Consider the following 124319-nt stretch of genomic DNA (forward strand, 5'->3'; position numbering starts at 1 on the left):
TCGTTGACCGTAGTTATGTTCGATATTCGCTCGGGTGTATCCGACCACCGTGAACTTCAAATTTAATTGAATAATTTAAATTGAAAAAATAATTTGTGTATTAATGTTTCTTTCATTCATTACATTTTCTTAATAAATTTTGTAATAGCGTACTCATCTTTCATTATACTAGAAAAAAACCATCTTTGTGAAAAATGTAAGTGTGCTGTGTAAATGAGTGAAAAAACATTTATATGAATTCTAAATAAGAACCCAAACTACAGGTATTGCTCGAAACCATTTATTAAAAGAAGATAGATTTTTGACATCCCATCTCAGTTGAGGAAGATTACAAGTAATTTCAGTAAGGTGGTGCGTCAACTGTCAATCGCAAGGTCAGAGTCTTTGATAATGCTGATATTCGGGGTGGCGTCTAAATGAAGACACCTAAACAGATGTCTTATTCGTTAGGTTGATCATCGATTTATGATCAGTTCGCTGGGTCTCTCCAAGCATTTTGAGAAAGGAGTCCTATAAGATGAAGAAAATAGTCAAGGGTTCACCGGAGAGTTCACGGTAGAGACCCTCTAAACTTAGTAGAGTTAAGGGAAGTAAAATAGAAAAGAGAAAAGAATAGTAATTTCGAGTTCCCTCTATGTGACAGAAAGAGAAAGATAAGCCCCTTTTCAGAGAAGGAGAGATATATAAATACCTTTGAATAAAGTTGATGCTTCTAGTGCTATGTCCCCTTCTGATGGGGTAGGGATACTTTTGTGCAAATGTGATAGGCAGTACATTAATGATGGGCTATAGGATAATAAATGCAGAGCTGGCCGATTTGTACTCTCTACATGCGATCCTTGTGTTGTACTAAGGAGGTGACCAGCTCATAGGAGGTCACCATCTTTACCTTGGCTTCATTAGGTCGTGCTATACTCATCCAACCTACATAGAAATGAGCTCCTTCCAGTTACTGAGGTGGGCCACGTTGGTGTTTAAAGCCTTATTATAGTATGGGCTTTTGAGGAGGTCGATCTGTCTGTCCTCTCCGGTCTTTGAAAAGGTCAGTCTATTCGTTTCAAACTTTGGTAAACTCAGGAGTGTTGTTACTTTGATTCTCTGTACTCAATAGGTCGAACTTCTTACTGCTCGATCCAAACAGATGGAAAATTTTTTGATTTACGTGTACACGTATCACGATCTTAGGAAGTCCTATTTTTTATATATTATCAATTGCCCTTTTGCGTGTCCGATGGTTATTTATGACCGCCAAAGAAGGGAACCCATTTTTATTGCCCTATCCGACCAAATGGAAAGATTTTTTATTTACGTGTACACGTATTACGATCTTAGAGAGTCCTATTTTTTATACATTACTAGTTGTGCTTTCGTGTCTCCAATGGTTATTTATGACTGCCGAAGAAGGTAACCCATCCTGCCAATTCGACGCCACCTGTTCGTTTGGTTGACACTTATGAATTTTGAAGGGAAGTGCAATCAATTCGACGCCACCTGTTCGTTTGGTTGACACTTATGAATTTTGAAGGGAAGTGCAATCAATAGAATTGATCAACTTAACATAGACCGAACTGAAAGAGAAAATTTTATATCTTGATAATCATCCCTTCGGGAGATCTAATCTTGGTAGTTTTTTCTTTTGGAAGGTTCAACTTGGATGCTCCGCCCTTTTAGCCTTGCCTTTCTGACTTGATCTTAATGGTCTGTCCTTTTGGGTCTTTTTCTGAGCATTTTACTTTGAGGTGTCTTCCGAACTTTAAGCCTTAGGCCTTTTAATAAACATTTCAGCTGATTGATTTAATGAGCGATTTGGCTCTTTGCTGGCTATCTGCCCTTAAGTATTTTAGGGTTCAAAGCCCTGATTCTTTATTTCGCGCTTTTTGCCCCCGAACTTAGTCTGAGCATTCTAAATTTTTTCTTGTGTTTCTTGTGGGGCATACTTAGCCCTTGTAATTATGTGTTGTCAATCCATGCTCCTTTTGGAGGGGACCTTCGGGTACTCAGCATTGGATCTCATTCGAGCGCTTTTGCTCTTTGTCATCCGAGCTCTTTAGGTCAGTGGTTTGCTTCCTGATTTCTTTTTCCTCAACTCAGCTTTTAGGTCCGGTGGTCTTATTTCTGAGACCGGTCACCTACCTTATTTAGGTCTTTGTCTCTTCAACCGGTTTTGTGGTGTCGACGGTCTTATTTCCGAGACTGGTCACCCACTTTATTAAGATCTTCATCTCCTCAATCGGTTTTATGATGCCAGTAGTCTTATTTCTGAGAATAGTCACCCACCTTATTAAGGTCTTCTAGTTTTATGGCCAAGACTTTCAGGTTTATTAGCCTTATTCTTACTTTCAAGTTTATTAGCCTTATTCTTACATTTAAAATTTATCTACAAAATAAAAGTTTGCATAGAGTATATGTAACAAGAATGCTCGTTGTTAATTTGAACAATAAGATATTTAGTTTCATATTTCAATTGAATACAAAATATTAATTTTATCTAACTATATCATATCATAGAATTTCAAAGAATCTAATAAATAATATTTCTCATGCATAAATCATTCTACAGCTTTTAATTCTTATAACAGTATGCTTAAGCAAATAATACCATTTTTAAGGAATTCAGACCAATATTAATCACCAATGAAAGTTTTTTAAACTGTTTCTAAAATATTATCATGGCCAAGCATATATTTAGAAGGACTATTGTTTAAAACTAGTCATGATGATAAAAATACCTTGAACTAAATAGATAACTGTGTAGTTTAGTTAACTCGTGCATGTCACCTCTCTTTCATGCCGGACGAATTGCCCTTGTGCTACATTCCCTTCTCACATCGGCGTTGGACTTTCACCGTATGATTTTTAGATGTCATTAGCGATTATTGAGTCTTTCACTATCTCTCTTCCCTTTGATCCTTTTTTACTATTTGGCTATTAGCTTTTCTTGATTTTCCATGTGAATTTCAATGGATTTTGTTTGGAAACTCTAGCGACAAGATAGTCTCCTTCGTTCTCATAGACGACACCAACTTGATAATGTTAAGATCTGGTGGGGAGTCCAAATGAGAACACCTGGGCAGATGTCTAATTCGCTAGGTTGATCATCAATTTGTGATCGATTCATTGGGTCTCTCCATGCTTGGCTTTGAGGAAGGGGTTCTATAAGATGAAGAAGACAGTCAGGGGTCTACCGGGGGAGTTCCCAATGGAAACCTCCGACGCTCAAATCAGATATGAGAACTTAGCGGAGTTAAGTTAAGTAAAATAGAGAAGAGAAGAGAAGAGAATAGTAATTTAAGGTTCCCTCTGTGTGACTGAGAGAGAGAGATAAGTCCCTTTCAGAGAAGGAGAGATCCCTTTTTTAGAGTTAGTTCGGTGTATAAATACTTTTGAATAAAGTTAATACCTCTGATGTGGTGTCATATCCCCTTTTAATAGGGCAAGAATGTCTTTGTATAGGTGTGTCGACACAATATATTAATTATGGGCTATAAGACAATAAATGCCGAGCTGGCCGATTCATACCTTTTACATGCGCGTTTATGAATCCTGTGTTGTACTAAGGAGACGACCAACTCATATGAGATCGGTATCTTTACACTGGTTTCATCAGGTCGTGCTGGACTCATTCGACCTACATAAAAACAAGCTCCTTTTGATTACTGAAGTCAGTCATGTCGACGTTCAAAGCCTTATTATAATACGGGTTTTTGAGGAGGTCAATTTGTCTGTTCTCTTCGATCTGTCCTCTCTAATATTTGAGGAAATCGGTTTGTCTATCCTCTCCAATATTTAAGAAGATCGGTCTGTTCATTTTGAGTCTTAATAAATTCAAAAGGGTTACTGATTTAATTTTTTATAATCAATAGATCGAATTTTTTATTGTCCAATTCAATAAAATGAAATTTTTTTTAATTTTTGTATACATATATTACAATCTTAGAGATATCATTTTTTATATGTTATCGGTTTTCTCAACTATTTATAACTTGTGAAAAGACTCTGATAGTTTGATAACACCAAATATTTGGAGAAAGGATTACGCGATCAGGTGAAGGAGAAGAGAGCAAGGTTGTTTTTAATTTTCTCCTTAAGAATCGAAATGGAGTATAATACTCTGTCAAAAGGTGACATAATCATGTCTAAGCCCAAGTTTTTTTCAAGTCTAGAGATTCGTGCATTGCGTGAACGTCCCTATACTCTTCCACTCACAGATATATATATATTCCTTTCCATCTCTCAGACACTGTCATGTTGTTGTTTGCTTAACCATTGCTTGCATTTTAAGGATCTTCTTCAATTCAGCCACTGTCCCCAGTCAACACTTATCTAGCTATATCCCCCCATTTCAATTTCCAACACCCCATCAATTTAACTTTGAAAAATCTTCTTGGGTTTTGCTTGCAGATTAGGAACAAACCCCCCCCACTTTTTAAGGCAAATCTGGACTAGCTACCACTTACTCTTCTCTTCTGACTGCCAAATCTTTACTTCCGTCAACACTTACATCATCATCATCCAGTTTTTATTTGTTATTTTTTATATTTCTGCTTTGTTCCTGCCACTTGGGACAGGTTCGGGTATGCCTGCTTGAACCATGCGTGACCAAAGCAGAAAAAGAGAGACTCACATACTTGGGCCATTGCAATGTCGTACAAGTACAATTTGTATGCGTGCATCATCATCCTGGTATTTATCAGAAAAAAAAAAAATTATCTATGTATAACTCCCACATGTTTGGATATTAAATAATTAGATGACCTTTCCATACTCTAATTTTCGGCTAAATACATAATTTGACTCTTAATTTTTATAAAAAAATAATTAGTATCTGATTTTTTATTAATTTTTTATTTTTATTCTTTGCAAAAATATAATTATTTAATATATACATTTTATAAATTATAACTCTTAAATATAATAAAATATAATTATATATTTAATTTTTTTTAGAAAAAATGAGATCAGGACAGTAGAACCGAATCCTCTCATATTAGCCAGACTTGATATTAAGTGGCTCCTATTATTTTCTAGGGGAGATATTTACTTAAATATATATATATATATATAATTATCTGTTTTTGAAAAGGAAAAATAACTCTGAACATCTTGCCTGTATAGCTTGAGGCCTTGCATATTGCATCGTTGTGTGAACAACAAAAATAATAATAATAATAAGAGATTAAGCATTATTGACATATTGCCTTTACAAGGAAAAAAGAGAAAGGAGAAAGAATTGCTGAAAGAAGAAGGAAGTAACAAGAAAGAGAAAACTGCACTGGTTTTCTTGAACCAGTCGCTAGGATTATTTGAAGTACTAGAGAACCGTACGTACAACAACATCCTTCATCTCCACGTCAAGAAAAGAAAAGATTCTATTTTCTTTCCCTGGGTTTTTTTTTTAAAAAAAAATTAACATGACATCAATTGCAGTTAATGTGTAAGCCTTCAGTGACACAGAGAGTTAAAGAAGGAGTGATATATGCTACCGAAACGACATTGCCTCACCATATTTTACTTCCATATTCGCACTGCAACATCTCTAAGTTGGTTCAAAAACAAGGAGGCCAATTTGCATGGCGAAACCAGAAGAAATGAATAGTGAAAAAACAAACCTTACCTTTAGCATTATTGCCTGGTTAATTACAGAGCTGTGTGCTGGAAAGAGAAGGAGATCAATGAAGGGTGAGAAACCCATGTTGGAGAAGGGGAGCACGTGCAATTTCGAGAGAAATTGCACGTGCCCTGCTTCTCCAGCAAGAGCTACTCCCCGTTATAGTATATGCATGCATGCGCTTCTTCTCTATAACTCTAATTCACAGGAGCAAAGAAGCTGACTTGCTCGTGCATTTATATACAACTTCTTGTGAAAGAGAGAGAGAGTGAGATTGAGTATTTGAGTGGGCAATTTTTAAAGAGACCAACAGGAGAGAAAGCAATCTAACAAGGCATTTCAAGAATTGCTGTGTAGAAAAAGCCATGACCGTCGTTAATGCATCATCAAGTGAAAAATTTTTAAAAAATAACAATATGTACTACCACTCTTTCTCGAAGAAGGTGAAAAACACTGACCAATGAGAAGTGGATAAGCAAGAAGGTCCTCCACTTGGTATGTCAAACAAGCGAGAAGAGGAAGGTGGGGATAGAATTTTGAAGAACGTGGGATTTGACCTTCAAATTGACAGAGAGAGAGAGAGAGAGAGAGAGGAGCCGGTGAATCTTATTCTTACCGGTATTGATCAACTGTTTGATTTACAATATTAATCTAAAAATTATTTCTCTAGAAGATACTTTCTGCCGCCAAATAGACCAAATCCTCTTTTTTTAACCCCAAATTACAGCTTCAGCAGAATCATTATGGCTCCAAAATCTGTAGAAAATTCTTTGTTTTCCTGCTGCCATTACATGCTTTAATTAGAAGAAATGAAACAATACCAAATTAATATTAAAAAATTTTCCCAAGAGTTGTCACATTGATACATTTAAAGAAATTTTATAGCATTTACATGTTTGCAGAATGGGGATGGTGAGATTGAATTAATATATGGTGAAATTTAAAAAATGGGGAAATGTCAGAGAGAGTTAATAATGAAAATTTATTAATTGAGAAGTGATGGCATTTGAGCAGGCAATGATGACAGGAGAAAGATTGAATGGTGGGGATTTTATGGCATGGGAAACGAAGATTGGATGAAACAGCAAAAGTAAGAAATTGCACGTTAGGGTTGCGTGTTGGACGCAAGTTTTTTTTAATTAGACAGACAGGGATAGAGAAAGAGAGGGGGGGACGGAGGAGATTGTTGGCTTAGGGATAGAAAGGAGAGACTCCCGATGTAGATGTGATTCCCTTTCTTTAGTAGCATTTCACCTCACCCATTAACCTTTTCTTTTTGATTTTTTATCAAATTTATGTCATAAATATTACGTCAATTTTGTTATATCATTATCAACTTCAATCAGTTGGTCAAATTGCACTATTTCTACTAAACGAAAAACATTATATATCCTTGTGGAGAAATTTTTAGATGTATTTAAATATTCTACGGATAGTATATAAATATCAGCACTCCTCCATATTACTATATGTATATATGAAATTTAGAAAACTTTCATAAATTGAATAACAAAAAATTTAATTTATGAGATGTAAACATTAAAATAACACCTCTAATTTTATCAAAATTTATAACAGATTAACAAATCCTTCAAAATTTGATATTGGATGTAAGTTTAATCAATTATAAATAAATAGCGGAATTCACCTCAATGCAAATCGAGCATAGTATAATTTGATAAGACTTACTATGTATTGACAGTCTCTCTAGTGCGCTATCAGAATTATAAATGTGCATGCGGTAAAATAGGCTAATGTGATGAGCACAATAAACAAGATATGAACTAATCGGTTATATATTTATTAATAAATCGTCTACCATTAATAAACAGTTTTGTATACCTTCGAAAGAACACTTCAATTCAGTCCTATGAAATATGACATAAGAGTGTTATAACGATAAAAGATATAAGTACCACTGATCCAATAAAAAAGGTGTAATACCCGGCTAGACTCCGGTATCGGAATTCCTACCGTCCGGTGGAATTCGGTTGTCGGAAATCTCTAGAAGGGGTAAAAACATGTTTTTATGAAATGAATTTATGTTTTTAATGGTTTTAAGTGTGTTTTTAAATAAGTTTTTGCATGAAAAATCTTTTGAGGAAAACCCAGGTTCGGCCGCCGAAACTCACTTTCGGCCGCCGAACATGCATGGACTTTGGGAGGCACGTTAGGCCCCCGAAAGTCTAAGTGAGGGAAGTGCAGGTTCGGCCGCCGAACCTTATGTTCGGCCGCCGAACATTGCATGGGTGCGGAGGCACATTCGGCCCCCGAACGTGGCCTGGCCAGCCACTATAAAAGGGTCCCCTTGGTCCGCACGGGCGAGCTTTTTCTCTCCCATTGTCGGCCAAGGTGAGTCTCCACCGTTCCTCCCTCGATCTTGAGAGTTTCCTCTAGATCTTTCATGGTTTTAACAAGTTTATAACTTTGTTTTGAAGATTTGTGAGTTTTGAGCAAGTTTTGAGTGCTTGGAGGTTCAAAGAGCTTAATCTCTCCATCTCCAAGCTAGGATCGCTTTCCTCTCGTTTCTTCAAGAGGTAAGGGTCGATCTTGAACCCTTTTTATGTTTTAAACAAGTTTTAAGTAAGATCTATGGGTAGAAATGCATGTTAGGACATATGTTGAGTTTATGGGTTTTGATGATGTTTTGAGCAATGTAGCTTGATTGTGTGTGAATGAAGTGTTGTAGATGGGGCATATACATGTTTGAGACCCCTAGGAACCTGTATGGGTGTTTTAGTTGAGAAATATGCATGATCTATGGTTTTGGGAGGCAGGAGGTTCACTTGAACCAAGTTTCTGCCGTTTGGCAGAAACCAGGTTCGGCAGCCGAAGGGAGTTTCGGCCGCCGAACCCCTCTTGTGGAGGCAGCTTTCGGCTGCCGAAGGTGCCCCCGAAAAGAGGCTTTCGTCTCTGTCTGGCACTTTCGGCCGCCGAAGGTGCCGCCGAACCTAGCTGAGTTTCGTCTCTGTCCAGGACTTTCGGCCGCCGAAGGTGCCGCCGAAGGTGCCCTGTTCAGCCATTTCATGCATATTTTCTGTGACGTTTTTCATGATGTTTTAGAGGGTTTTTGGGGGATATATTAGAGTTATGTTTGTATATGTTTGGTCCCTCATTGGAGTCCACCTGTGTAGGTTCGGACCTGAGGAACCGAGGACCCCAGCAGTGAGTGAGCTGCTTCGGTGTCTGGTCAGAGCTAACCAGAGGTGAGTGGAAACAAGCTTAATGTTTTAAATCAAGCAATTAAATGTTTTGAGCATGTTTCATGCATCATGATGACATGTAATAGGCTGATTGCATTAGTTCACGAATATGTTGCATTGCATTTTATTTTGTGGTTGTGGGTGAATGTTGTATGATCCAATTAGTCCACGAGACTTTATGTATGTTATGACAGGAAGACCAGGACCCCATGCTACGGCCTGGCACGAGGGTTTATATATGATATGACAGGAAGACCAGGACCCCATGCTACGGCCTGGCACGAGGGTTTATATATGATATGACAGGAAGACCAGGACCCCATGCTACGGCCTGGCACGAGACTTAATATGTGTTATGACAGGAAGACCAGGACCCCATGCTACGGCCTGGCACGAGACTATGTTGGGACTAATTGGTGACAGGTTCACCCTTGATGTGAATTGTCTGTGATATGATGCATTTCATGAAAGCATGAACTTTAATATAATGTTTTTAGTTTCTGCTCACTGGGCTTTTAGCTCACCCCTCTCCCCTAACCCCCAGGTTTGCAGGTACGGGAGTGATAGAGAAGAAAAGAAGAGAAAGGTCATATGTATGTAATAGCTAGAGTATGTGGACATGAAAAATGATAAGAATGTAATGTAAAGTTTATGTAATTATGTTATTGAGGATAGAACTGTGCTTGACCATAGTATATGTTAATCCCTTGGTATGTACATGATCTTATGTTATGATGTATATGTGAACCAACTCAACACAGGATATATATTGCCCATTGAGGCTGTGATGAAATCCCACAGAGGGATTAATGTTTATGTATATGATGAATACAGTGCATGCACATGTTGAGTTTGGTGTATGAAGAAGAAGAAAAGTTTTTAATTCTTATGTATGTTTGTTGATCATGTATGGGATTAAACAGGTAAACAGGATGTATGTTAGGCTTGCTACGGGTCCCGGCGGCCTTACGCCGATCTGGATCCTAGCGCCGGTAGCGGTCCGGATTTCCGGGGCATTACAGAGTGGTATCAGAGCCCTAGGTTCATATGGTCGGACCTAGAGTGTCGGGCTCATAGATGTTATAGAAGGTCAAGCACAATAGGAAAAGTCATGTCCACTAGGATAGGATGTGGAGTCCTGTCTTGTATGATTGTATGATATACCATGATGATATGCTATGTGTGTAATGTAGCTGTGAGGTTCATGTTTGCCGACATGAACCATTTAATGCTAATGTTTATGTGATGTTTACTGTTTCTCGGAAAACAGGATGAGAGGAACCCGTCGATCTGCGCGATTGACTGGAATGCCACCTCAGGACGAGGGCACTGATGCCCGTCCTTCAACATTGCCTAGGGCAATGTCAAGTAGGTCCAACAGGGACCGAGCAGTGAGAGACCCTAGAAGGTCTTTAGATCTGGGAAGAAGCAGATCAGTCAGAGGAACAGTGCAGGGAGGTATGTCAGAGGATATGGGGGATCAGATGGACGTAGAACAGAGGAGGGATGGCAGTTTGGGAGTCAGTATGTCAGAAGAAGGGATGGGAGAATCCCAAGGAGGCACTCAGGCCTCGGGATTTGTACAGCTACCTCACTACCCACCTTTCTCACAACATCCCGGGTATTCGATGGGAGGTACATCGGATTACCCTAGTTTTAACCCTTATTCCACACAGATGCCATACCCACCATACTACCCACCATATCCACAGTACCCAATGTACCCACCTCCACCATACTATCCAAATCCAGCAAACCCTACCCCTGGGGATGCTGTACCTCCTCCACCACCAGCACCTACATGCCCAGATACCCAGATACCTCAGCCTAGCTCATCTGGGGGAAGTAAGGCTAAAATGACAGATTACATGAAGTTGGGTGCTCCCCAGTTTGAGTCAGGTGATGACCCGTTTGTATATTTGGAGAAGGTCAAGATGATCACAGAAGAGATCGGAGCTGATGATAGTAGAGCCATTCAGATGGCTGGTTTCACCTTGAAATGCAAAAAGGCCCGTGAGTGGTTCAAAAACTATGTGAAGCCAAGGGTGGATAGCCTATCGTGGGAGGAGTTCGCTAATGAATTTGCAGGATGGGCTTTCCCTGATAGTTCAAGGGAATTGAAGATGATAGAATTCGAGCAGTTGAGGCAAACTGATGAGATGAGTGTAGATGAATATACTGACAGGTTTATGGAGTTGCTGCCATTTGCTGGGCAAGACCTTAGCACAGACCAGAAGAAGTCGAGGAGGTATATCATGAAGCTCCATCCCAGGTATTCCTCCTTGGTACAATCAGCAGATAGAGAGAGTTTTCACGCCATAGTAGACATGGCTAGGAGAATGGAGGCTAGTGCCATCGTTCAGGGGACAGTCAAACAGACAGTGGCACAAGCTTCTGGTTCTAAAACTCCGGGTGGGGGAAGGTTAGATCCCTCTACCTTGAGTGCAGCAGCTTCAGGCAGTAAGAGATGGGGTAAGCCCAAGGGTAAGAAGAATAAGTTCTGGAACAAGGTCAAGTCTAGTCTGGGATTTGGCAGTAGTTCTAGTTCTGGGGCAGATAATGCAGCTTGTGCGAAGTGTGGTAGGCCACACAGGGGTTTATGCCGGTATGGGACGACGACCTGCTACAGATGTGGGCAAGAGGGGCATATGTCATGGCAATGTCCTAAAGCAGTTCCTATGGCACAGACACAGCAGACAGCTTCAGGAAGTGTGGCACAGCCAGTAGCTCCAGCTGCTGCACAGGCCAGTGGCAGAGGCAGAGGGAGAGGGTCAGCCTCTTCTTCAGCAGGGTTCAGAGGTGAGGGTCCGTCAGCTCCAGCCAGGATCTTCACCATGACGCAGCAAGAGGCTAACACATCCAACACCGTGGTGTCAGGTAATCTCATCATTGGGTGTTCTGATGTGTGTGCATTAATGGACCCGGGTGCATCTCATTCTTTTATTGCACCGAGAGCCGTTCAGAGGTTAGGGTTGATGGTCTCTGGGTTAGAGTGTCCCCTATGGGTCAGTGGACCCAAGTGTGACCCGTCAGTGGCAGAGGCAGTCTGCCAGTGTAGTCCAGTTTTTATAGAGGGAAGATGCTTGTCCGCCGACCTTGTGGTTCTAGATTTGACAGACTTTGACGTCATTCTAGGGATGGATTGGCTATCTACCCATGGTGCTACCTTGGACTGCAGAGACAAGGTAGTTAAGTTCAGATGTCAGGATGGGTCAGAGGTCGTCTTCAGAGGAGACAAGAGGGGTACACCTAGAGGTCTGATATCAGCTCTTCAGGCTCGTAGGTTGCTTAGGAGGGGATGTCAGGGGTTTTTGGCTCATGTGAGGGAACTAGACAGTCAGGTTAGAGAGCCCGCCTCAGTGCCAGTGGTCAATGAGTTTTTAGATGTTTTCCCAGACGAGCTTCCAGGACTACCACCTGCAAGGGAGATAGAGTTTGAAATAGAGCTGATGCCTGGAACTAGGCCTATCTCTATCCCTCCCTACAGGATGGCACCAGCTGAGATGAAAGAGTTGAAGGAACAGTTGCAAGAACTGGTGGACAAGGGTTTCATCCGACCGAGTACCTCACCTTGGGGTGCTCCAGTACTCTTTGTGAAGAAAAAGGATGGATCCCTCAGGCTTTGTATCGACTACAGGCAGTTGAACAAAGTCACTATCAAGAATAAGTACCCATTGCCAAGGATCGACGATCTATTCGACCAGCTAGCAGGAGCGGGTTGTTTCTCCAAAATAGATCTGAGATCCGGGTACCATCAGTTGAGAATCAGAGAGGAGGACGTGCCAAAGACGGCCTTCAGGACCAGATATGGGCACTATGAGTTCCTTGTAATGCCGTTTGGGTTAACCAACGCCCCTGCAGCATTCATGGACCTCATGAACAGAATATTCAGACCATACCTGGATCACTTCGTTATTGTCTTCATAGATGATATCCTAGTGTATTCCAGGAATGCAGAGGAGCATGCCCATCATCTGAGGATAGTTCTACAGACCTTGAGGGAACATGGCTTGTACGCCAAGTTCTCCAAGTGTGAGTTCTGGTTGAGGAGCATCTCATTCTTGGGGCATATAGTGTCAGAGAATGGAATAGAGGTAGACCCCAAGAAAGTAGAGGCTGTGACTAACTGGCCCAGACCCACCACAGTGACAGAGATCAGAAGTTTCTTGGGTTTGGCTGGTTATTACAGGAGGTTCGTACAGGACTTCTCCAAAATTGCAGCTCCTTTAACCAGATTGACCAGAAAGAATCAGAGGTTCGATTGGACCGATCAGTGTGAGGAAAGCTTCGAAGAGCTCAAGAAGAGGTTGACTTCAGCACCAGTGTTAGCTCTGCCAACCAGCAATGAGGACTTCACAGTGTTCTGTGATGCATCCAGAGTAGGCTTGGGTTGTGTGTTGATGCAGAATGGTAGGGTGATCGCTTATGCTTCTAGACAGCTAAAGAGGCATGAGATGAATTACCCCACACACGATCTGGAGATGGCAGCGGTTATCTTTGCCCTCAAGATGTGGAGGCATTACCTCTATGGGGTAAAATGTGAGATCTTCACAGATCATAAGAGCCTGCAGCACATCTTGAGTCAGAGAGATTTGAACTTGAGGCAGAGGAGATGGGTGGAACTGCTCAGTGACTATGATTGTAAGATACAGTACCATCCGGGTAAGGCTAATGTAGTAGCTGATGCCTTAAGCCGGAAATCACTTGGCAGTCTATCCCACATCACGGCAGAGAGGAGACCGGTGGTGAAGGAATTTTATAAGCTCATTGAGGAGGGTCTACTGATGGAGTTGTCTGGTACAGGTGCTTTGATTGCACAGATGAAAGTAACACCCGTGTTTCTAGAGCAGGTGGCTCAGAAACAGCATGAGGACCCAGAGTTAGTGAAGATTGCCAGGACTGTTCAGACAGGCAAAGATAGTGAGTTCAGATTCGACAGTAAGGGGATCCTCCGCTATGGGAATAGACTATGTGTACCAGATGACATCGGGCTTAAAGGAGACATTATGAGAGAGGCTCATAATGCAAGATACAGCATTCACCCTGGAGCCACCAAGATGTATCAAGATCTGAAGAGGGTGTATTGGTGGCCAGCTATGAAGAGGGAAGTGGCACAGTTCGTGTCAGCCTGCGAAATATGTCAGAGGGTGAAGCTGGAACATCAGAAGCCGGCTGGAATGCTTAACCCACTGCCGATTCCAGAGTGGAAATGGGAGAATATCGCTATGGACTTTGTAGTGGGGTTACCGGCAACATCCAACAGACTAGACTCCATATGGGTGATTGTGGACAGACTCACCAAATCTGCTCACTTCATTCCAGTTAGGAGCAACTACTCTGTGGATAAGTTAGCGCAGGTTTATGTGGATGAAGTTGTCAGGTTACATGGGGTCCCGGTATCTATAGTGTCAGACAGAGGGCCCCAGTTCACCTCCAGGTTTTGGCGGAGTCTGCAGAGTGCTATGGGTACCAGGTTAGATTTCAGTACTGCCTTCCACCCTCAGACTGATGGACAGTCAGAGAGGACCATCCAGACCGTAGAAGATATGCTCAGAATGTGTGTGCTAGATTTTGGCGGTTCTTGGAAGCAACATCTACCTTTGGTGGAGTTTGCCTACAATAACAGCTATCATGCTAGCATAGGGATGGCCCCATATGAAGCTTTATATGGGAGGAAGTGCAGGTCACCCGTTTGCTGGGAAGAGGTAGGAGAGAGGTCCTTAGCGGGGCCTGAGCTTGTAGAAATTACCAGCAGGGTGGTGCCCATGATCAGAGAAAGGATAAAGACTGCCACCAGCAGGCAGAAAAGCTATGCAGACATCCGCAGGAAACAGGTAGAGTTTCAGGAGGGGCATCTAGTACTGCTCAAGGTGTCTCCGATGAAAGGGGTAGTTCGGTTTGGTAAGAAGGGTAAGCTAGCTCCGCGGTACATTGGACCCTTTGAAGTCCTGCAAAGGATTGGGAATGTATCGTACAAGCTGGACTTGCCTGCATCTATGGAGAGAATCCATCCGGTTTTCCATGTTTCCATGTTGAGGAAGTTCGTGTCAGATCCGGGCAAGGTTCTTAGCGAGCCTGATGTGGAGATCCAAGAGGATCTCACTTATGTAGAGCAGCCAGTACGGATTCTAGACACTCAGATCAGAAAGTTGAGGAACAAGGAAATCCCAATGGTGAAAGTCCTTTGGAACCACCACAATATGGAAGAATGTACTTGGGAGACCCGGGAGTCCATGCTCCAGCAGTACCCCCACCTCTTCTAAGGTTAGTTGAGATGTGTTCCATGTGCTATATGTGTATATGTTATGTGTATGATATGCATGTATTAGTTGAGGAACATTCGGGGACGAATGTTCTTAAGGGGGGGAGAATGTAATACCCGGCTAGACTCCGGTATCGGAATTCCTACCGTCCGGTGGAATTCGGTTGTCGGAAATCTCTAGAAGGGGTAAAAACATGTTTTTATGAAATGAATTTATGTTTTTAATGGTTTTAAGTGTGTTTTTAAATAAGTTTTTGCATGAAAAATCTTTTGAGGAAAACCCAGGTTCGGCCGCCGAAACTCACTTTCGGCCGCCGAACATGTATGGACTTTGGGAGGCACGTTAGGCCCCCGAAAGTCTAAGTGAGGGAAGTGCAGGTTCGGCCGCCGAACCTTATGTTCGGCCGCCGAACATTGCATGGGTGCGGAGGCACATTCGGCCCCCGAACGTGGCCTGGCCAGCCACTATAAAAGGGTCCCCTTGGTCCGCACGGGCGAGCTTTTTCTCTCCCATTGTCGGCCAAGGTGAGTCTCCACCGTTCCTCCCTCGATCTTGAGAGTTTCCTCTAGATCTTTCATGGTTTTAACAAGTTTATAACTTTGTTTTGAAGATTTGTGAGTTTTGAGCAAGTTTTGAGTGCTTGGAGGTTCAAAGAGCTTAATCTCTCCATCTCCAAGCTAGGATCGCTTTCCTCTCGTTTCTTCAAGAGGTAAGGGTCGATCTTGAACCCTTTTTATGTTTTAAACAAGTTTTAAGTAAGATCTATGGGTAGAAATGCATGTTAGGACATATGTTGAGTTTATGGGTTTTGATGATGTTTTGAGCAATGTAGCTTGATTGTGTGTGAATGAAGTGTTGTAGATGGGGCATATACATGTTTGAGACCCCTAGGAACCTGTATGGGTGTTTTAGTTGAGAAATATGCATGATCTATGGTTTTGGGAGGCAGGAGGTTCACTTGAACCAAGTTTCTGCCGTTTGGCAGAAACCAGGTTCGGCAGCCGAAGGGAGTTTCGGCCGCCGAACCCCTCTTGTGGAGGCAGCTTTCGGCTGCCGAAGGTGCCCCCGAAAAGAGGCTTTCGTCTCTGTCTGGCACTTTCGGCCGCCGAAGGTGCCGCCGAACCTAGCTGAGTTTCGTCTCTGTCCAGGACTTTCGGCCGCCGAAGGTGCCGCCGAAGGTGCCCTGTTCAGCCATTTCATGCATATTTTCTGTGACGTTTTTCATGATGTTTTAGAGGGTTTTTGGGGGATATATTAGAGTTATGTTTGTATATGTTTGGTCCCTCATTGGAGTCCACCTGTGTAGGTTCGGACCTGAGGAACCGAGGACCCCAGCAGTGAGTGAGCTGCTTCAGTGTCTGGTCAGAGCTAACCAGAGGTGAGTGGAAACAAGCTTAATGTTTTAAATCAAGCAATTAAATGTTTTGAGCATGTTTCATGCATCATGATGACATGTAATAGGCTGATTGCATTAGTTCACGAATATGTTGCATTGCATTTTATTTTGTGGTTGTGGGTGAATGCTGTATGATCCAATTAGTCCACGAGACTTTATGTATGTTATGACAGGAAGACCAGGACCCCATGCTACGGCCTGGCACGAGGGTTTATATATGATATGACAGGAAGACCAGGACCCCATGCTACGGCCTGGCACGAGGGTTTATATATGATATGACAGGAAGACCAGGACCCCATGCTACGGCCTGGCACGAGACTTAATATGTGTTATGACAGGAAGACCAGGACCCCATGCTACGGCCTGGCACGAGACTATGTTGGGACTAATTGGTGACAGGTTCACCCTTGATGTGAATTGTCTGTGATATGATGCATTTCATGAAAGCATGAACTTTAATATAATGTTTTTAGTTTCTGCTCACTGGGCTTTTAGCTCACCCCTCTCCCCTAACCCCCAGGTTTGCAGGTACGGGAGTGATAGAGAAGAAAAGAAGAGAAAGGTCATATGTATGTAATAGCTAGAGTATGTGGACATGAAAAATGATAAGAATGTAATGTAAAGTTTATGTAATTATGTTATTGAGGATAGAACTGTGCTTGACCATAGTATATGTTAATCCCTTGGTATGTACATGATCTTATGTTATGATGTATATGTGAACCAACTCAACACAGGATATATATTGCCCATTGAGGCTGTGATGAAATCCCACAGAGGGATTAATGTTTATGTATATGATGAATACAGTGCATGCACATGTTGAGTTTGGTGTATGAAGAAGAAGAAAAGTTTTTAATTCTTATGTATGTTTGTTGATCATGTATGGGATTAAACAGGTAAACAGGATGTATGTTAGGCTTGCTACGGGTCCCGGCGGCCTTACGCCGATCTGGATCCTAGCGCCGGTAGCGGTCCGGATTTCCGGGGCGTTACAAAAGGAGACAATCTCTCACACTAAGAACATACTCTAGGACACATCCTATTTCTTTTCTCTTTTTGTAGCTTTTCCCTTCTCTTTTTCTTCTCCATTTTTCACTTTGTAATTTTTTCATTAAATGGATCACTCTAAAAAGTCCGGATCTATTTGAGTGTCAAGAGCGTCCACTGAAATATTTCCAATAAACCTCTGACCAATTTTTTATATTTTATATACCCTTTCTCAAAATCGAATATAAAAAAACTCATATAAAATTTTAAAATCATTCATATCTTATCAAACCGATTCATTGATTTATTTATCGAATCAAATTATCTGCATCAAGTGATTTTACCAAATCTCACATAAATATAAATTCACATTCACGATACTTTTTGGGTCAGTTGCAGCTGGGAAAATGTTGGAAACAAGAGAACCATGAAATTTAAAAAAAAATTGTAATGGAGAATTTTAATTGGGTGACAGTGAAACATGGAGTTCATGGAAGGAAATCTACCAAGTAAGTTTTAAACTTAAAAAGACCCATCAATTTTGTATCCATTTTAACAGTAGAATTGTCAACGATGGATGGATTTAGGACTAAATATTGGATTGGTTGAATTTAAAATTAAATTGAATTAAATAAATTAAAAATTAAAATATAAATATTTATAAAAATTGAAATGTGATTTTGAGTAAAAATCAATTTAAATTAAATTATCTTTTGATTTGATGAATTGAATTTTGATAAATTTTTTATTTTTTATATTTTATTTTAGTATTTTAAAATTAAATTAAAGTATTTTAATTTTAATTATAGTATAACCTTTTATATTATTAAAAATAATATACTATTACTCCTTAATCGATTTAATTTTATCAAATTTTCTTATTAAAATCGAATCGAAATAATTGAAATTTTTAAAATAAAATTTAAAATAAATAAAATATAATAAAAAATTAAATTGAAATTGAAATTAATTCAATTCAGTTATTTTTTCAATTTAAACCGAATTTTATTCACTTCTAAATAAATTAAACTAATTAAAAACGATACTTCTCTTTTAACTAGAGATTTTTAGTAAAATTTTATATATAAAATAAATTTAAAACTTAGGAGAGTATTTTTTTTTAAACGGACATCTCCAACAAAAATTCAAATTAAATAAGTTAAAAAGTTTTAAATACCAGTTAATAATATATATATATATATATATATATATATATAATAACAACTATATCGCATTAAATAAAAGAAATGTGAGAAATACAAATAAATAAATAAAAATAAAAAATAAAGATATGTTAAAGGGAACATTTAATTCACAGCAAATTAACAAATAAAAATTTATTTTAAAGTCTGAGATTTCTTGGATTTAACTATTCAATCTCCAATTTTCAGTTAAAAAAAAAAAAAAAAATTGTTCCAAAGTATTAGAAATTGGTAGGTAGTTGCATTTGCCCATTGCAATTTGGGTAAAATGTCCTTTATGAGCCACTCAGATAAGTACTTGTTTGCTTGGTCTGTAAAATGCCCTCCATCTCAGAACACATGTTCTCCAGCATTTGGACAAACCGCTGCATCAGGATTTTCACATAACTACTTCAACGATTGACCAAATCCGGTTCGACCGCAACATTTATTGTTATTATAATTTACTTAAATGAATAGCATCAAGGGTCCATAGCTCAGTGGTAGAGCATTTGACTGCAGATCAAGAGGTCACCGGTTCGAACCCGGTTGGGCCCTATCCATCCGTTTCTCTGTTTTTTCTATTTATCAAATACCTTGCAACTTGGTTCGTTTTAATTTTATTTTTTTTATAAAAAAAAAAAAAATCAAAAGTTTTAATTTAATATTATTTAAGATCAAGTTAACTGAAAAACGAGCTTACTCATGCTAATCCAAAGGAAATAAAAGCTTACTAAAACAAAAACTCAATAATAAAAACTACACACATGTTTTTTGTTCATATCATGGATAAGCCACCTTGCTATAAGCTGATATGATGCTTGTGTTAAATGAATCCCATCCCAGTTGACATGTCTATTTGGTTCAGGACAAACAGGAACTCCAGCAGCTCCACACATCTTGGAGGGATTAAAATTGTAATCACCTCCAATACCACAACACGTCTTTTGCAAAGATTTAGCATCAAAACCTGTTTATATAGTCAGTTGTGTCATCCAACGTTTTCAAAATTTAAGGTATCACAATTTTTTTTTTTTTTTTGATAAAATTAAAGAGTACAAATATGAATTATATCTAGTTTATGCTTACCGAGTGACTGGACATGACTCAGAATCCACTGGTATGCCTTGTAATAATCACCATATGCTATAGTTGTGTTGGGATTTTGTTTTCTCAAATCTTCAATGCTTTGTTGAAGATGCTGATTGTGATAGATTGCCAGATTGTTTAATTCCTTTAGGCAGTGAAAGGAATCATAAGCATTACTGTTATTGGTTTTGAATCTGGTCAGATAAATCGGTAGGCAGCCGATCGGAAAATTTCCCGGAACAACCACCCATCTACCACCATAGCCTATTACTATCTACAGAAAAAACAAAATGTTCTGAAATCAAAGAGAGCATATTATATACATAGAGCATTGTTTTGTTAAAAAATAATTTTACCTTAATAGCTTCCTTTATGTCTGCTACAACATCAGGTACCATTGCCTTTACTTCGTCCATGGATTTACCTTGAGACAATGCATAGTGATAATCATTGCTTCCAATCTCCCCAACCATGAAAAGCGATGATTTAAGCTTATCAACACAGTCTGCAAGCATTACCGATCAATTAGCTGGAAATTTGAGACTAGAATTTGAAGTCATCTCTAGAGTTATGAGATCTCGAGATGGAACCAATTCTATATATAAAAAAAAGAACTAGATGCTGGAATTTGATGGGATATAATGACCTTCTTCATCATAGCATATTCCATTAAAGTAGGAGAACATCCAATCAAGTTGTGTGGCTAGAGAACTGTTGGTGGCTGGAGCTACAATTCCCTTCTCTGCTAAGACATGAACAGGCAAAGCAGTTGAACCAGCAACGGCAAAATTCACTCCCCGGCCGCGACCAAATGTAGCATTTGGATTCAGATAGCCATCAAGAAATGGGATTCCAGCTGAAAGTGCTGTGAGATTTCAATGTAGAGAAAAAGAGTTAACAGCTTTTGCCAAAAACGGTTTGAAGAAAATAAATTTCAATAGAAAAAAGAGCCTGAGAATAAGCCTCAGGAACATTAATCAAGCAACAGCAGCAAGTGGGGTCAAATAGATTATCACAATGATTAATTATTTTCCCTTTTTGATCATCATGGCCTTGTGTGATTGGGCTTTGATCGTACTTTTCATTAATGCCATTGTCAAATTATAATAATAGTTCATCACCAGGAAAAGGAATCATAAAGCTGGTGGATATCATTTCACCACCACCACCACCACCACCACCACCACCATCATCATTACTTTTGAAAAATAATAACAATAAATAAATACTACGCATATCTGTAATGATCATCCCTCTCATAACTATTATGATGTAAAAGTTGAGAAAATGGAGGAGGGAATCTCAATACAGGTTACTGATATCTTCCTGATCATTTTAAGGAGGTGGAGGGAAAGGAACCTATCAAACAAACAAGAAAAAAAAAAAAGAAAGAACAAAAGATTGATTACTCTGAACTTGCCTATGTAGTCAATGATCAACAACCCATTTGAGCATCGACCTGTTGGCTTTTTCAAAAAGGTTTCACCATAAGGAAGTCGAGCAAACAGAGATGCAGGATCCTCTTGGATCAAGTTGCCAGTGTCTGAAATGGAATCCCCTAGTTGATAAATTGCATCAAACCCACATCTATGTCGATGTCTCTTTAGAAGAAATGCATCACATGCACCAGGAAGAACTAGAAGAAGGAAGACAGAGACGATAAAGAAATTGAAAATAAATTTGGCAGAAGCCATAGCTCAAGAGAATAATGTGACTCAGATTAGCGAGACTTGTAAGAAAAGGTAGCTGTGATTAAAATCATGCATGTGCTTTTCTGTATAGCTTGACAGAAGTTCAGGTTTAGATATATATATTCCATCGTCAACTTCAAGTTTCATGGCAAGCTAACTTTGTTCATCCGGTGCAAAATGCGATACAAATTCAACAAGCCATTATTATTTAATTAATTTATTTATTTATTGGCGGTTTAGTTTTAATTATTCATTAATTACAGTTTAATCACGTCATTTTCTAAATTTACGTGCTTTGATCCCTAGCTGATAGCCTTGTGAAAGGCCCAAGAGAATGGTAAATTGAAATGCTTAAGTTAATCCGGTGAAATGATTTCCACAATAGTGACTGTGGGTGCCCTTTAACTCCTTTCTTTTGGGCTCTTCAGTGGGCCGTTTGGCCATGTGGGCTGTGATCAATATTTAAATTTTAAGTAAAATATAGAAAAGATACGTTATAATTTCACTTAATTTAATTGATCACTTTGCTTTTACACATATATTAATAAATAATTTCAATTTTCTGATATCACGAACCGATTAAAATATATTTAGTCGGTTTCATAATTTGTCTACTTTATTTTTATATATGTATTAAAAAAATATAATTTATTTTATTAACTTTTTAATTATATTTATTTTAAATATATTAAATTTTATTAAATATTAAAAATATTTTAAAAGATTTATTAAAAATAATATAAAATTAAACATATTATAATAATTAATTTATATTTTATTATAATTTTAAAAATAAAATTTAAAACAACTAAAAAATAACGAAAATTATAGAACAGAAAAAGTGATTATTAATTAAAAAATAAAAATATAAAAAATTATATTATAATTTTTTTATTTTTATTTTTTTTAATCAATATTTATTTATATTTTAGAGTCTGTAATTTAATTTGTATTAAATTAATATCTATAATATAATTTTTATATTAATATTTTTAACAAAGTCTAAAAAATATCAATACTATAAAAATTAATTTGACACACGTAAATTATATGTTCTGAAATAAAAATTAATAAAATTATAAAATAACTTTTTTTTCTTTTTACACAATAAGTTAAATGGAAATCGATAAAATTATAAAATATTTTTTAAAAATTACAAAATATATTTTTTTTTACTTTCCCCTAAATTTTAAGGGTTGAGGTCTTGAGTTATTGGGCTCCGCTTATTGAATTTCTGGGTCTCCATGTGGGGTCTATTGCAATTTTACTCGTGGAGAAAGTTGTCATCAGAAGTATGGGAATTTCATTCATAATTAGTTGTATTTTTCACCCTTTTTTGTTAAATTAACTTCATAGTATTTTATATATTTTCAGAAAACAACTAATGCAATAAATACTTGCAGAAGGATTATATACGACAAATTTCAATTTGTTTTTAAGTTGTCATGGGTGTGCTCAAATGCATGATTATGTTGGGACTCTCCAGAGCCAGCCTCCAACTTTACTCAATAAACTCTTCTACGAAAGCAAAACTTACAATTTCATTTCCTTTTTCTCGCCTCTTTATCTTTATTTTCATTCCATTTACTCTTTCAAAACTTAATCCTCTTAACACTATAATATGACAGTGATATGATCATATAAAAATTAAGTTTGAGGATGAAGCAACTATTTGTAAAATGGCGAAAAGACAAGTTATGCATTCAACCTTTCCTTTTCATGTATCTAACATGTAATCCCATCCTGCAATAAACATTCACATCATAAATAGTCTTTAATTTAATTTTCTTACCATCAAGTGTGTAATACAATGCTAGTACCGAATAGAACAACACAACCAAACTGATCAAAACTTAGTGCCCTTCCTTACATAAATTGTTATTCATATCAATCCACTGAATCATTACGGACCTTGAAGGTCTCATTAAATGAATCCTTTACTCTGGATTTACTTGGCATCCTTGTGTGGGATGTAATCAGCATATCTTTCAGCCTTCGCTCCACTTTTATGATCATAGTACTCGACCACAGCAGCACCAGCTAATGCAGCCAGGGTAAGAGCCTGTGCGTGTAACCTGAATTTATAATCCCAAAGAGGTTAGCGACACAGCACGAGTTACATATCACAATGATGCACAAGAAAGTAGATGACAGGACAATCAGATGTAAGATATGAAGGATGAGGATAACTTAAAAGTAAAACAGAGATGCTCATCACATGTACAACCGGTGACCAACCAGAAAAAATAAATTATAAAAATGACGGCACCAGAAATCAACAAAAAACAAGAAATGAGTAAAGGATCTTCTAGGTTCCCCCCTTTTTGGGGGTTGGAGAGAGGGAATCATTAGCAAAGCTCATCGTGACAAACTACTACCATAACATTCTATCTAATCCCTTCAAACAACTCCCAGACTCATTGCTACTTACACTCTGTTTGGGTTGAAAGCAATTAACAGAGGAAGAGAGATAATAAAGAGAACCCGAGCGAGGGAGGAAGGTTGATTGTATTTTTTGAGGTGTTTGGTAACAAAGAGAAGAAAGGATGGGACCTCTATTTTTTTATGCGTTGATAACCATTTAAAAACAATTTATATTCATAAAAATCATGGGATGCAAATCTAGTTTAGCTATTTTGTAGCTTCTCTCCCATCTTTCCAATTAGGAAGGATTGATATTTTGTGCGTCCGGTGGAGGAATGAGAGGAGAATTATACTTCCTTCCCAACCTTTCTCCAACCAAACAAGGAACTACACTTTCCCACTCAATACTTTTATGTTCTTTCTGATCCTTCCTTCCTACCCATCCTCCAAATCAAAGTATCAAATGCACTCTAAAAGCTAAAAAGAATATAAGTTTCTGTGACCAATGCAAGAAAGTAGATTGAATTGAAGGAAGTCATAATCAATAGTAGCACATAGAACGCTGGGATCCTTGAAGACTTGATTCAAGGTTTTTGTAACTCACTTATGGCCAGAATGAAACCTACACTGATACATTCAAGTTACTAATAACCTTCTATCTTATTGAAAGGCCTAGTATCATGGACAATAACTAGAAAACATGACGAAGTAGGAGAGAATTCTACTTTGATCGCATGTACCCGCATTGTAGAGCTATTAATCAACCATATTATACCAAGTCATTTTAAGAAAATCAATTAAAAAAAAGCCAAAATCCATCACCAAATTCTGAGCTTACAGCATGGTTTTCAATCCCTTCGCATCACTCGACTGTGATGGCCTAACGTTATAAAATTGGGCTATTTCCTGGTGCAATGGCAGGTTTTGGGTTTTTACAACCAAGATGTTGCCAGTTTGAGACCTTGGAAAAGCCACTAAATTCAAAACAATTTTTAGAATATTACTGCAAAATGTCCCATATTCCTTGGTCTTTTAGGGAGAAAAAAAAAACATTGATATTTGGTAGACAAGTTTCTTTCTTTCTTTCTGAGCATGAGATGGCACAAATAGGACTCATTAAAAACCCATATGCATTTGCAACCAATGACTCCAAGGAAACGCATGGAATAGCCCCAGGCATGCTAGACACAATCAAATCACAGCATCATAGCAAAAAAGAGATCCGATGAAAGTTTCTAAACCTAACTTAAAACAGTTTCTCATTATCTCAGAAACACAAATTTCAACTAGAAATAGAAATCCTCATTTACCGTGACCACGCGTTGATTAGATCAACATCAATTTGCAAAATTTCTTATCAGAACGGAAACCGACAAAAGTAGCAATCAGAAATTAGCATCGGGTAAGATCAGGAAAATAAGGGAGATTTACCTAGCGTGAATAATCCTAACGCTTGTTTTCATGTTGGGTTGAGACCAATTGTAGGCGATTGAACCCACAATACCGCTAAGCCACAAACACCCTTTTCCAGAGAACAAAGACATCAATCCAAGATCCAAACAAAAAACCCAGATCACTAAAAACAGAACTGTTTCAAACAAGAAGAAAAATGAAGGAAAGAAAAAAAAAAAGATTTACCAACAGTTCGAAGCTTGTGCTCGACGATCCATTCCCTGACAGATTCGATTTTGCTCTTAGCTTCAGCCATCTTTACGACACAGATTTTATTTTTCAAACTTTCTGCCTCTTTTGAGTGTATGAGAAAACTGCGTACGAGCGTGAAAGAAAAAAATAAGGCTATTTATAGAGCCGATATGGGGTGTCCGCTTTTAGTAGACGGAAAAAAATAAAATAAAGGAGAAAAACGGAAGCAAAATTGACGACCTCATGAAGAAGTTATGAGAAAGTAAAGCTAGGCCATGTGATGCAAAGCGTCAAGATGACTTGATTCAAAAATAGACACGCGGAAAACGCGAGTGCGATCCAACAAAGAGCGGTATGGCACAGAGGCGGATACCTGTGGACGTTTGGAGATGGCAGTTTTTTATTGTAAAAAGAATCGTTTAGCGACCAACCACGTGGTCAATTTACGCTGCCTTGAGAAGGGCAAGGGTCAAAGTCCAGGTCCGAGTAGTGGCAGAGTGAAAAATCATGGAGATGGATAGAAAATTGTAGAACTATGGAGGATCGTACAACTCTATCCATTTACTTGGGCTTAATAAATGATCAATTTGGGCTTTTGAAAAAATTTCAGGACAGGGCACGCTATTGCGAAGCTCCGTTCTTCTCCATCCTCTTCGATATCGTCGTTCTACTCCACCTAAGGCACATGTTGAACGTCTGGCCCTTGGGCGTTTTAATTTTTAAATTGTTTCATTCGTCAGGCTTCATGAGCTGTCAGTTTCAATTAAATTGTTTATTTTGTAAGTAATTATTTAATATTTTAAAATTTAAAAAATAAAGTTTTACAGCATCTAAAATTAATTAGAAAACATTTCTTCCCTTTAATTATTGAACTAAATTATTTCATATTAAATCTTTACTCATAATTAATTTGATTTGCCCTATATATTCGGATTAGAACTCACGATATTAAATCGATTTACTTATACATCATCGTATAAATTTTGAGTCTTTAGTTTTTTTCAGGATTTAGTCCGGCCCCGTCTCCTGCGGGTATCATGATTAAAACAAATTGAGGGGGCAAAAATTTTTGTTTTATTCTTATAAGTATTATCTTCATTTAATTTCAAAATTCATTAGATATTTACTTTATTAATGTATATAAATTATTTATACTCATTTTTATTAAAATATTTTCGTAATAATTATTTATCTCATTTAAAATAATTTTGTAATTATATTATAAATTACTTCTTATATAAAATATATCAATTATTTATTGATCTTTAAATATATTTTAACCAAACGCATAGCGATTTAACATTTTAAATAGTCACAGCTAATTCTTGCAAATTTTTAATAATTTAATATCACAAAAAAAATAATAATTCCAAATTTTAAGGGTCTATGCTACTTGGTATTCTCTTATTTATTCCAAAAAGATTGAATTTGTCCTCTGCCTTTAGAAAATTCTTAAACTAGAATTATTTTAGCCATTGAACAAGCCAATAGAGGAAGCGGCTTCTCTAAAAGAAACACCAAGCATCAAACATTCTTCAAATGTCATCGCCTGGACCTGCAAGACCAACTTCAGCCTAATCAGCCGAAGGCCAGTCTCCTAAGTCGGTCCAACTCACGGCCTTTAGGATTCAAGGCAGCCAAGTATCCATGCAATCTAACGCTATCCAACATGTATCTTATTTTTATATCCTCAAAGGCAAAGAAACTAGAGGACGCCAAAGTTATCACAGCCAGATGGCTGCTAAAACAGATCGTTTTTCATGGCCACTCCACAGTTTTTCGAGTCTGTCATCATTAACAGACTCCAAGCATTATATATCGTTTTTCAAGCATACATAACTTCAATACTGATAGTTCGCTTCACCCAAAAGGATAGCTATGACCGATTTTGTGATGACATTCTCTCAGATCCATGCCTTTGGCGAAAGCCGCTCAATCTGATGCCAGCATCTGACCCACCGGCAGCCTGATGAAATGCACCCCAATTTGATTCTCTGTCAACCTGACTTAGTGAGTATGAAGTCAAGTGATCTCTTTCCCATGCCCGAAATCGGGTTGGGGGACTTTCTGCTTCTTGGTAGCTCCGACCTGACGTACCCGGGGGAATGAAATAGAACCCAGTCTGGTCTGATGAAGAGGCCACTGCTCCTACTTGAGACAAACCTCTGTGACCGCTGGATCTTCGGGCTCCAGACATAATGGGTGCCCGAATTGCTGCAGAATTTGCAGGTAGTTGTTGATAGTATGCCTGAAGAGCTTGAACTCTATCACGAGCCCGGGCATTACTGCCTTGATAAGGTGGAATCACTGAGGAAGCAACTGAGCTTCCAGCTCTAGCACTGGAACTGAGGAAATGAAGTGCATGAGGTTAATACAACTTGACCAAAACGAAATACACCAATAAAACAAATATCTGTTATTAATCACCTAAATAAATGATCATATGCTTTGTCTTCAACCAAAATCCAGGTCTCACATAAACCCAAAATAATAAGCAACATCCTTAACTACATTTTTTCACTGGAAGGAAACAACTACTTCATTACCCTAGAGAGAGGCAACGAAAATACAAGTACCTGTGGCCAACAATAAAAGGATGCATGAATGATCCTGATCTTGGAAGATCAGAACTGGTTCTAGCCGGCCTTTGTACCGGTGGAATTGAAGACTGATCAGGATTTCCAATGCGACTGCTGGCTGTAGAGAAGGGAGGGGAATGGTGCTCCCAACCATGATAATGGAGATCCATGGCAGGAAATGCATAGGAACTAGGAATCTCACTAGGTACTGACGGACCATTCCAATGATTATTAAAGTTTGAACTGTCTGAAACACTTCCACTGGAGTTGGAAGATGATGGATGAATTGGTCCAAAATAAGCAATATATGGACATGGATGAGTAGCTGATGATACAGCTGCTGTGTGCTCTGCAAAGATAGGATGTTGTCCAAGTAGCTCATGATCTACATTTACAATATCAGCACCATCAACATAGTTGGCCATAAAATTTTCATTATTAGAAGTTGAAAAAGAAATCATTAATTAATCTGAATTGAGGGATCTCTTACATGCATTTGATGAAAATTCTCCTTCCCTGCCAAAGATAATATAGAAGTGTCAAAAACCAAAATGACATTTGAAAACAGAACCAAAAAGCTAAGCACATTTAAATAAACACAAACATCTTCTTCAATTTCCAGGAATAAGATATTACAAATTTTGAATTATTTTATTCCAAACAAGAATTATGCAGGAAAAGAATTCAACTGAATTGAATTCTTACAAAATTCTTGATTCCAAATGGAGGGTAAATGTAAGAGCAATCACAAGCAATGAGAATTACTAGTCCTCCTATCCTTTACAAGGAGATCACAATGAATTTACCATGCTCCTTCACAGAACAGGTATAAACTACAATCTGGCTTCCATATTCTGGTACCACTTGGCCAGAACCATGGGGTTGAAAAGATGGAGTTTTAGCTTGTGGAAGAGCAATAACCCAAAACCATACTGGAACTTTCCACATGCAGATGTTACAAAGGAAATTACAGGAGACCCGATATCTTAAAATTGATTGCTTGTGTTACTGACTTCTAGTCCACCCAATGTGAGGACAGTTTGAGAAATAATCCAGGTGTCCTTGTCGTATAAGAAAGAAAATGAATACATATTTAATCATGGGTACAAAAGGGTAAGCATTAGTAAATCATATCCCGTATCAAGAACAATAGAGAGATGCATATATCTCATTTTAGTTGCATATTGCAGCTCCCATAATGCGTAGATGATGCAATAGAAATCTACACTAGAGTATGTACATTAAAAAATAAAGTGATTGTTAATGCATTCTTTTCAAAGCTTCATTTTTTTTTTGTCAAAATCACATTTTCATTGTTGTAACTTATGGTCCTAGTAAACTAATCCCTTCCCTTCTCTCCATTGCTTCAGATATCATAAGAGGAGCATTTGATTTTCTTATTATAGATTAGTCAGGTGAATAGGCAGTAGGCATATGTAAACAAGAGTGGAAAAAACTTAAATGTTACAGAAAAGAGAAATGAACAGTCTCAGTACATTAATTGAAACAAAAACAATTGTAAGAGCTAAGTATCAGATGAAGCTTACTCAAAGGACAATGGAAGTCGTGCCAAACTGCCAAATGGACACCAATGAACTCCAAAGGACTGCAAAACCATTTAAAACCAAAATGAATATGGTGCAAGCACAGAATACATACATATGGATAGCACAAACTATTATTAACAATCAGCCATCAATATGGTCACTTGTGTATGCAGCTTGATGTGAGAACAAAGAATGCAATTGAGAAAGTGTTGTAGATGATGATGATCTCATAAAAATGCCACAACAACACATGCACATGGAAACAGCATAAACAATTCACAAACTACCAGATAAAAAAGACATATTCACAAATTTTAGGCAACTATAAAGCCATGGAATAGTGAAACAGCAAAAAAATAATAATAATAATAATGCAGGCTACCCCACTTCAAGATTGCTATAAGGGCCAACAAGAATAGGAGAGCAACTACAATATCAATTGCATCCAATGGTAGGTATATCTGACAGTCATACAGAGATTCAGTACTGTTTCACTGATTTCTACAAAGATCAACTTGTGATCTTAGTTTTCCAACACATTTCAATAATGTAACCTTGAGAAGGGGAAAAGTGCATGCAAGCGAAGGCCCAATCCCAGTGGTATGTTTGAAATAAAGGACACTGTTAAATCTTCCATGAATAATTATCAGAGGATCGTCATGGTCTACCATTACTGGAGAACTAGTTTCTTTAATATGTCAACTCAGTTAGGTTCAGTGGTCTACCATATTAGCTTCATTTTGGGTGGTATTTAAAAGAATCCCATAAAATGATAAGCAGAATTTGATTTGGTTAACCAAATGCACAGCTGTAAATAGTATTAAAAGTACAGTTACCGAGCCCCAAGTAGCCCTGCTTTCAGCCTCAAATCAATCCCTTTGACTCCAATATGACTTCAAATCAAATCTAATTTCTGTAATACAGATAAGTTAGAATGAACCTAATTGTCAAATTTTAGGGCTCTTCTACACAGACTCTACTTGAAGAAATAGTCTACTCATACTTCACTTCCACATAAAAATGGTTCATCTGGTTGTTTTTCAGTGATTCAATATGTAAAATTAAACATCAAGTGCTTTGGATTCCCATAGCATGGTAACCACAGGATTGCAAACAAAAGTTGCACAAGTGGATATATTTACATACTAATCATAAGTACGGACACTGAAGATATTGCTTATTCACTAAAAGAGCAATGGTATTTTAAGCACCTTAAAATGATCTAAATTTTTCATTAGGATCATATTGAAGCAAATTCTTCAGCTGGGAGGGAACATAACTTTCTAAAGACTTAATTCAGAAGAGCTGGCCTTTGCCGTTTTGCTTCTTTGGTACTCTTTCCAACTTAGTTTTGGCTTTCTGACTGTTCTCATTGTGGTTATTCAAAGAGAACTTTCAGCTATTATAGACAAAAAATTTAAACAATATGTTTTTTTTTTCATTATCATCCTCAATTTGAAGAATCAAATGACTAATACATGAAACTAAGCGATAACATGAGAATCATAAGAAACCAGAACAATTAAAATAAAAGAAAATGACTGTTGCAATCCCCAACTAGAAATCTTAACTAAAAGCACGGAACACAACGCACGTGGCAACATATAGAAAAAGATCCATAACCTACACACATAACCAAATAAAATTTAAAGCAAATAGAAAAAAGCAGCAATGATTTGCCTACCATTTATTTGAACTGCATAGAAGAACTATTAAAGTAAATCTTTGCCCTTTGAAACTATTTACCATTTCAGAGTAGCTTAGATCATAAAGGTCTTCATCATGTGCCCAGTCATCCATGCTGAATTCTGGCAGTGAACGGCAACCATTTGCATAGAGCCATTGGCCTTTCTCAATTTTCCGACAATTAGGGCATTGCATAGCACCTTTTATGTTAAATGCTGAACCAATGCAATCTGAAAATTATCATAACCAAACAAGGATCATAACCATAAGCCCATAAGAAAGTGCAAGTTCTAAAATGCAATGATAACCTAACTATACCAATATCTTTTAAAAAAAAAAGAGAGAGAGAGAGATGAAAAGATGAGGTTTGAGCTACTAATTTTCTTTTTAAAAAATAATTGGAAAAAATAAAAAGAACACCATAACAATTGCTTACTCCAGAAGAGAGTATTAACAGATACTGCTGAACAGATCAAAAAAGAATTCATACTTTTGATGCAGTTGAATTATGTACGCTTTTCAGCATTTGTATTTCTAATTCTCACCGCCCTCCACCCAACTCCTATCATACCGGCTGACTTCTTAAGATCTCTAAACCCAGACGGCGACATCTAAAATCAATAAAACTGCAAATTTGACTCTGAATGTAAAATCGGCCATCGGAAAGCCTAGATGATAAAAAAGATTAACCCCGTGATTTCAAAAGAAAGATATCACCGAAATATCTCAACAAACCATCTGTTTGATTTTAATAAATTGTTAGGCTAGCAACATTTATCTCCATTCAACTTAGAAAGTAGAATCAGTTGTTTTATTGAGCGAAACAAGTCAAATTGCATCTAATAATTCATAAACCAAATCATACACATCTCATCTTTATCATCAAGCCAAAAAGAAGACAATTGAACAATATTAACAAAATTATACCCAGATCCCGACATCACCCATCCAAAACAACAGGTTTAAAATTGTCCCAGAAAAAAAAAATCAAACTTTAATTTCAATCCCGACTTACCCAAATGAAATTGATGTCCACATTGGAGCTTGGCCCAAGATCGATCCCCGTTATCGATGACTACCTCGAGGCAAATCGAACACGAAACCGACCCAAACGACTTACCGCATCCTCCTCCACCACAGCCAGCGCCACCACCTCCACCATCTCCATCATCAACAACCACGTCATTTTCACTATTCCCCAACCCCATCACACCACCGCAACAAAAAATAAATAAATAAATAAAAACAAAAACTCTAATCCTCAAACAACACCGTCAAATCCCCCTCCCCACCTTTGCCCCTGTGCAAATTAGAACAACCTCTTCAAAATAGTTTAATTGAAAAAAAAAAAAAAGAAGTATATATTAGCCGATTTTTTTAGCCAATTTGATGAGCAATATGATAGACAGATAGATACGGGTGTTGATTATGGTGATAAAGAAAATTTTATGATAAAAATTTGATCTTTGTTTCGCTGCTTCTTCTTCTTCTTCTTTTGTTGTTCTTGTCTTCTCTCTCTCTCCTCTGTCTCTCTCTCTAACTTTGCTTTTTGTGTGTTGAGATTGTTTCGTGCCGTTAGATTTGGGGGTTGAGCTGCTGTTAGAGGTCGTAATAACCGCTGTCTAAACGAGCCTATGATAAACGTTTTGATATTAATCTATCTGTATATAATGGGCGGCTGAGATTCATTCTTGTTGCGCGTGATTTGATAGTTGTTTGACGCTGGTTGTTTCTCAACTCAACCCAGTCTTAATTGTTTTCCCTCATTTTTAACTCGTTTAATTATCTGGACTTTTTCTTAATGTATTTTATTTTATTTTTTTTACTTTTGTCGAAATTTTAAATTCGATAACTATTTTATTGTTTAATCTTTTTATTTTCTTATGCATGACAATAAGATTGAAATAGCTTAGAGGAAGGAATGGCTTCCATATGTTATCGCTCCATTGACCCTTACTATGGGAAATTTTCTATTAGGGAGCAGTTATATGGAATTTCACCACGTTTTTTTTTTCATTTTGTTTTAATTTATTAATACAAAATATAATTTCATTTGTTAAAAATAATAAATTATATTTGAGAAATGTATGGGTAAAAATAATTCTAAAGGTATACATATAATTTTTTTATTAATATTATAATACTTATATGATGACCATTGGGCCACTAATACCCAGACCGCATTCGAGTTCTTGCAGGAGAGTTAGACCCAAAACCTATCCGAACTCACTATACAAACTAATCTATTAGCACACAACCCAATTCATGGTTGAGCAGGTCGAGCTGACCGGAATCCGGACTTATTAGAGAGAAATATAACTCATTTGACGTGTTTGGGGAGCAGACCCAGTTATGCCACGATCCTATCAGCACGAGCGCCGGAAGAGAATTAAACCACCTGACGATGGTGGGAAGGCATGTACGCCCGTACATACAACTCTGTATGATAGCGACAGGTAGCACTGTAGCAGAGTGGCGGTTATATGTCACTAGAGACAGGAAAAAAAGAATAAAAGAGGAAGGCGTAACCATTGAAACTATGTTTACTCACTCATATTAAAAACCTACCTCATTTTGGATCTCAGATTATCAATTTGCGCCGTCTGTGGGAAAGGAGGAGATATTTCTGTCGCTAGAGTTTACATTCTCATAACACCCACTGAAATCCACATGGCCAACCACAATGAAAACTATACCACCAATACCCCAAACGACCTGAATTCCACTCATGAAGGTCAGCAATTCTTATTCTCCGGCCCCACAGCCCCATCAAACCAAAAACCCATATTATTTAACCCCTCGCCAAGCTTGGCAGAAAACGCACCCAGAACCACCTTATCTAATCAAGAGCTGCTAAACATGGCTCTCTAGCTCCAAAACACCGCCCGCTGGCTCGGGTAAATGCTGCAGTAGAGGGGTCTCAACACTCTGCTGAATATATCACCTGTAACCGAAGGCTTCAATGCCAGTGAACTCCAACCCATCTTAAACCACCAAGTTCCCCAACAAAGCAGCCGAAGGACGAGCGAAAGAGGTGGAAAGGCCGGCAGGAAAAATGAGCCTACGGCTAGAGCAAGAGGCCGGATGGTAAGAGAGCTCATCGAAAATAACGAAGTTGAGAGCTATTCCACTTAGCCAACGAGAAAGTCGGAGAGCAAAGAGTTGGAGAGAGGATACCACCTGGAAAAGAGGCCGAGGCAGGAAGAAACAGATGTAGACCAAAAGCTGGAAAGGCTGAAGGAACAGCTCCTAGCTAAACTAGGGGCACGAGACAACAGCCACACCCTGCTGCCTACATCCTCCCCTTTCTCAAGATGGGTGTAGCAGGAGACCATTCCCAAGAAGTTTATGATGCCGCCGATGGTAGTCTATGACGGCACGAAAAACTCTCGGGAACACATCCTGAATTACAAGACGTTCATGGAGCTCCAGACTCATTCGGATGCCCTGATGTGTAAAGTCTTCCCTACCACCCTCACAGGACCAGTTCGAGCGTGGTTTAACAGCCTAGAAGCAGGAAGCATTAAAGGTTTCACCGATCTGACAAACATCTTTATCAGCAGATTTATTGTGGGAGTCCCGACGAAAAGGAAAACAAGTTACTTGGAGACAGTCTGGCGGAGAAGGAATGAGTCTCTAAAAGAATATATAGCCAGATTCAACTCGGAGGCCCTGTAAATCCCCGAGTTAGACGAGGCGAGAACCGTAGAGGCCATACAGAAAGGAACCACATCTCTTGAGTTTTTTGGCTTATTATACAGAAAGTCGCTCAATACCCTGGCTGATGAAACGGGTTGAGAAGTACATTAGGCAAGATAACGCCTTAACCACGAGTAAGTTCGCTAGAGAAATGGGGGACAGAGGAAAGGCAGTGGAGGATAGATGACCTGAAAGGTAAGAGAGAAGGCAGAATCAGGGGCCAGAGATGCACAGACAACCATGGAAAAGGAAAGAGCATAGGTCGTATCAGCCCTGGATCCCCAAGGTAATCACTCCTTTAAACGTATTTAGAGTCGAGGTGCTTGTGGCTATATAGGACAAAGATTTTATACAGTGGCCTAAACCCATGAGAGCCGAGGCCAGTCGAAGAGATTTGGACAAATACTGCCAGTATCATTAGACACATGGCCACGACACCAATAGATACTACCAGCTGATAAATGAGATAGAAAGGCTCATTAAGAGATGGCACCTCAGAAGCTTCGTGAAAAAACCAGAGGGGGAAAGACCTCAACAGAATGTGGTGGTAGAGAGACCTCGCAGGCAGGGGGCAGGACCTGTGAATGACGGTTCTAGTGGGATGATCAACATGATCGTGGTAGGAACAAGGAGGACAATCCTCTTACTGCGAAGAGGAGCCTTAATCCTATAAATAGAGGTGTCTATGTATTCGTCAGAGAAAAAAAATTGAAAAGAGTAGGAGTAACCATGGACATCAGACCTACAACATCGGGGATTCTAACGGCAGCCATAGGGAGAATGGAGACGTACTTCGGGGGAAATTTTGCAGAGAGGAGGAAAGGCAGATTAAAGGAAGCAGAGTAAGAGGAAGAGTTTAGAGTAAAATTGAATACGAATTTGAAATGGGTAAATGCGAAGAAAAGACGTTTTGATAGGAGCTTGCTTAGGTCGTGTGGTCATAATTGAGGTTTTGGATTTATCCCCTCATTAATTATGGAATAACTAATGAGCATGTAAAATGGCACTTGATGACTGCTGGACTACTGGCACCTAGGCCGCAGTCGAGCTCTTGCAGGAGAATTAAGTCCAAAACCTATCCAAGCCCACTATGCAAGCTAGCCTATTAGCACACAATCCAGTACACGCTTAAGCAGGCCTGACTGATCGGGCTCGGGCTCATCAGAGAGGAATCCAACTCATCTGACATGATGGGGGAGTAGGGAAGCAGGCCCAGTTATGCGACGACCCTATCAACACGAGCGCCAAAAGGGAATTAAATGGCCGTCTGAAGATGGTGGAAAGACATGTACGTCCATACGTACAGTTTTGTATGATAATGACAGGTGGCACTGTAGCAAAATAGCAGTTATGCGTCACAAAAGAATATGGAAAAGAAGAATAAAAGAGAAATATGTGAACTATTCAGATTAAGTTTACTCACTCATATCAAAAACCATACTTCATTATGGATTTCAGATCATTATTATATATTTAAATATATAAAATAAATTAAGTTTTTAATAAAAATATAATAATAAAGAATTATATTATAGATATTTAGAATAAGAGAAAGTCCATTATTTCCTTGCAAAATTAATATAGGGAGTTTAAAGAAAATTAATCAGAGATAAATGTTAAAGGAAATTATCATTTTTATTATCCGTTTAAAATTAATAATTTTATAAAATTCCATTCAATTGATTTTTTTAATAATTTTTTATTTAAAATAAAAGAATTTAATTATTTTTAATTTAAAAAATTAAAATCTTATATAATTTTACAATAATTTATTTAATTTTTTTATAAAATTAATCATGCCGAATAATTGGTATATTTTCATTCCATTCAAAAAATATAATGAGAAAACAACAATCTCATAATTTATTTTTTGATTTTGTTTCCTTCCTAATTGATATTTCCAAACAAAATAATAATAGCCTAATTCAAATAAATAAATAAAAAAGGTATAACAAAGAGAATATGAAAAAGAAGCATGTGATTTGTTTTGGAGTAAGGACTCTCCATGATTAAGATTGGAAGCAAATACAGATTAGAAAAAGTAAAGTAAGATTATAATTCAAATTTAAGATTTGCATAATGTGCGCTAAAAGCATGAGTTGCCCTCTACGGAGACTACCATTTAAAAAAAAACATTCAATATGTTTCTATAGAACAGCTAAAAAGCTTTTTTTTTTTTTTTTTTTTTAAAAAAAAAAAAATTTGAAAGGAAAAAGGATGAAAAGGTCAAAGTAATGATAGGAATGTATGAAGAGTTGCTGCAGTTCCACCAAAAAGAATGTGTCTGAATGCAATGGATATTCTCTCACTCACCCTTTTGATCATCCCTTCATCATTCACATGGGTCCCACTTCCACCTTGCCTTGGCCACACCACTCAACTCTTCTCCCTCTTATCTTACTAGCTAATTTTTTTTGAAAATTTTAAGGTAACTTACAATTAAGTCTCTATATTTCTATAAAATTAACTATTTATTTTTATTTTAAAATTATTTAATTAAATTGTATTTATATTTTATAAAATATATATTTTTTATTTTTATTAAACGATTTATTAATTACTTTATACTATTTAATTTTTATAATTTTAAATATTTATATTATTTAATTATTCTAATTAAAATTAAAATAATATATTATTTAATAAAAAATTAAAAATTTTAATTTTATATAATATATAAATATTTTAATTGAATAATTTTAAAATAAAAATAAATTGATAAATTTTTTTAAAAATTTAATAATAACTCATTTTTCTTTTTAAAAAAAGTTATTGTTGCAATGCAAGATAATAAATAAATGAAATAATAAATCAATAATTTTTTAGAGCTTTATCTATAATAAATATACGTCTTAGAGAGAAAAAAAAAATTTTTTTTCTTAGATTTTCTGTAAGAAAGGCAATAAATCTGGATCCAGAAAATCGTATCTTTCAAAGCCAAAAATAAACCAAGAGAGCGGTTCGATTTATCTCAGCTTTTGTGGGTCCCAGCTAACAACTTGATTTTTTGCCCACCGACGCGACGTCGAATCTCTATGACACGGTGAGTCCTTGGTGGGATTTAAAGTAATGGGTAATGTGGTAATCTATGAATTCACGATAAATAAAATACATATTTAATTGATTCGATTTAATATTAAATTAAATTAAATTAATTAAAAATTAAAATTTTAATATTTATAAAAATTAAATCAAATTAATTTTAATTAAATATTAAATTAAATTAAATTTATCTAATTCCTTCAATTTAAACCTGTTTAAATTTTAATAAATTTTTTATTTTTTATATTTATTTTTAATATTTTAAATTTTAATTAAAATATTTTAATTTTAATATCATTTAATTTTTTATATTATTAAAAATAATATACTATTATTATTAAAATTAAATTCAACCAAAATAAATAAATTTTTAAAATTAAAAACTAAACTTAAATTAAAAATAAAAAATTTCCCGATTAATATTTTTAATTTGAACAGAATATCTAACCCTAATTCACAATCTCGTGTCACCGCCTTCCTTGCATAACTTTTATCCTATAAATAGTAGGCGCCTCAAATTCGCTAAATTACTTGCTGCTCTCTCAATTTTGATCCTTTTTTCTTGTTCAATTTCGTTTCTTTTCTTGCTAATTAATTTACAGAAGCTCCTTTTCTTTTATTTCCTCTCTTAGATTTTGTAATCATGCTCGTTTATCAGGATCTTCTCACAGGTAAAGAAACCTTTTTGTTTTTGTTTTGTTTTTATAATCTTTTTCGTTTATGGCGTTTGATTTTGGTTTTAAGTTTCTGGTAGTTTTGCTGGATGGTTTGCTTGTTTTAATGTGAAGGGTATGTAGTGGATTTGAGATCTCTAATTCAAGTTATGCTTTGGGTTTGGAGTTGTAGTTTTTGTAGCCTGATAAATTCTTTTTCCGTTTTAAGCTTTCAATTTGATACCCGTATAAGAGAATTAATCACCCTTGTGCTCTGTTTTCCTTTTAATTTAAAATTTTGAGTTCTGTTATTGGGGTGATTTTGTTTTTGAGACAGGTTAATGTTGTCAAGTTGTGTAATTGTTAAATTTTATTAGCATTTGATGGAGAGATGGTTACAATTTCTAGAATTTCAGGTTTATTTTGAGTAAGTGATGGCATATGGTCAATAGAAAAGGAATATTACTGATTTAATTGAGTTGTCATGTACAGCAGTATCGTATATGTGGGTTTTTATTATGTTTGTGATGGGAGCTCAATTTGTTTATTGAATTTCAGGTGATGAGCTTCTCTCTGACTCATTCCCATGCAAGGAAATCGAGAATGGGATGTTGTTGGAAGTTGAGGGGAAGGTTAGCATTTGTTATTTCATGATGATACTATTTTGCTTGCTGAAACCAATCCCCCAAAAAAGGATAGTTTTTTATTGGGGAATTGATGGCTTGAAAACATTACATTAATACATTATTTGGATTTTTCAGTGGGTTGTTCAGGGAGCAATTGATGTAGACATTGGTGCAAACCCTTCTGCTGAAGGTGGAGGAGAAGATGAAGGTGTTGATGACCAAGCTGTCAAGGTCGTTGATATTGTTGACACATTCAGGCTGCAGGTTAGTGATTGTGTTGGCCTTTTGATAGCTTCACGGATATAAATCTTTATCTTGGTGGCTGAACTTGTTGTGTCATGTTATTCATAGGAGCAACCTTCTTTTGACAAGAAGCAATTTGTTACCTATATGAAGAGGTACATCAAATTGCTGACACCTAAATTGGAGCCAGAGAAACAGGAGTTGTTCAAGAAGCACATTGAAGGAGCTACCAAGTTTCTGCTTGCAAAGCTCAGTGATCTGCAGTTGTATGTTCATCTTTATTCTTCTTAAAGTTCATAAATAAACAAGGGGGAAAAAAGTTTTGGTTACTTCTTTTGAGAATTCTCATGATTTAACATTCTATTCTTTGGTTAAATGCTATTTCTGACCATGTTGAGCTTGTATTGCAGCTTTGTGGGCGAGAGCATGCATGATGACGGCAGCCTGGTATTTGCATACTACAAGGAAGGCTCTGCGGATCCGACCTTTCTGTACTTTGCATATGGGCTCAAAGAAGTCAAGTGTTAAGAACGGAATCTCACATTGTAGCCATTTTGAATGGATATGCTATTTATACTATGAGGGAATTTTAGCATACGCTATTTGGATTTTATAATACCTTCGGGAGTAATAGTTTGTTATGTGTTCTGGATTTTTAGAGCAAATGAGTTATATATATATATATATGCTTTGACTAAGCTAAGGAATAAAGTAATTATGCATTGCTGTGGCAAATTTTGGTTCTCAAGGATCACTGCAACTCCGCAAGGATATGCTGCACATATCATATAATTTGGGTATCGGGCGAAAAATATTTAGCATGGCTGTGCAAGCACTCTCCATTACCAACTGCAGCCTCCATGTCATTGGAGTGGTCTGCAGTTCAAGGTAGGGACGGAGCTGGGCTAGAAAATTGGGCCAATGGTAAAAAAAAAAAAAAAAAAAGAAAGACTTTGTTTTGGAAGCAAAGAAATATTATGTGTGATAATTATATACCTGTGTGGGTGAGAATATGATGTAAAAAAAGGTTTAAGAAATAATAAATTTTCTTATGTTAATGTGTACTAATGATTACTTCTTTTACGTCAATCGTCGGAATATTATAAAGTAAAATATTGAAATCATATAAGGTTAAATGAAATTGTTTATGTTAGTTTACTTATGTTATGTCTTTAACTTGATTCGTTGTAGAGAAACCGACAAACACTAATTTACCAATTTATTGTAAAAAATTAAACAAATACTATTTTGCTAGTAATTAAAATATACTTAAATAATTAGAAAAATTTTAGTTATTAATTATTCAATTGAAAGAATTATAAAATGAAAAACTTATTTTATGAAATTGAGTTTGTCTAGAAGTTTTGTGAAGAAAAAAAGAAGGCATAACTAATAAATAGAGAAGGAAAAGTTAGATGAGAAACAAAAAAGATGGAAGTAAGGAAGAAAAAAGAAGGTTACTTGCCATTAAGCTTTAACATATAGGTCCTCGTTTTAGACCACAATTTACTAAAGGTTTTCTCTTTACCTTGATTAATTTAAATTTGATAAACCATTACGAGGGGTAACATGCTCTCTTTAAATTCAATTCCAACTTAAAACCATTATTTAAAAAGAAAAACAAAACTATATCATCCCATTTAATGAGAGGGTCAATTGACCCCTCAACCTCAATTGAAAATAGTAAAGAATTTATAAATGCTGAGATAAGCATAATTTAGACTTAAAAATTCAGAATCTTATTTGAAAAAAGCAAGTCACATTAAACTTGCTTCAAGTCTGGAGATCTATTTCAATTTAAAGAAAAATTATTACTATTTCAATTTAAAGAAAAATTACTACATAGTCCAAATAATTCATTAACTAATTCATCAATTTTAAAAAAATTTATAATTTATCTCTTTATTAATTTTAATCATTAAATATTATAAAATATTTAAAATACCCCTATAAAAAAACTAATTAATAAACATTTTAAAAATTTAAAGAATTAACTAATAAAATTTTCAAAATCATAAAAACTACTGAATTACAAAATTAACATAAACTTTTTTAAAAAGTTAAAAGACATTTTCATATATTTTTAAATTTTTTCCTAACATAAAAACTAAATAATAGTTTTTCTCAAAACATTTTGCCATTAGAATCCCAATGGTCACGTGCAAAACTAAAGGATTCTACAGCCTAAATTCTCCAGATTTGCTTTCAACATACATAAGAAAATAGAGTCATCTCTCCAGCTGCATGAAATTAATTCCAAACCTTCTTACCATGAATTAACTGCAAGTGTTTTACAGAGTAAAATGTTTCAAAACACAACTAATTACTTCTTTTCTTTTTCTTTTTGGTCGGACTTTTCTTTTTCTTGGATACCATTCAGTTGACATCTTGAATAAAATTCAACTGTAAGAAATGCGAAGTATAACTTCTTACATCTTCAACTTTTACAACGAGGTTCTAAAAGAGATGCATACAAATCATAACAAGAGGATTAATGTCTATTTCTGGCATGAAAAAATATAACAATAATAAGCTTAGCCTTCCTTTATGCTTGGACAGAGAACCATCTTTCTAATTTATGCATAATAGTTCAAGCTTGCTTTCTTCTTTGCTTGGACCTGGATTATACCTTCATTGAAGTCCTCATGGTTCACCTGATCCAATCAATGCACACATTAAGTCTTCGCTTTCTACAACAAGCTCGCTCAAAATAGAACTTCAGGAATAATTGCCGCATAAATTATTATAGAAGAAGAGGGGGAAAAAAATCAAAAGGATGTATGTGGCATGGACATCCCCAATGCATAATGGCAGCAATGCTGCTCCCAAAGGCGATGGAATATGAAACCACCCATTGGTGGAGAATCTCTTCCAAAGGATGGACCATCAGCATCAACAAGCACTTGTATGTTACATTCATTTCGAGGTTTACAAACATCATCTAGTTTACCCCGAAAAAAGTGTGAGGTTTCATTACAAAACCATGTCATGTTAGGTGATAAAAATAAGATGAATATTTACACTTCCAAGATTTCGGTATTGATGGTTTCTTTTAAATGTCTCACGGCTAGTCCTTATAGGTAATGGCAATAATGCTTAATGCTGCTTCAAAAGTAGATGGATTATGAGCTCTTAATGGAGGGGCTAGACAAAGGAAGTGTGATAGCATCAATGACTTTTACCAAGTCGTTTAAACACATAAACTAGTTTGCTCCAGTCAAGAGAATCAAGTGAATGAACACATGGATGCTTTTTTGTGTGTGTGTGGTGTGGGGGGGGGAGGGGGGGGGGGGGGAAGAGAGAGAACCTCAGTAGCATCACGGCGAAGTGCCAGCATTCCAGCCTCTACACAGACTGCTTTTAGCTGTGCCCCATTGAAATCATCCGTCGACCGAGCCAATTCTTCAAAATTGACATCAGGATGGACATTCATCTTCCTTGAGTGGATCTACAGCATTCAAATATAATGTCACCAAGAATTATCACTTGGCACAATGATAAAAATGAATAAAACAAAAAAAAAAAATTGTTTGGCAAACCTGCAAAATGCGAGCTCTTGCTTCTTCAGTTGGATGTGGAAACTCAATTTTGCGATCCAATCTGCCAGATCGCATGAGGGCAGGATCCAAGATATCAGCACGATTTGTCGCAGCTATCACCTGAAATTATCAAAGTATGGGTTCTATATCATTCTAATAACAAGAGAACAACCATGTTCAGTGCCATAATGCAGTATCCATCTCTAGGCCCCATGAAAACCAGACAAAATTTCAACAACCCAACACATTGACCATAAAGAAATTGAACTCCAATACATAAATTGAAAATTTGACCGCTCTGATCCTTTTTATATAGCAGCAAATGTGATACAATCAGAAACCAACCTTAATCCTCTCATCACTACTAAAGCCATCAAGCTGATTAAGCAATTCTAACATGGTCCTCTGTACTTCCCTATCTCCACTTACTTCACTGCAATTAATGAAAAGAACATCATAATTAACTGGGATGTTTCAAATTATTACTCCATAATATCAAAAGCTATAAAAGATCGATTCAATTTGACCAAGCAAATCTATATCTAAGCATATCAGGTGAGATGTACTGTACCTGTCAAATCGCTTAGTGCCTATTGCGTCAATTTCATCTATAAAAATGATGCAGGGAGATTTCTCTTTTGCAAGCTGAAAGGCATCACGGACCAGTTTGGCACCATCACCAATGAACATCTGCACACAATGCAAGTTTGATTACCCATTCATGGGGGACCAAACAATTAGATTGACAGCACCGCTTCATGGCATAGGAAAGTCAATAAAACTCTTCCAAAAGAAGTGGACCATTAACTCGATTACCAATGACATATCCACAGATAATTTTTTTTACCGATAAAAAAAAATATTTGTAGATACATGCAAAGGTGACAAGTAAATAATTGGACTAGATGATTTAAGATCACTTGAATCCTCAAGATAGTCATTTGAAGTGCAAAATCTCAGTGGTTCTTACAAGTTGAACAAATACCAGTTAAACAACTTTGGTACCTGAACAAGTTGCGGGCCTGCCAATTTTAGAAAAGTAGCATTTGTTTGTGCAGCACAAGCTCGGGCCATCAGTGTCTTCCCTGTTCCAGGAGGTCCATACAAGAGGACACCTTTGGGAGGACGTATACCTAACTTCTGAAATCGCTCCTTGTGAGTCATGGGCAAAACAATTGCCTCAACTAGCTCCTGGATCTGTTGGATAAATAACAAATACAGATTTACTCACAACAATAATTAAACAGTAACCACTATGCATAGCATCCTCACACATCAAAGTATACCTGTTTCTCCAAGCCCCCAATGTCATTGTAGTCCTCTGTTGGTTTTTCATCAACCTCCATGGCCTTCACTCTTGAATCATACTCAGATGGAAGAGTATCTAAGATCAGGTAGCTATCTTTGTTTACTCCAACCAAATCACCAGGCTTCAACTTGTCTGGGTCAACAAGACCAACAACGGGAAGAAAAATAGTCTGCAATCAAGATAGCATATAAATTTACAACTTCTGAGTACTTAACTGCTCACTCTGCCCCAACACCTCAACCAGGGCCACCACCCCCTCCCCCAAATTACCATCTTTCTGTAGAGCTATCAGCTCAATCACTTATAAAGAAATAGAACAATAAATTCAATCAATCAGTAATATCCAAAATGGCTTACCTGGCGGGTAGATGTTTTCAGCACAACGCATTTACCCTTTCTTTGAGAGTCGAGGTCAATGTTTGCACCATCTTCCTCAGCTTCATCTTCTGGGTTCATTTCCAAAATCTACATATAGACCACAATATATGGAGTTAGAGCCCAAAAGCCACTAGAAATTCAATTCAGAACAACCAATTACATGGCCTTCCTTAAAGCCTAAAAGGTTAGGAACTAGCTTGCTTTTTCATTTTTCAGGAGGTGCGAAAAGACGAATAAGGCACACACCCCTAAATTATCTATACTAAGATCCATGTTTATGACTAGTTAAGCAGCAGCGAAAAAGGCTATTGCAGAGAGACATTTTGTTTCACACATGTCAGTCAGTTAAACAAAACTTTGTACTCTCTTGGGAAACATAAACCCAATATCCTCTACAAACATTAATAAGCTTAAAAAGTGAATAAACAAACAAATTTTTTCTATTCAAACAAAAGGGTTAAACGATACTCTGGGCAATTATCTTCTAATACATTGACTTTATGCCCTTAAGTCAAAAGTCTAGCAAAAATAGGTTCTGAAATTATTGTGTTATTGTGAGCTTTCTATGTTATGCTACATTTTATATTTAATTAGTTCCAGACGCTATTCTCGTACACGCTTGTGCACATGAAAAAATAGGGTCTCTCCCTCTCTTCAAATTTTATACTAAGATAAAGCAACCTAAAGAGTTCAGAAACGAACTGCAGGGATTGGTCACATCAGTCCTTTTGGACCGTTAAAAATGCAATTCAACTTAGCTTAGTGTTCTTAAACACCACAAGAACAAAACAAAACAAAACATTCAGAACAAATTGAAGCCACTATCACATTTAACGGTTTATTTCTACATATGTATTTATTTTCAGCATTAACATTCAAAGAAGAAATCAATAAATTACTAAATTTACCTCAACGATGTTGCCAACCAGGTAAGGCAACTGCTTGTTCAATTTAATCTTCTCCTGATTCTCTTTTATCTTCTCCTTATACGAATCCAGCTCTAAATTCGTTCTCTGCAACTCTTCCTGAATTCTCACGAACGTCAAAACCATGAATGTTTCTAAGAATAAACCCTAACCCCAAACAGAGCCATATATGCAAAATTGCAAAAACATATTCACAAATACACATAAATCACAAAATATGGCAAGAGATCGGACCTTGAGGATGCGAATCTCATTATCGAGAAGACGAGAAGCTCTGAGGATGTCCTCGGTAGTCATAGAAGCAAGCTGGTCGTCTTCGAAGCTCGAATCCTCCACCATTGCGGTCGCCATCGTGGATTTATCGATTACGCTAAGCCACCACAGAAGTGAATAAACTTAAGAAGAAGAGAGAATCAATTGGAGAAATGAAAATTGAAATGTAGAGCTTAATGATGAAACCGCTTTTGATATTTGTTTCACTGTAGCAGAAATGGCATCTGCGTCAAGCTTTTGTTTATAAATGGGGGTTTCTTCTACTCTACTTGCAGCCGAAGACAGTGTGGATTAAGGGCCTTGATTTTCTTTCAGAATGGGCCTTTTTGGGCCTACATGGGCCGCTATTGTAGAATTTTTTTTCCTTCCTTCGAAATTTTTTTTCCTGGAAAGATTTGAATTTTGCTAATGAAATTAGGCTGCACTTTCTTCTGAGATTACAGAATCATCTTTGTAAGTTTTAAATAACATAAATAAATAAATGGTTACAAATCGTAGAACTTTAGATGAACCTTTTATTGTTTCTATTTGAATTTAGTATCTCGAAATATCAAATTTGTTAGTTTCTTCATGCAATCTAAATTTTAGCCTTAAATTTGTCTGATTCATTGTCAAAACTAACTAAAGGAGCAAAATATCAAAGTTCACTTAGTGTGATGATATGATATATCCCATGTTCTGGTTCTGGAATCAATCTTCCCGGCCCTTTTTGGCCGGCCTTTTTCTCCCCTGCATATGCTCCAACCAATGGGAGTATGAGACTTGAGCGAGTTTGCTTGCAACTATGAAGAAATTTATCAATTTATACAGAGAAGTGTTAAATAGAAGTCGATAGAATGGAATATAAGCTACAACGATATTGGCCATACAAATTTATAATGCGACTAAAAAGGCACACAATACACAAAGCGGCTAATCATACACAATCCACAGGACCCGCACCACTTAGACAAAATATACATCAGATTCAGATGAGTCCTTAAAGCTTCCAATAAATTCCTTGGCTGTGCAATGCGCCTGCAACGATACCCCAGAAGAGAATCTCCGCGAAAATAACGTATAGTAGAATACCTACCCTTTGAGAGTGCCAAACTCCAATGAAAATATGCTTTTTAATCCAATATATCTGCCACAGATGGACTGAAGTTACTAACAACTATATGGATATCCAGTGTAATGAAAAAGTTACATGAAATAAGAAGGATGCTTTCATCTTCTGTTATATAGGACCACGCGAATGCACTCAATGTTCATTTTGTAACCCCCAATACAGATCCTCGTAGGGCATTTTGCTAGAGCAACCCGAAGAGTGGACTGTGAAATATATTTTAAGGCCCTCCATCTCTCATCCTATAGTTACATTTCCATAGGATAAAGAGTAAAGAGTAGAGATGAAGGTATTAGAACTTACCAATGTGTTATGGGGATCATCATAATACCAGCCATTAATAAAGCCAGCAAAGATGCCTGCAGCAGCCATAACATAAACAAGCATCGCATTCATGCCAATCCATTCAAATGGCAGAAAAATGAACTTCAAACCCCAAATATCAACCTGCAATGGAAGATTAGCTCAAATTCACAGTTTACCATAGTTAAAACCAAAGTTCCTGAACTCAGCGCAACAGAAATGGTTCAGTCAATCTATGTTCATGCCCCAAACTTGGTAACCAAATTCATAAACTGCATCATTAGATGGGCCCAACATAGGGGGATCATATGCAACTTCACAATTTTAGAACGCTGAATCAGTGGGCTATTGGGCTTAGGATATCTAATCATTTCCTCAAATACAGAGGTGCTATAATCTACTGTTGTGTGGATCCACAAGTTTGTGTGAATCACTCCTCTTACAAAACACTAACCTTCTAGCATGGTTGTGACGCATAAGTCCTCCTTAAATGTCAAACACTAGGGCAGGCAGTAGGTCAATTAAGGAACCAATGTAAAATATTCTCAATTATCAAGTAATATCTGTTAGCAATTATGGTGCATAACAGCAGCATACCAGAACATAGATAGCAGAAAACACCAAGGCTGCAGCTCCAGATGTTACACAAACATAGCTAAAAGTATACAGCTGTTTATTTAAGGGAACAGCTGCAAAGAAAAAGATGACATCAGAATTTATAAGAATTTAATATATATATATATATATATATATATACACACACAACAAACCTTAATCGCATGCAGTTCTTAGTCCTTACCATGTGTGAAGTGAAGAACAAACCCCAAGACAAGAAGAGCAACTCCCACCAATGTCCAATGCTTTAGCCTACTGGAATCAGCCTGTCGGTTCATCCAAGCAAAAATTCATTTTTTTAGTGTTTTTGCTGATTTCTGTTGAAAGTAAAGAATTAAGAAGTGAAAAAAATGTTTGAACCTAAATGAAGCCAAAACACACACATACATATAGTCGAAGACCTCACCTTCAACTGCACAAGCACATGTCCAAAATGAACTCCAATGACAGTAGAGAGAACAGAAGAGATTGAACTGCAATGCCAATGAGATAGAATCCACACATGGAGTTAAGATAGCATCTCAAACCATACAACATAAAAGGTTGAATGCAGTTCATTTTTGGATCCATGATTCATGTAACTTTCCCCATAACCATATCAAATAAGCCATGTCATGAACTAAAAGGAAATCCTTTTTTTTTTAAATGAAAAATACATGGCAATCCTATGGCTTCAAGGAAGAGCACATATCTCTTTAGATGTGGGCTCCCTATATCAAGCAGCTTCAAGCTCAGTCAAATTCTCGAATATTTAGTTCTTGCATCGTTTTATCATCAATCACATAATCAAAAGGATGTAAAGTAAACTACAAAAGAAGGGGCTCCAAGAAAAACAACACAATTTGGCTATACAGCTTATGAAAATACCTACAGAGTCAGAAATACTGGTCATGTTACCTTAGAATTCCTTCAGGTTCAAAAGGTGCATGGCACCATGACGGAGCATCAATTTGGAAAGGACCCTCATATGGGGAATTCTCCGTGCAGGCCTGCAGCACTTTGGAGAAACTTATGAATCTTTTACTGTTGACTATTAAATAATGATAACAAAGCAAAATAGCAAATACATCAAAAGCAATAAGAGCAAAAAAGTTATGCACCTTAGATCTCCTCCAAGCTGGACGATGATACATGTGGGCAATTCCTAGGATTTTTCTGTCAACATACCCAACTGCATTACAAGGAGGATCCAGTTTTCCTCTAACATTGCAGGCTACCTGAAATGGACAGGCTTAACTGTAAGTTGATAAAACTGAACATTTCAACCTTATAAAAGCCCATGACTCTCCTTGAACAGCCATTCTAAAATCCCTAAGGGAGTAAAGTTTCAGTTCTTGAAATGCCACAATCATGTCAATATAAAACAGAATTATAGTTATATTTCCTTCTTTCTCTAAGCCCCAGCATGGAATGATGTGAAATCAATTTATTATCGATTAGTGAACATAGAATAGCCTTGCAATCCATGTAAAAAGCAGGCCAGATGGTTGACTAAGAAAGTAATACAGCAGAATGAAACTTAGGGAACCAGGTGCTTACATTGAAAATCTTCCCGTAATCAGCACTTTCTCTATTATTTATGGTAAACTGCCAATCAGGGACATATGTCCCGTAAATTACAGACAAGTAAATAACAAGTATACATGCTCCTACCAGCCTGCAAATTTTAAAACAGAACAAATATTTAAGATTGCTGAACAAATATATATATATATATATAGTGATAAATTCCATGTTAAATAAGGAAATACAAACTTACCAATGCCAACAATATAACCTGAACATAGAGAACTGGCCAGGTGGCAGATCCTTAGGTTTTGTGTCTTCTTTTGTAAAGATTTCCACCAGCGCCATTATTAGGTAAGCAAAAGCAATTCTCTAGAAAGAACAAAGAAAATTACTCAACAAAGACACATTCCTTTGAGCTGAATAAAGTGCCCACATAACATAAGCAACTCAAAATCAACATTACCTGGAGGATGCCACACCACCTTACTTCCTTCATGTCAACACCATAAGTCAGTTTGTCAGGAGCATGAGAAAAACCTCCTGGATAACACAACGAAATCATTGCCATCAAAGCAAGAAAGCAGACATTCCGAATTTGTTTTCTCTCTTTAATTATTTATTTCCTTCTTTGTTTGTTAAATAATCTCTCACTACCAGGGAGTAAACTAACATGAAGGTGCTCTAATTTGAGAATTTATCATGTTGAAACAAAAATTGTGCACAAGAATTCATATTTCTTATGGCATATTGAGACTTAAAAAAAATGATGCGTTCTACATAACCCATGCATTACATAGGCGGAACAAGTGCAGAATAAAACCAACCCTGTAATAGGACACCCCAAAAGAGGAGTTTTAGAGTTCTGAAAATCACTTTCTTGACAGCTTGACCCCTGTTTATTATTCTCTACATGGAATGAAAGAAAACTTATAAGAAAAAACGATTCCGTAGTTGCAGAAAACCCTCTAGATTTTATTCACATTAAAATCAAAATAAAAGAAAAAGGTAAGAAAACCTTTAGAGCCAGAGGAATTGCCATCCCAACAATAAATAGAAAGAATGGCATAACAAAATCAGCCAGATTGCAACCATTCCATGGTGCATGTCCAATCATTGGCCATTCTCCTCCAGCATCATCAACCAAAATCATTAACTGCAATCCACAGCACATAAATCACCAATTACAATCCATCTCAGATAGTAGTGGAAAATTACAAAATTTTTCATCAGTATAACAAAGTGTGCACTGTATTTAATATATATATTGGCAACAAGGACAAAAAAATTTTGAAGGGCCCAACCGGGTTCGAACCGGTGACCTCTTGATCTGCAGTCAAATGCTCTACCACTGAGCTATGGACCCATTTGCGTTACCAGACAGGAAAATAAAATAAAATAAAATAAAGAAGCTAAACGCAAGACAGGCATAGTTCACTCCATTTTGCACAAGCACAGACGAAGCCGCAACTCCCATCTAAATTCAAAGAATTGGCACAAGGAAAGCATAAACAAAATTGTGCTTCGAGTTTTTACACAGAAGGAATGAAGAGAGAGATACCGCGAACGTGAGGCCTCGAAAGATGTCAAGTGAAGCGACACGCCCTGGCTTGTGGAGTTTTTGATGAGAAATATCAGCTTCGGCTACTATCAGACGGTGCTCATGAGTAGCATCTGCCTTAATCTCAGCCATTTTCTTCGAGTCCTAGCAGCAGAGTGCAACAAGCAAAGCAAAGAAAGCAGCTCTCTTCTCTGAAAACACTTAAAAAACTAAAAATCGCCTCATGGTTCTCGTTTATACGCCACATGGGCCTGGGATAAGAAATAGAATGGACATTATTGAAAATTAATATATTCTTTTAGTCGCCAATTCGTAATTTGACTCCGTTGTCTCTCTTGAAAACGACAAAAACCCACTTAAACATTGTTAAATAATAATTGCCAAGCAGGCCATTTGAATCGGGTTGAAGATATTTTCACATGCACTGTACAGAGGAATCAACAGCAGAGCCGATTGCATACTGGAGTCTCAATACTCCACCATTTGAGACCCAATCCCATAGGTCATGATCGTCTCCTGTATGAAAATATCTTATGAATTTAGATGAATTAGTTAGTAAAAATAAATTTTCAGAAATTCAAATTAAATTTCTCATGCCTAGACAGAAACAAAAGAGGGAAACTTCCTTCGGGATTGTATTTGTTAAATGTACATGTGTCCTGCATAGTTAGTTAGCAAGTAACAATGGTTTCTTACAATAGAAGCTTTTATAGGAAACTGCAAGGGCAGCAGGAAGATGGAGAGCACAGTTCCAGTAACAAACCGGCCTTTTTGTCAGAACTTATGGGGTAACTTGCATCTTGTCTTCGATTTAGGTTTTTCTTTTATAAGAGGAGATGGACTTTCAATATAGCGTTGGAGATCACCTTCGATACAGCGTCAAAATTTAACAGAATTTTAGCGCTCACTACAGTATCACGTCAAATATGACATGATATCATAGCAACGTTATTTTCTTTTTTTTAATGTATTATATAATTAAAATTTTATATTTTTTTATATTTTTTTTTAATTTATAATATAATTTAAAATTTATATATATTTTTAATTAAATTTTATTTTTTTTCACTCTCATAATTTATTATATTTTTAATTTATTTTATATTTTTATAATTATTGAAATTTAATTTCAATTAATATATTCATAATTATAAATAATATTTATAATAAATTAATTTATTTATAATATATTATATAGAATAATATAAATAAATTAATTTATTTATAATATATTATATAAAATAAGTAAAGTGATACATATATTATAATTGAATAATATATAGAATAAGTAATGTTTTTTTATAATTATTATTTAATTAATATATTTTTATTTTTTTATTTATAAAATAATTAAATATTTGAATATTAGATGAAAATATAAAATATATAAATATTTATAGTGAATATATAAAATTATATAAATTCTTTGAGTGAAATATATAAATAAAATTAAAATAAAATAAATAATATAATATTAAAGAGAATGAATAATAAAAATGAAATATTTTTTTTGGTGTTAAAAATGATATAGAAGATTTGAGATAATATTGTACTATTTTTGTGTAAAGCACCACAATGATGCAAAACGTGGTGCATTGGAAATGGTCTAATAACAGGTATTCAACATGACAAAATAATTTTTTTTTTTCTATTTTATAATTTTTATTGATTTTTTTATTATTTCAAGAGTATTATTCAGATTTTTTATATTATAATATATAAATTTACTATTATAATTTTATTTTATTTTATTCTTTAAAAAATTTAAAAAAATTTTAATACTTAATAAAATTTAATATTTTTATAATGAATATAAAAAATTATTTTTAATAAAAAATTATTTTTTAAATATGTATAAAAAATAAAGCGAATAAAATATAATAGGATGGAAATAATAAATTTAATCAAAAATATTTTTTGTATGCTAAAACTGAAAAAAAATAGAAATATTTCAGACGTATTTGCTTTCTAAGTTATTTTTTTATTAAATATAATTTTTAAATAAGTTCATTATTAAAAATAAGAAATATTATCCTTTTCAGAAATTATTTATTTTCAAATTATATCACCATCATTATTACTTTCAAAATTGTCGTTGGAGGTACTCACAAACTTCATTTAGTGATAAATTCATCTCATTAAATCAAGTGTTACTTTTAATTTTCAATTTTCATTTTAAAAAAAAATTTATTGGAAACTTTCGCACTCTTAAAACCTTATTTTATTGAGATTGAGTCAATTAAGAAATTTTAAATTTTTAAGAAGTGAATATATTTAATTAGTATGTTTTTTAATTTTGTGAAAATTTAATTAAATTACTTACTTAAAACGAAAGAAAATAATTTATTTATTTAGAGGCAAGTAAGTTATTTTTTAAAAAGTTATTTTTAAAAAAGTAAAGAATTTGAATCAAACCACATATAAGACTTGAAGCTGAGACTGGGAGAGTTAGATTTTCTTTTTCTTCTCCTTTTTCTAATTTATCAATGAAATACTTAATTTTAAAAATAAATTTTAAATAGTACTCATAGCAGTTTTGGATAATAAATGCATTTAAATAAATCTGAAAAATATTAAGTTTTATTTTTCTAATTTTTAATCCCTATTTCTAAAAAAAATAATAAGTTTTAAATACAATTTTAATAATATAAATATTTTTTTTTTCAAAATTATATATAATATCTAAATGTAACAACATAAAATAAATTAATTTTTAATAAAAATGATCATGGTTACAGTGTGCGGAAGAATAAGATACTTCCTTATGACATAGGTAAATTTATATTGCAGATTAGAACAACTTTCCGTTGTCGTCCAGCGGTTAGGATATCTGGCTTTCACCCAGGAGACCCGGGTTCGATTCCCGGCAACGGAAACAGATACTTTTGGTTTATTTTTCACTTGCATGTACAAGCACCTGTAAATGGGATTAACAAATGGGAAAACACTTTAGGGTGCGCTTTTATGGTTTTGATTTTCTATTTTTTATTTGATAAAGAAAATAGAAAATCTATCCCGCGGTTAGTGTTTACTTATTAGAAAGTGTTTTTGAAATTAAAAATTGAAAAACATAAATATTTATTTTTTTATTGTATATTCTATCAAATTTGATAACTCTAAATCTCCCTCGACTCCATATTTATTAGATCTGGTGATAACTCTAAATCTCCCTGGGCTCCATATTTGTTAGATATGGTCCTCCCTCGTCCCCCATTATATGTATCTGATTCCTTTTTGGGCTTCCTGACGGGTCTGTCAAATGGGTTTCTCCATGTTCTATCTGATGAAAGGACCTGCAAAATAAAGAAAAATGGTCAGGGGTCCACCGGGGATGCCCCGGCGGAAACCCTCCGACGTTTAAGTCAGGTTTCACGAATAAGAGTAGTATATCCAGGCAAGAGTTGCAGAGAGAAAATAAAAATGGAGTCCAGGCAGGAGAAGAAAAAGAAGAAGATACCCCCTTGAAAGAGAAGACCCCCCAGTATATAGTGCTTCATGTCCTTGTCACTCAGCTCCGTACCTACAGATGTGTCAGACACCTGCTCCATACATAACGGCCATTTAATTCACCCGGACACGCATGCGAACAAGGTTGGTGAGTGATTGGGGCTACTCCCCTATTGGGCTTGTGCTCGTATCTGACTCGGATTGTCCTGGGTCGTTTGGCCCAGGCTCGTGAAGTCGGGCCGTCTTTCGAGCGTACAATCTGATGGGCTTTGGACCTGAGGCCTTCTTTTAGATCTGACATTATTCCTGGGCTAGGAAAGACCTGGAGGTTATCAATTGCCCCTTTACCTCCTCAGCAGTTATTCCATGACTGGTGAGGGGGTAAATACTTAGGCTCCATTAATGACCGTGCCGCTCGAGAACGGCTCTTGTCAAAACGTCCTTTAATTGCTTTTTTTTTTTTTACTTTGGTGTTAAAATGTATGGCGATCTAGAGACGTGTTCTTGATGATAAATGATATTTCACCTCGGCCTGTGCATCATCATTATTTCCTACTCAGACTGCCTTCTGGCTTGCCAATTTTACTTACTTGGTGGACCAGGCTGGCTTTACTGGGGCTTTGCTAGTCGAACCGACCTAGGCTAATAGCTCTGAGTCAGGTGAAGCTTCTGACTTGCAAGTTTTTCTTATTCTTATGAGGGCATTTCTGTTTTAGGCTCATGACCTCATCAGTGCTACGAGCTCGGATATATAATACCTAGAGGAATGTCTTATTTGCATGACTGCCCCATTTTAGACAATTTTAAATCTTGTTCTCGTTACGAGCTCAGACATCTTATCCCTCTGGATGTAACCTTTTGGCGATTAGGGTAGTCTGAGTTGTGTGATCCACTAGGATAAGGAGCTCGGTCTTTTGTCGTTTTCCTCTCCCAGGGTCATCTTTGCTAAGTGTTTGTTTACTGTGAGTTAATCCGAGCTGTGAGCAGGGTCTCTCGCTTTTGTTTGTCCTTTTGTGTTTTTCTACATTTGCAGGCCTTTTCATGTAAGGAGCTTGGCTTTCTGGTATGTCTTCTATACTCAGCTTTATTCTACTTGAGCGTTTTCATGTCGCAAGTTCGTCCGAGCTGGGAGCTCGGTTCTTTGCTTTTTGCTTAGGCTTTTACGCCTATAGCCTGTGACGCTGCCCGTATCGCAAACTCTGGAGTTCGAAATTTCACCTTCTTCACTTTGGTGCCCTGAGCTCTTTTGTGAAGTCGGACTTAATTTCTTACTTTCTTGTCGAGCCTTATTCGGGCTGTGTTTCAGTCTGACTGTTCGTTTGTTCGGTTTTAACTTTTCTTTTATAGGCTTATAGCCTTGCCGGGCCAAATATGAGGCCCCTCCAGACTTCCGGGGAGGCTGACCCTAGATTGAAGGGGTCAGACTATCTGTTTTGGATTTGACCGTACTGTGGTTCGATTCTTTTGTATCCTGATGAGTCAGGGCTTTCTACTGCCCCATTTGGTTGTTCAGAATAGTTTATTTGGCTTTTTATGTTGCTCCTATCTCCTTGATTCTTTATCTGAGCGTTGGGCTCTTGTGTATGTATTGGCTGGTTAGGTTTTTTGCCCCCGAGCGTTTTGCAGGCTCTTTGCTGTTTAGACCTCTCTCTAGGCTAGTTGAGCTAGTTTAGTGCCAGCGGTCAATTCTCGAGGTCGGCGCCTCTTATGATTGTCCCTATTTCTCTGTATTTTGGTACACATTTTGCTTAGGATTCACTTTGCCTTCAATTCGGTCTTCCTATTGGGTTTTCCAATACCGAGCTCATTTTTTGAGGCATGGTGCTTTGGCGCTCTTGGCTATTGTGCCCCGAGCTCCTTCGGGAGGTCTGTAACAGCCCGAAAATCCGGACCGCTACCGGCGCTAGGATCCAGATCGGCATAAGGCCGCCGGGAACCGTAGTAAGCCTGACATAACCTGTAATCCTGTTTAATCCCATACATGATCAACAATACTCATAAACCTGTAAACATTCTCATATAACAACCAAGCTCAACCTGTACATAAACATAAACATAACATAAACCTCCACTGGAGCCCTCATCAAAATGCTCCAATGGGGTATCTGATCAAGCATAATTTAGCCACATTTTTATCATAATTATTATTGCTTATTTACACATTTTTCAGTTTAATTTATGGTTTTTATCTTGTTTTTACAGAAAATGAAGAAATTGGAAAATGGGAGAAAAAGTGCAGAAAATTGACAGAAAAGTGATTGGGTCAGTGATTTGCCCAGTGATCTGCCCAGATCAAGCTGAAGCAGAAACCTGGAGGCAACAGACAGCAGTGATATGGGCAGTGATTTGCCCAAGAAACTCGAAGATCACTGGCCAAATCACTCGCAGAAGACATAGAGTACTGACTCACAGAAAAGCGATCTGCCCAGTGATTTGCCCAATCACTTGAGGAAACTGGTCAAAGCACCGGGCAAATCACTCTGACAGCAGAAAATTACAGCAGAGCGGGAAAATGGGCAGCAAACAGAAATCCAAATTTTCAGAAGTCCAAATCCAATCCAATCACTTCCAACACAAATCCAAGAGCCACGAAAGAGCTTCTCATCCAAGGAAATCCAATTGCAATTAAATTCAACATCAAAAGAGGAGTCCAACACCAAATCAAAAAGGGATTTCAAAACCCTAGAGAATTCTTCAGCTATAAAAGGGGAGTCTCAAAACCAGCAAAGGTATCTTCTGATCAGGAACTCAGCACCTTCTCCCTCGCCAGAAACTCTTCAGCTGTTCTTTCTTTTCGTTCTTTTCATCTCTTTTGTGTATTTTAGTCACCATGAGTGGCTAAATTCATTATTTTCTAGTTGAAGTTGAGAATATTCAGATTTGTTATGAATTGGGAGGTTTAATACTCCATTGTTGAACTCTTATTTGTTTCAATATTTATGCAATCTGATCTTTTCTACAAGTATTACTTTGCTTTTAGAATCAATAAGGGCCCATTGCTTTTAAATTGCTTGAGTAATATTGTTTGAATGGTTTAGGTCCGTAATTGCTTGGATTGTTCAAATACACATTCAATCAGGTTGCATAATCTAAACTTGACCACGCGGTTGGCAAGGATAGAATTGGGTTTCTCTAAGTCTTAATGCAATCAACAGTTGTTCGATGCTATAATGCCCCAAGGACGTTCCTTGGCAACTTGTTGATTAGTGTTTGATTAGCGAACGTTTCCTAATCAAACTAGAACTAAGGAGGAATTTGGATTGTGAGAAGCGTCTTCCACAACCAAAACTAATTTATTGAAATCAAAAAGGAGTCTTCAAATAATCAATGACCAATTCTGAACAAACTGAATTAGACTCATACTTCAACTAGAAACCTTTCTCTTATTGATTTATTCATCTTTAAATTACTGCTTTCTTTTACTATTTAGTGTTAATCCATCAACTCAAAAACCCCCCTCTTTTATTTATTTGTTATTTACTTTACCTTGGTCATTATTAGGAAGGTCTTTAGTGTCAATTCTCTGTGGTTCGACCCTATTGCCACTATCTGCAAATTTATTTGTTGATCGTTTAATAGGTTTATTTTTGACGGCTTCGACAACCGCCTATCAAAAATTGGCGCCGTTGCCGGGGAATTGATTTAAACTAACGTATTTTCCCTTTATGACCAGGTCTGGCCGTAAAGACACTCTTCTTTACGACCCGGAGATTGAAAAGACTGCCAAGAGCTTAAGGAAGCAAGCAAATTTGAGGAACCAAGCCTCAAGACCATCTTCATCAACAACTCCACCTCACAGACCACCTACTGCCCCTGCTGAAGAAATTTCTGCACCAGCAGAAACTTCCACCACCGCACCTGCTACAGCAGAATTTTTACCAGAAACTGAATTTCTGGTCATGGCAGAAAATCCAGCAATGGCAGCACCACCTGCTGCACATGTAGAAGCTGAAAATCAAGCAAGAAACGTGCCCATCCAAGTACCTCAGCCACGGGAAAGAACTCTCGGAGAGTTAGCTGAACCAACAGGAGATCAAGCACCCTTATGCATTGAATATCCCCTATTGACAGCACCATTCGAGCTAAGGACAGGTCTGATTCATCTCCTTCCTAAATTCAGAGGCCTAGAAAATGAAGATCCTCACAAGCATTTGAAGGCATTCCACGTTGTGTGCTCAACTATGAGACCTCAAGGCATTCCAGAAGATGATATCAAGCTTAGAGCTTTCCCTTTTTCCCTTGAAGATTATGCCAAAGAATGGTTATTCTACTTGGCACCGGGATCCATCACATCATGGGCTGATATGGTAAGAGCATTCTTGAGAAAATTCTTTCCAACCTCAAAAGCCATAGGCATCCGTCGAGAAATAAGTGGCATAAAGCAAAAGCACTCTGAAGGTTTGTATGAGTACTGGGAGAGGTTCAAAAAGTTGTGCACAAGCTGCCCTCGGCATGATATTTCTGACCAATCTCTCATCGAGTACTTCTATGGAGGTTTGCTACCCTCGGAGAGAAAATTTATTGACGCAGCCTGTGGAGGAACAATTGAAAAAAAATCACCTCGAGAGATGAGGGACTTGATTTCCTCCATGGCTGCAGCTTCTCAACAATTTGGAGACCAAGAGCTGCCAACAAGGAATGTGAATGAGGTGAGTAATTCCATTTTATCATCCCAACTTTCTGAACTCACCAATGTTGTTCGTAGCCTTGTTGTGAGTCAAACCCAACAAGTCCAGCAGATTCAGCAGCCCAAGACATGTGGAATATGTGCCAACAACCACCCAACTGATCTATGTCCTTCCCTTCAAGAGGAGGACCAGCAAGTCAATGCGGTTGGAGGCTTTAATGGGCAAAGAAGGTATGATCCCTATGCAAATACTTACAATCCAGGTTGGAGGGACCATCCAAATTTTAGTTATGCAAGGGGACAGCAATATCCAAGCCACCAGCAAAGAAACCAAGCTCAAGCTGCACCTCAGAATTCTAATGCATCTCTTGAAGAGATTGTGAAAAATTTGGCAAATACTGTGCAGAATCTTGAGAAACAAATGGGGCAAATGGCTTCATCCTTGAACAAAATTGAATCACAAGGAAAGCTACCTTCCCAAACTGAGGTAAATCCAAGACAATATGTTAGTGCCATCACATTGAGGAGTGAAAAGGAGTTGCAAGACAATAGGGTTGAAAAATTGCAAAAACAGACCAGGGAAGAAATTCTGCCAGAAAGTGATCAGGGCAGTGATTTGCCCAATTCTGACCCGATCGCTGGGCAAACTAAGCTGTCCAGCAGTGATCTGCCCAAATCAACAGACCAGGCAGAATCCAGCCAAAGGCAGAAACAACAACCTATGGAGAAATTCAAGGTACTTCCTCCCTTCCCAAAGAGATTTGCAAGGTCCCAAAAGGAGAAAGAGGAAAAAGAGATATTGGAGACACTTCGCAAGGTAGAAATCAACATACCTCTACTTGATGCTATCAAACAAATACCAAGGTATGCTAAATTTCTCAAAGAGCTATGCACCAATAGGAGGAAACTTGCTGAACATAAAAAGGTAAGTGTGGGGGAGTGTGTCTCAGCTGTCATTCAAAGGAAACTTCCCACCAAATGCAAGGATAGAGGAATGTTTGCCATTTCATGCAAGATAGGCAATGTGGGGATAAAGAAAGCCATGTGTGACCTTGGAGCTTCAATTAATGTTATGCCCCTTTCTATTTTTAACTTGTTAAATGGAGGTACACTCAAGGGCACCAACATTGTGATCCAATTGGCTGACTGATCCATTGTCTACCCCAAGGGAGTGCTTGAAGATGTGTTGGTGCAAGTGGACCAACTAGTCTTCCCAGCTGATTTTTATGTGATTGACATGGAGGAGGACAAGGGCAACATCACCTCTGATATCTTACTTGGGAGACCATTCTTGAGCACAGCAAGAACAAAAATTGATGTGCATGATGGCACATTGACCATGGAGTTTGAAGGGGAAATTATAAAATTTAATGTTTATGATGCCATGAAATTCCCCAATGATGTTTCTCCTGTTTATGGCCTTGATATAATTAATGATTTAAGTCAAGAAATTTTTGATTTTGATCAAGAAAACTTACTCTATGAAGGTCTTTGCAGGAGAGAAAAAGTGGACAGCAACATCACTGAAACAAAGAAAACAGCAGACTGCTGTAACTTGCTGGAAGTGAGTGATTTGCCCAGTGATTTGCCCAGAATACCAGAAAATCTGCTCAAATCACAGCTCAAATCAGACAGTAAGCAGACAAAAAACCAGCAGACAGAGAATGCACCAGATCTGAAACCCTTGCCTAGCCACCTCAAATATGCCTACTTGGGAGCTGGAAATACACTTCCAGTAATTATTTCCAACCAGCTCAGCCAAGAAGAAGAGGAAAAGCTCCTTGATGTGTTGAGGAAGCACAAGAAAGCAATTGGGTGGACCTTGGAGGACATAAAAGGCACCTCAAGACCATTCGGTGGAGGCTCAAGATAGGATGCAGCACATGGAAAGCTTGTTGGACCTGCTGGTGGACCATTTTCTGCCCCAGCACCGTGACAGATAGCGATCTGCCCAGTGATTTGCCCAGTACTTGCCCAAGTCACTGGTCAAATCACTCACAGGCCAGGGAGTCCCTTTCCCTTTTCTCCTTCATTTTTCTATATGTTTATTCACACATTGAGGACAATATGTGGGATAGGTGTGGGGGTACTGGAGAGTATTTATTCACTGATCACACCATCTTTTGATTTTTTTTCCTATTTTTGTTTCTTATTTTTTACTTTTTGTTTCTTTTTGCATTATTCTTACCCCTTTTTGCACACACCAGAAATTTTTTTCACACTCCTAGCACACACACACAGAATTTTGTAGCTAATTGCTCTACTCAACATAGATAACAAGGTTGAAAGAGTGCCCTTATCTCATGACCCCATTGATTTGCCACCCTTTAAGCCTAAATTGAATCATTCACAGTATGTTACCTTCACTTAGGGAGTTTTTCTCTTGAATTGAATCCTTAAATGTGCTAAGGTCAAGGGAAATAAAAATACAAATACATGCAAATACAAAGCTAGTGTAACTCCCTATGAGCTGATTTGCCCAAATTATCATGAAAAACCAGCACAAAGCACAAATCACAAACTTGTTCCAATGGTCTAAGACTATGAACTGAGCCTAATAGCCACTTGGAGAAGTAACTGACTGAGTAACCGGGGGTGTATCACCCATGTACACAATCGCGTAAAAAGGTCAGTAACTTTTTCAAGCAAATAAGTTTCGATGGTCTAGACTATGAACAGAGCTAGTAGCCACTTGAACAAGTGACTAACTGAGTAACCGGGGGTGTATCACCCATGTACACAATCGCGTAAAAAGGTTAGTGACTTTTTCAGGCAAGGATAAGAATAAGTGCTGCTGAAAATAAAAACAAAAATAAAAAGAAATAGAGAAGAGAAAAGGGGCAAGTCACTCCTAGGGGTTGCATTAAAACTAACATAAAGGATTAAGCATAATTGATTCAAAAACCTTTCTCTTGACCATGGTAGGTGAAAGGAAACAAGAAAAGGAGAGGATGACCTTAGTGCATGTACTCTATACTGTGATAATTCAGATTAGGAGTCTAGGGGGGGCTGATTAAGTGGTACTTAGGCTCTAAGGAAAAAGGGGACTTGATTGGCTAAGTTATTTGTTGCTTGAGGACAAGCAAAAAGCTAGGTGTGGGGGTATTTGATCAAGCATAATTTAGCCACATTTTTATCATAATTATTATTGCTTATTTACACATTTTTCAGTTTAATTTATGGTTTTTATCTTGTTTTTACAGAAAAGGAAGAAATTGGAAAATGGGAGAAAAAGTGCAGAAAATTGACAGAAAAGTGATTGGGTCAGTGATTTGCCCAGTGATCTGCCCAGATCAAGCTGAAGCAGAAATCTGGAGGCAACAGACAGCAGTGATATGGGCAGTGATTTGCCCAAGAAACTCGAAGATCACTGGCCAAATCACTCGCAGAAGACATAGAGTACTGACTCACAGAAAAGCGATCTGCCCAGTGATTTGCCCAATCACTTGAGGAAACTGGTCAAAGCACCGGGCAAATCACTCTGACAGCAGAAAATTACAGCAGAGCGGGAAAATGGGCAGCAAACAGAAATCCAAATTTTCAGAAGTCCAAATCCAATCCAATCACTTCCAACACAAATCCAAGAGCCACGAAAGAGCTTCTCATCCAAGGAAATCCAATTGCAATTAAATTCAACATCAAAAGAGGAGTCCAACACCAAATCAAAAAGGGATTTCAAAACCCTAGAGAATTCTTCAGCTATAAAAGGGGAGTCTCAAAACCAGCAAAGGTATCTTCTGATCAGGAACTCAGCACCTTCTCCCTCGCCAGAAACTCTTCAGCTGTTCTTTCTTTTCGTTCTTTTCATCTCTTTTGTGTATTTTAGTCACCATGAGTGGCTAAATTCATTATTTTCTAGTTGAAGTTGAGAATATTCAGATTTGTTATGAATTGGGAGGTTTAATACTCCATTGTTGAACTCTTATTTGTTTCAATATTTATGCAATCTGATCTTTTCTACAAGTATTACTTTGCTTTTAGAATCAATAAGGGCCCATTGCTTTTAAATTGCTTGAGTAATATTGTTTGAATGATTTAGGTCCGTAATTGCTTGGATTGTTCAAATACACATTCAATCAGGTTGCATAATCTAAACTTGACCACGCGGTTGGCAAGGATAGAATTGGGTTTCTCTAAGTCTTAATGCAATCAACAGTTGTTCGATGCTATAATGCCCCAAGGACGTTCCTTGGCAACTTGTTGATTAGTGTTTGATTAGCGAACGTTTCCTAATCAAACTAGAACTAAGGAGGAATTTGGATTGTGAGAAGCGTCTTCCACAACCAAAACTAATTTATTGAAATCAAAAAGGAGTCTTCAAATAATCAATGACCAATTCTGAACAAACTGAATTAGACTCATACTTCAACTAGAAACCTTTCTCTTATTGATTTATTCATCTTTAAATTACTGCTTTCTTTTACTATTTAGTGTTAATCCATCAACTCAAAAACCCCCCTCTTTTATTTATTTGTTATTTACTTTACCTTGGTCATTATTAGGAAGGTCTTTAGTGTCAATTCTCTGTGGTTCGACCCTATTGCCACTATCTGCAAATTTATTTGTTGATCGTTTAATAGGTTTATTTTTTACGGTTTCGACAACCGCCTATCAGTATCTCATCATACATAAGCTTGGTTGAAACATAACCTCATATCTTATATCATAAAGACCATGTACATACAAGTGGGATTAACAATCTGTATTGGTCAAGCACAACTCTATCCTCAATATTCAAATTACGTAACATAACTTAAAACACCTTTACATTACATCATAATACAATTGTCATGTCCACAATCTAACTATTTCATAAACATAGCTTCCATGCTCTGGCTAACCTCCTGATCTACCCTGCACCTGCACATCTGGGGTTAGGGGAGAGGGGTGAGCTATAAAGCCCAGTGAGCAGAATAGAGAAAACATATATTAAAATATTTCATGCTTCCATGAAATGCAACACATCACAAGTAAGTCACATAAGGATGGTATTGTCACCTATGGTCCTCAACATAGTCCAATCGTGCCAGGGGCGTAGAATGGGCCTCACTGGTCTTTCTCTTAACATAGTCCAGGGGCGTAGAATGGGCCTCACTGGCAATCCATACCGTATCATCATCATATCATACCATAGGAGGACTAGAGGATCATCCAATAGCCAATCCGCATCCACATCATATTATGCAATGCAACATATTCGTGAATACTAATGCAAACAACCTAAAATATCACATGGCATATATGATGCATGAACATGCTCCAAAAAGTTATATTTCATTTATTTAAAAACTTAAGGTTCATTCCACTCACCTCTGGCTGAAGCTCTACAGACTCTGAAGTAGCTATCTCACTGCTGAGGTCCTCGGTTCCTCGGGTCCGAACCTACACAGGTGGACTCCAATGAGGGACCAAACATACATAAACATAACTCTAATAAACTCCCCAAAAACCCCCTAAAACATCAGGAAAACATCACATAGAAATATGCATGAAATGGCTGAACAGGGCACTTTCGGCGGCACCTTCGGCGGCCGAAAGTCCTGGACAGATCTGAAAGTCAGGCACTTTCGGCGGCACCTTCGGCGGCCGAAAGTCCCAGACAGAGACGAAAGTCTCTTTTCGGGGGCAACTTCGGCAGCCGAATGCTGCCTCCACAAAAGAGGGTTCGGCGGCCGAAAGTCACTTCGGCGGCCGAACCTGAGCTTCTCCCGAAGGGCAGAAACTCAGCTCCTCTATGCACATTTTGCCTCCCAAGCTCAAATCATGTAAAAACTAGTTCTAAAACATGCATACCTCACATACATTACACCTAGGGGTCTCAAGCTATCATATACCCCAACTACAACACTTCAAACACACAAAAACAAGCTACATTGTTCATCAAAGCATCAAAACCCATAAACTCAACATATACCCTAACATGCATTTCTACCCATAGATCTAGCATAAAACTTATTTAAAACACATAAGGAGCTTAAGATCGGCTCTTACCTCTTGAAGATCGAGAGAGAGACGACCTAAACTCGGAGATCCAAGCAAATGGGCTCCTGAGTTTCCAAAGCTCCAAAACTTGGTTTAAATGCTCAAAACTTGCAATGTGAGTTTAAAACTCAAGAAAAATGGAAGAGATTTGGAGGAAGAACACAAGATTTGCAAAGGGAAGGTCGGAAGCTCACTGTGGCCGAAAATGGGAGAAAGCTCGCCCATTTCGGCTAAGTGCCCCTTTTATAGGTGGCTGGCCAGGCCACGTTCGGGGGCCGAACGTGCCTCCGCATCCATGCAATGTTCGGCGACCGAACTTGACTTTCGACGGCCGAACCTGGACTTCCCTAACTCATGCTTTCGGGGGCCTAACGTGCCTCCAAAACGCATGCATGTTCGGCGGCCGAACTTGACTTTCGGCGGCCGAACTTGACTTTCGGCGGCCGAACCTGGGTTTTCCTCCTATGACTTTTCATGCAAAAACTCATTTAAACTTCATACTTAAAACCATTAAAAACATGAAAACATTTTATAAAAATCTGGTTTTTCCCTTCTAGAGGTTTCCGACATCCGAGATTCCACCGGACGGTTGGAATTTCGATACCGGAGTCTAGCCGGGTATTACAAGGTCGGAGTCTGGTTTTTCATTGGTAGCTTAGGACTCATCTTTCGCGTGAGATCAGAGCTGTATTTTTATGAGTTGTCCCTGCACATGATATTGGAAATTTTTGCTCCGGGAGGCCCTTAAGACCTTCACCGGCCGTTTTTGTTTTGTTTTTCCGGGAGTTCTAGGGGATCCCAGTCTTCTTTGTTTACCCGGGAGTTCTAGGAGATCCCGGTCTTCGTGCTCCGAGAGGTCTTTAAGATCCTCACCGACCGTTTTTGTTTTGTTTTCCCGGGAGTTCTAGGGGATCCCGGTCTTCGTGCTCCGGGAGGTCTTTAAGATCCTCATCGGTCGTTTTTGTTTTATTTTCCCGGGAGTTCAAGGAGATCCCGGTCTTCTTTATTTTCCCGGGAGTTCTAGGGGATCCCGGTCTTCGTGCTCCGGGAGGTCTTTAAGATCCTGATCCTCACCGGCCGTTTTTGCTCCAGGAGATCTTACGGGATCCTGGCCGTTTTTTCTCCGGGAGATCTTTGAGATCCGTCAGCCTTGTACCTCTGAGGTCTCTATGTCTCAGGGTCTTCGGGCGAGATTCATGATTTTTCTGCAAAATAAAAGCTTGCACAGAGCGTATATAACGAGAAGGCTCATTGTTAATTCAATAATTTTCATCAATAAATAATATGTCGCACAAGACACTTAATTTTATGTTTCAATAAAATATTATGCTGGAACACGTAAAATATTGTAAAAGGTTTAAGTATTATTTACACTTTATAATTCTGTAATCAATAATGACTGCAGAACGATAAATACGGTGAAAGCAATGCAAAAGCTCTCGATTTTGGCGTTGATCCAGTTGTAATGATTGATAGCAATTAATTGCTTGCAGTAGGAGTGAATTGTGGGTAAGCTAATTTTAGAATATCATTTATAATGACATTGTCGTAATATTTATAAAGGATTTGGGTACTTACTTTCCAGTGATCAAGAGCCACGTCGACCACTTTTTCATGGATTGTGTGGGCGCATCACTTTACTCCGATCCCACCAAACTCAACCCTGAAAAATTGATAATTTTGGTGTTTGGCCGACCTACTGTAGTCCGAGCTCCTCACCCGTATTTTTCTGCGGTTCTGTCCCACTGCAGCCTTATAGCTTCACTAGGATCGTTCGATCTGTTGTCCTCTTCCTTCCAATGGCCGAGACCCAATTGCGGCTCTGATTTTCATCTCTGCCTCTTCAAGGTAATTATCCTTTACTTCTTTCATAAGTAAGTCTGCATCTTCCTTGGAGTCCGTGTATATGACTAGGTGCATTTAGACAAAGAGCTGGCCTCAACTTGTAGAATCTAGTTTGGACCTGTTGTGCGGAGTAATTTGAAGCCCACTGAAACTGGGACCCCCTATTGTGCCTTCTGACTCTTGCATTGCAAATAGCTAAGTATGACCTCGTCTGGACTATTTTGTTTTTTCTTTTAACAAACGACACATCATGCGGAAAAGACGATAAACATTTCGCAATTTCAAGAGGATGGCTTGGCTTGTCGTTCCTGACCAGTGGATGGTAATTAATGAAGGTAAATTCCTTCTCCTCCCGCCCACGCAAGCGCGCGCTTAATTCCATTTCTTTTTCCTTCTTGTAAAACCGGTGATGCCAGCGATTTCTTACACCTGTACGGACTTAATTAACCAGATAAAATGAGATATTATCCCACACATTACCCACCATAGCCGGTCAAACCTCTTTCCTCCATGGACGTTGTCTGGCACATAAACTCATTGGAGGGGTCACTTGCTGCTAGCTCTTGGCGAGGAAATATGAAGAAGTTGTGCGGATGAGCCATGAAGGAGTGGCGGTGGTCATCCTGGCGGAACGGACAAACGCCGAACTGAACGGTGGTGAACTTCTCGGCGGAATCTTCGGCCCTGAGGTACCGAACACCAAATCGGTCGAATTCGGAGGACTCATGCCACAAAGCGCTGGTGACGTCGGTCACCTCAAGATCGATGGCGACTAAATCGGCATCGCCGACATGGCTTTTCAGCTCGGAGAGTGCGGAATCGAAGCTTGATTTGGTCACATGCTTCAGAGGGAACGTCGAAGAAGAGGAAAAAGAGGTGTATGCATTTGAATCTTGAGGGCTGTCTGGCCATTCGACTAGAAATGCGAGACCGACTACTTCTTTCGACCTATCGAGTTTGATCTGCTGGAGCCTTCCCACTCAAAAGTTGATCATCTGGTGGTGATGTCTGCTTTAATTCTTGAAGGTTGTGGTTTCTTCTTTTGCAGACGTGGTGTCGGCTCCATCATGCCTTCCTATCTGGTCCATTTCAGTGTCGCGACGACCTCACTTGTTGGAGCTTGACCAGACCAGCGACTTCCTCATCAGGTCGGCGCGCCTTTAACACCATCACGTCTATCTATATGGTCCATTTCCACGTCGCGCCGACCTCATTTGTCGGGTCTTGACCAGTCCAGCAACTTCCTCCTCAGGTCGGTGCGTCTTTGACAGCTCGAACTCTTTCCACTCCTGCTATTTCTATATATATATATATATATATATATATATATATTGTTTTTATTTTTTATTTATTATTATTATTATTATTTTATTATTATTATGTTTTTTATCTTACTAACTTGGGATTTTACAGCCAACCTGCCCATCTAACCCTTACAATATATATACGGCCGACCTCACAAAATATATATATCATTGATTCTTTTTTCTTTTTATAGAAAAAGATTAAAATCTATACTCATAGACAAGCGTTTCACCTCATCAGATCTCAAAGAAAAAGTTAGTAGTAATAAAATTTAATAAATGTTAAAATAAACAACGAGGGCAGGAAAATGAAGATTAAAAGACTGTCAAGATATTCTTGAACCAGCTGGGTCTTTTTTTTCAGCTAGGTTATTCAGCTGGGTTATTGTAAATCTCCAGCTTTCTTTTCGCATAAGCTTTCATACCTCCATGTGGATCTCAATGGGTGGATTTAGGAACTCCGGTGACGAAAAGATCTCCTTCGTTCCCACAGACGGCGCCATTTGATAACTCTAAATCTCCCTGGGCTCCATATTTGTTAGATCTGGTGATAACTCTAAATCTCCCTGGGCTCCATATTTGTTAGATCTGGTCCTCCCTCGTTCCCTATTATATGGATCTGATTCCTTTTTGGGCTCCCTGACGGGTCTGTCAAATGGGTCTCTCCATGTTCTATCTGATGAAAGGACCTGCAAAATAAGGAAAAATGGTCAGGGGTCCACCGGGAATACCCCGGCGGAGACCCTCCGACGTTCAAGTCAGGTTTCACGAATAAGAGTAGTATATCCAGTAAGAGTTGCAGAGAGAAAATAAAAATGAAGTCCAGGCAGGAGAAGAAAAAGAAGAAGATACCCCCTTGAAAGAGAAGACCCCCCAGTATATAGTGCTTCCTGTCCTTGTCACTCAGCTCCGTACCTACAGATGTGTCAGACACCTGCTCCATGCATAACGACCATTTAATTCACCCGGACACGCATGCGAACAAGGTTGGTGAGTGATTGGGGCTACTCCCCTATTGGGCTTGTGCTTGTATCTGACTCGGATTGTCCTGGGTCGTTTGGCCCAGACTCGTGAAGTCGGGCCGTCTTTCGAGCGTACAATCTGATGGGTTTTGGACCTGTGGCCTTCTTTTAGATCTGACCTTATTCCTGGGCTAGGAAAGATCTGGAGGTTATCAAAATTATTATAATTTTTTATAATTTTATTAAATTATTATTAACAATTTCAAAATTTTATCTTTTATCAATTAAATTTATTTTTTAGAATATATGTTTAATTAAAACAGTTTTCAAAAGTAATTAACAAAAATTCAAAAATATATTTTTAATTTTGAAAAAACAAAAAATAGTATAAAACGCACCCTCACATCTGGATCATCGTTTCGGAATTTGGCATTTAAAGACCACAGGGAAAATGGATAATTATCATTGACAACACTATCATACATAACTTACATTGAATGATATAGGTCTACAAACCAAAACTGATGAAATCTGGTGGGAGAAAACAATTGCCACAGTGAATGACAAAATTATAATAGTCAAGGGAAGGGAAAATAAAGCAAGGAACTCTTGTTAGAAGTTGTAGAATCAAAAGACCAATCTTGCAGCTTGCCAGAGTCTCACCACCTCTTTTAACACGTCAGGAACTCCCGGTGTATCCTTTTGACTTACTGATTGTGAACAATATATGAGTAACTGTGAAATTTTCTCCTTAAGTCATGCAACTTACATGCTGAAATTCACAAAATAAAATTTACAGTGGTCGTGTAAATTTGAATGGAAAAGAATACGTTTTTTCCTTTTTATTCATTTTTCTTTTGTTCATTAGTAACGTCTAACTGCCTCTCTATAATGACGTTATCTATATCTGCTACTTAAATCCATACATATGGATATGTCAAAATCTTTCAAGACACTAGGCCATTTAATTTCTCTCGGCGCGCATGTGAGTAAGGCTGCGAAGTAACTGAACCTGCTCTCTCTACTTTCTGTCATGTCATCAGGCTAAGTTTTATAAGGATGGGCCTGCGCGCGTACCTGATCCAGCCTGCTTCATATTACGGACTGAGACGCTCCGTGTGGACTGATTTGCTTATGAAAAAAGTTTGGTAGACCTAAATCTTTTCCTAAGGCCTGATCTTGCTCCAAAATAGGAAGATCGACGGACATCAAACACATAACCGCTTAAATTTCTTATGGATAATAACAAATTAAAAACTCCAATTTAATTCTATTTAACTCTCTTTTTATTATAATAACAAAAAAAACGATAGTAAAATTCATAAAAATAAATTAAAAAACTCCAATTTAAGTTGGTCGACTTAATTAACATTAATAAGTTTTAAATAATTGATATACTTTATTATTCTCATGTTTTATATGAGAAATTATTTATAAATGAGCAACATTAATGAAATATTGATTTTTCAATTTTCATATTAATTTCCTCCAATTAACACACAGGCAAATTTTGAATGTGTGAATCCACATGTTAGATAGGTGAATCAGCGAGGCAAGTAATCATGACCGTTCAATATTGTAGCATGTTTCCTCGTGTTGTTCATAGCAAAGCAAAACCTAGTTTTCAGAAATGACCAAATGACCACTTGGCAATGAGCTACACGGTGTCGTTTTAAACACCATATATGTCATTTGGTATACTATTTATAAGCCCCTTTTCCGCTGGAAGGTTTCATTTGCCGCTGCTCCTGCTCCAACTCCTGCTGCTCCTCCCGTTTCGAAGAGGCGAGGTGAATCCGTCGACCGTGTACTTAGCCTTTGCTCTTTTATCTGTGTTGCTTGTTTGATCTGTTCACTGTGGCTTCTGTAGGGTTTTGATTTAATCTCCCATTCTTTCATTCTCAGTAATTCTGTGAAATTATGCATCCGTTGTTAGGGAAATAGTTTAATAGTTAATTTTAGTAATGCGTATGTCAATGTGGCTATGCGTATGTCAATGTGGCTATGAGTTAAGATTATCTCTAGCTACTAGATCCATGGATGGGTTACTTGTTGGTTTTATGGCGTCGCTACTTTTGATGATTAAAATCAATACATGAATCCCTTTGAGATCGAATTTCTATTGTTAACTATGTTCAAACTTCAGATTACTAAAATGACTATTTTGATATTCTTTTAGTCTTGCATTTTCTGGAATGCTTAGGATGTGCCATTGTCGACGATCATGTTTTCATTCTGAAGTTTGAAATTTGTTGTTTTGTTTAACAACATAATTGGATTTTCTTTCTCGGTTGCGGTGACCCATATATTATTCTCCCTCCTTGTTGTTTTTGAATACTATTAATTTACTTGACTGGTCTGTTTGTAGCTTCTACATCTCCCGACTCATTTAGCAAACAGGAAATGTCCTTCTCCCTGCTGTTTTTGTCAGCATACTCCCTCTTCACTGCTTACTTAGTGCATCATATTGCATGAATGAGTCATGGAATTTTCGTTATTTAAAACTTTTTCTGTTACTGATAAGGGAAGGTTATAATGTCTATGTTCTCTCGTTCAGTTTTATGATTGATGATCACCTCTCTCTCGTGGAAGAGGAATAAGTTGTCATCTGAGCCTTTAATGTGTTGAGTTTTAGATTATGTTTTTCTTGGTTTTAATTCTGCTACCTTGGTTTGTTTTGTTTGTTCATGACCAGAAATGGCTGAAGGAACTAAGGTAGCTGATTTTATCCCTGAATCTGTGTTAAAGAAAAGGAAGAGAAGTGAGGAATGGGCTTTATTGAAGAACAACGAGCTGAAGACAAAGAAGGATAAGAATGCTGAAAATAGAAAGATAATCTTCAAGAGGGCTGAGCAATATAGCAAAGAATACAGAGAGCAGGTAAGCAACAAAATTACATAATTAAAGTAGTTTCCCTGTTCACTTTCCAGTGGTTGAAATGTCACTTTTTATGTTACATGTGATGTATTTTCCCTTTGCTGCATATATTATAGGAAAGAGAGTTGATAAGGTTGAAAAGAGAGGCCAAACTGAAAGGAGGATTTTATGTGGAACCAGAGGCCAAGCTGCTTTTCATTATTCGCATCCGTGGGTAAGCTTAGTCACCAAGTGTTCCTTTGAAGCAGGTTTATGGATGTATCTTTCTATCTCCAGCTCATACATGATCATATTTGTTTATTGAATGTTGAGTTTTCTAAAATTCCTTCTTGTTCCTTTGCAGTATCAATGCAATGGATCCAAAGACAAGAAAAATTTTGCAACTTCTGCGTCTGAGACAGGTAATATTTATTAGCCGTATGCTATATTAAATAAATAGAACTTTTACTCAGTTGTAGCACAACTGAGGTAGGTGCCTTGTATTCTAATCCAATGTGTATCTGGAAGTCTCTTAAACTTCTACATTTCTCTGATAGATATTTAATGGCGTGTTTCTCAAAGTGAACAAGGCAACCATGAACATGCTGCATAAGGTTGAGCCCTATGTGACTTATGGGTAAGGCAGATGAAAAATTCACTTCTTAAAAGCTAATAAATGCACTTGAGTTTGTGAAGCATATGTTTATTTTACTTTTTTTTTTGGTAGATATCCTAATCTCAAAAGTGTGCGGGAGTTGATCTATAAGAGGGGTTATGGAAAGCTGAACAAGCAAAGGATTGCTCTCACTGATAATTCCATCATTGAACAGGTAGTTGGCACTTGATAATGATCAGTAATACTTGTTTTATTTGTCTGCATGCTTTCTTGTTGATGTATTAGTTTCTGTATTTTAGGCTTTGGGAAGTTTTGGAATTATTTGCATGGAAGATCTGATTCATGAGATCATGACTGTGGGACCTCATTTCAAGGAGGCAAATAATTTTCTCTGGCCATTTAAGCTGAGTGCTCCATCTGGAGGTTTAGAGAAGAAAAGAAACCATTATGTGGAGGGTGGTGATGCTGGAAATCGGGAGGATTACATCAATGAGCTCATTAGGAGGATGAATTAGATCCTTTTACATTTGCTTCAGTCATTTTGATTTCTGTTTTTTAGAAAGTAAGGCTTCAGGAGTTTTGCATGCATTACAAGTTTTGAGCGAACTTTGTAATCCACACATTATTTTCTTTACCTTGGTTGAGTTATTCAAGTTATAAGGTTCTAATGTACCATCTTCAATTAGTTTTACTTTGCATTCTGTTTTGTTTCTCTATTGTGGAAGTTCATGATCCCATTAAAAATATTTTTGTTTGTTTTTTCTTCTGTGAGGTGATATTGGAACTACAACTCAGTAGATTTTGTTATGGAAAAAGCTGTTTGGGTTGCTGGTTTGAGGAAGCAACTGCATGCAAGTATTTTACTACACTTCTTTTGAAGCAGGATTGTTTGTTTGCGTCCAGTTTTCAAAATTACTATAATTTTGAATGGAGAGGATCAATTACAAGAAAAAAATATTAAATTTTTATATAATCTTGAACGATTTTATTTTATTTTTTTAAATTGAAAATGAGTTGAAATTAATTTTCAAGGCAAGGCTTAGCATGGTCATCAAACCGAAGGCGACTGTAGAAACCTACTAGTGGCTTTTGAAAATTTGGCTTTAAGCCATTGCCTGTCGAGCTCCGAAAGGGTGACGGCGAAGGGCTGCAGTTTCTCATTTTTATATATCTGTTGAAGAACTATTCGACTTGGATAATGGCTGTAATCTTTGGAGATGCCACAGCCGATACATGCAATAATCCATCTCTTCAAACAACGAGCCCTAAACCGATATGATCGACAGCAAAGCATTAACGAGAAAACACTCGTTTTCAAATCACAATATCAGACTGTCTCGCCATAAAGCAACAAAGATGGAAAGCCATGATGTACCAACACAGATCAATAACCAATTTAGGAAGGGGAGGAAGGCCAAACGTAAGTGGCGATAAAATCAATAACATAAAAACAAAAATCATAATTGAAACCATCCTCTTCTCAGAATGGCTCGCTGCCAAAGGCGGATCCAGAATTTAATTTTAGAAGGACAAGTAATTTATTCAATTTGAGTTTAAATACATAGATAAAATAGGTCATATATATAAACAATAGGTTAAAATAACTATTAGTTAATTATGTCCCATAAAAAAATAAACATTAGCCGAGAGTTTAAACTAACGTGGGCATAATTTTATTTTTAAATGAAGGCATTAATAAAAATTAAGTTTAGTTATGATAATAAATTTTAGGAGTAATAGAGACAAAATTTTATTTTTAAAGGAAGTGTAATAATAAAAAGTGTATTTATTTATAGTAGAATTTTAAGAATAATGGGAGCAAAATTTTATTTTTAAGTGAAGACAGAGTAAAAATTATATACAATTATACACGAATTTGCCCCACTGTGCATCTGCCCTTGCTTGCTGCGAGAGACAGAGAAGCAAAAAGACCAACAATTTGAGAGAAATTACTCTCTAAAAAGCTAGAGATTTTTAGTTACTGTTTCTCAAATCTCAAATCAAGACTCCCTCACCATGAAGGAACAAAATCTAAAGTCAGAATGTACCACACAGATTAACAACTGGTCCAGGATGGGGAGGAAGATCAAATCTAGATGGCAGTAAATTAAAGAACAGAAAAGCATAATAAACACGAAAAGTTCCCTATAGAAATGATTCCTTTAGATTGATTGATCAAGAAAGGCTAAGAAGTATAAATTAGGGAATGCAGTTCCAGTTTTAGTTTTAGTTTGAGTTCTACCTACAAATTGAAATTCAACTGAAACTTGGTATGGTACGGTTGCAGTTGGATTTTTAATATTTAAAATAAATTTGTATAATTTAGAAAATTTATTTAAAATTAATTAAATACATATATATATACAAATCATATAATGTGCATATATTTGTAAAATTAAGCATGAAAAATATTAATAAAAGTATATATTTAATTATTATTTTATTTATATAATTTTTAATTATAAGATACATACGTAACAAATGATTAAGTATATTATAAATATAATAATGCACTTATAATTAATAATGATAAAGTGATTTAATATTTTCTAATTAAAGTTATTAAAACAAGGTTGATAATAAAAGATAATTGGCAAAAGTAGCAAGAACTATACTTTATTATCAAAAGAAAATTATCAGAATGACTCGAGCAAGAAAAGAAATTTGTTACTTTTAACTAAGTTTTTTTTAAAAAAAAAAAAATCATAATATTAACATAAAATTAATTTTTTAATACTATTAATAGTAACAATTTAACTTAGTCTCAAAGTTTATAACTTTTTTCTTTATAATATGAATAAAAACTCTCTTAAATTTAATTATAGAGTAAATGACTAAAAACTTATATTTTAAAAAAAAATTGTAGTTCTTATTAAACTAAAGTTATTATTAATTAAGCTTTGAAACTTAAAAAAATAAAGAGTAAAAGTACTATTGCAGCTCTTAAAATATGCGTTAATCATGAAAACCTTAAACTTTTTTTGTTTTTTTATAAAAAAAAACAAGTATTTAACTATTAAAATAGATTAAATAAGTCTTTTAATTTAAAAAAATAAGAAATTATAAGCGCTTTAAATATTAAAATAAGATAAAAAAAAAGTCATTCAATTGATAAAAAAAAAAGAAAAGAAATTAATAAAACCTAATTATTTCCAACTAAAATCCTACCAATATTATGCAGGAAAATCTTCTGATGCATAATGTCCTCCATATCTAGTCTTTAACATCATAGTGAAAGTCTATGTAGTATGGAGCATATTGATAAGTTATTATTTATTAAATAGTTTCATAGCTTTTATATGTTTTTTTTTTTAAAATGAAAATTGGAGATTGAAAGAGTAGAATCTAAAATCTTTCGATAGAAAAACCAAGATATCAATTCTCACTGAAAGAGAGGATTCAATCATATCATATATTTTTCGCCTGATTTTTATAAAAAAAAATATTAGCCGACCTTTTTATAAAGTATTATTTTTTAGAAATTAAATAATTATATTTTAATAAAATTATGTATAAAATATTAATTATTAATGAAAATTTTAGAATATGAACCGACTTTTTTTAAAAAAATCAATATTTTCATAAGCACATGAATCAAATTAGTTATATTTATATATAATATTAATTAATTAAATGACCCTTTTGAATTGAAGAGATGGATGGTAAAAAATGCTGGACCGGCTGAAGTTGGATTGCATTTATCACCAGACTAAATATGTGAGTGCAGCTTTTATATATTTATTATTTTTATCATAATCACTGCTATTAATTTGATTATAATCTAATATTACTTAACATAGATTTATTTATACTTAAAAAAAGAGATCAAGAACTTATGCCACTATCAAAAAAAAAAATTATCATTTAATTTTTAAAATTTAGTGAAACTAGAAAAATACACTTATATAATTAAATAATTAATCTCACAAAATCATAGAACTAAATAATGGGTTTTTCATGACTGTTGACACATATTTTGAGGATCAGAACAGACTCTTTAAAAAAAAAAAAACAAAAAGATTCTACCCCTAAAGTAATTCCTGACGTAGCAGGCTACATCCAAGTTGCAATTCCAAGTTTTTATAATTCCATCGTCTTTGATCATCAGTAACGTTATTGGATAAGTATTTAGTGGAAAATGTTAATACGCAAAAGTCTTACAATAGGATAAGTCTAAATTATATTCAATTTAATCTATATATGTTTTAAAAATTCAATATTTTCATCTGTAGTTTAATTCAGTCAAGCTAAAACCCCTCCAAGAAAACAGAACTTTGAATTAACTATTTATTTTTTAAAAATTGAGAGAAAAAATTTTAAACATAACCTTTTTTAGGCTACCCCTATAAAATACGATAAAAACATGCTTTATTTACACTGAATCAAAATTTTGCAACGTTCCATCCTCTTAACTAGATTATTTTGTTAGCAGGCATTCAACGGTCTTAGCAGGTTAGCTTCCAAATACAGTTTCCACGCCCTCAATGGGCTTGCATCTCCAACACCAGGTGTATTAATCCTAGGCCTAAGGCTCATAAATACACCCCTGGCTGCGAAACCCAGTAGCTCAAAGGAGTCCATATAACCATGCATCCTTGAAATGGTTCCACCTTCGTACATGGATCCCATTCTGGGAGATCGATCAGTAGAAATGGGTTCCTGGTGTTCCCCTTGAGAGGTAATGTTTTGTTTTGGTTGGATTTCAGGCTCCAATGAATCATCTTCAGTAAATGCACAGCTTCCCAAGCCAAATGAATCCCAATCAACTTGTTGTAACATATCACTGGCCTTCTCCGTGCTTCCTGCATTAGGATGTTGCAGTTTGATCAACTGTTCACTTGCCAACTTGTCGACTTGAATTTTCAGTTCAAGTAATCGACTCTGAATTCTTGAAGCTACAGCATCATACAATTTTCTTCTTGATATATGTTCTATTCCTTCTACATTCAGCAAATCATCAAAATGGATTGGGTCACCAACAAGCACCGTCACCTATAAGAACCATGTAAAATAGCATGACGTACTATGGTGAGAACAATGCAAACCAAAAGAATTCACAACAGTACCAAAAAAATGGAAAGAAAAAAAAAAAAAGATGGTACTAAGATAAGGTGATAACTTGTTCCCAAAAAATGGAGGAAGATAAGGTGATGACTTGCTCACAAAAAATGGAGGCAGAGGGTGAGGAAGGAAGCAGGAAAAAGAATGAAAAACAAACAATGGAGAATATAAGGATATGCTATGCCATAGAATAAGGCTGGCCAACATAATCATGTTCAAAGAGCAACTACTGCCTAGAATGGTGTTGCCCAATTTACTAGTTGATAACTCCAGCTCACTAGAGGAGCATCCCACCTTCCCAACACAAATACTATCATAATACACACTTTCAGAAGGTTGACTATCCATTGATTTTACATTCACCCAAAATTTAAGCCCTCAGAGTCTCAGACGCATCTAAAGAACACATATCAGTATTTTAGCACCAAGTGAAAGCACCAAACTTGGAAGCTTGCTGTGTAATGTCACAAAGACAAAAGAATCATGCTGCAGGGGGGTGGATCACATAAACTGTGAATACATGACCAGGGATTCATATTTGACACCAGAATAGACATATTGGAAATTTTATTTGGAACAACTGATCTTGATTAATGACAGGTTGTACCACATTGGAGGAAGAGCACAATAGCACATGCTCAGATACTGTCCAGGCACTGTCAATCCTAATCCAGAAACTGATGACAAAGAAAATAGCAGTGGAACAGACTACATTGATCAGGTGAACTCCATTCATCCAGGAAGGAAAAGAATGGCTAAGAAGCTAGAACCGTCCCAACTGTTAATGTGATTTTAGACCTTTACCTAAAGGAGTGATAAAGAATATGCAAGCAACAAGAGTAAATGGACAACATACCATTTTACCAATCCTCGGAAAGTTGGCTCCTATAGGCATTATTTCCTGCATGCCGGTGTGTACAAAGGGAATTACTATAGGAACAGTATCAGCATCAAGGACCAACCTATTAACATACAAAGACAGTCAATTCAAAGCATTTCAGAAAAAAAAAAAATCAACTATTTCAAACACACTCTGCAATCAAACAACTGCTCCTTCAATGAAATGAAACATTTGCAAATAGCTTTTTCTCCTTTCCTCAAATATTGCTAAGTAGAAGTATGAAAGTTGGATGTCACTCCACCATCCTCATTACCTTCCAACACCTCTCTTTGAAGACCCAATAGTCCTTCCACCATCACGAGATCGACTCCCTTCTGGGAAAATATGAACCCATCCACCATTGTTCAACTTTGCAATAGCCATATCCATGCCCTGCAAGGAGGAGTAAGATGAACAGATGTGTCCTATTAGTGGAAGGAAAAATTGACAACCAAGAAATAGAAACATATGGTTGGGGGGTTGGTCGTGTGAGAAAGAGGCAGGAGATAGTGGCATCTACCAAGGAATTTTTCTGTTATCTTCATTTTATAACAAGCAAGTGTTCAGATATTTAACCTTTCACTATCAATTGTAGAATTTCATGCTTTGCAACTCAAAATCCATCAATGGGTTTTAACACTACATAGCAACTAATCATAAATTTTAACAGATGGAAGTATTAACTTATCAAATTACCTTCTGATAAATTCCATCACCACGTGAGACGGGCAATACTTTGACAGATCGAAAAAATGCAGAAGTCACAGGATTGCGAAAACAGCGGTCAGTTGCACAAAGTGTCCATCTTAAGTTCTGAGCATCCAAAAGTACTCTAGGAGGAAGTAGTGAAGCAATAACAAATGGATCATCCACAGAAGCAACATGATTGCTCACCTGCAAATGGTTAAAAGAGTTGACAATCAACTCATCATCATAATCCATGATCTACTAATTCAAACTAGAAAAATGAAAGGTACTGAATATGCATATTCCGGTTTGCATAACCTAGAAGTGCAATACTCAGGTAAAATTAAGCAGGGTAAAAGAAATGTGATATGTAGGTTAATATCGACTGAGACTTACCGTTAAAAGAGGCTTGTTCCTTGGCCTATGAAGCAATGCATCATGTAATTTCTCTAACCCATAGACCTGTAATATAAACAAAGCATAAGAGATCATAAGTCCCGTTAAAATACTGAGAAACTCAAAGAAGAATGAAAATATCAGATTATCAAAAGGACAAAAAAAGAATTCATCACAAGCCACATACCTGAACGTGATTAAGACCATTCATAAATACATGACACATATTTCCGAGGAGAGGAACGGCAATAGACTGAAGCATGCGAATAATAACAGAATCTTCTTCAGCAGTAAAGTCCTTACTAACTGCAGTCACAAAAATCCAATAAACAAGTCATGATTTAATCAACAGCTCCTACAATAAGCTGAACTATCTTTCCCATGGCACCATCTTAGATATTATGAACATAAGTTTTTCCTTCCGAATCAGAGTTCCTACAGTTTAAGTTACTAATAAAGCTTGACCAAAAGAACAAATCCCTACTAAAATCATTAAAAATGAAATTACGCCACCAAATGCAAGGCATTTGAATCTCAAAGCTGCTATAAATGACAGAAGTGCTACTGCCTATGCATAATTTTCTATTATTGATTATCAATTAAACAGGATCGATCATATAGCCTAAACTAGCGCGGACACAAATTAAACAATACACGTTAATACCAGCCAAACAGTGCACAAAAGAAAAAGAGTAAAAAACTTAAAAACAAAATAAAGGAACGGACAAGAAAAGTCTATCAAAGGTGGATGATCATAGAACAAACTCCTTAACTGCACCAAAGCATAAATCAATAATTAAGGAAGATGAGACACAGTGTAAAACATGTACAGCGGCATAGACCGACCTCTTTTACGATAAAAGGCAGAAGAGGACTGCAAAGAGCCCTGGCGAAAGTCCCGGAAGCGAATCAGCCACCGTTGGACCGTAGAAGAGAAGTAACCATCGGAAAAAATCGGCGGCCGTCTGCGATGCCGGTCCACTGCCACTCGGAACCGTTCTCTGAGCCGAAGCTGCAATACTCGCGCCTTGCTTTTCCACAGATCTGCTCTTTCAATCCTGTGTACGGCCATTAACGTATATGAAAATATATTCCGGTAACGAGAAAGTTTCAGAGCTTAAACAGTTAAACTGTCGGTTTGTGCTTATTAAATGAGGAAGACGGATGCGAGTGTCGAGAGAAGGCGGAAAAGCGCAGGGCCTTGAGGCGTTGCTTTTAGGAGGAGAGAGGGGCGAAGGGCCTAGGGGTTTGGGTTCAACCGATCTTAATTAATTGAAAAAAAAATAATAAATAAAATTAGTGAAGCATACAGGATGCCTATGCTAATTTATACTTGCACATTTTAAGTTTCCTTTTTAATTTGTGTAACTGTAGTAAGAAGTTTCGGAAAAGAAAAAATTATAGCCAGAAGTTAAATTAAATTTAAAAAATTCAGTCTCTATATTTTTGAATTTAAATGATTAATTAAATCACCATTTATTATTACATTAATATTAAAATTTTAATTATTATAAATAAAATTAATATATTCATTTTTTTTGAAATGATTAGATTGATTGAATATGTTTTGTATTATTATTATTATTAACAGATATTTAAAATATATAAATTTTTTTGTTGTGTATTTAATATAAAATATATTATATTATAACTTATAAATAATTACCTTTTAGAATACAATATGTATGTATGAGAATTATAAAAATTAAAGAACAAATTAGAATATTAAAATAAGAAAACTTATGTTTATATAATTGCATAGCTAATTCAGAATTAAAAAGTTTAAATTAATGAGTATTATGCAGAAAAGTCACTAGTAATAGTCATTTTCGATAAGAGTGATTAAGATACAATCTGATATTCTCATAATGTTTACTTGATACGTGGAGTTGTGGACCATTGTCACAGATGTGGACGTAGCACTGGCCAAGCTATCGACTTTCTCCAAATGCACAGATGGAAAACTTCTACCACATTCTAGTAAAATCATTTAATCATGCCTCCTAAGATTGTAAGCATCAAAAACGTCAATAACGGTCTCCCGTTTTATATCCACTACATAAAATGACAATCATGGTAAGAAAAAAAAAACTTATCCAAAGCTGGTTGATATAGACGCAAAACACAATAATATGATAGATAGCTTCCACACAAAAATTTATTGGAATCCACCGTACAATCAGAGCATAGAATGCATCCTCGCAGCTGCGCTTTTCAGCAGTGTTACATTTTGTTCGCTCCAAAAGCAATACCTTTCTTTTTATGCATAGTTTCATGCAGACGGCATACCCTGATTTTTCTTTTTTCTCGTTCTTCAATCAAATAGTAATCAGCATAGAATGCATCCTCGCAGCTGTGAAGGTTTCAATCAATAGAATTGCACTCAGTAATCAACATAGAATGCTTTCAATGCTGATGACTATTGATTGAAGAACGAGAAACCTTCACTGCTGTGGTCGATACCTGATTTTTCTTTGTTTCTCGTTCTTCAATCAATAGTCTACCCTGTGGTCCATCGTATAATCATCACCGGCAGAAAACACCTTAGTTATTATGTATTCTTGGAATTGCAATTAGGTACGGATGAAAGCCGAACTGGTAATGCAACTTTTAAAAGAGAAATACACCGTCTTCAAGAGAATGTCCAAGGGATTAAAACTTGTATCTCGACCATGACCTGCCATTGACCACCTAAAGATAACAGGAGGAAAAATGACAAAAATGCTGGGGTAAAACATAGTGCTGCTAACAAGTCAAAAAGTAGAAACGCTTCCTACCTGAATGATTCAGCATATAAATATCTCATAACTAGGATCAATCCCTCCGACATTCAAGTAATTAACATCAACAACAACATCTCCAAAATCATCTGCCAGCCCAATAATACCATGCTGGTAAAAGACCTATAATATCTTGAAGATCTGGTAAAGCCTTGTAATAAGTAACAGTAGCAAGAGAGACAAATGTAAACACAAACCTTCATATATGGTCCTTGCAAAATTTACATATTCAGGAATGATATCTCGGTATATGATCCCTCCTGGATGGGCATCCAGCACAACTAGGACTCCTGTCAAATCAAATATCAAACTGAATTATACATTAGGTGCAGCAGGCATATTGGTACCTAATTATGTTCAGATTGACAATATTTATAGAACAAACCAAATCTTGAAGCAGCAAAAGCATTGTAATTTGCGCCAATTAATCTTCTAGCAAATAAATATATATAAATGTTCAGTTTCAGAAATGGAAATCAAAGTAAGTTATCCATCCATGACATACACAAACAAGTTTAGTTCTTGTTGGTTCCTCACGTAAAACTTTGGTATAACCTTTATGATATTCAGTCTACCACGTCCTTTTGCTATATATGTTCCATGCAACTATAACCCAATATAATGATGAATAAAAAAATCAGGACAACTGTTTAGTGGCACTAATATCATGCTTGAAGGATGTTAGTATAGAAAATTTAAGTCTCTTGACATCCACTACCAGAAGGTAAAAGCAGAAACAAGTGACTTAGCATTTAAATATGTTTCAGAGGCATAAAAATCAGCGATTTCAGACAGTGGTGGCATCATTCAGATTGAACATTACAATGATGAGAAATAAAAGAGCTTGTGAGACAGGATTGGTATGTAACACAATTTTATTTCACAAAGAAATGTGAACATTTGTTTGCCAAACCAGCAACTTGACACAGTTTGACTTGGAAGGTGTACCTGGTGCCGCCCAAGCTTTAGAGGAATTGGATGGAAATGGAGCAAGCCAGAGAATGTTTCGAAAATTCATTGAATCATCATAAGTTACAGTAGAACCTATAAAGGGGCAAAAGAGCATTAGGATTAGCATAAATCTACAGGTTAATTCATGAGTAGTGAGTAGCTCCAGTATAATAGAGTAATAATAAGGAGATGAAAACTGTTATACAGATTTAGTAAACAGATTAAAAGTCATTCTCAGTTTTACCTTTTTGACAATATCCCATATTGCATGGAAATACTTCTTTGTCATATGCTGGGTATTCTTTAGCATGAAACCTGAAAAATTAAGGAACTAATAACATTAAGTAAATCGAGGAATGGCCATGAGGTAACAAATTTACTAAGAAGAGTCGTGTCACAAGAAGTGTGTTATTTTTTAATATGTCAAATAGAGACCATCATATATTCAAGAAAGCAATCTATTTTTTGTAGAAGTAACAAAACCACCTAAATTACAACCGAAGGGAGAAAAGAGATAAAACTTACAATATGCCAAGTCGTCCTGTCTTTGTGGCAATGAAAAGGTGACCATGGAAGAAATCATAGCGATTCAATGAAACATTCAGCCCAATCGAGCGACCTCGAGCAGCAATCACTTCAAATAAAAATTTGAGATAAGAATTCAACTCCTGCAATTCAGCAATCAAATAGTACTTTGACAAAAATTCCCGGCGTTACAAGCAAAAAAAAAGGAAATATGCACACAGGCTTTAAACCTGACTTATGAAACGCCTCCCATATGGCGTTCTAGTGAGCTCACATCGATTTTCTTTTGATCCTTCAACATCAGGAATCTAAAATACTACATGCTTTAGTTACAAATACTAGCAATCTAGAAAATGAAAGTATAAGAGCATACTGTACAGAAGCTTATATGAACTTACAGGCAAGATTGAAGGATCCAGAGCTCGGTGGATTACGTCAGGATCGCCGCCGGAATCAAGGGCGAGGCGAGCCAACTCCAGAACCGGTTCAGGTGGCCACCAAATAAGCTCATTCTCTTCTCCCTGGTTTCTAAACTGGATGATATATGCGAGTTTCCGATTAGAGTAAGAGTGTTGATTCTGAGGTTTGGTGTTTGAAGGAGAGAAGGGGACAAGGAATTTGAAGCAGGATTTGAGTTCTCTGGAGACGAGAGGATTGATCTTGGAGGATTGTTTGGTGGGACCTAAGACGGAGAGCAAATCGGAGGGCATGGCTTTAGGGATTGGAGGTGTAGAAGAAAATGGTGAGCCTAATTTTTGGAAGAAGAATTGAGAAGAAGATGAAGCTGCGACGGAAAACGAGAGAAATACGGCGAATCTGAGGGAGAAGGAAGGATTACCCATCTTCTCCCTCTATCTCTTCCCCAGTAGGGAATTTGAACTCCAATGCAACCGACTCTCCCTCCAGTATTTTACATGCTTTTTGTTAAGTTAGGGTGCGTGTTCCGTTCCATGTCACCAGCGAAAGCGCTCCCTCTCGTTAGTCAATATATTATATAAAAATTTATTAATTACTCTTTTAATTTTAAAAAATATATTAATGTATTTTAACATTTTAAATAATATATTAAAAAATATTTTTAATTTTTTTACTGCTAAAATCAGTTATTTTTACTTTTATTTTTATTTTTTCTATTTAATTTCACCACCTTCACCCCTATCAATAAAAACAGTGTGGTATATATTAATGTTGATGAAGCATAATGAAATCTGTCCAGGAAAGATCTACTTGTATTTGTATATAATTTAAAAGATAATTAATATAATTAAAACAATACTATTAAATTAAACTCCATCCTACATATATTCTATTTATATTACTGCTTTGTAAATTAAATAACTATGGTATTAAATTGTTATAAGAACTAATAAAATTTATTTTCTCAAAATATATTTAATAAAGGTATAATAATAAATTAATAAATAAATTACAGTATAAAAAATAGAGCGGCCTATATTCTAGAAATATGAAAAAGGTAAATTAAAGTAATTATAAGACTATGTATTAGTCATTAAAATTTAGGCTAGACTGAATTATATTTTAGCAACTTTAATATTAAATTGATATGATTTATTATTGAAATTAACTCGAAAAAAATATATATGATGGAAATGACATCTTGTAAATTCTAATAAAGAAATTCAAAATCAAAACATTAAGAAAAACTTTTGAAGTGCCGGTTGGTTTAATAAATGTGTGTGAGAATGAGAGGGCATAATGAAATAGCAATGCCTACAAAAGAAGGCTCTTCTTCCATTTTTTTTTTCCTGTTTTTTCCAAACGTAGAATTGCATTGCATTGACTGTGGATATCCTGCAATCCAATAGCTAGCCCAACTAAAAAGTCCAAGCCCCTTACAAAGGGGCCCAAAAGGAAAATTCACGCTCAAGGCCCTGGAAGAGTAACCCAACCAACCTAAACCAAAGAAGATTGGACCACTGCAGTAAGAGAAAGGTTGAAGCGGCACGACTGAGAGGCAGTGAAAGCAACCGATCAGGGCCCATCAAAAAATTTATTCAGCGAGAATTTATATTTGTTTTTGTGCTAATGGAAGTTATTTTCCGTCATAGACAGCAGCTTATTTCAGCGTTGTCGTAGAACTTCAATTATAAATAGCGTCTCAAAGACAAGGAAATAGAAAATTTTCACCTACCAGAAACGCAAGAGAAACAGGTTTACAAATTACAGTCGAACTTTAAGATCATCAAGAAAATTGTACGGACTCGAACATCTTTAATAACAAAAGATAAGGTATTTTCATTGTTCCTACTACAAGGCTTTCAAATATATCGTTTTAGACTCAGATCTTTGAAGTCACACAGGGCGTCAAACTTTATCAAAGACAACTTTGTGGGCATCAGCAATTACAATCGACTCTAAAAAGCATATCCCCACAAAAATATTAAGCTATCAGAAGCAAAGGAACAAATACTAGTGACTCGGCAAATTTACTCCCAGGCACCCTGTCCTATTCCCATGGAGCTGCACCACAACTAGAATTACAAACCATTTCTAAAGCACCACTAGAATGGATCTGCAATTTTAAGGCCGGCTACCTTGTCCCATTCTTCTGGAGAGATAACATCTGCCATTATCTTTTCCTGACCACGCCAAAGAATCTGCATACAACATTTGCATATCAGATTAGTTTAACATGCAAAATCCATTATCAGGAAATGGAACACAAAAGGCATACAAGAGACAAGAATAAGTATGACATGAACTTACCTTGTCAATTACCCCAAATTCTTTAGCTCTTCTAGAATCCATGTAGAATGGTCTTTTCATTACATCAGCTACAGTCTCTACAGACTGAGGAAAAACCAAGTTATTCGACATGTTAACAAATCCAGCTCAATTTGTATTGAATATTCAAAGAAAGCTAAAGTCATACATTTTCAGTATGCTTGGCCAGAAGTTCAATAAGGGTATCTCTGTTAGTTATTGCCTGCAAAAACAATCATGACAGTGAAAAGATCTCCAGAAGTATAAATTCCAATTTGTTTTACAGTTGCAACTTATCAAGGTTTATGTATCAAACTTCCAGGAAGAAACGAAGTCCTTATATTCAAAGACAGCATAAATGGGAGGGGGGAAGATAAAAATAAAACATGCTTAGATTCTAACTCATGGTCATCACATTGCCAACTAATGAGTGTACATTGGGATGTAAAAGCAATAACATGAAAACACAAACACATTGTCCAGTTGTTCTAAACTGTAGTTTAAGCAACAAAATGAAAATAACTAAATAACATTGTTTAGTTGTTCTTGAACTGTAGTTCCAGCCAGTGGCGAAGCCAGAATTTTTCTTTACAAAGAAAAATTGATAATCCCTCTTTTATAAATATCAATTTGCTTTAATTTTTCATTTATCATAAGCCATTTTCTTTTTTGAAATAATAGTTTATTTATTAATTTATTAACATATTCATATTTATTATGTATTAAAAAAATTTAATAATTTGAATTGCTTAATTCCAGTACATTAATTTAAGTTAGTAATATATTATGAAAAGATGAAATATTATAAATTTTAAGCAGATTAACTACATTTTTAATAAATAAAAAAGTAGAATTAAATTTATTTCAGTGAAAAAAATTATAAGAATAAAAGATTTATAGTATAAAAACTAGTGAAATTAAAAAAATATATAATTTTAATTGTTAATCTTATAAAGAATATAATGTTGAATATATGTGGCCAAACAATATTTAATGAACTATTGATATTGAATTCTTTTAAATAACCAATTATTCACATTTTTATACTAGAACATGTTTTTTTTTAATGGATATAATTGTAACATGTAATATTAAATGTCAAAGTTATAATCTTATAAATTTAAAGTATAAAATATACTTAATTATTTTTTTATCAATTTTTAGTAACATCATTGATCTAGTCATATTGAAAACATTAATCCAATTCATATTAATACAAATCCATTTTTTAAGGAAAAAATAATTTTTTTAAAAGAAGGTGGTCTAAAAAAATAAAAAAGAATTAAAATAAAAAAATTAAGGTGGGTAATTGCCCACCTTGGATTCCATGTGGCTTCGCTACTGGTTCCAGCAACAAAATGAACTTAACTAACCTCTTTTGCACGGATGAGAACATCACTTGCAGGCATCAGTCCAGAAGAAGGGACTTTAGGCTGCTGGATCATGGCTGAAATATAATTTAAAAGAACACTTGGCTTTCAATACCAATTAGGATGAAATACATAAAAACCATTCAATGCAAATTTGAGAAGGAATTGCTTTGTACCTTTTGCATGTGGCATCATAAACCGTTTGCCTTTTGTTCCTGCTGCAAGTAGTAGACAAGCATGGCCAATAGCAGCTCCAACAGCAACTGTATGTATCTGTTTGAGCAACAATAAGCCAGTCACATAGCACAATCCTAGGACTTAACACACAAGCATACATTCACATTCATATGCAAAAATCAATTGATCAAAATATTCCTTCAGTGGAATTAGTTAGATAACAAAATTCCAGGGGCACCCACTACATAAATTTTAAGCATCTGCCTTCATAAAATTGTAGTCAGAATTCAGTTACAAAATAGAATGATAATAATTGCCACCATAATTAACTATCTCTACCATGAAATCCATCACCAAGTCACTAAATAAGTGACTTCATTTTGGTACCGTTAGCACAAAAATAATGAAAACACGAGATCAAAATTATTTTGTAAAAATAACTCACCTCATTTTTTAACTGCATTATTGAATCATAAATAGCAAAGCCCTCTGTTTCCATTCCAACCTAAAAGGTAAACATTTTTTTAACTCATTAAATGAATGCATAGGGAAAGAAATTTTTGGAAATACTTATTTAAAGAATCAATGTAAAAAAAGTCAAAGGAGAAACATATATCCATGTCAACATCTAATTACATCATTAGGTTGGCCCTAATTTGTTTCATGACTAATTGAAATATTTACACACATATCAAACTGTTACTATGTAAAACAACCAAGTTGCATAATAGCACAATGGTTTTCAAAGTTCATCAAGGCTTTCCACTATAACATGAAAACACTGGTTATTCAAATTCATTACAAGTGCAAAGTGGACCAACATCATCAGGTGCAGTTCAAACATCCTGATTTAGAGGCTAAATTGAGGGCTCAACAAGACACATCTTCTGTGGTGCTACCAGCCTACAAGAAAGCAGAAGGAAGACACCTGTTCATATGAACACATGCCATCCATGCATGTCAAAGGTGACATGCTTAAATGAACACTGTTCATGAACCTGTAGATGCTGATTTCCAGTGGAATGAGCATATGCAACTAGATACTGGATGAATTTTGTGAAATATTCTGAACCCCCAAGATAAACACTAACCTATATCATTCTCAAAGATATTCACTCGGTATATCCAAAACTGAATTGCTCTTGGCCAATCAAAATTTTTCAATAATAAAGGCTATCTATACTATGTTCATCACAAACATATAAAACAGCACAGCATAGTGCACAAGGCTCCACTGCCATTGGATTTTGGGAGATACAAGCAAAATTCCATATTGGAGACAGGAGAGATTGTCAGAATACAAATCCTTCAAGCATATCTCATCTCAAAAGTATAATGATTAATCGCAAATCTTACTGTTTCACCATCATCACGTGTCGTTCCTGTGGAATTTATGTACAAATATATCGGTTCTTTGGGATCCACCCATTGCAAGTACATCAATTCTGCAACAACAAGCTCTGTGACAGCAGGCACCAGCTGAATGAAATTAAGAAATAAATGTTAACATGTTGAATGGATTGCACAAACTAGAGGCAATTATATACCATATTGCTTAGTATCAAAATACTTGGACGTTTTACCAACCATTGCTTCTACCTTTAAACAAGTAAAAAATATTGTTCCAGATACAATAGATACTAAACTTGCAGTTTTCCAATGGATGATACTGACTCTAAATGTGAAGCTAGAATGCAACAAAGACCAACAAGAGCTGAAAAGAAACCAGAAGTGAAGACTTTAACAGAGCTATTATGACAATTTTCAAGCAAGTTAAAATCTTTTAACTGGATTGATCATCACAGTGACTAAAGCTTAGGCACATACTTAGCCAAATCAGGATTTCTTTTGTTCATGCAAGTACCTAGCAACCTCCCTTCTATTCGTTAAAATAATTAAGAAGTAAAGCCAAATCCCAAAACGATTAGCTTACAGGCATGCCGATATAAACTATTCTCCCGTGGAGAAGCAATGAAGGCAAGTCCGGCGGTGGCTTCCTTGGCCGGTGCTCATTGTACGACACTGATCGTTCAACCTAATTCAACCGATAAAAAATCATCTTCAGACCATTATAATGAAACCGGAAAATAAAATAGATTAGGAAACTAATTAATCAACTTGAAGAGTGTGGTGAGAGAAGCATACTTGAGCAGGGCTGGCCATGAGCTGGGGAGAGTCGAAGAGGTCAAGATACGGCGGCGTATCGGAACTCACAGGTCGCTCAAGAAGCTTTTCTGGTGAATTGGCAGCCAGGGAAGCGAGCTTAGAGAGAAAAGGATCTTTAGGGTTTATAGGGGGCATAGGGACCTTAGCTGAATTTCTTGCACCAATTGAAGAGGAATTAATTCTGAGATTTCTTCTGTTGAGCGATTGAAAATTAGTAGTTGAATATGGTATTGAATAGTTTATTGGTAGTGCGCGAAAACAAGTAGCCATGGTTGCTGTTCCAGGTGAGTGGTGTGGCGGAGCTTGCGCTTCAGGCTTGCGTTTGAACGAACAGTGGAATTTGCTGAGGCTGCGAGACGATGAAGCGGTAGGCCTAATTGGGCCATCCAAACATCCCACCGGTTTGGTTTATTCATCGAAATTTGATGTTTCGAAACGTCGACGTATGCGGATTTGTTTTTGGGACACCATGGAACGGTGAATGTATTTTTCTTTTTAAGAAAATAAGGTAACATAATAAAAATGAGAGAATTTTTTTTGTTTATTCTCTAGTGCGAGAATTTTCTTTGTTTTGTTTTACGTTGCTATATTTTATTTGTTAAGCTTTTATGTTTTCTTTTTCTCTCTTTCGCAGGGGATGGTCTTCCCACTATTTTTTCTGTGTGAGTTCTAAAAGTATAAATGAACCGGATAAATCTGGTTTTAAAGTAATTAAATTTGCTTTATTAAAATTTTTTAGAATTGACTCAAATTTAAATTTTATTATTTTAAATTTGAATCAAATATCAATAAATTGAATATTAATTCGTTTAGTAAATGAATTCAAATGAATAGAATTTTATCAAGTATAATTTAAAATAATTTATAAACTAATTTATTTATAATTATAATAAGTTTTATTATAAAATTAATAAATTTAAATTTAAATAATTTTAATTAAATAAATATATATATAAATTAATTCATAAACTTATAAAAAATGAGTTCTTAAATATTAATAATTTTAATATTTGTAACCTCTCAAAATATAATTAAATTGCACAAAATTAAACTTTAAAAAATTCATGTTTAACTCAATTTATACAGATTTTGAATTTAATTCTCTTGTGTCACTTTCAAGTATCTTATTACATTGAACTCAATATATTAAGGAATCTGTTCATAAACTCGTTCAAAAGCTTACTTATAAAATTAGAAATGAATCGAGTTCATAAAATTAAAAAAAATGAATACTATAGAGTTTAAATTTGATTTATTTAATAAACGAATGTAAAAACTAAGTTCGAGTTTGGCTCGTTCAAATATCAAGCCGAATCCGATCAAATTTTTATTAAGTTAAATTTTGAATAAATCATGAATAGTTTGATTCATTTACACTTTTAGTGAGTTCTCCTCCGGCCTTTAAAAATAATATAAATAACTGATTTTATTCAAATAGTTACGAGTCAAAAGACATAATTTAATGGTATGTACCTCATAAGATCAATATCATGCATATATGCAAGTCTCAATGGCAACCTTAAACAACAATGGAGTGAAGAAGTTTTAGCCACCACCTTTTGCATGGCCGTTGATTATTCGTTTTCCATCTTAGCCATTTGAAACTCAATCGTCAACCAATAACATTTGGATGGCTTTTAATGGTAAGCCTTTTTGCTCTTCATTTTAGCCTTCCAAGGACTAATATTGAGGCTTTCTTTTTTTCACCATGGGTGCTAATCCCTTTTTTTGATGTGGTTGATGTGACCAAGCGGGTGTATTTAGCTGCATTTGTTTTCGCCCAAGCCTGGGACTCTATTTTGGAGCAAATCTGTGCTTCTATTGGCTATAAAATGTTTCTTACAGATTGACTCTCTGATGGCTAGTGGGGCATGGCAGTGGAAGAATGAAGGAGCTTCAGAATCTTATTTGGATTTGAGTTTGGTTTATGGGTTGGGTCCAAGGATTTGATGTATAATTGGGTCTTTCCAATCTTGTTCAAGCTTTTTTCAGTTCTATAATGGGCTAATGCCCAATATTCATCTAATAGAAAGAACCACATATTTTTATTTAAACAAAAAAAGAAGTGGAACCGACTTTATGCTAAGAATGAATTTGAAAGATAATATAAGCTTTTTGAGATCCTTTCCTTGACCTGAGTTGAGAACGAAAGCATTTACACTTGTAAGAAATTTTTTGTCAGCAAAATCTACGTAATCAAGAAGTTTGTTTGTATTTCTTCATAATCAAGTGACAAGTGGTCTGGATTGGCAAAAAGTTGTAACCCATGAACTCTTGAAATCTCCAATATTCTACGCATACACACACACACACAAGAGATACACAGGCCAATAATTAAATTGGCATTATTCCAAATTTCCCACATGAAACTTCAAATACCATCACATTTGTCTCTGCACAAGTACTCGTAACAAATCAACACATTTATAATACACACCAAGATGCATTTCTTGAGCACATCATCATCTCTTAATCAGCTGGAAACACATTCTGGGGATTGAACCACATCATCGCTAAAAACCTTCGCAATTCTCTCTGTAGGCACCAAAGGCAGATAAGAGGAAACTCTGTATCCCTTCTCAGCAGTGCTAAGTACTGTCTGGTTGTACTTTTCAGAGCAATAAGCTGCAGTTGGAACAACAACGTGTGCCACTTGAGGGAAGAGCGGCAGCTGATTGAGCTTGCGCCAGGCAGTGACTGCACATTGCTCTGCTTTTGGTTCATACTTGGAGTAAAGCTCCTTGGCCTTGGGTTCACACTTGGTGTACAAAGTTTTTGCCAATCCAGATGCAGTTTCCTTAACACCACTATTATGAACTTCAGATACCACAGCACGGGCAGCACCTGGGGCCTCTCGAGCTACTGAATAAGCTTGCACAGACACCTGCTTGACAACTGGGGGAACACGGCGATCCAGACTAGTGACAGATTCATCAACCTGCAACCATATAACATATACCAGCAACTTTAAATAAAGACTGAGGGTATGATAAATTCAATCAGAGAATAGTTTGCAATTAATTAGGACTTCTATTTCTAGGAATAGAAAGAGCATCATTGTCTATGATGATTATTTGCACTTAAGCTTTCGATTCCCTAATCTCAATTCACTTCCTCTTTTCATTTTCTGCACTTTGAAGATCTTATCAAGACTCTTATATATAAATTTATCAATATAATAAGTCATTTTATTGGAAAATATTTTCCAAATACAAGTTATTTTTTGCAAACAGAGGCTTAAACTTAATTAAATTTCCTTTCAATACGCAACTCAATTAAACTTCCACAATAATGAATTGGTAACCAACAGAAACCAATCAACCTCCTCAAAAATAAATGCAGTCTATATAAGAGGAACCAGACTCAAATGGGTAATTGAACAATATTAACTTGAATCCAATTAAAATTCCTTTCAAAACCCAACTCAATTAAACTTTAACACAATAATGAATTGGTAACCAACAGAAACCGATCAAATTCCTCAAACATAAATGTTGTCAGACAGACTCAAATGTGTAATTGAACAATATTAACTAAACCAACTCAATTAAACGTTCACACAATAATGAATTGGTAACCAACAGACACCAATCAACCTCCTCATGCATACCAGAACGATAAAGTTGGGTACAGCAGAAAAAGACCCACCTTGCGATCTACAAACTTGAGAACCTCGTTAGGAACATCATGGAACTTGTCATAGACAGGTCCAACGACGCTTTTGACTGTACCTTCAACGGTCTCAACACCAGGCTTCAATGGACCAGACTTGTCCTTGGCATAAAGGTAGAGGTTTGTGAAGGTCACCACGGCATGAATTGCAGCCACTTGCACAAATTCCAAATACTTTAGATTCTCTTCTTCATCATTCACCTAAACCAGATGTAATTCAATTTCATGGGATAGTACTAAGGATATTCAATAGTCGAACCAAATATTTAATTATTTCACAAAATTTACTCCACAAAATTGAATATCAAGGGGGGATCATAGTAATTAGGCTTTTTATTTTTTTGGCATCCAAAAGCAATTGCACAGAAAAGAACATGTCCACAGTAATATTTTCTTTTCCACAGTTTTCTCACCAACCAAACATCGTTAGAAAGCATTTACATCATCGATTCAAACCATTAAACAGGGAAGATTAAGCGATCGAAGACTAATTTCTCAAATCATAAGGAAAAACAGTATAAAATTTGATAAAGAGGAGGAAAAAAATTAAAATGCTGGGAGAGAGGTACCATCTGTTGTTGCACATTCACGTTTCCTTCGCCTTCGGCCATGATTGCAGAAATGGAAGACCGAAACTTAAAACGCAGTCGCCGAAGTTTGAACAAAGAGACCCGTCGCACGTCAATAACAAAAAGATCAAAAAACTGTGACTAAAACTAGCACGAAACTTCTCTCCATTTATAGATGCAAAGAAAGCCGGGATCTTGATGCCAATGGACGGCTGTGATTAAATGGAATGTGAAAACGAGTTTTGTTTTTTTTTGGTCTTTTGCCAAGATGTGAAAACGAGTTGCGTCGGTTCACGTCCATGACGTTAGCGGACCGTTTGAGTCTTATGGGCTAAGTTTACATATCGAGTTATGGACGAAGGAAACAAATCATTCTAGAAGATCGGCTTGGAATGCGGATTTTCGTGGAAATTTTTTGGTAAATTACAAAATTAATTTCTCTCTGAGTATTTTCTAAAAAAAATAAGATTTTTATTCTTATTTGATTTTAAAATAAAGTGTAACGAACTTTTTATTTGAATGAATTACCTTAATTATAAAAATAAGGGAGAAAAAGAAAAAAAAAGTCGAGAATAATTGCAATAGTCAGTGCTAATTTTTTAGTTTTTATTGTTTTGCTGATTGCAATTGGTCTTTTTTTTTTTTTTGGCTTTTCTCTGCTTCTAAAATTTTTTTTTGTTTGTTTTGTTACTGATGATATAGGTGTATTTTATGGTAATTTTTTTTTATTTTTTTTTAGATTTCTAATCAAGCTTTGGCGATGGTCTTTTATTGAATTCTATTGTTTGGATATTTTATCTTAGTGTTTTAAGGAGGATTTCAAATATATGATGCAAGTATTGATTGTTCAGTTTTGTTGCATTCTCTTTGTACCGATTAGAAGCTATGTCTGGGGCCTTTTCTTTTCTTTTATATTTTCCTTCTCTTTTTTTTATTTTTCATTTATTTGTCTATTGATTTTTAGTTTTTTAATAGCCGTGAACATTCTTAGGGCCTGTTTTTTTTCTTGTATTTTGCCTTTTTTATTTCAACTTTTTATTTGTCTATTAATTTTTAATTTCTTGGTAGCTGTCAATATTTTTGGGATGTTGTGTTTTTAGCAAAGTAAATTGATGATAGTAATTCAGTATTAGTGAGGCGGTGCTCGAAATCATAAATGGGTGCAGATTTAGTCTATTTGGTGTGTAGGCTTAGATTTATATTTTTTTCTTTTTGGTTTTGATTTAGTTCTGGTTTATATAGTTAAGTAATGTGTAATGCAATATCTTTTTTTAGATTTGAATTTAGCTATGCACCCTTCTCATTTAACTCAAAAGACTACAAAAATACAAACTTAATTTTATGTTAAAAAAAAATATGAAATCTTGTTTCGATTTTTTATTTGTTTGTCTATTGATTTTTAATTTCTTAGTAACCATAAACATTATTGAGCCTTTTCTTTTCTTTGTATTTTATTTTTTTTTCAATTTTTTATTTGTCTATTAATTTTTAATTTTTTGATAGCCCTTAATAGTTTTAGGGTGTTGTGTTTCTAGCCAAATGGATCGATGATAACAATTCAGTGTTAGTGAGGCGGTGCTCGGAATCATAGATGACTGCAGATTTAGTCTATTTGGTGTATGGGCTTAGATTTAGGTTTTGTCGTTTTAATTTTGATTTAATTCTGACTTGTGTAGTTAAGTAAAAGTTTACAATATTTTACAAACATCTATTATCTATTAAATTAATAAAAAATTTTATTGCACTATAAAAATGGGAGGTGTTTTAAACTAAAAAACTTACAGTGAAAAAGAGAAAAATGAAGAAGTGTTTTCGTCAAGTGTTTTATTGTACAGGGGAGGGTCTCCTAGATTTATCCTCTGTTCATGTGTGTTTCTTCTCTTTTTCTTTTTTTTTTTATTTTTCTTGTTTTTTGTGTATTTGGTGTAGAGTAAAATTTTAATGTTTAAATTTGTATTGTTGAGATTTTATTCGTAGACCATATGCTCGAGAAAAGATTCGGTTCATAGATGGTGATAACTTAAGATTGCGCTGCTACTTTCGATGATCAACATTTTTGGTATTGCATCACCTCTTTTTAGTTTGATGGTTGATCTGTTAGAGATCTAGCCTTCTCTATTATTGTTGATAGCAGCGGACCAAATATTAGATCGATTCGATTCAAAATTGAACCCAACATAATAAATTAAAAATTAAAATTTTAGTATTGTAAAAATTAAATTGCTTTTCGTAGAAATTGATTTAAATCGAATTAGTTTGATTTAATTTGATTTGATTCGATAGTTTGAATTTTTAATGAGATTTTTACTTTTACACTTCATTTTTCATATTTTAAAATTTAATTAAAATATTTTAATTTTAATTATAATATAAATCTCTTTATATTATCAAAAATAATATATTATTATCCTTAATCGATTTAATTTTTTTTATTCTTTTATTAAAATCAAATCGAATTGAAATAATTAAAATTTTTAAAATTAAAAACTGAATCAAATCGAATGAATATAAAACTTGCTGATTGAATTTTTAAATTAATTTAGTTTAATAGATTTTTTAATTTAAATCTAATATTGCTTGTTACTAAATGTACTACAGCCCTCAAAATATTTACGATAAAAAATTAATATTAATAAATAAAAAACACTTTACATATTAATATTTAAAAATAATTATAATGTCATTGTAGTATTTAAAAATACAAAATGTATTAAATACAATATGAATATCTCATTTCATATATCGTTTGAATTAATTTTCTGAATTATATTGAATGAAAACACTTGTATTTTTTTTCGATTTTAATTACTCTTTTAAGTATTAACATTTTCATTTGGTTGGTGTATTTAATTATGGAAGAGTAAAGAAGAAAATAGAAAATAATTTTCTGTGTATAAATAAAAATAAAAGAAAAATGAAAGGCTAAATTCTTTATTTCTATGTCAAGAAAACGACAAAACATCCTATAAACAAAGAAATAATCAAGCATCGGAGTGATGCTGCATATGAAATCTAGCAATGCGACCATTAGCTCCCCAAGGGAAGAAACCTCCAGGAACGTGTTCATCACCTCCTCCATACAAAATTCTGAGTATTTCCTGAGGACTCCTTCCATACCCAACAGAGAATTTATCTCCAGCAAGAATTTTTCCCCTGATTTTCCCTTTACCATCCAACCGCAGAACCCCTTCATCTTTTAAACCTGCACGTCCAAGCTTATTCCTCAGCTCTGAAATGCGACCCGTTAATTCCCCCACCGTTGTCTCATACGGCTCCACCTTCTCCGCCGCCCTCTTGTATAAAAATGCTCAGATTACTGCATCTTGTCCTGCCTCGACTGCCAGAATCCCTGCAACAATCTGAACATACAAAGACTTGTCAGCAATCAAATTTCAGTAACAGATGGTTGGTGAATTTTTAGATTGTGTTAGTTTTGTTTGGTAACCTTCTTGGAATGGGAGGCTTGAAGTTTCGGGTTTATTCCAACAAATCCTGTGAGTCCAACGTAACGGATGAGGTAGGAAGCAATAAGGAAGTTGAGTCCAGATGCACAAGGATCGAAAGGTGGTGATAATGGCCGTTCAAATGCCAAATCTATTACTTCTGCAAATGATTCTGCACTCAAATCTAGCAATGGCCTTGGAAATCCCTTTACTATTCTGTTAATTGCCCTGCATATATTAACAACCAACACATCATCCACAAACGTTCAAAAATACTAATTAACTAAGCATTTCTTTTCTCCTTGTATCAAAGATTAATTAGACATATGAGAGTTTAATTAGACATATATATATATATATATATATTTTATATAAATCATTCAATATTTAAAATTCCGTAGGTTTGATTAATTTGAATTGACGCCGCGCATACCCATTACCATGCAAAAACTTTTTATCTTAAATTTCAATTTCAACTGTTCTAATTAAATTTCAATTTCAACTGTTCTAATTAATTTGAATTCACGCCAGACAAATTCATTAAAATAGTAAAATTATCTCTTTTAAATTTTAATTTCAATGATTCAATTAATTTGAATTTACACCGGTTAGATCTATTCAAATGGTAAAATCTTCTTTAAAATACTCTAAATTTAAACTCTGGATCTCTAATTATGGAAGAAAGGACTCCCAGCATTTCATTCCATTCCACCCAAAAACTTTAGGTTAGTGTAATTAGTCATATTATCGTCTAATTCAAATGAGAAATTGAATTTAGATATTAAAATCCCATACCTCAAGTGTCCCACGTGGTGCCATGCAAATTGCAAAATAATATCTCTACTGAAAGGGTCGAGATTAGCCATCCTAGCACCAATGGGCTGTGGGCCTCCAAAGGTTAAATTTGGAGCAAACATGTCCAAGCCATGACCCAAAGCTCCATGCAGAAAGAACTCAGCCTCAAGAAACTTCCAATTCAGAGAAAATTCAAGAAGATCCGTGTCTGAATCAGGCAATGTCGCAGATCTGTTCTCAGCTCTAATCGATGGGAAACAATAAGAAGATGGAAGTAGAAGAAGGATCATAAAAGCATGAACAAATGCTAGAGACGGAAACAATGCCATTGTTTTGGCTGGTGCAGCTGTGAGGGAAGTGAAACTGTGATTAAGATGGTGAAATATATAGATGGAGAGTGAATCCGAAGCGTTCTTGAGTGTGTACACGTGTAAGGTTTGGATTTAATAACAAGCTTGTTACTCATTCAATTCGAGGATTTTCCGGACCGTTTTTGAACTTGTAAATGTAGACCAGAAGGGAAATAAGTGTCGTTCTGATGCCCGGTCTCAGATTAAGTAAAAGACAATCGCTTTATTGCAATAAATAGACAATAATTATAATATAAAAATCTCTCAAAACCCCACGAATCTCCCCGCAGGTCAGACCATTGATCCTCCTCCGGCCACCTTTAAGCCAGCCAATGAATTACAAGGGTTGATGATTCCTTAGATGTTATCCTCGAGAACCTTTGCCGTATTGTGCCTCTTAGCTCCTTCAATAATGCCCAACCACTTGGTATGCATGAGTTTTAGGAAGTGGAGACATCGGAAGTTTAACTCACGCGATCAGAGGCGGATGCAGAATTAAATACGTGGAGGGCCATTCAGTTTAACAAACTTATTCATAACTAAATCCTTATTAATTTAATGAAACTTATTGGTACTTTCATCCTAATTAAATTCTATAATGGATTTTCTAAAGGGTCTTTGGAATGAAATATTAACCTTTCAGACAAAAAAAAAAAATTATAAATTGAAGTGAAGAAGAACAATTAAACCCATGTACTAATTATGGGATTTACTGAGCATTGATTGGCCACGGTTGATTTCTGTCCATAGATAAATGTGCTCTTTTGAGTTTTCCCTCCTTTGAAATTTTTTTTTTAAAAAAAATATTGAAGTGGGCCAGTGTAAAATAAGTGTCTCATAAAGCGGTATCGGCCCAGCCAGACCAGAAATCCATTGATTCTGATTGGGAGGAGGGGTGGGGTCCATTGCTTTTGTAAAAGATGGACTTCACATCTCATGGAATCTGGTTTGTACTTGTACCCTGGAGTGTTGTCTGATGTAGACGCATAGTAGCATAGCTCTCTGTTTTTTATTTTTTATTTTTATTTTAGACAGAAAAGAAAATAATTTTCTTCTCGTTATTTTTTCAGTTAAATAAATAAAACTAAATGAGATATGAATGAAAATAAATCTATCTTTCATTTAAAAATGAAGTAAAATAAAGAGAATTCAGAAAAAAAAAAAAAAAGGAGAAAGAATTGAAGGCCATGCAAAACAAGGCAAATGGAAGATCTTTAAGAGGTGATGTAGCTTTACATGAATATGGTGATTTGACAAAAACAGGGACCTAACCATAGTTAGGGATTTGAAATTTGATTTATGGTTAGGGAAATGGAAATGGAGCCCATTACCCATCATTGCCTACCCAACCTAAAACAAAATTTAAAAGAAAAAAAAAATTATGTTATTTGCTTTCAATTATTCAAATCATACAGCTTCACGTGAAGGCCTTTTTAGTACATCTCATCAATTTCAAAATACTTGACACACCCAACCCCCACTCTCTCTGCAGCTGATGCAACACATTCATCTAATTTTTCACCAATTGGTTCAATTTCTGTCTCTGAAATATTAAAAACTCATCTTTTTTTCTAAAAAATCTTAATAACCCTTTTCTTCTTATTGGCCCAATATAAGAAATTTTGCATCCATCTTAGCCATCAAATGGGTCAAATACAGGGAACCATCTTGAACCATTCAGATTTCTTACAAATTAAAGAACATTTTTTTTTCAAATGCAATGAATAACATTAAAAGCCATAACAGAAGGAAGTTACAAAATTCAGTTAGCCATCAATCTTTGTAACAGATTCAAATTAATTTCAAGCAGCAAATTTTAGTCTTTAAAGAAAATAAATAATTTGAACCAAATAAAATGCTAAAAATTATTTAAATTGTACACCAAATCAATAATTTTGTACCACCTTTTTTACTCTGGTTAAGCTTTCCCTGTCAGTTTTCCGACGTTTCAAGTCATTTCTGCTTTTCGCTTATATTCCTTATTCCAAATAAGAAACAGAGCAAGGGAGGCCACTGCTCAATTTTGGAAAAAAAGGATAATTTCCTTTACTTCATTACCCAAAGTATTAACGGATCAATCTCATGCATCCATCCCCAACCTCTCCCATTCACATGCCAAAAAAGAAGATTTCTTCACAATAATCACAAACTTAAATCCTAAAACTCTGCAGTTTAATCTGCATTTGTTTTCTGTAAATACCCACCTAGAGGGAAATAAATGAGAGAAAAAAGCCAATGAATCACAAATAATAAAAATTTATCCCTTTTTTAAATGGCTAAATAAACCCAAAAAATTTAAAAAGAAAAAGAAAAAGAAGAAGAACAGATTTTCCTCAATTGTCCTAATTGATGTAAAGTATTAAAAGAGCAACACCCATCGCAAAAAAAGAAAAAAAAAAAGGAATAATAACAATAATCTTTTACAGAGAAATTCAGATTAATTATAGCAACGATATTTTCATCAATAACACAAAATAACAAACATCATCAGCCTCTCCTTCCCTTCAGAAACCCAACCTCCGTCCTTTGAAATAAAATGGGCAAAAAAAAAAAAAGGGAAATAAAAATCAACTCCTGCACCTTGTAATGGCGCTGCAGCCACGGCTGTAGGGGTTGGCCTGAGCCCCAGGCTGGCAATTGTAGTAGGACGCTCCTCTCCTAGAGCAAGGCACAGTGTTTCTCTGCAGTGCACCATAGCTGATGTAGCTACTTGTTGCTAAAATGCGCCTGCTGATCTCTGAGTCCAATTCAAACTCCTCCCCATTACTGGCCAAACACTCTGCTATAGACCCTTTGCAGGATGATCTGATGGGTATCCATCCCAGTTGGTGCTGGTGGTCCCCACCTCCGTGAACGGTGGTCGATGCGTTCATCGAGATCAAGATGAACAAGGCAGCACAAATCATGAAAGAAGAAGTTAACAAGTTGGCCATTGTTTGGCAAGAAACTGTAAAGAAGATCTGTTTCTTTGTGTGCTTGATTTCTTGAAATGAGGGTTTTCTTTCCTTTTTCTCTCTTGCGTTTGTTGAGTGGGAAATGGCACAGCTTGTCTCTTTATTCTGCTATTGAACTTGAGACAACAGCTAAGGGCTGGTTGGAGACTTATAAGAAGACAACCATCAATTATTGACTTTGAATTAGGCCTTATTTACCAAAATGCCATTCGTTGAATACGTGGGAACTACTCAATACACGGATTAGGTATGTATTATTAATTTGGCAGATTTTTTACATAAGAAATTAAGAACCAAAAAAAATAAAGTTGTTAATCATTCTAGAATCTGACTTTTCATCAACAAACCAACTCATTTCATTGGAAAAAATTAGTTTAATAATAAAGTATTATCAATATATTTTCTTAGTTCATATTAAAATAAAAATATAGAGCATTTAAAAAATTTAAATATAATAATGAATGAATAAAATGTTTGATTGGTAGAGGAGGATTTTCAACTGATATGAAAGTCGTTAACACGCGAAGAATAATGATATTGGAAAATTATTTAATTGCACAAGTCAATATCATTGTACAAATAATCCTAATGGGCTACCACTACAAGGTCAATTCTAATCACATACATGGAAATGAAGTTAATTAGAACTAATTTTGCAAAATGATTTACGGATAGAAACAGAAACAGAAACAGAAACAGAAACAGAAACAGGGCTCCACAAGACAAAAGCCTAACAGTAGTAAAGAGAAGTGTCCAACTTGGTGAATAAGAGGGGAAAACATGGATGGATAGATTTAACAAAGTCCATATCCCACAATTAATAACACATACGTATTCGCTGGTTGACCGCTTTGTCCTTTTCCGCCTCTCTCTCTCTCTTTCATTTGTTAGGTAAGCAGAGGAAGAGAGAGAAATATTTATTTTTACAATATTTTATGTTTTTTTTTTTTTTTACAAATGAAATATTTTATGTTTGAAATATAAACAAAGAGGGGAAGAATGATATCTAGGGTTTTTGCATTGCACGTATTGCAGTCCTACTTTCTTAGCAACCGTTACCGTCACCCAATGACCACTACCGTTAATTAATTCTTTCTTTTCACAATACATAATCATTTCTGGTTCTCAATGTCTATCTCCTCTCAAAAGAGAAACTATAATAAACACCCAAAGTCTATATATGCAACTTTATATAAAATATTAAGCTAACGTTGGTTAAATGTTAATCCTACATTAATTTGTGCTTTTAATAAATTTAAAATGTTTCATTTTTCAGGTTTTATTGTGAAAAACCATTTGCTCATTTTACAATGCACATTTCATGATATACGTAAATTTTAGACGTCACCCAAGCCAATCTTCCATTATGCATTTTATGAGAAATTAGTGGCTAAGCAAAAAGCAGCGGCTTTTGGTGACGGTGGAGAAGATGAAAACGAGGAAAGAATGAAAGATATGATCCCTGAAAAACAATAAGGTACGGAGAACACACTTTGCTTGCCGCGTGACAGCGTTTGAAATCACAGCGGCTATAACTCTATTACCCCCTCCCTAAAAACACCCCAAACAAAAAACACACCAAACATATCTGCACAAAGGTAACGGCGTTAAACAAAGAGAGGAATTGACGCCGACGTTAAGAACACTTAAATAGCCGTTTAACCCATGGGACCCATTACAGATCACCCAGACGGTGCTTGCGCGTCCCGGAACCCGGCCTACCAAAGACAGCTGTCTCTATTAATAAATCTTTTCTACGAAATCTTATTAAAAAATTCTGAAAAAATAATTTCCTCAAGATTCTTCTGCTCATCATTTTCCCATTTTAGTATTAATTTTTGTTACAATTCACATTTTACTTTTAATTAATCACAAGGTTAAATTGCAGAGTAAAGAAAGCCATGTTACATGCAATGCATTGTTATGCAGATCAAAAATAAAAAACCATGTTCCTGATTGATATAAATACCCTCAATTTCCCAATTTGGCCAACAACTCAATTGCCTTGGAATTTTGTCACGCTGAAGTTGACCTCGTAGATATAGCCACCAATGTGAAGGGATATTCACAAATTTAAAGGGGAAAAATAGTCCCAGTTGTAGGGAACTTGAAAATTCATAGCCTATCAAGAAATGAATAAGAAATGGTAAAATTGACTGAACAACTCTACCAAACAAGCCAAGAATTTATAAAATAATTTCTACATCCTGGCATGTAGGCAATGCTTAGGGATCTCGCTAAACATGAATATAAGAAAGATCAAAAGTGATCCCCAAAGACGAGGGATCTTTCAGACAACAGAATCAACAATATCCAGGTCCTAATCAGTAACTCAACAAGCCAGCTAGCTAAAATTTGCTTAAACTGAAGTCTCCCTAACTGTTTTCTACAATCATAATTATTTTGTTTAAAAAAAAAAAAAAAGAATTCATTTGATACCATAAGCTGATAGTTTTCAGGAGAGCAACTCATCTTGCACTGCGTCGTAAGTTCCTATTGAAGCTAGTTTCTTATAAAGTAGAAGCTGGAAAACAAATGAATTTACCAAAATCAATCATCATAAGTTCTCAAAACAAATATGGCGTGACTAGCCTAGCCATTCTCAATTTAACTTCCCTGGAGAAACATCTGCATTCTAGGAGAATCCATTAAGCCTGTTTTCATCCTTATCTTCACACAATAAAGAAGCAACTAAAGTGGGAAAGTTTATTCTTTACCTATACAACAACTAACCACTAGCGCTATTAAATCATCGTTACCTAAGTTCTGATGAACAACCTCCAACTCTATTATTCAATTTAACTAAGTTGAGTAGGAAACCAGTAATCAGTCAGAAAAGCTTCGCCTGCTTTAAATTCCAATGACTAAATCAAGAAGGCATCAATCACAGCATGAAGACATCTCATATGCGTTAACACAGAGATTTGCTTAATACATATGCAAACACTAGGTCCCTTAAATTTAATGCCTAAATGTGATGGATCAAAAGCCATGTGAGTGAATTAGCGAGCCATTACATCCAGTAACCTAACTTACGGAGGCTCGCATGTTTCCATTCAAGCTTCTTTTCATACATCATGTCAAGAGGTATCACTGAAACAGAGTACGTAATAAGATATTATCAGTTGAAGAAAACACACTAATTATTCAGGCTGGCTTCAATAATCATGCTGAGTAGAAACCTTATTTGAAAACAAGAATACAACAAATCCCATCATCTGAAATTCTAATAACACCATAAAAAAATCCAAGCTTTTCAATGGAGAAAGAAGCAGAAAAGTGTCCGAATAAACCTATTCAGCATGACTGTAATTAGCATAAAACACAGTTGACTTCATGTTTTACATATCGTATAAGTTTGTATAATGAAATCTCTAAACAGCTCCAGGCTAAAACTAAGACAGGCAAATCAAACCACCAAAGAAACAAACTAGTTAATTAAGGTACAGTAGTTTGGAGTACTCAAATATTAGCACTTTGATATCAAATAGAAAATATTTGTAAATAATTCAAAAGTCAAAAGCAGCTCAGGCTTGGCTCCAACGTGAAAAAGCCCAGCATTTGAAAGCCCCGCTACGTCTTGACAATCTTTATCCCAAATCTAGCACCCAGTATGAGTTTCCTTTCTAGGGAAAATATACTTGGATAACATGCGGTTTGAATAGGAATATTCGGTTCAAATTGAAATAATTGATCAAATTAAATTAATTTAAAAATTTTAACTTTTTTTAATTTGATTTAATTTTGATACTTTCATTTAGTATTTTGATTTTTTAAAATTCAGCTATTTCAGTTCAATTCAATTTTTATAAAAATATCAACAAAATTAAATTGAACTGGTTAGTTACCAACATTATGCTTTTTTATAAGATTGAGAGATTACATCCTAATCAAAATTGAAAAATTTCAATTAAATCTTAAAATACTAAAAAAATTTATTAAAAATAAAAAGTCCATTGACTAACTCAAATTGACCGAATCAAACTAAATCAATTCAGTTTGATTCGAATTGATTAAATTATAAATTTGGATTGATTTTAAATTATAAATTCGGATTGATTTCTTTTATAATTCAACTGGTTTAAGTTTTTATAAATACTTAAATTTTAAATTTTAATTTATTCAATTTAATTTAATTTTAATCTATATGAACTGAATGCTCAGTTTTCTTATCACACAAAACCCTGTTTTTTCTTATTGCAATTCAAGGCATGTTTCCCGCCATTAGCAAATTAGGTGTCAGAACTCGTAACGACGTTAAACCTGTTGATTAGCACAATCAATTTTCTGAGCTGGCAGCTGTGGGTCCCACTAAATTATTTTTTAAAAAAAAATTAATAACCAAAAAATAAATAATATTTATGAAAACTATGAGTGAATTACTTTAAGGTCCTTACAGATTTTTATTATTTACAAATTCATCCATATATTTTGACTAGTTAATCCTTGAATATTCCAGTTATTTACAAATATATATTTTAACAACTTAATCTCTTAAAATTACCATTAATTACAAATTGATCCATCTACCTCTCAGTTTCCTTCCCCCTTTATCTCACTCCTATTTCCTCTCTGTCCAAAGCAAAATTTGAACGAAAAAAAAAAAAAGAACTAAAGCAAAATTTAACTAAAAAATGGAGAGTAACATGAGTTGAAATGAAGTCAACACCATTGTTGAAACCTAAACAACCTCTAATCCAACTAGGCAAATCCAAATTAAACACAAAGTAATCACATTTGTGTGGGTAAAGGACTTATGTGTAGGTAAAGGACTTTGAAAGATAAAGCATGTGATTCAACAGAACAAAATATGAAGATTACGCATGTAACTAGACGATGCACATGCACTTACAACAGAAGTGAGCAAAAGCCTCTACCTATCATTGAGACAGAAATCACGTGGTGCTAGTGTTCTTCATAATATGGAGGTGTTGACTGAACACACAATTCATTTTCATCTCCATCGTCGTCATCGTCCTCAGCTGCGTCTACCCAGTTGCTTGGATGTCGTTGTGAAAAACCATGACCATCAATTTCTGGCCCATCTGAAAGTGTAAAATTGCAAAAAAAAAAACATTAGTTTAATGCAAGAAGGAAATATTAGTAAGACTGCCCCAACTAGTAAGACTGTCCCAACCAGCAAGCCTGTAACCAACCTTGGGCTTCCTTTTGATGCTCTTCCATAGGATGGCACCTGATATAACCAGCCAAAAAAATGGAGCTAAAATCAACAAAATTACAAACTCATCCATGTAAAATCAATATAGCCAATACCAATATAAATAACAAGTTTATAACAATTCGCGTAAAACATCCTCATCCTGTGGATGAATGGTAAAAGGTAAGCATATTATGCCAATATTAAATGATTAGATATGCAGCATTCAAATAAACGAAAATCCTATCATATTGCATGGATACAAAAATTCATGACTCAGCTGGCAATCCACTTTAATGCTATACTCAGAATCTGCTTCCCAACACCCAGAAAGGTCTTCGTAAAAGTGCTTTATCAGATCAATCATTTTGTAGCTAGCTCTATATAAGTAAAATTATCCTGCAGATAACTCATATTTGCTTCTTAAAACAGCTCTTTTTTCTGAGGATTGCTTAGAGATTCACCCCTCATGATTGGCTGGCAGCAGAATCAGATCATGGACTTCTCTCCAGTTATTAAAAAATTACATTTTATCAGGTTCGAGAAATAATACTTGAACCAAAGCCCATAAATACATGCTCCTCAAGGATCAAAACAAAAAATAGACAGCACAATGAACTAAAACCAACATAACTGAGTGCATTATTTTTCCCCCTCCTTTTATTATCCTATCTCTTTCCTTGTGATCCTTTCCGCATTGTTTATGAGCGGCAGATCTATCATGCTGGATAAAGCTATTTAGTTGTAGTTTTCCTATTTTAAACCGCACATTGAAGTCTCTATATCTAGAGCCTTATCTTGCCATCCAAAACATTAACTGCTCAGAATTAAGAGGCTCAACCATAAATATGCGAATAAAAAGTAATCATCATATCTTTACCCTCCCCAGTTAACCTTGAGACCTTTCCACATAAGATATGGAACCACATAGCATGCTCACGTATATGTATATTAGCAAAAGAATTTTATTAAGATCCATAATTACTGAAAAGACAACATACTAAACAATAAAATTGGTATACAACCTTGGACCTGCAGGCTCATTTACTTGAGCAGATGCATCTTTTGATATTTGCATCATGCTAATCCTTTGTATTTCCCTCTGTTCAGTAGCATTCAAGTTTCTTTGTCCTTGAGCCTGTCTTTCATCAGTACCACTACCACTTCTTGCTGCACTTCCTGCATCAAAACAAAGTATATAATTATATATGATTTGGTGCATATGATTAAATACATGAAACTTTGATTACCTGAAAGTTCAGACCAAATTCTGGTGTGATCAGAAGGATGCTCAGAAGCATTTGCTCTACACCTTGCTTGTGGCTGCGACCCAGTCCCACACACAGCCTGAACATGTGTAGTGGTAGCCCCTTGTGGAGGTTCTGAGGAATTGCCTTCACGGAGCTGTGATATGAGCATGGTAGCTAGTACAAGTGTAGCATCAAAATTTGAACTGGATCCATCATCTAAACCAAATTTTGGCGCCATTAAAATAGGCCTGTTTCAGTATGGGTAGTTTCCAAGATCATCATGTTTTAGACAAGCCAATACTTTATCTCAAATAGAATGAGCAAATAGATGATGAGGACAAGTGTGATGAATGATACATGTTCCCATTTTCATTCCACATTATCATTGTCTTTTAAGAAAATGACCACAAGCACAAGGTACATAAACAATTACAATCTCCTTGTCATGGCGGCAGATTTGCAAATATGAAAGATGAAAAGCGGAAGGACACTGCTACTTTTGATTTTTCAAAGCAGGATGATTGCAAGTTCCTCTCATTCTTGATTGGCCATCAAGTAAAGGTCCTTGATGGATCAATCAATTCAAATATGAAACTAGCCAATCAGCAAAATTGTGCAGAGATAGGCAGCTAGATTATTTCCCATGTTCACAAAACAAGCAAATATGAAACTAGATGCATTGGTCACCACTCATTATTTGATGTGACGCAAATGCATGGGTGCATATTACTATGCAGTGCATTGGATTTTTATTTTCCTTCAGGAATGTTGGCAGTGTCACATAAAGCAGGTAAATCGTCATATGCCCATATATTTCAGAAACACCACCAGCCTGGTGTTCTATGAACTGCATCCAACAGAAATGTATTTCTTTAAACTCAGTGTCTACTATTGCTAATTAGATAGCAAATTCTGGAGCCCATGTTCATGGATTATATATGTACAGCCTGTGTGCTGGCTGGAAGCAAGTGATTAACAAGAAACTCTGCAAAATGATCAACTTGTCATATACAGCCTGCATCTGCATGCTGACTGGAAGAAAGTGATTAAAGAAAACTCTGCAATATGATTAAATTGTCAGGGAGAAGGCAAATTGGGACAGAATCACAGAAATGAAGGAAAAGAAGCATCTTACTCTCCAGCTTTTTCAAAATATAGATGAATGTCCACTTCACAGCCCTCACAGAAAGCTAGGAATGCCTGTAATTTAAAAGAAGAAAAAAAGAACACAAAAAAAGACATGTTCCTAAATGAAATATATTAACTAATTGACTAAACTACAGTATATAAGCATACCAGCAAAGAATAGAACAAACATTGAAAAGATAACAACAATGCTTAGGTAGATTTATTGTTCCTAAATGAAACTATGTTAACTAATTGGCTAAACTACTGTATATAAGCATACCAGCAAAGAATAGAACAAACATTGAAAAGATAACAACAATGCTTACTGCTTAGGTAGATTTATTCTCCATGTGGAATTAAACAAGACTCATCAGTTCAGCCAAAGCTTTGTTGAGTTGAGTTTACAAGCTAATTATAATGGAAAATCAAAATAATCTCATTCCAGGCCTCCATCTGTACCTTCAATTCCTTCACACCAAATGTCACATCCACAGGGTCTCCTGTGTGAGAATACTGAACAAATTCTTCAGCAGGATCTATCCACAGCTGAGTATGTAGTGCAGAGTCATTATCTGCAGTGAAACATTAACTGTAAATATGGAAGTTGTAACACATTAGGAACACTACCATAATCTTGCTCTTACTCACCTTTTGTAGGGTCTATATAACTTCTTAGTTCAACAGCTTTTCCGCCAATTTCACTTGCAGCATCAGTAGGTATGGAAGCAGGTTCTGTTGCAATGACAGTGATCTCCTGGAGTGATGATTGAAAATTGGCTAGCAGTCTGTTGAGATCTCGAGGCCTCACCACAAAGCTGCTTGGAAATTTTCTTCTATCAAGAGATAAATGTTGTATGTCGGGCTCAACATTGCAAGTAATTGAATAGGCTTTTCTCATCCCTGCAAGATTTAAATTGTGAATTTGTTTATAACCTTGGGGGATTCAAGCATATATAACATAAGTAGAATATTTGACCAGGAGAGCTGTGTGACACAATCAACATTATAAGTGTTGCTAGATGTGATAATGACAAATGAATTGCTTAAGATCCAGTAGATTATGTTTATAAATTTTAACCAAGTCATTCAAGAGAAATGCCCAGAGCAAACAGCTATGAATCAACAAAAAAATTGTATATATAGTTATAGACAAACATACATATATATGTTAAAGTGTGAACATAATTTGTACATAATTAAAAGAGATTATATAATCATAAACTAATTGATTGATAGAGGATTCTTAGAAGTTACCTTAACTTTAAGATCTTGTAATTTGTATATAAACACACTTACTTCAATAGAAAAGATACACAATATTGTCCAATTGTTCCTTATTTTGTTACATGGAATCAGAGCCTCTTGGCTTATCTGGCTTTGGGTTTTTCGGATTTGTTCTAGAAATTTTTTTTTTCTGGATCTCCTTAGAGAAGGAAGTTGTTTTGTTTGAATCACCTCTTCCGATGAATATCTCGTCTCACCACCACCCTAGGAAGAAGCATAAGAGGATTTTCTATCGATCCTCAAAGACCAGTGACCAGGCGGCAAGCGAGTGGGTCTCACGCGCCGTTCATTGAGATTTCACACGCCGGCAAGTGGAGGCGAGTGGGACGTTCGTTGGACCTCCTGTTTCATCTCCGGCATCACCTCGACATTTCCAACCATCTTCCAGTACCTTTTCTGTCATCGGGCTTTGTTGATTACAGGATCTTTCTTTCGAGTAGTACAATACCTTTTTGTTCTGTTTTTGGTATTGTGCTGGCTATTGTTTGGAGGCCTTGTTTGGATCTATATTTTTTTGTTCCTATTCGAATGCAGGTGTTGTGCCTTGTTTGGTCTGAACATTTGATCCTTTGTGTGGTACTCTTCTTATTGTGAATCTTAATATGGATACAAGTAGTAAGTCTAATCCTGTAGCTACTATTGTTGAGACAGGTAAAATTTGTCTTATCTCCTCTTCACACGAATGGACAATTGATTTTGGTGCCACAAATCACATGACAAGTAATCCTTATATTTTCGCTAGCTTTTGATCTCATAAAACACAATTTCATGTTATCATAGCTGATGGGTCAACCTATAATGTTGAAGGGTTTGGGACTGTTAAACCTACTTCTTTTATTACCTTATCATTTATGCTAAGTTTACCTAATCTTGCTTTTAATTTAATTTCTATGAGTAAACTTACTAAAGACCTAAATTGTTATGTCTCCTTTTTTTCCTGATCATTGTCTCATTTAAAATCTTGTGACGAAGCAGATTATTGGTAAAGTATATGTCTCTAGGGTCTCTACATTTTGAATGCATGGGTGCCTCAGCCTGTTGTCTGCTCTAGTGTCGTGTCTCCATTTGAAGCACATTATCGATTGGGACATCCTTCTTTACCGGTTTTGAAGAAGCTATGTCCTCAATTTCATGAGGTATCCTCACCGGAGCGTGAGTTATGTCATTTCGCCAAACATCATCTTTTTAAGTCCTAAAGTCAATAAACGAGCGAAGTCTCCTGTTGAATTAGTTCATTAGAATGTTTGGAGACTATGTCCGGTTGGATCTAATACTGGATTCAGATATTTTATCACTTTTGTGGATGATTTCTCTAGAATGCCTTGGATTTATTTTATGAAGCATCACGCGAAAGTGTTTTCTCATTTCTCTACCTTTGTGCTAAAATCAAGACTCAATTTAAAGTTTTTGTGCAAATTTTGTGAAATAATAATACTAAAGAATATATGTTAGAATCATTCCAGACTTATATGACTCAACATGATATTCTTCACCAATCATCATGTATTGATACACCCGCTCAAAATAGGGTAGCTGAAAGGAAGAATGCCTTGGATTTATTTTATGAAGCATCACGCGAAAGTGTTTTCTCATTTCTCTACCTTTGTGCTAAAATCAATACTCAATTTAAAATTTTTGTGCAAATTTTGGGAAATAATAATACTAAAGAATATATGTTAGAATCATTCTAGACTTATATAACTCAACATGATATTCTTCACCAATCATCATATATTGATACACCCGCTCAAAATAGGGTAGCTGAAAGGAAGAATCGACATCTCCTTGAGACTGCTCGAGCTCTGTTGTTTCAAATGCAAGTTTCTAAACAATTTTGGGTTGATACTGTCTCTACTGCATGCTTCCTCATTAATCGCATGCCCTCCACAGTACTCAACGATAATATTCCTTATAATGTCCTCTTTCCTAATAAGCTATTATTTCCTCTAAAACCATGTCTTTTTTATAGCACTTGTTATGTTTTCATAACAAAGACTTGGGTTGAGTTATGTATTTCTTGGGAGTCGAAATCTTAAATAAAAAGGCAATTTTTCTGTCTCAAATGAAGTATATCCTTGACTTACTTGAAAAAACTAAGAAGTTGCAAGCTAAACCTTGTAGCACACCAACAATTCCTAATATATGTCTCACAAATGATGACAGAGACCCTTATGATGATCCAGAGAGATACAAGAAGTTGGTTGAAAAAATGAATTACTTTGTGGTGATGACTCGTTCAGATATTACTTTTACAGTAAGCGCTGTAAGTCAATTCATGTCTGCTCCTACGGTGAAACATTGGACCGCTCTATAACGAATTCTATGTTATCTAAAAGGGACCCAAGACTCGGTACACTCTACACTGATCATGGGCATACTGCAGCAGTTGAGTGTTTTTCGAATGCTAATTAGGCGGGATCCAAAAATGATACAAGATCGACTACAGGCTACTCTGTGTTTATTGGAAGAAATCTAATGTCTTGGAAGAATAAAAAGCAAAATGTAGTATCCAAATCCAGTGCCGAGTCAAAATACAAGGCTATGGCTCAATCCACTTGTAAGATTTTATGGATAAATCATATGCTGAAAGAAGTTTGTTTGGATGTTGCGTTACCCACAAAACTTTGGCGTGATAATCAGGTTGCTCTTCACATTGCTTCCAATCCAGTATACCACTAACGAACTAAGTATATTGAAGTTGATTGTCATTTCATTCCTGAGAAGATTCAATTTAATTTCCACCAGTTATGGGAAGACAGAAGAATAACCGATGATCTACTCACCAAAGCATTAAATGGGCTTCGAATAGAATATCTTTCTAACAAGTTGGGTATGATAAATATCTATACTCCAATTTGAGGGGGAGTTTTAGAGTATGGACATAATATGTACATAATTAAAAGAGATTACATAATCATAGACTAATTGATTAATAAAGTATTCTTAGGAGTTGCCTTAACAAGATCTTAGAATCTGTATATAAGCACACTTGCTATTGTTCAATAGAAAAGACACACAATATTGTCCAATTGTTCATTGTTTTGTTACAATATATAATGTATAGAGTTCAAATGGAATTATAAACCACTAAAGTCTCAAAAGTACTTCACTATTATCTATGCAGAGTACCTCTATATTAGTTTCACTGTAGTACAGTTCTAATATTAGGATTAGTAGCTATAACATGTGTAGTAGTGGTTCGAAGTTGCCAAAAATTGAAAGGAACAATCGGAAGTGGCCTCTGGAGGGAGGAAGGCATAAATCTTTCCCCTTCCCCACGCTTCCAAGAAAACATTTTGAGAACATTGTTTCACTAATTTTTATCACATCAATTCAACATATTGATTCATGATTTCAATCCATACAACCAAGAGGTGATGCCACAAGTATACCACGAACGAACTAAGTATATTGAAGTTGATTGTCATTTCATCCGTGAGAAGATTCAATTTAATTTCCACCAGTTATGGGAAAACAGAAGAATAAACGATGATCTACTCACCAAAGCATTAAATGGGCTTCGAATAAAATATCTTTCTAACAAGTTGGGCATGATAAACATCTATACTCCAATTTGAGGGGGAGTGTTAGAGTGTGAACATAATATGTACATAATTAAAGGAGATTACATAATCATAGACTAATTGATACTAATGGATTGATAAAGTATTCTTAGGAGTTGCCTTAACAAGATCTTGGAATCTGTATATAAACACACTTGCTATTGTTCAATAGAAAAGACACACAATATGTCCAGTTGTTCCTTGTTTTGTTACAAGATATAATGTATAGAGTTCAAATGGAATTATAAAACACAAAAGTCTCAAAAGTACTTCACTATTATCCATGCAGAGTACCTCTATATTAGTTTCACTTAGTACAGTTCTAATATTAGGATTAGTAGCTATAACATGTTTAGTAGTGGTTCGAAGTTGCCAAAAATTGAAAGGAACAGCTGGAAGTGGCCTTTGGAGGGAGGAAGGCATAAATCTTTTCCCTTCCCCATGCTTCCAAGAAAACATTTTGAGAACATTGTTTCACTAATTTTTATCACATCAATTCAACATATTGATTCATGATTTCAATCCACACAACCAAGAGGTGATGCCACAACAAATCAAAGATGTTTTTCCTCTCGCAATTGCTTGTAGCTTTGCAGTAGCATTAGCAATGAACATCATTAACCTCCACTTTCTCAACTCCACCTACAGGATTTAGATTCTTATTGAATCTATTTACCAAGTAAAAATTGATGATAATTATAACAAACCAAATGGAAGGGGATGAAAGAGGCTCATCAGCCACATGCACAAACACACACATTACCACTGTGGCACTCCAAAGTCCATTGCACTTTTGATGAATCAGGATCAGGCAACCGTACATTGAGCTGATTAATAGTTTGAATAGGAGTCCTAAGAACAGAACAAATGGCCTGAAGGCACCAAGTTAGCAAGGATGAAATACTATAAAGTCCTATTGATTCTATCATTAAAAGAGATAAGTAGGAAAGATGATGATATTACCTTTAAGAGCAAGCTGCATTGGACTTGTGTACCGGAAATTGTATACATATCAAAGAAGCTGGACTTGAATGTGATAGATTGATAGGCCGAGCGCGATGAATTAATGGTGTGAAGTGTGAGCTGAAAATTTTGTAAAATAATAACAATAATTAAAATTTTAATCTAACACTCAAGGTGCCCCCTGGCCAGCCAGCTTAAGTTTTTTTTTTTTTTTTTAACATTCAAGTGTAATTGTTCATTGTAATTTTATTTTGATCTATTTCATAATTTCATCTCGTAATTAAAACAAGCATTTCATCTCATCAAAATAACAAATAATAATTATTTATGCTTATATATGCATTTTTGAAAACTTAAATTGCTTATGCTTGTATCTATATACTATTAAAAAAGCTCATGATCTAAAGGCTCAAGTCACAATTAGCATAGAATTTGAGGAGAATTTTAATGTTGCCATAGATTTGTCGTGACTTTCTATCTAACATTAATCAACTTCCTCTCTACCATTGTTCAACTTTCTTTCTCATCCATTCTCTATTACTATTCTCTACTTTATCCTTCTTATTTTATTCTCTGCATGTGTACATTCTGAATTTATTAAACCTTTTGCTCTTGTTTGATATACATTTCTTCTAAGAAAAGAATTGAATTCTAATAATAGAATTTTATTCATTTCTAATCAAGAGAGAATTCATTTGTTTGGACTTTGGAATCAATTTAAATGTAATAGTTTTCAATTTTATATTAGACAAATTAATAATAAATTCAAATTGATTTAATTTATTCATATTTTTATTATTTTTAAACTAAACATAAACATTCATTCTTACAAATAAGAATCATTTTTATCACATTCATTGAAAAATCATTATTAATATTTTTATATCATTCAAAATCTAAATTTTACATAATTTCTACCATTAAAAATATAAAAATTATTTTTTAAAATTAACAAAATAATATAATAAATTTTTTAATATTAATCATTTAATAGTCGATATTAAATTAAATTAATTTTTATAAAGAACTATTATTAATTAAAAAAATAAAAAAGAAATTTAAAATTAAAACAAAAATAACAATGGATAAAAGAAAAGGAAAATAAAAAGGATTACCAAGAGTTAATTAAGTGAAATCATTTCTTACAAAATTCTAATAATTCTTTCTAAGATTTACTTTTAATTCAAAAATAATTCTCACAAAAAAATTCAAGTGAATTGAATTCTTATTGCCAAACACAAAAATTTTTAAAAAGGAATTCAGTTCTTTTGAATTTTTCAAAATTAGGCATTACAGACAACGTGTTTATTAAATCTTCGGTAATCATTTTTGTTATAAATGTATGTTAGAGTTGTGGACTAATAAAATTTTAAGTTAGCAAAATTAGTAAGTTAACATCATGAGCGAAGTTCTTGATACATATTTCTTGAGAAACGGGTTCTCACCCACTCATTTTCGTAAATAGAAAAAATTTTATAAATCTTCCCTCCTACAACAATTTCTGGTTCCGCCGCTTAATCCTGTATAACCAAATGATCCTTTTTTGGGGAAAAGTATCAATAACCAGTTACATCTGACAAAAATGATTCGCTCACACAATTTCTTCGCATATTTCCTCGTGATATTAAAATCGAATTGAAGGAAAAACAGAAAGTAAAAGAACAGGCGTTCCTCAGCGGAAATCCAATTCTATGCTTTTTCAAAACCCTAAACTGTAGCACGAATTCCGACTGAAATTGAAGTGACAAGAAGGTGTACCTGAGAAGGAGAGGCTTGCATGGCGAGCTCGTTTCCGATACGCGCGAGGCAAGTGATGGACCGCCCAAAGGTCCTGAGCGCGTTTCCGCTGAGACAAAACTCCATTTCGCTTTCTCTCTCTCTTTCTCAGTCTCTCTCTCTCTCTACTGCAGCTACAAAGGATAGAAAATACTGTCGATCGAGTTGGCGGGAAGCCGAAAAGTATTTTTCCGAGGCCTCAGCGTCTCGCGCTTTTCCTTAAAATGTTGCTCTTTTGTGATGCTACGAACTACGGGACAGTGTTATGACAAAAAAGAAGAAAAACTACGGGACAGTGATTGTTTAGGCATTTTTTTGGTTTTTCAAAAGACTGATGTCATATTGAAAAAATTGAGAAAAGTAAAATTTAATATCCACTTTCATTAGTATGAGAGTAACATTTATTTTTTTGTACCTGCATAGCAAATCATTCCAACGGGCTACAATACCTTTGTGAAAAATGAAAATGTGGCAGTAATATTTAAAAATATACTCTCTCCATATTGTAATTTTTATTTATATTTTTTTAATTATTTTAAAATTATTATTTATTTTTTTTAAATTATAATAATATATAAATCGACAGTTATAATTCTATTTTATTTTATTTTATTTTTAATAATTCTTTTAAAATATTTTTTAATATTTAACAAAATTTAATATATTTAATATGAATATAATTAAAAAATTAACAAAAAAATTATCTTCTTATAATATTTAAAAAAAGTGAATAAAAATTATAAAATGAGAGGAGTATTTTTTTTTATTATTAAAATCAAATGTATAAAAAGGGAGATAGGAGAGTGAACATGACATACATATTAGTTATATGATTACTCTGCATTTAGAGAATATTTGTGATAGCTTACAAAGCGTTATAGAAAAGATTCTTGTTTTTTTTATTTGGTTTTTATATTTCATGTAGTCAAATTTTCCTTTTTTTTAGTGAAGTTCTGAGCAGAGAGGCTTTTATCGTCTTTTATATGATTGTGAATTTATTTTCTCTTCTTTGAATGGGTTATAAATAATCTTTTACTTGGTTGTGAATTTATCTTCTCTTCTTGTAAATAATTTATTTACTTTTTTATTTCAAATATATATTATCGATTATTACAAATATATATATATATATATATATATATGTGTGTGTGAACAGTGTTAAATGGTAGCACTTAATTGATAGCATCATACAACGCTCTTATAAACCCAATCTTCCTACAATGTTTCTATACTTGAATGTGACGTAAGATACAGTAAGTTCAGTACTTGTTCGTGAGAATAAATGAGAGCATAACTCAATTTATTACATGGCCAAGTCTTAAAAGGGACAGAATTGAAATATCTTCTCTCAAAAAAACTTGGCATTGTCAATCATAATACTTGCCACAAAGTTACATTCATATTTCGAGTCACATACTATATAACTCAAGACATGTTTTATATAAGTCGGAGCTATGAGAATGACTATCTACATTGACGATAATATTGTCAGCTTTTAATATCAAGTATATTCCAAAAAAGGCCATAAAAGCGTAGACAATAGCCGATTTTATTGCAGAAATGACTTCATCATTAGAGCTTTTAGAATTTATTGAATCAACCAATGAGGAATGAAAAGTTTAGACGGATGGAGCTTGTGGAGCGGGATTCTGAAATTGGGATTCTCTTGTAGAGTCAAACTGGGATAAAGTTTCACTATGCAGCAAAACTCAGTTTCAACGCTACCAATAATGTAGCCGAGTACGATATCGTGATAACGGCTCTAAAAATCATTAAGCAAATAGGTATACAAAAATTTATTATTTTTAGTAACCCATAGTTGATTATTAATTAGTACTAGAGACAGTTCAAAATAAAAAAACAAATCTCGTCAAATACGAGAAAAATGTTCGCTTCTTAATAGAGAGGATCAAAGATAGGCATGGCAACTGCGAGTTTCACCATATAGTTAAAGGAGAATCGTGAATGATACCCGTGTACAAGTTTTTTACATGGGATGATCTGCCGGCCGATGAATTGTCAGTTAAACAAATAATAAAAAAGTCATTTAAATATGTATTAATTGATGATTGGTTGTATATGAGGTCCTTAACTCAATCATAACTGCATTGTATAACCGGAAAAGAAAGCCAAAAAATTATAAAAGATATTCATGAAGGTGATTGTGGAAGCTGTTAAGGAGCTTGAACGATCATCCGAAAAACGTTCAGACAATGGTATTATTGGCCAATAATAATGCAAAATGCGAAATAGCTTATCTAGAAGTGTAAAAAAATGTTAAGCACATACAAGCATTTTAAGGACACTATAAGAAATACAAGCGACAAAAATATAAATACTTTTAAATTCTAATAAATTTCTTATATTCGTCATTTATCTTCAGTTTAATGATTTGAGTATCAGGGTGGCTGCTATAAACATCAATTATTTTATATTTTATTTATTGCAGGATTGACTAATCACAATACAGTTTTATTTAAATCATATCTATTATTATTTAATCGTTGAATATTAAAACGTTAAAATATAATTGTGAATTAATAACAATATTTGAATTATTTTAGTTAATGCCTCTAATATATATATATATATATATATATATATGTAAATTACATGAGAAAAAAACTTTTAGAAATAGATCGGATGTAAAATATATCTTGTATGTAGCTGTATAGCTACCAGCAGCCTAAACGGGGTTTGAAAAAAAAAAAAAAACAGGAGCCTAAACCAAACAGATACTTAACTATAAAAGGATATGGAGGTCATTTACCCATTAGGGTTTTGGCAACTATATAATTCCGCAGAAGATTAACCTTGTTTTATATCTTTCGAGCTGAGCCCTTGTTATTCGCCGTCATCCTCTTCCGGTATTTTCTATCTTATGCAATTAGAATTGTTTAATTACCGTGTATGGTTTAAACCCATTTTGATAGAAAGCGTTGATTGTTGAATCAAGTGATTTTTCGGTTAGCGAACCAATCAACCAAGATGCAGAACGAAGAGGGTCAGAATATGGATCTCTACATCCCCAGGAAATGGTAATCTAAGCTATTACGAGTTTTGATTTCGACTCGCTGATTAGTTTTGTTCGAGGAGGAAACTTAGTAATTTTGATATGGCTTTGCAGCTCTGCAACAAACAGGCTCATCACCTCCAAGGATCACGCTTCTGTCCAGCTTAACATTGGGCACTTGGATGCCAATGGCCACTACACTGGTCAATTTACCACTTTTGCTCTCTCTGGTTTCGTCCGAGCTCAGGTTATTGTTTTTGCTTTTCATTTATCCCTTTAAAATTGTTGATGTGAGGCTTGGATTTGTTCGTATTGATTGGTGTTGCTATCATAAAATTCAACCTTTTTTGCGTGGGATAGATTTGCTGTTACGTCTTTAGTCATAATTGCACTAGGGTTTAATTAATGTTAGTGGGTATGGATTTCATTGGATTATGCAAATAGCTTTCAGGTCTGTTGCAAAATCTATCCTTGTTACACAATTTGGGTTGCAATCTAATAATGATAATGGTGGATTATATTGATCAATCATCTTGTATGGGTAGTAGGTACTCATGTCATACAAGATATGGTGCTGGTATTATCTTATGGCATGCTCTTGAAATGGATTTGCACAGATTATTGATAGTTTTTTTTTTTGTTTCGCCTGTTCCTCAGGATCTTCAAACACTTACTTTCACTTAAGGTTGATACATTCTTGCCCTTTAATTATGATGATATGATCTGGATTGTAGTTGTAGGCCACGATATTTGGTCTATCTTTTGCTGTAAGACATTATGTTTGTCCTTCCTTTTATCCCATGGAATATTATGTTGGTTGATGCTACTTAACATTGTTAAATGTTAATTTTATCTTATGGTGCAGTCACCTACTCCTTCTAATTCGATAATGTGTTTTCTTGTTCTATGCCACACTTGTATTGCTGATCATGGTGATTTTGGTAATGCAACTTCACAGGGTGATGCTGACAGTGCCCTGGACAGACTTTGGCAAAAGAAGAAGGTTGAACATCGCCAACAATAGTCCCAGTTTGAGCATGTTGTTTTCTTGTTTTAGACATTGTTAGTCAAAGGACAGTAACTGCATTTACCTAGCTGTTCCATTCCATTAATATGGTCGTTTTTTGGTTATTTGATATGAAGGACAGATTAATATCAAAGATTTAGCATTGTTTTTATGTCGAACTTGTTTGTTGCGTGATCTTCTATGATATTATGTTGCACGTCTAAGTTCTGTATCCACAGCACTGCAATTTGTTATAGGTCTCAGCTTATTTGCTGTTCACCAAGAACTATTTTTCCTGTTAACAAATAGGAATAGCATGTAAATCGAGGCAGCAGGTTAAACTGAGCAATGATGTTAGTATTTCAATGGCAAAAAGGCTAAGTTTGCTATTTAACTTTATACTAAAAAGTACCAAATTTTATTTTATTTTTTTTCAAAAATACTCTTGAAATAAAGACAAATCAATTAGGTAGAGTTTACTTCCAAATTTTTATAAGTGATGGTCAAAATTTTCAAATCTTGGAAAATGATAGCTTTATTTGGTATTTGATTGATAGTTTTGGGATAAATTTAGATACAAAAAATGAAATTCGGTATTTTTAGTTTTTGTATAATTCAAGGGGCATAATTGGTATTTTCAGCTGTATTTTAATGCATTTCTGTCTGGTTTTGCCTAAACATAATTGAATTTGCTTGGGGGGAAAAAAGTACAACTATACTAGTCATTTATAGAGTTTTCTCCTCTTTTTCCTGTTTCTCATATAGATTCCCAGTTTTTTCATCGTTACACTGGTTTTAAATTGTCACTAATGGCAAAAGCATTATAGATTCTATTAACGACGTATCCTGAAGCTACTGCTTTGCAAGCTATGACATCTCATTCGAATGCTGAAGTCTCTTTTGTTATTTTGTCCTGTGAAAATAAAATTTTGGTCCCAAAAAGCACCCAAGTGTTCCTAAATCCTGTGCTCAACATGAACTTGACTGGATTCCTATGCTGTAACCTGCTACTGAGATTCAGATGAGAGCTGCAAAATCCTAGAAGCCCATTTCGCGCTCAGTCTCTTGGTGTTAGCGTGAAACCGACCCAAATTAAGGGCATACGCCTACGAAGGTCCATACTCCATTTTGGAAAATTTTAGAAGAGAACATTTTCGATCCACTAAATAAGTGAAATGAAAATCTTACTTTAAAAATTCTTATTTCAAAAAGGCTTAAACCATGCGCAATGTGGCATTACGAGGCTCCCTAAACCTTAATATAAATATTTTGTCATTATGATTTATGCTTGATCACGAAAATAAATAATTCTCAAAAAAGAGATAACAAATATTAATTTCCTTTTGCATTCAAAAAAAAAAAATTTTTTTTTTACTGGTAATTTGGAATGAGAAAGTAAATTAATTATTGTGACTTGAATTTTTTTTTTTGCAAAAAAATTAATCTAAACAGGAATTCAAAAGGAAAACTAAAAGTTTTGCTTGGGCATAAAAATCAGTGGGGGTGGGGTTGGACAGATCCTTTTCAAGAATGATGGTGTCTTGTGTTCAATTATTAACTGTGATTTCCTTTTTCATGTCTGCCTGTCTCTTGTAGAGGTGCATGTAAATCTTTCATATTTTGAATTTATTTGGATACAATATCTTATCTTCATCATACCTCTCCTTCTCAACAACACTTACCCACACACCATATTACCACACTTTTATCTCTAATTATTACCCAATAAAATCATCCTAACTCCTAAATTAGGGTCTACTAAGGCAACTGCCCAAAAAAACCCAATTCGTCAAATTTTTTTTTTTTTTGAAAAAAAATTGTAATACTTGGAGTTAATATAATAAACTCTCCCAGCAGGGTTTTTTCCATCCATAAGACTTTGAATTTGATATCTTGATTAAATAGCATTTAGCTTCTACCACTAGACTCGGCTCATGTGAAGTGATTTGGTAAATTTTAATATGCTGATTTAAATATCAGATATTTCTCCTTCAAATCACCAGATGTTTTTATTATTTCAAGAAAATAAAATTTGATAATACACTTGATATTGAATTTTAAAAAATATATTATATTATTTTTATATATAAAAATCAAAATTATCAAATGAATTATATAATAACCTAACAAACTTAAATAGTATAGTCATTTGCTAAACTTATAATAGATTATATGAATTTTTCAAGATAAAATTACATATATAGTGATTGAATTCTTTTAATCGGGTAAATTATATTTTCAGATAAAGTCTACTCACAGATCCGAAAGTTTGATAAGTCAAGTGGTCAAAAGGCTATCTTTATAGGCAAGTTTGGTAGCTGAATTTTGTTTCGGCAATCGAACTTGGATTTTCTAGTAAAGCAGAACTCGATTCTGCCTTAAACCATAACCACTAAAATATGATGAAATTCATATGCAACAGCTCTCCAGCAACAAGAAACAACTTAAGACACTAGAACCACTTAAAACTTAGCCTAGACTTCATCATGCATTGACCTCACAAGGCAACATCCATCATCTAAAAGGTAGAACTTAAATCTCAAACCATTTTAAAAGAATCATGCATACATGAACAAATCATTAAAACACCTATAATTCTTTTTAAAAAACCTCAGCAACAGAATAATGGCAAAGATTAAAATTTATCTCTTGGAAATACAATGGTGACAACAACCAAGAGCTTGGAGAGGAGGACAACCGATCTATCTTCGAAGGGTCTTCAAAGACTAAAATTTGAAAAGATGACTTCGATTTTTCAAAACAACAATAAACTCACGGATTAACAAAGGATTTTATGAAGCTTGAAGCAAAAATCGTCAAAAGGTCTCGGGCTCACCTCTGGCTGAAGAAAAGAGGAAAACCGTTCTCAAAAATCGGATTGGGACCTTTTATAGTTGAGTCTGCGAGCTCATGTTCGGCAGCCAAACATGAGGGCTTCGGCGGCCGAACTTTGGTGATTTAAAATTCTCTTTTTTTTAAAAAAAAACACGTTTACAAATGCATCAAATTCGTTT

General features: G+C 35.4%; 14 protein-coding genes, 3 non-coding genes and 1 pseudogene across 26 annotated transcripts; 5 read left to right on the top strand and 13 right to left on the bottom strand.

Moving 5' to 3' along the window:
- The first annotated feature begins 19130 nt into the window (after positions 1–19130).
- Positions 19131–19202, top strand: TRNAC-GCA. The gene has a single exon. It is a non-coding gene; the product is annotated as a tRNA-Cys (tRNA).
- A 128-nt stretch (positions 19203–19330) lies between these two features.
- Positions 19331–22018, bottom strand: LOC110621815 (acetylajmalan esterase). The gene is made up of 5 exons (XM_021766123.2): positions 21154–22018; positions 20380–20598; positions 20090–20238; positions 19734–20007; positions 19331–19614 (listed from the first exon to the last, which is right to left on the bottom strand). The coding sequence occupies exons 1-5, from the start codon at positions 21425–21427 to the stop codon at positions 19391–19393; spliced, it is 1140 nt and encodes a 379-aa protein (XP_021621815.1). The 5' UTR covers positions 21428–22018; the 3' UTR covers positions 19331–19390.
- A 1161-nt stretch (positions 22019–23179) lies between these two features.
- On the bottom strand, positions 23180–25658 carry LOC110619986. Its single transcript, XM_021763516.2, has 3 exons — positions 25427–25658; positions 25220–25310; positions 23180–23499 (listed from the first exon to the last, which is right to left on the bottom strand). Exons 1-3 carry the CDS (start codon positions 25494–25496, stop codon positions 23373–23375), a joined length of 288 nt encoding a protein of 95 aa, XP_021619208.1. The 5' UTR covers positions 25497–25658; the 3' UTR covers positions 23180–23372.
- A 1429-nt stretch (positions 25659–27087) lies between these two features.
- LOC110621108 (E3 ubiquitin-protein ligase RFI2) lies at positions 27088–32844 on the bottom strand. Its single transcript, XM_021765173.2, has 6 exons — positions 32260–32844; positions 31305–31474; positions 29559–29617; positions 28502–28527; positions 28009–28396; positions 27088–27777 (listed from the first exon to the last, which is right to left on the bottom strand). The coding sequence occupies exons 1-6, from the start codon at positions 32450–32452 to the stop codon at positions 27309–27311; spliced, it is 1305 nt and encodes a 434-aa protein (XP_021620865.1). The 5' UTR covers positions 32453–32844; the 3' UTR covers positions 27088–27308.
- Positions 32845–38477: 5633 nt separating this feature from the next.
- Positions 38478–40242, top strand: LOC110620132 (translationally-controlled tumor protein homolog). The gene is made up of 5 exons (XM_021763726.2): positions 38478–38656; positions 39197–39270; positions 39400–39528; positions 39616–39773; positions 39918–40242. Exons 1-5 carry the CDS (start codon positions 38629–38631, stop codon positions 40033–40035), a joined length of 507 nt encoding a protein of 168 aa, XP_021619418.1. The 5' UTR covers positions 38478–38628; the 3' UTR covers positions 40036–40242.
- A 1669-nt stretch (positions 40243–41911) lies between these two features.
- On the bottom strand, positions 41912–46211 carry LOC110620744 (26S proteasome regulatory subunit 6A homolog A). The gene is made up of 10 exons (XM_021764588.2): positions 45894–46211; positions 45642–45758; positions 44713–44820; positions 44333–44524; positions 44052–44243; positions 43618–43736; positions 43392–43479; positions 43047–43166; positions 42815–42955; positions 41912–42161 (listed from the first exon to the last, which is right to left on the bottom strand). The coding sequence occupies exons 1-10, from the start codon at positions 46008–46010 to the stop codon at positions 42084–42086; spliced, it is 1272 nt and encodes a 423-aa protein (XP_021620280.1). The 5' UTR covers positions 46011–46211; the 3' UTR covers positions 41912–42083.
- A 492-nt stretch (positions 46212–46703) lies between these two features.
- Positions 46704–51295, bottom strand: LOC110620743 (heparan-alpha-glucosaminide N-acetyltransferase). Its single transcript, XM_021764587.2, has 13 exons — positions 51026–51295; positions 50483–50620; positions 50292–50373; positions 49931–50007; positions 49718–49836; positions 49498–49615; positions 49059–49175; positions 48856–48947; positions 48365–48431; positions 48143–48224; positions 47941–48032; positions 47344–47487; positions 46704–47058 (listed from the first exon to the last, which is right to left on the bottom strand). Exons 1-13 carry the CDS (start codon positions 51155–51157, stop codon positions 46912–46914), a joined length of 1407 nt encoding a protein of 468 aa, XP_021620279.1. The 5' UTR covers positions 51158–51295; the 3' UTR covers positions 46704–46911.
- TRNAC-GCA lies at positions 50759–50830 on the bottom strand. The gene has a single exon. It is a non-coding gene; the product is annotated as a tRNA-Cys (tRNA).
- Positions 51296–53828: 2533 nt separating the features above from the next.
- On the top strand, positions 53829–53900 carry TRNAE-UUC. The gene has a single exon. It is a non-coding gene; the product is annotated as a tRNA-Glu (tRNA).
- Positions 53901–70909: 17009 nt separating this feature from the next.
- Positions 70910–73339, top strand: LOC110619981 (60S ribosomal protein L7-2). 2 transcript variants are annotated; one of them, XM_021763510.2, is made up of 7 exons: positions 70910–70982; positions 71888–72072; positions 72186–72283; positions 72413–72470; positions 72606–72685; positions 72776–72878; positions 72964–73339. In XM_021763510.2, exons 2-7 carry the CDS (start codon positions 71890–71892, stop codon positions 73177–73179), a joined length of 738 nt encoding a protein of 245 aa, XP_021619202.1. In that variant the 5' UTR covers positions 70910–70982; positions 71888–71889; the 3' UTR covers positions 73180–73339. The 2 variants fall into 2 exon arrangements, with proteins under 2 accessions (XP_021619202.1, XP_021619203.1); XM_021763511.2 differs by having other exon boundaries at positions 70915–70999.
- Positions 73340–77015: 3676 nt separating this feature from the next.
- Positions 77016–80972, bottom strand: LOC110619990 (tafazzin). The gene is made up of 7 exons (XM_021763523.2): positions 80535–80972; positions 79876–79994; positions 79689–79754; positions 79302–79499; positions 78880–78998; positions 78582–78687; positions 77016–77656 (listed from the first exon to the last, which is right to left on the bottom strand). The coding sequence occupies exons 1-7, from the start codon at positions 80758–80760 to the stop codon at positions 77090–77092; spliced, it is 1401 nt and encodes a 466-aa protein (XP_021619215.1). The 5' UTR covers positions 80761–80972; the 3' UTR covers positions 77016–77089.
- Positions 80973–81663: 691 nt separating this feature from the next.
- On the bottom strand, positions 81664–84882 carry LOC110621380. Of its 6 annotated transcripts, none has more exons than XR_006351797.1 (8): positions 84343–84875; positions 84175–84252; positions 83945–84087; positions 83664–83734; positions 83417–83512; positions 82666–82758; positions 82466–82591; positions 81664–82365 (listed from the first exon to the last, which is right to left on the bottom strand). XR_006351797.1 is itself a non-coding variant. In XM_021765651.2 (8 exons), exons 1-7 carry the CDS (start codon positions 84784–84786, stop codon positions 82475–82477), a joined length of 1008 nt encoding a protein of 335 aa, XP_021621343.1. In that variant the 5' UTR covers positions 84787–84874; the 3' UTR covers positions 81664–82365; positions 82466–82474. The 6 variants fall into 6 exon arrangements, 3 of the variants coding, with proteins under 3 accessions (XP_021621343.1, XP_021621342.1, XP_043815267.1); XR_002488979.2 differs by having other exon boundaries at positions 81664–82379; XR_002488980.2 differs by having other exon boundaries at positions 81664–82379; positions 82466–82579; positions 84343–84874.
- Positions 84883–86156: 1274 nt separating this feature from the next.
- LOC110621410 (ATP-dependent Clp protease proteolytic subunit-related protein 3, chloroplastic) lies at positions 86157–90782 on the bottom strand. The gene is made up of 9 exons (XM_021765691.2): positions 90361–90782; positions 90149–90250; positions 89572–89694; positions 88661–88720; positions 88215–88311; positions 88042–88115; positions 86838–86891; positions 86672–86755; positions 86157–86562 (listed from the first exon to the last, which is right to left on the bottom strand). The coding sequence occupies exons 1-9, from the start codon at positions 90649–90651 to the stop codon at positions 86467–86469; spliced, it is 981 nt and encodes a 326-aa protein (XP_021621383.1). The 5' UTR covers positions 90652–90782; the 3' UTR covers positions 86157–86466.
- A 1792-nt stretch (positions 90783–92574) lies between these two features.
- On the bottom strand, positions 92575–94783 carry LOC110621327 (REF/SRPP-like protein At3g05500). Its single transcript, XM_021765569.2, has 3 exons — positions 94623–94783; positions 94030–94254; positions 92575–93319 (listed from the first exon to the last, which is right to left on the bottom strand). Exons 1-3 carry the CDS (start codon positions 94662–94664, stop codon positions 92855–92857), a joined length of 732 nt encoding a protein of 243 aa, XP_021621261.1. The 5' UTR covers positions 94665–94783; the 3' UTR covers positions 92575–92854.
- Positions 94784–97497: 2714 nt separating this feature from the next.
- LOC110621805 lies at positions 97498–101475 on the bottom strand (annotated as a pseudogene).
- A 139-nt stretch (positions 101476–101614) lies between these two features.
- On the bottom strand, positions 101615–102281 carry LOC110620835 (protein RALF-like 33). The gene has a single exon (XM_021764750.2). It carries the CDS (start codon positions 102141–102143, stop codon positions 101778–101780), a length of 366 nt encoding a protein of 121 aa, XP_021620442.1. The 5' UTR covers positions 102144–102281; the 3' UTR covers positions 101615–101777.
- LOC110620834 (cell cycle checkpoint control protein RAD9A) lies at positions 101615–117572 on the bottom strand. Of its 3 annotated transcripts, none has more exons than XM_021764746.2 (11): positions 117269–117572; positions 115511–115630; positions 115311–115419; positions 110349–110600; positions 110160–110272; positions 109708–109772; positions 108573–108820; positions 108348–108501; positions 107321–107358; positions 107042–107209; positions 101615–104286 (listed from the first exon to the last, which is right to left on the bottom strand). In XM_021764746.2, exons 1-10 carry the CDS (start codon positions 117371–117373, stop codon positions 107070–107072), a joined length of 1344 nt encoding a protein of 447 aa, XP_021620438.1. In that variant the 5' UTR covers positions 117374–117572; the 3' UTR covers positions 101615–104286; positions 107042–107069. The 3 variants fall into 3 exon arrangements, with proteins under 3 accessions (XP_021620438.1, XP_021620439.1, XP_021620437.1); XM_021764747.2 differs by lacking the exon at positions 101615–104286 and adding an exon at positions 104994–105257; XM_021764745.2 differs by lacking the exon at positions 101615–104286 and having other exon boundaries at positions 106771–107209.
- Positions 117573–120002: 2430 nt separating this feature from the next.
- On the top strand, positions 120003–121484 carry LOC110620223 (40S ribosomal protein S21-2). 2 transcript variants are annotated; one of them, XM_021763865.2, is made up of 4 exons: positions 120003–120153; positions 120243–120324; positions 120414–120546; positions 121258–121484. In XM_021763865.2, exons 2-4 carry the CDS (start codon positions 120275–120277, stop codon positions 121321–121323), a joined length of 249 nt encoding a protein of 82 aa, XP_021619557.1. In that variant the 5' UTR covers positions 120003–120153; positions 120243–120274; the 3' UTR covers positions 121324–121484. The 2 variants fall into 2 exon arrangements, with proteins under 2 accessions (XP_021619557.1, XP_021619558.1); XM_021763866.2 differs by having other exon boundaries at positions 120042–120153; positions 120258–120324.
- The last annotated feature ends 2835 nt before the right edge of the window (positions 121485–124319 follow it).

The sequence above is a fragment of the Manihot esculenta genome, chromosome 8, assembly GCF_001659605.2.
Source record: "Manihot esculenta cultivar AM560-2 chromosome 8, M.esculenta_v8, whole genome shotgun sequence".
Lineage (NCBI taxonomy): Eukaryota > Viridiplantae > Streptophyta > Magnoliopsida > Malpighiales > Euphorbiaceae > Manihot > Manihot esculenta.

Coding starts and splice junctions, on each gene's coding strand:
- LOC110620744 (XM_021764588.2), bottom strand. CDS start 46,010: ATGGCGACCGCAATGGTGGAGGATTCGAGCTTCGAAGACGACCAGCTT. Junction 42,956..43,046: donor CAAGAGCTCGCATTTTGCAG/GTTTGCCAAACA, acceptor TGAATGCTGTAG/ATCCACTCAAGGAAGATGAA. Junction 42,162..42,814: donor TTCGCCGTGATGCTACTGAG/GTTCTCTCTCTT, acceptor TGATTGGATCAG/GTGAACCATGAGGACTTCAA.
- LOC110620835 (XM_021764750.2), bottom strand. CDS start 102,143: ATGGCCAACTTGTTAACTTCTTCTTTCATGATTTGTGCTGCCTTGTTC.
- LOC110621380 (XM_021765651.2), bottom strand. CDS start 84,786: ATGGGTAATCCTTCCTTCTCCCTCAGATTCGCCGTATTTCTCTCGTTT. Junction 84,088..84,174: donor GGAGGCGTTTCATAAGTCAG/GTTTAAAGCCTG, acceptor GCTGAATTGCAG/GAGTTGAATTCTTATCTCAA. Junction 82,558..82,665: donor TGCAAGGACCATATATGAAG/GTTTGTGTTTAC, acceptor TTGGGCTGGCAG/ATGATTTTGGAGATGTTGTT.
- LOC110621327 (XM_021765569.2), bottom strand. CDS start 94,664: ATGGCCGAAGGCGAAGGAAACGTGAATGTGCAACAACAGATG. Junction 94,255..94,622: donor TGAATGTGCAACAACAGATG/GTACCTCTCTCC, acceptor CATCTGGTTTAG/GTGAATGATGAAGAAGAGAA. Junction 93,320..94,029: donor TCAAGTTTGTAGATCGCAAG/GTGGGTCTTTTT, acceptor ATATGGTTGCAG/GTTGATGAATCTGTCACTAG.
- LOC110621108 (XM_021765173.2), bottom strand. CDS start 32,452: ATGGGGTTGGGGAATAGTGAAAATGACGTGGTTGTTGATGATGGAGAT. Junction 29,618..31,304: donor ATCTAAGCTACTCTGAAATG/GTAAATAGTTTC, acceptor ATGGTTTTGCAG/TCCTTTGGAGTTCATTGGTG. Junction 28,397..28,501: donor AGAATTTTCATCAAATGCAT/GTAAGAGATCCC, acceptor TTGTAAATGTAG/ATCATGAGCTACTTGGACAA.
- LOC110620223 (XM_021763865.2), top strand. CDS start 120,275: ATGCAGAACGAAGAGGGTCAGAATATGGATCTCTACATCCCCAGGAAA. Junction 120,325..120,413: donor CTCTACATCCCCAGGAAATG/GTAATCTAAGCT, acceptor ATGGCTTTGCAG/CTCTGCAACAAACAGGCTCA. Junction 120,547..121,257: donor CTGGTTTCGTCCGAGCTCAG/GTTATTGTTTTT, acceptor GCAACTTCACAG/GGTGATGCTGACAGTGCCCT.
- LOC110619990 (XM_021763523.2), bottom strand. CDS start 80,760: ATGGCCGTACACAGGATTGAAAGAGCAGATCTGTGGAAAAGCAAGGCG. Junction 79,755..79,875: donor ATGGTCTTAATCACGTTCAG/GTATGTGGCTTG, acceptor TTTATATTACAG/GTCTATGGGTTAGAGAAATT. Junction 77,657..78,581: donor TTCCGAGGATTGGTAAAATG/GTATGTTGTCCA, acceptor TGGTTCTTATAG/GTGACGGTGCTTGTTGGTGA.
- LOC110619981 (XM_021763510.2), top strand. CDS start 71,890: ATGGCTGAAGGAACTAAGGTAGCTGATTTTATCCCTGAATCTGTGTTA. Junction 72,471..72,605: donor AACTTCTGCGTCTGAGACAG/GTAATATTTATT, acceptor TTTCTCTGATAG/ATATTTAATGGCGTGTTTCT. Junction 72,686..72,775: donor GAGCCCTATGTGACTTATGG/GTAAGGCAGATG, acceptor TTTTTTTGGTAG/ATATCCTAATCTCAAAAGTG.
- LOC110619986 (XM_021763516.2), bottom strand. CDS start 25,496: ATGGCTGAAGCTAAGAGCAAAATCGAATCTGTCAGGGAATGGATCGTC. Junction 25,311..25,426: donor GCACAAGCTTCGAACTGTTG/GTAAATCTTTTT, acceptor TCTCTGGAAAAG/GGTGTTTGTGGCTTAGCGGT. Junction 23,500..25,219: donor GTTAGGATTATTCACGCTAG/GTAAATCTCCCT, acceptor TTATAAATTCAG/GTTACACGCACAGGCTCTTA.
- LOC110620132 (XM_021763726.2), top strand. CDS start 38,629: ATGCTCGTTTATCAGGATCTTCTCACAG. Junction 38,657..39,196: donor TTATCAGGATCTTCTCACAG/GTAAAGAAACCT, acceptor ATTGAATTTCAG/GTGATGAGCTTCTCTCTGAC. Junction 39,271..39,399: donor TGTTGGAAGTTGAGGGGAAG/GTTAGCATTTGT, acceptor TGGATTTTTCAG/TGGGTTGTTCAGGGAGCAAT.
- LOC110620743 (XM_021764587.2), bottom strand. CDS start 51,157: ATGGCTGAGATTAAGGCAGATGCTACTCATGAGCACCGTCTGATAGTA. Junction 49,616..49,717: donor AGGTTATATTGTTGGCATTG/GTAAGTTTGTAT, acceptor TAAAATTTGCAG/GCTGGTAGGAGCATGTATAC. Junction 47,059..47,343: donor ATGATCCCCATAACACATTG/GTAAGTTCTAAT, acceptor CATCTGTGGCAG/ATATATTGGATTAAAAAGCA.
- LOC110621410 (XM_021765691.2), bottom strand. CDS start 90,651: ATGGCTACTTGTTTTCGCGCACTACCAATAAACTATTCAATACCATAT. Junction 86,756..86,837: donor TGGCCAAGCATACTGAAAAT/GTATGACTTTAG, acceptor GTTTTTCCTCAG/TCTGTAGAGACTGTAGCTGA. Junction 86,563..86,671: donor AATTTGGGGTAATTGACAAG/GTAAGTTCATGT, acceptor TGTTGTATGCAG/ATTCTTTGGCGTGGTCAGGA.
- LOC110621815 (XM_021766123.2), bottom strand. CDS start 21,427: ATGGCTTCTGCCAAATTTATTTTCAATTTCTTTATCGTCTCTGTCTTC. Junction 20,239..20,379: donor AATATGCTATGATGAAGAAG/GTCATTATATCC, acceptor TAATGCTTGCAG/ACTGTGTTGATAAGCTTAAA. Junction 20,008..20,089: donor ACATAAAGGAAGCTATTAAG/GTAAAATTATTT, acceptor TTTTTTCTGTAG/ATAGTAATAGGCTATGGTGG.
- LOC110620834 (XM_021764746.2), bottom strand. CDS start 117,373: ATGGAGTTTTGTCTCAGCGGAAACGCGCTCAGGACCTTTGGGCGGTCC. Junction 109,773..110,159: donor TTGGTGTGAAGGAATTGAAG/GTACAGATGGAG, acceptor TTTAAATTACAG/GCATTCCTAGCTTTCTGTGA. Junction 108,821..109,707: donor TATTTTGAAAAAGCTGGAGA/GTAAGATGCTTC, acceptor ATACTGAAACAG/GCCTATTTTAATGGCGCCAA.